At 49.5% G+C, this 121,896-nt stretch overlaps 6 protein-coding genes across 15 annotated transcripts in view; 5 read left to right on the top strand and 1 right to left on the bottom strand.

The window, feature by feature from the left end:
- Nucleotides 1-356: 356 nt before the first annotated feature.
- On the top strand, nucleotides 357-4,716 carry GPR61 (G protein-coupled receptor 61). Of its 3 annotated transcripts, none has more exons than XM_066353313.1 (3): nucleotides 357-2,458; nucleotides 3,455-3,528; nucleotides 4,117-4,716. In XM_066353313.1, the coding sequence occupies exon 1, from the start codon at nucleotides 850-852 to the stop codon at nucleotides 2,203-2,205; it is 1,356 nt and encodes a 451-aa protein (XP_066209410.1). In that variant the 5' UTR covers nucleotides 357-849; the 3' UTR covers nucleotides 2,206-2,458; nucleotides 3,455-3,528; nucleotides 4,117-4,716. The 3 variants fall into 3 exon arrangements, with proteins under 3 accessions (XP_066209410.1, XP_066209409.1, XP_066209407.1); XM_066353312.1 differs by having other exon boundaries at nucleotides 3,455-3,812; XM_066353310.1 differs by having other exon boundaries at nucleotides 3,455-4,716.
- Nucleotides 4,717-6,606: 1,890 nt separating this feature from the next.
- Nucleotides 6,607-52,374, top strand: GNAI3 (G protein subunit alpha i3). The gene is made up of 9 exons (XM_066353271.1): nucleotides 6,607-6,854; nucleotides 33,511-33,553; nucleotides 33,669-33,810; nucleotides 39,865-40,022; nucleotides 43,154-43,282; nucleotides 46,281-46,410; nucleotides 46,834-46,987; nucleotides 50,945-51,157; nucleotides 51,246-52,374. Exons 1-8 carry the CDS (start codon nucleotides 6,737-6,739, stop codon nucleotides 51,133-51,135), a joined length of 1,065 nt encoding a protein of 354 aa, XP_066209368.1. The 5' UTR covers nucleotides 6,607-6,736; the 3' UTR covers nucleotides 51,136-51,157; nucleotides 51,246-52,374.
- An 8,176-nt stretch (nucleotides 52,375-60,550) lies between these two features.
- On the bottom strand, nucleotides 60,551-68,269 carry GNAT2 (G protein subunit alpha transducin 2). 2 transcript variants are annotated; one of them, XM_066353269.1, is made up of 9 exons: nucleotides 68,039-68,269; nucleotides 67,752-67,928; nucleotides 66,080-66,122; nucleotides 65,303-65,444; nucleotides 64,373-64,530; nucleotides 63,888-64,016; nucleotides 63,504-63,633; nucleotides 61,770-61,923; nucleotides 60,551-61,234 (listed from the first exon to the last, which is right to left on the bottom strand). In XM_066353269.1, exons 2-9 carry the CDS (start codon nucleotides 67,867-67,869, stop codon nucleotides 61,044-61,046), a joined length of 1,065 nt encoding a protein of 354 aa, XP_066209366.1. In that variant the 5' UTR covers nucleotides 67,870-67,928; nucleotides 68,039-68,269; the 3' UTR covers nucleotides 60,551-61,043. The 2 variants fall into 2 exon arrangements, with proteins under 2 accessions (XP_066209366.1, XP_066209367.1); XM_066353270.1 differs by lacking the exon at nucleotides 68,039-68,269 and having other exon boundaries at nucleotides 67,752-67,997.
- Nucleotides 68,270-76,443: 8,174 nt separating this feature from the next.
- On the top strand, nucleotides 76,444-90,919 carry AMPD2 (adenosine monophosphate deaminase 2). 6 transcript variants are annotated; one of them, XM_066352262.1, is made up of 19 exons: nucleotides 76,444-76,872; nucleotides 77,755-77,820; nucleotides 82,124-82,254; nucleotides 82,481-82,611; nucleotides 84,043-84,111; nucleotides 84,206-84,317; nucleotides 84,550-84,736; nucleotides 85,597-85,738; nucleotides 85,845-85,934; nucleotides 86,528-86,657; nucleotides 87,267-87,461; nucleotides 87,542-87,673; nucleotides 87,880-88,043; nucleotides 88,303-88,429; nucleotides 88,518-88,681; nucleotides 88,925-89,045; nucleotides 89,328-89,501; nucleotides 89,658-89,768; nucleotides 89,895-90,919. In XM_066352262.1, the coding sequence occupies exons 1-19, from the start codon at nucleotides 76,863-76,865 to the stop codon at nucleotides 90,102-90,104; spliced, it is 2,466 nt and encodes an 821-aa protein (XP_066208359.1). In that variant the 5' UTR covers nucleotides 76,444-76,862; the 3' UTR covers nucleotides 90,105-90,919. The 6 variants fall into 6 exon arrangements, with proteins under 6 accessions (XP_066208359.1, XP_066208360.1, XP_066208364.1 ...); XM_066352263.1 differs by lacking the exon at nucleotides 77,755-77,820; XM_066352265.1 differs by lacking the exon at nucleotides 76,444-76,872 and having other exon boundaries at nucleotides 77,489-77,820.
- A 20,805-nt stretch (nucleotides 90,920-111,724) lies between these two features.
- LOC136383281 (glutathione S-transferase Mu 1) lies at nucleotides 111,725-117,370 on the top strand. 2 transcript variants are annotated; one of them, XM_066352972.1, is made up of 8 exons: nucleotides 111,913-112,046; nucleotides 112,263-112,338; nucleotides 112,729-112,793; nucleotides 113,068-113,149; nucleotides 113,241-113,341; nucleotides 114,165-114,260; nucleotides 114,345-114,455; nucleotides 116,848-117,370. In XM_066352972.1, the coding sequence occupies exons 1-8, from the start codon at nucleotides 112,011-112,013 to the stop codon at nucleotides 116,935-116,937; spliced, it is 657 nt and encodes a 218-aa protein (XP_066209069.1). In that variant the 5' UTR covers nucleotides 111,913-112,010; the 3' UTR covers nucleotides 116,938-117,370. The 2 variants fall into 2 exon arrangements, with proteins under 2 accessions (XP_066209068.1, XP_066209069.1); XM_066352971.1 differs by lacking the exon at nucleotides 112,263-112,338 and having other exon boundaries at nucleotides 111,725-112,046.
- A 3,959-nt stretch (nucleotides 117,371-121,329) lies between these two features.
- LOC136383282 (glutathione S-transferase Mu 1-like) overlaps nucleotides 121,330-121,896 on the top strand; it is a 5,546-nt gene continuing 4,979 nt past the window's right edge. Inside the window, exons 1-2 of the mRNA XM_066352974.1 lie at nucleotides 121,330-121,487; nucleotides 121,745-121,820. Coding sequence (XP_066209071.1) covers nucleotides 121,452-121,487; nucleotides 121,745-121,820 — 112 coding nt within the window. The 5' untranslated portion in view covers nucleotides 121,330-121,451. The remainder of the gene's footprint in view (nucleotides 121,488-121,744; nucleotides 121,821-121,896) is intronic.

Below are 121,896 nucleotides of genomic sequence, written 5' to 3'. Positions count from 1 at the left end.
TGGTGGGCGTGCCGGGTGGATCCCGGTCGGGCGCATGCGGGAGTCTGTCTGACTGCCTCCCCGTTTCCAGCTTCAGAAAAATGAAAAAAAATATATAGAGAGAGGATGCAGAACAGGGCCTGGCACGTGGAAAGCATCATATAATGCCACTGCTTATTATTAGCATTTTTATTAACAAGTCTCACAGGAGCCTCCGAACGTGGTTGTGAAGTGAGTATTATTCCTTTAATTTTACAGATGCCTTTACGAGGACGCTGAAGTTCAGAAGAGTCACCGCGTTAGTACTTCCCAGATCTGGGACCGGAAGCCCAAGCTCGTGTTCTTTCTGCCCCCAGCAGCGCCTGTCGTTCTGAGGAGACAAGAAATCAGAACATTTTCGTAAATGACCTTAACACTGGGTACTGTCCCGGAGCTCAGCAGGACCCAGAGCAGGGGCACCAGAGGATTTAGAGTCTCGGGATAAATGCACCTGGACAGGGAGAAGGGTGTGGACAGCAGAGGAGAGAAAGTGGTGAAGAAGGAGCCGGAGACCAGGCAGGAGGTGGGGTGTTGAGTGGACCAGGCTCCCCACCATCATGACAGTCGTCACGGCAGACCCGGAGCTGCCCCTCTCAAAGAGATGAGCGCCTGAGCCCTTGGGTTCTGGCCTGGTGCCCCGTCCCTGTGGCCCAGCCCCCGAGGCTGGCCCCAAGAGCCTGCCTGAGAAACTCCAGCAGGAGGCGCCCTCTCCCCCTCCCCCGACACACAGCACTGGGGCGCCTGGGCCTGGGCTGGCCATCCAGGATCACTGGACTAGGATGGGGGATGGGCCTGTGACAGGAGGTGCCCTGGGCGTCCTCTCTCGGCCCCATGGAGTCCTCACCCATCCCCCAGTCATCAGGGAACTTTTCCACTCTGGGGAGGGTCCCGCAAAGCCCCGGTCCCTCCACTGCCAGTGGGGTCCCGGAGGCGGGGATGCAGGACGTGGCGTCGGAATCCGTGGCCCTCTTCTTCATGCTCCTGCTGGACCTGACCGCTGTGGCCGGCAACGCAGCCGTGATGGCTGTTATCGCCAAGACACCCGCCCTCCGAAAGTTCGTCTTTGTCTTCCACCTCTGCCTGGTGGACCTGCTGGCCGCCCTGACCCTCATGCCCCTGGCCATGCTCTCCAGCTCCGCCCTCTTTGACCACGACCTCTTTGGGGAGGTCGCCTGCCGCCTCTACTTGTTTCTGAGCATATGCTTTGTCAGCCTGGCCATCCTCTCGGTGTCCGCCATCAACGTGGAGCGCTACTATTACGTGGTCCACCCCATGCGCTATGAGGTGCGCATGACGCTGGGGCTGGTGACTTCTGTGCTGGTGGGAGTGTGGGTGAAGGCCTTGGCCATGGCGTCTGTGCCGGTGCTGGGAAGGGCCTCCCGGGAGGAGGGGGTTCCCGGCATCCCTCCCGGCTGCTCACTCCAATGGAGCCGCAGTGCCTACTGCCAGCTTTTCGTGGTGGTCTTTGCTGTCCTTTACTTCCTCCTGCCCCTGCTCCTCATCCTTGTGGTCTACTGCAGCATGTTCCGCGTGGCCCGCGTGGCTGCCATGCAGCACGGACCGCTGCCCACGTGGATGGAGACGCCCCGGCAGCGCTCCGAGTCCCTCAGCAGCCGCTCCACCATGGTCACCAGCTCAGGGGCGCACCAGACTACCCCGCACCGAACGTTTGGGGGAGGGAAGGCGGCAGTGGTCCTGCTGGCCGTGGGGGGACAGTTCCTGCTCTGTTGGTTGCCCTACTTCTCTTTCCACCTCTACGTTGCCCTGAGTGCTCAGCCCAGTTCGACTGGACAGGTAGAGAACGTGGTGACGTGGATCGGCTACTTCTGCTTCACTTCCAACCCTTTCTTCTACGGCTGTCTCAACCGGCAGATCCGCGGGGAGCTCAGCAAGCAGTTCGTGTGCTTCTTCAAGCAGGCTCCAGGGGAGGAGCTGCGGCTCCCGAGCCGCGAGGGCTCCATCGAGGAGAACTTCCTGCAGTTCCTTCAGGGGACGGGGTGTTCCACGGAGTCCTGGGTCTCCCGGCCCCTGCCCAGCCCCAAGCAGGAGCCAGCTGCCGTGGACTTTCGAATCCCGGGCCAGATAGCTGAGGAGACCTCCGAGTTCCTGGAGCAACAACTCACCAGCGACATCATCATGTCAGACAGCTACCTCCGCCCTGCCCCCTCGCCTCAACCAGAGTCATGAGGGGCCGCTGGCCACCTGGAGGGAGACCTGGCGGGGGCCAGCTGGGACTGCAAGGAACACCTTGTGGGATCTCCTTTTCCCAGCTCTCTGGAGCTGGGGCCGGGGTCTCTGCACAGCTTTTGCTTAGCGTTTTCTGGGTCAGGAGCAGAGCCAACAGGATGGACATGTGGCAGAAGCTTTGTATATGGCTATGGTCCTGGACCACCAGGGGAGGAAACCAGTGAGACGGTGGCGAGAGTCAAGGGCCATGAAGGTGAGCTGACTGCTGTCCTTTAACCAGTGACCTTCCCACTCTTCAGGAAGCAGGGGAACTCTCTTAAGACTAGGAGCTGGCCTGACCAGGTGGTGGCCCAGTGGATAGAGCGTCGGACTGGGATGCCGAGGACCCAGGTTCGAGACCCCGAGGTCGCCAACTTGAGCGCGGGCTCATCTGGTTTGAGCAAAAGCTCACCAGCTTGGACCCAAGGTCACTGGCTCGAGCAAGGGGTTACTTGGTCTGCTGAAGGCCCGTAGTCAAGGCACATATGAGAAAGCAATCAATGAACAACTAAGGTGTCGCAACAAAAAACTGATGATTGATGCTTCTCATCTCTCCGTTCCTGTCTGTCTGTCCCTATCTATCCCTCTCTCTGACTCTCTGTCCCTGTATAAAAAATAAAATAAAAAAAAAAGACTAGGAGTTGGAGGATTATAGGGCAGCAGGCCAGGTTTGAAGTTATTCTGGGGACCCTTTAGGCTATTTCACTTTTCAGTGTCATTGTCCAGGGCAGTAATTGCACCTGAGCAAGGTAAGAAAGTGACCCGTGTCTTCTCGTCTTCCTGCTAGGTTTAAAAAGAACTATTACAGCCAAGTGCTTTGATTTGAGTAGGTAGTTCTTTTTCTAGCTTTAGACCTGAGGCCCGGCTGAACAGATGCAGTCCTTCCCGAGTTTGTCCAGAAGCAATGGGGAACAGCAGTCGGGGCGCACGGGGCGGGGAAGCGGCCATCCGGGAACCGCCCTTCTCCTCCACGGCTTTGTCCCTCTCCCGCACCTGCAACATCAGGCGTGGGGGTTTCTCTCAGCAGAGGCGAGACTAGGACAGGATGGCTTTTTCTCCTTGTCTTTTAGGATGAAGAAGTGGGGAGACTGGGGGTTGGATGGCTGAAGGTAGGGGTTAGCATTTGAATTGCTAAGGTGGCTGGATACAGAGAGGCCAGGTAACCACCCTTACCAATAACACTGTAAATCTTTTTATTTTTGTCTCCTAGGACTGGCCTCCCTGGTCTCTCTCGTGGCAGTGACCCACCTCCAGCCCCCTGGACAATCCGGTTCAGAGACTAAGGTTCGGAATAGGTCAGGTGGGGTTTCCATGGTCCATTAAAAGCCTCCCTATTCCCATTTGTCTCTCAAAACTAGCTTCAGACAAAGGCAAATCTCTCTTCCATCTGCAGCCCTGGGGTGGAGAGAGAACACAGGAGTGGGCCTCGGCTGCTCACTGACTGAGATTGTAGGAACTGTGGTGGTCGCTATTGGTGGTGGTACTTCCGAGGGAGGGGAAATAACTGCAAACTGGACAGGACATCCACCGGGGGCTACTTGTCCATCTGCTTCCCGCAACTGAATCAGGTGACATTACAGGTCTGAGGCAGGACCAAGAGGGTGGTGTGGTCTGTATTTTAACAAATACCTGGCTCACTGAGCATCAAAGGGGAAGATGGCTTGGTGGGAGTGGGATAGAGTCTCCCTTGAACAGCCAATAAATACTTTTTATTATAAAAGTTATACTGATATCAACATTGACTCCTTCAGTTCAATTCAGTGCACCATAGTTGAACACCCAATATTATCTGGGTCCCACACAGAGGATGTGAAGTCACTGTCTTCAAGGAGTTCATAGTCTAATTTGACCAAGTACCTTGTATTTTTACAGAGCCTCGCACCTGGTAAAGCACTATAGACTTGTGGGCAAAATATACTGGAGAGCATGTTCATGGTTCTCACTCCTGAGTTCAGTCCGTTGCAGCAAGATATCGACATGGAGGTTTCTTGCCAAGTGTGGAAAGTGCGCGGATTGTAAATGAAACTCTAGTTGAAAAAAATAATTAAGTGAAACTGGGCAAACAGCTTTCCCCCTTTAGATCTAGGAAAATCTCCAGGTTTTTGTCTTCCTACCACTAGACTTACTGGAGTCTAGCGCCTATTACATTGAGGAAATCCCTTAAATACTATGTACCCCCAGGAGTCTTTTGTGATTGTAAAACATACTCTCCTCCCTCTTCCCTTTTAAGAGAAACTCCTAAGGGTGGAATCTCATTCCTAGGCAGGGGAACAACTTCCAAACATCACTGATCTGCTAGTAGGCTCTAAGCATTGCCAGTAGGTGGCAGTGTGAGTCCAGTGGAAATCGAAAGAAAGGGGGAAGAGCGAAGACGGGAGGGCATTCAACCTGGTCTGGCAGCCATTTTGTTCATTTGTCTTTTCCTTTGACTTTGCCAATCAACCCTTCCTTCCCATACATCAAAGAAGAAAACCTTAAGAGCAAGGATAACTCTAATTCAGGCTGAAATTTCCTGACACTGTGATCTCACTGGTGTTTATTACAGAATTGGACATACTCTGGTTCGTTAGCCATTTAATTTTCCCAGAATGGATAATGAAGGAAATAAAAATTTCTCTTCTATATAGTATGCTAAGAACTTTCCTAACAGTTTCTGCTATGACCACCTTCCAGGAGTTTGCTAGTCGCCAGGATTGCTCAGCAAAGTTCGATATGTCATTCTTAGCTGTGAAAGTTGTTACTGGACAGACTTTGACCTCCCTCATCCACTGAAGAATCTGCAGGTTGAGACAACCATCCGTCAGTTCCTTCTTCTTGCACCCTGGTGGTGTTGGAAGAACTCAATCATACATGAAAACCTCCCGTTGTCAGGTCTCCCCAGATACATCTTACAGTGGCATTGACAGAAAAGGGGTGAATTTGGGAGTCAGACTGATCTACTTACTCACTGTGTGGACTTGGGAAAGATGCTTAACTTCTCTGAGCCTGTTTCCTCATCTGTAAAAGTGGGGAGAACACTACCTACACCTACCTCACAGGGTTGTTGTGAGGATGACACGTGCAAGCACCTAGTCATACCTGGCGAACAGGTACACAATAAATGTTGGTTTTTCTTCCCTTTCCTTTGCCCTTTGTCCCCTACCGTATTGATTATGGAAAAGCAGTCCCTTTCTTTCTAAGTCTTTCCACACTTTGAAAACCGTATTAAGTGGTGGGGGTCGAGGCTGTTTAAGGTGGCTCTTAGGAGGCTTTTCTAATTATTGAATCATTGCCATATAGACTTTCCTGTTGGAACCTTATATTCTAAGATTTAGATTGTATTAGGGAAACGATTTTTAATAGTGTTAGGGAAAGACTTTGGGGGCTACAACAGGTCCTCTCCCTAGACCGTACGGTGAAGAGTATTTGTGGGGCTAGTGGGAGAAAAGATACTTTGGGGTCACTTTCACGATAGTACCCAGGAATTTGAGTGAAAAAGGCTATCAGCATGGGGCTTTCATAGGGGATTTACTACTTTTCAAGTGCTGCTAGAACCGAAAGGCGAATTTGACTCTAATTTCCCTTTTTGTGTGGTATCGCAACAGGAAATTTTAGGAGATTCACAGGATGAATTGGTTTGTTTGGGGGTGTGGGACTGAGGTTGCCTAATCTTGGTACAAGTCCTAAACCCCCAAAACAAAACGATCTCTGTGAGCACTAAAACGGGCTTATATTGGGTAACAGCATGAAAATCTTATGGAGGACCTAACTACACGCTTACCGTTCAGGTAGTATCAGCTAGCGATTTCAAGTGGCCCTTTGCCAACAACCAAGTAGCTAGGCAACTATCAAGCCCACAGAAATCTGCACGAGGGCCAGAGAGCAGAAGGCGGTGGGCCAGACATGGCAGAAAGGGAACGCTCAAGTCCTAGTCTTAGTCGGTCTTACGGATCTCAAATGTGAAGCGTGGCCGGGACCTAGGCTCTGTAGTTTGCCTCCATCCCAAAGATCTAGCTGAGTAGACCCCGGGTTTGGCCAGTGAGAAATTCCCAGCAGAAATTCCCGTGCGGGTTGTGGGCTTGGAAATTCCCCGCAACCTACCCTCATCCAAAGCAGGGCTGTGTGACCTTAGGAGGGCGCCATGAACTGATGAAGCCAGTCCTCGTTTTTTCTACATTTATCCAATTAAGACAGCCGAAAACATGAACGGGAAAGGAGTCTAATGCCGAGCAGGGTGATGCAAGTTGCACGGAACCACGGTGGGCTTCGTCTCCCTCCCCGTACTTCCGCTTCCGGTTGCACCTTCACTACCCGAGCTAGAAAAGTTTCAGCGGTAACGGCCGCGGGGCGTTGCCGGAAGTGTCGTAAACGCCGGATATCCGGTCTCCCCGAGTGCTCCAGGACCTGACCGAGAGCGCCGCCGCCCAGCAGAAGACGTCGTCTAGGCCAGTCGAACCGTAGTCTCCGTGGTGTGTGAGTGAGTCCGGGCCCGGTCCCCTCTCCCGCCGCCGCCATGGGCTGCACGTTGAGCGCCGAAGATAAGGCGGCGGTGGAACGGAGCAAGATGATCGACCGCAACTTGCGTGAGGACGGAGAGAAAGCGGCTAAAGAAGTGAAGCTGCTGCTACTCGGTGAGGGCCTGGGGGCGGGGCTGGCGGGCCTTTCGGGAGCGCCTAGGCACTTGGGGGTCTTGAGGGGGTCAGGCGGGGCTGGTGGACTGGACCCCGAAGGAGGATGGAGGGCGTGACGGGCATGGGGTGTGGTGTTGGGTTGGTGGCTGAGGCTCCGGAGGGCGTGATGAGGGGGTGCGGTTTTCAGGTTGTACGAATTAGGCTAGAGAGGGTGTGACTCCGTGCTGGAATTACATTTAACGTCGACAGTTGGCCGTGTGCGGAAATAGGACGTTGGGAGTGTGTTAGGTACATAGGAGAAGCTCGTAAAGGAAGGGAAGGATACTAGGGAAGTTTCTGCAAGGGTTTGGAGGACGGGATAGCGTGTGTTGGGCTTGCGAGTTGGGAGCGGACTGATACTTTATGACACGGTGGAGCTGGGTGGCTTGAATGATTAACGTAAAGAGAAGTGCTGGCCAGAGTGGTCACAAAAGGACCCTGTCATCTGTTAGAGGGTGGGCACTTTGAGCTGTTCATAAGGGGGGAGAACCCTGCCTTATTCGGTAACATAAAGGTGTGTGGTCGAGCCAAATGACAAGTTCTCAGGTATAAAGGATAAGAGCTTGGTTGCAGTGGCTGTCTATACTTTTCCACCTTTTTCTATCATTTTTATTCCCTTAAGGTTTTACAACCCCTTTCCTCGTTTTTATGAAGGGGAGATGGTGTGAGCTGAGGGAATTTAAGGACTGCCTTGCTTGAGGCTTGTGACAAAGGACGTAGTGGACATAAGTTACACGTTGGCAGTTGCTGAATAGTTGTTGGGGATGATGTGCAGTGGGAATGGAGTGATCTTATGATAAATTATGTAGTTTGACATATACTGTAAAGACTTGGACAGACTTCTCTGAGCTTTTTATCATTTTTGCTCTCTTCAAATTAAAAACAGTGGCTTCAGGATTATTGTTTATTTTGCCCCACATTCGTTTTAAGTGACTTTTAGGTGTAGTCAGATACATTTTACTTGGTTTTAAAATTTTTGAGAGACTGGTTAGAGGCTCAGTAACCCTACCAAGTACCCTAGCATCAGTTTACCAATAAATCTAGCTACATTTTTGCACTAGAAGTATTTTCTAGGTATCTGTTGGAGAACAATACGTAGGAGTAATGCTTTCTGTAAGCAGAACTTGACTTTTTATTTTTATTTTTTTTTTATTATTGATTGATTTTAGAGAGACAGAGGGAGGAAGGGGCGGGGGGAAGCATTCATTTGTTGTTCCACTTAGATGTGCATTCATTGTTTGCTTTCCTATATGTGGCTTGACCAGGGATCAAACCCACAACCTTGGCATTTCAGGACAGCGCTCTAACTGACTGAGCTAACCAGCCAGGGCCTGGAACTTTGCTTTTGAAAACTGTTTTTTGAGAAAAAGTTGCTTTAGGAGAGGTGCTACATCATAGCCTAATTTTGTACTCTAAGATGTGCTGGGTCTCTTCACGTTAGCCTGTTTGGTGGTTTGTAGATTGCAGAAGCCTTGATTATGGCTCTTTGGATGTAGGGGGAAAGTTACGCATTAGAGCCTGAGCTTTCAGTTTGAATATCTGATCTTTCAGAAAGCATGGATTCACATTGTACTTCTAGACAGACACTCTGTACAGCAAGTATCATTTGTTAAAGAGCATGGGCACAGGCACCTAGTAGGTGCTCTTTACTGTTAAAGACATTGCTCCGTGGGGCCTTTCAGGTGTGTGATACAAACCCCAGTACTCAAGACATTAGCACTTGTCTGTATTGATCAATTGGCTATAAAATTAAAGGTGTATCCCATCTTCTGTGAGTGTTTTGATTTAGGTTGACTATCAGATCCCCTCAGGATATTAGCCTGTTGTAATACAGCTGTAAACTGTGAGCCTTTCTTCCAGGTGTCAGGATTTGGCAGGCAGAACCTGGGCAAGCAGAACTTGTCCAATGTCTACCAAAATCTCTATTCAGGACTTTATGAATAGTGCATTTAATTAAAAACAAAATGAAACTCATGATGACTTAGGGAGCTTCAAAAGCAGTAAGTAAGGCCCTGGCCGGTTGGCTCAGCGGTAGAGCGTCGGCCTGGCATGCGGGGGACCCGGGTTCGATTCCCGGCCAGGGCACATAGGAGAGGTGCCCATTTGCTTCTCCACCCCCCCCTTCCTCTCTGTCTCTCTCTTCCCCTCCCGCAGCCAGGGCTCCATTGGAGCAAAGATGGCCCGGGCGCTGGGGATGGCTCCTTGGCCTCTGCCCCAGGCGCTAGAGTGGCTCTGGTCTCGGCAGAGCATCACCCCCTGGTGGGCGTGCCGGGTGGATCCCGGTCGGGCGCATGCGGGAGTCTGACTGTCTCTCCCCGTTTCCAGCTTCAGAAAAATACAAAAAAAAAAAAAAAAAAAAAAAAAGCAGTAAGTAAAATTCCAAGCACTAACACACTTGCTTTTAGTTTTTATCAGTTTCATTGTTTTAGGTAAGATTTTAAAATAATCCTGAGCAAGTTTAATCAACAAATTCCAATAGGTTACAGATACAGATGCTATTTTTTTAAACCATATTCTAATGCACATATAAAGTTTAAGTTTTTAAGCAAAATGCACCCATCACAGTGTACAAAGAATTTTCTTTTTGCTGTAGAATACTTCCTTGGATGTACATGAACATGACTTTGTCACTGTGAAGCTATTGGATGTAGTCTAGGTTGAGATCTGTTTACTTGTCTGTCCTGGCACATAATAGGTGTTCATTAAATATTATTGTATTTTCTTCCTTGCAGGAATGTAGTTTTTTAGCATAGTGATTAACAACATGGGCTCTGAAGTCAGACTGTTTAAAATTCTAATTCCCATTTACCAGCTATGACCGTGGGAAAGTTATTTACACAATTTCTTTCTACCTCAGTCTCCTCATCTTTAAAATGGAGAAAATAGAGGTACTTCGTAGGATTGCTGTGAGGGTTAAATATAATAATGTGAAGTAGAAAACAGTGCGGTACACTATATTAACTCAGTGAATATTACCGTTTTTTGTTGTTAAATAAAAAATTTACAGATTACAGGTACTATGAAATTCAGATTAAGAAATTATTGTGGGCCAAATTAGTTAAGGAAGGCTTCAGTGCTACAATCCTTTGATTACCTTTGGCTTGAATTTCTTTTAGCTCTGTTATTGGGAGGATCTTTTTATTTTTTATTTTTTTATTTATTCATTTTAGAGAGGAGAGGGAGAGACAGAGACAGAGAGAAGAGGGGAGGAGCTGGAAGCATCAACTCCCATATGTGCCTTGGCCAGGCAAGCCCAGGGTTTTGAACCGGCGACCTCAGCATTTCCAGGTCGACACTTTATCCACTGTGCCACCGCAGGTCAGGCATTGGGAGGATCTTGATATGCCAAATTAGTGTTTAATCATAATACTCTGTAGAAAGACAAAGTTAAATTTTGCAAAGCTTCTCAAGCTGAGTGCAGCAAACATGATGTCCTACAAGTGTGCTGTTTGCAAATGTTTAAAATAGTTTTGAAATTTTATTTTTTTATTTTTTTTCATTTTTCTGAAGCTGGAAACAGGGAGAGACAGTCAGACAGACTCCCGCATGCGCCCGACCGGGATCCACCCGGCACGCCCACCATGGGGCGATGCTCTGCCCACCAGGGGGCGATGCTCTGCCCATCCTGGGCGTCGCCATGTTGCGACCAGAGCCACTCTAGCGCCTGAGGCAGAGGCCACAGAGCCATCCCCAGCGCCCGGGCCATCTTTGCTCCAATGGAGCCTTGGCTGCGGGAGGGGAAGAGAGAGACAGAGAGGAAAGCGCAGCGGAGGGGTGGAGAAGCAAATGGGCGCTTCTCCTATGTGCCCTGGCCGGGAATCGAACCCGGGTCCTCCGCACGCTAGGCCGACGCTCCACCGCTGAGCCAACCGGCCAGGGCTAGTTTTGAAATTTTAAATCACTTTTATAATTTTTTATTATAGCAGTTGAAATGATATTTTTGGTATGATTTCTTCTGTAAACTTCCTGAATTTGGTATTGAAAATATTTCATTTGGAAGGTTTATGACAATTAGCATTTAATATCATCTGTAGTTACTTTGTTTTAATTTTTATGTCATAATTTTATAATATATAGGAAGTATGTATTAATTTTACCAAGCTTTCCATCTTACCTTAATGAGCCTCACAAATACTGTCATTTTCAGTGTGTGCCATGACGTGACGAAGTTGGGAAGCGCTGGTATAATCGACAGGAGCACTGCTTTGGGAGTCATGTAAAACTGAATTCAGTTCCCACCTTCATTTACAAACTGTGAGACCCAGAGCATGTAACTTAGCCATATGAGTCTTAATTTTCCCTTCTATAAAGTGGGGACGGTGATGCCTACTTCATAATATGAAATGACGTGATATATGTAAATGCTTAGCAAACAAACACTCAGTAAATGGTAACTCTTATTGCAATGATGTTTGTGAAACTTGTCATTTTAGCTACTTTTTCAAGGGTGTTTCAGCCATATATTTGATTATTCTTCAAATATTAACATAACCTTTTTAAAGATCTTCAAGGAATTTTAATATCAATCTTCTGTAAGTATTGCATGATTTACTGCAGTGCTACCTCCAGATTTCCATTTCTTGATAGTGCCTGTTTGCAAATCCTGAGAAAACACAATACAAGATGAGGTTGATGTTTTGGTTAGGATGTTATCAGTGGTGGCAAGGCAAGACTTAAGTTGCATTCAGAGAATTGGAATCATTTAATTCACTTATAACTTGTGTTATACAGTCGATGATTCACATTTAAATATCTGCAGATCACTGGTTGAAGATGTTATTGAAAATAAGGCAGTCTTTTGATAAATACCTATATATTATATTTGGATGATATTTTTTTCAAATGTTTGCCATTATTTGGCATAAGATTCACAGACAGTTGTTAAATTTCTTGTGAGGATGAATCTAGTGTCTGAGCCAAAAAAAAGAACAACCAAAAAGACTGCCATAAAAAGTAGAAATTCCCCTGACCTGTGGTGGCGCAGTGGATAAAGTGTCGACCTGGAAATGCTGAGATCGCCGGTTCGAAACCCTGGGCTTGCCTGGTCAAGGCACATATGGGAGTTGATGCCTCCTGCTCCTCCCCCCTTCTCTCTCTCTGTGACTCTCTCTCTTCTTTCTCTCTCTCTCCCTCTCTCCTTTCTAAAATGAATAAATAAAATTAAAAAAAAAAGTAGAAATTCACATACTAAAAATAGGCCTTTTTTAAATAAGCCCTTACTATTCTTTGTGTCCTGTTTAAATGCATTCAGCATTCTTTCTGACCGTGTGGTCCTTTTCAGGAATTATAAGATTGTAATCTTCCTTGAATAGGCTAATTCTGTAGTGATGACAGAGAGCAGGGTGCTTAGTACTTACTAGATTTTACAGGGCATGTAGCCTTTTAATCAGGGCTGCATCATTGTTTCTTCAAGAATAACTTTTAGCCTATTAAACTTACTTGCACTATTACAAAAAAGTCTGAGTTTTTTGGCTGTTGTCTCTAGCGAAAGCGGTTCCTCTTTTAGAGAAGGCTGGTGAAACCCGGAGAGCAAGCGCCTTGCCCTGTTCCCCCACCACCACCCCCCGTGGCGCTGAGCTGCTGCACCCCTAGTTTCTTGGAAAGGAAAAGGGAGTGGATGGATCTTGGCAGGTACTTCCTGTTTGCCTTCAACCCTCTTTTCCTTTCTGGTGTCTTCCTGGTGTGTGTGTACCCCTTAGGGCTCCAGAAGGTCCGTGGCTTTTAAAAAAGGTGTTGTAATAGGCATTCTCTGGGCAGGGGCGTCTCGGATTCCGTCAGGCTCTTCTCCCACAATGCCCCCACCCTCCGTTCTGTACGGTCCCTCACTTGGACCGGAAGATCGGTAGCTGTGCAAAAGTGGAATGTTCAAAATGCAGAAGAAAAAACCTAGATACTGGAGAGTCTTTAGTTCCTCTTTTAGAGGACAGTTTTTGACTTGGTGTTTTTGAGAAATCTGTTTTCTGTACTTCAGATGGCTCATCTTTCCCGTTTCCCCAGTGAATTAGTGAACTACTTACTGGTTGCCACTGACCTCACGTCAGTAAATCTGATGCAGAACTTACCTCCCCACTTCACTTCTCTCCCCCAAACCCACCTATTGTGAACATTCCTTTTCTGACTTCATCATTCTAAAAACCATCTTGGCTGAAAACAGAACTGTGTTTTAACTCTTCTCTTGCTCTCATTCTTATAACCAGCTAATTGCCAAGTCCTGTGACACAGTTACCAGATTTTGGGAGTTCATGGACCAGTAAAATTAACTTTTTGTTGTTGACTTACAATTCCAAAATTTTCTTAGTAAATACATTTTAAAACTATCTCGAAGTACCATCTGTTATGATTATTGTTTGGTTCTCTTTCCTCCATGAAACCTTTTTGATGTTCTGAATTGGCTGTGTCTGCGGCCATACCGCCTGAACGTGCCCAACCTCATCTGAATTGGCTGTGATCTGTCCCTCTGGTTATTTGTATACTTAGCTGCTCATAACAACACCGTCCTTGAGGGCCGAGAGAACTAGGAATTTCTCCTCTTTGTATCTGCCGTAGGACCTAATATACTGCTAAGGTGTTTTGTCCCTAAGGAACAGAAACTTACTTTTACTTCTTCCAATCAAGGAGGAGTTTATTGAAAGGACACAGTGGGCAGCTTCCTAGGCATCAGCCAAGGATAGGTAAGAAATGAAACAGAGCCAGGTCGCATGCGCATGGATTGTGATACGTACCCTTGTCCCCCATTTCTCCTAGAGCAGAAGGGTCATTTGCTCTGCTTTGTTGGTAAGTCACCTCTTCAGATCAGCTTTCTCTGCTCACTTATGACTTTTTTGCCACCCCCAGTTTTCAGCTTTCGCTTACTCTGACACTTCTGGCTCACACACACCCTGCCTGACCTGGTAGTTCAGGTGTTTCATGTCATCTGACTCCAGTTCCCAGTATCCCCATTTCAGGTTCCTGGGAAGGAATATCAGATTGGCCCAGCTGTGTCAGGTGCTCACTGCTATCTGATCAGCTGTGGAGGGAATATGGCAGGATTTATTAGGTATTATGAGTTCCATAAGGCTGACCCTTTCAAGGAGTGGGTGAGTCAAATTCTCTATTAAAAAGTCCTGGATAACCTGACCAGGCGTTGGCGCAGTGGATAGAGCATTGGACTGGGATGCTGAGGACCCAGGTTCAAGACCCCGAGGTCGCCAGCTTGAGCACGGGCTCATCTGGTTTGAGCAAAAGCTCGCCAGCTTGGACCTAAGGTCGCTGGCTCGAGCAAGGGGTTACTCGGTCTGCTGAAGGCTTGCTGCTGTCAAGGCACATATGAGAAAGCAATCAATGAACAACTAAGGTGTTGCAATGCGCAACGAAAAACTAATGATTGATGCTTCTCATCTCTCTGTTCCTGTCTGTCTGTCCATGTCTATCCCTCTCTCTGACTCTTTCTCTGTCTCTGTAAAAAAAAAAAAAAAAAGTCCTGGATAGCCTGACCAGTGGTGGCACAGTGAATAGAGTGTTGACCTGGTCCCAGGTTCAGAACCCTTCAAAACCCCGAGGTCACCGGATTGAGCATAGGCGCACCAGCTTAAGCGTAGATTCATCAGCTTGAGCATGGGATCATAGACATGACCCCATGGTTGCTGGCTTTAGCACAAAGGTCACTGGCTTGAAGCCTAAGATTGCTGGCTTGAGCAAAGGGTCGCTGTCTGGGCTGGAGCCCTCCAGTAAAGGCATGTATGAGAAGCAATCAGTGAACAACTGAAGTGCCACAACTATAAGTTGATGCTTCTCATCTCCCTTCCTGTCTCTCTCTCTCAAAAAAAGGATGGATAGAGAATTAATGATTACCAGAAGACAGTCCTATCTAGTAGGCATTCATTAAATACAAGTAAAATTTAATGGAATGAGATGGAAATGTGGAAAAACTAAACATATCTCTGCTTTAGTTTTTCATTAAATCACAAGAATATGCCTGCTGATTCTCAATATTAAGTTGTCATTTTGTATGGTTAGGAGATGTCAGTAAATTTAACTTAAGGTAGAGTACACGATTTTAAATTCCCATTATGAACACATCCAACTCAGGATAGTTAAGGTCACCTGAATTTAATTACTTTAATTTTAATTCAGGAATTAATTTTCTGAAGCATATGATCAGTACAGGGTCTGTGCATCACCATCCCTGCTTTTTCCTGGCTGTGTTTCTCCTACTGTTTCTATGAGCACCAGAAAATTGTCCAAAGCTAAGGAAAGAGGTCAAACAGACTATTTTGCTCCTTGTCAATAATTTTGCATAGAGGATTTTTTTTTAGGGAGTAGGTAAAAACATTTGGCAAAGCACATTCATCATAGATCTGAGTTATCATGCCTTGTCTTACATTTAGTTCATTTATTAGGAGTTAGGGGTCATCGGGGAAAATGAGGAAGAAAAGATGCTTTCAGTACTTCGGAGCTAGAATGTTAGCTATAAAGACAAAAAATAGAAACGTAGATCTCATAAGACGCTAAATTTGTTCACATTACTGATGTTTATTTAAAAATTTGTTTTTTAAAACAGTATACAGTAGGCTAACACTAATAAAATCTCTTTGAACTGTAACTCAATTCGGAAATAGGAGGTACCATGCAATATAAGGCCTGGAAATTGGGGATCAGTCCTAGAGTCTGAGCTTCATTTTCCTTGTTCGGCATAATGAGGTCTGATTTCAGGGGTCCTTTGTGAAGTTAATATTATCAACCAGATGGAATATTTTAGCAAGTTATGAAGAGGGCTATTTTTGCATTATTAGTTCTCTAATTCTTGAGTTTAATTGAACTTAGTTTAACATAATAAAGCTGTTCAGGAAGATAGTTAAAAACTGAAGTTAAGCACTGGCTGGTTGGCTCTGCGGTGGAGCATTGGCCTGACGATGTGTGGAAGTCCCAGGTTCGATTCCCAGTGGGGGCACACAGGAGAAGTGATCATCTGCTTCTCCACCCCTCCCATCCCCTCCCCCTTCTCTCTCTCTCTCTCTCTCTCTCTCTCTCTCTCTCTGTCTCTCTCTGTCTTCCTCTCCTGCAACATGGCTTGAATGGTTGAGCAAGTTGGCCCCAGGCCCTGAGGATGGTTCCTTGGCCTTGCCTCAGGTGCTAAAATAAAATAGCTGGTTGCAGAGCAGCAGAGCAGTGCCCCAGAAGAGCATTGCATTGCCTGGTAGAGAGAGTGAGTCCAGGTTTGGCAGTCTGTCTTTCTGCCCCCCCCCCCCCACCTCTCACTTAAAAACAAACAAAAAAACTGAAAGGCATACCGTATTTCCCCGTGTATAAGATGCTTCCATGTATAAAGATGGGCCTGAAATGTGAAAAAAAATGTATTATGTAAAGTTACTGAACTCAAGTTTTATTCATCATAAAATTCATACAACTCCTCATCACTGTCAAAACTCTCATCCTCGTCTGTGTCTGATGACGAATCACTATCTTCAACAATGAGCCCAAAAACAAGTGCGAAAAAGCAGGAAATGCAAGTAAAAACATCTACAACCACTATATAAGATGCACCCAGTTTTTAGACCCCAAATATTTTGAAAAAATGTGTGTCGTGTACATGAGGAAATACAGTAAATGACATAAAGTGTCCATAGTGTAAATCAAGGGTCCCCAAACTTTTTACACAGGGGCCAGTTCACTGTCCCTCAGACTGTTGGAGGGCCACCACATACAGTGCTCCTCTCACTGACCACCAATGAAAGAGGTGTCCCTTCCGGAAGTGCGGCAGGGCCGGATAAATGGCCTTGAGGCCGCAATTTGGGAACACCTGGTGCAAATGGTCAACAGAATATAAAGAAATTATTCTCTTTTTTGTTCTTTTTAGTCTTATAAATTGAGTTGGGGAACTTCCCTATTTCTTCTTTCTAGAATAGTTTGAGATGACTATATTCCTTTAGGGTTTGGTAGGAATCAAAATGTAAAACCATCTAGACCACTCTCTTTTATGTGAGAGGATTCTTTTAAAAATGGAAATTGTTCTAATATTTAATTTCATCCTCCAGCTTTTTAACTGTCTTAGTTTTTGGTTTTTTTTTTTTTTTTTTCAGTGTTTAGCAAGTTAGAATTATCTTGAATCCTTTATCTATCCAGGCTATCCTGTTACCTGCTTAGCAATCATCTATATCATTTCTGTAATTCAAGCTGCTTGAACTGAATAACATTGTGTTAGTATCACTGTTTAATTGTTCTGTTTGGATACAGTGCTCTATGTAAATGAAATATCCTATTTTCCATGTTTTGCTATTAAGTTATAACAGAAATTAATATAGCTGATGGAAACTAACCAAAGAAGCATACTAAAAAGAACAAATTTGTTTACTTTCTACCTGAAAACTGGCCTAGTCTTTGAGACAAGGGTCAGGAGGATCTAGACTTGAGACATGAATTTCCTTTCCTTTGCTTTACAGGTTAGACCTGAAATATACTGAAAAATTTTTTTGGTTTTTTAAAAAGATTTTTTTTTTTTTTTGTATTTTTCTGAAGCTGGAAACCGGGAGAGACAGTCAGACAGACTCCCGCATGCGCCCGACCTGGATCCACCCGGCACGCCCACCAGGGGCGATGCTCTGCCCACCAGGGGGCGATGCTATGCCCCTCCGGGGTGTCACTCTGCTGAGACCAGAGCCACTCTAGAGCCTGGGGCAGAGGCCAAGGAGCCATCCCCAGCGCCCGGGCCATCTTTGCTCCAGTGGAGCCTTGGCTGCGGGAGGGGAAGAGAGAGACAGAGAGGAAGGGGGGGTGGAGAAGCAAATGGGTGCTTCTCCTATATGCCCTGGCCGGGAATTGAACCCGGGTCCCCTGCACGCCAGGCCGATGCTCTACCGCTGAGCCAACCGGCCAGGGCCAAAAGATTTTTTTATATATCCATTTTTTAGGGGGGGGGGGGAGAGAGAGAGGGAGGGAGGGAGGGAGAGGGAGGGGGGGAGAAAGAGAGAAAGAGAAAGAAATGGGAGAGGAGCAGGAAGTATGAACTCCCATGTGTGCCTTGACCAGGCAAGCCCAGGGTTTCGAACTGGTGACCTCAGCATTCCAGGTGGACGCTTTCATGCATTATGCCACCATAGGTCAGGTGATGTGAAAAGTTTTTTTTTTTTTTTTTTTTATTTATTTATTTTTTTTTTCATTTTTCTGAAGCTGGAAACAGGGAGAGACAGTCAGACAGACTCCCGCATGCACCCGACCGGGATCCACCCGGCACACCCACCATGGGGCGGCGCTCTGCCCACCAGGGGGCGATGCTCTGCCCATCCTGGGCGTCGCCATATTGGGACCAGAGCCACTCTAGCGCCTGGGGCAGAGGCCGAGGAGCCATCCCCAGCGCCCGGGCCATCTTTGCTCCAATGGAGCCTTGGCTGCGGGAGGGGAAGAGAGAGACAGAGAGGAAAGCGCGGCGGAGGGGTGGAGAAGCAAATGGGCGCTTCTCCTGTGTGCCCTGGCCGGGAATCGAACCCGGGTCCTCCGCACGCTAGGCCGACGCTCTACCGCTGAGCCAACCGGCCAGGGCCTGATGTGAAAAGTTTAAGAGGGATGTTAGCTGAGGTATCATTGTGCTCTGTGTTTGGTGCCAGGAACCTCTTTTCTGTCATCAAGTCTACTCAAATGGGTTAATGTTTTTAATATTCATATAAAAAGTCTTAGTTTTTTGAATGATGTAAGTATATTACATCTAAAAATTGCTTAATCCAAATGTTTTAGTGTTCTAAATTTTTTCTGGCTGCTCATTCAATTTGCAGCTGTAGAGCCAGCATGTCTCACCATGATGAAAGCATACACTCTATTTGTATGTTTATATTGTGCTGTATTTCCTGCTTTGTCCGTGTGGCCTGATGTTAACACTTATTACACTGGCGACACAGGGATCATTTAAATCAGACTTCTTTAAAATTCGCAAGGTGGCTTGATTCTTGGTGTCTTGTAATTTTCCAGTAATGGTTGGGTTTTGAAATTAAAATAGTATTCCATTATGGAAATGTTACACTGTATGTGGCTTTCTGTTTTAGTCATGTATTGATATCCCTAGTTTTTAAAGAATCTTATTAAATGGATAGTGTTGTAAGGAAATGGATTTTACCTAGGATCTTGGAGATTACATTTTATGAATTACTATAAATTACAGAAGGATTGGTTTAGAGTGGCATACTTTTAATACAACATTTCCCCCTCTGTTTTCTGAAGTTAGAACGTGGAAATGATTAACTTCAAAACAGGGCTGTGTTTGAGATAGTGATGTAATTGCGACCATGATTTACATAGTGCAGTTCTGGTGTCTATGATGTGACAGTGCACCTTAAACCGCCGTGCTTAGTTATGTATTTCGGAAAATAACATTGAACTACTTCAGTAGTTCACCAATTTGCAACATTAATACATTCTTCCATACCTAGTTCATTTCAGGTTGCTAAAAAAGAATTTCCTTTCTTCCTTTACTTCTAAGAAGAGTAGTACAGTGTGTCCGTAAAGTCATGGTGTACTTTTGACTGGTCACAGGGAAGGCAACAAAAGACGATAGAAATGTGAAATTTGTACCAAATAAAAGGAAAACCCTCCCAGTTTCTGTAGGATGATGTGGCAGCATATGTGCATGTGCAGACGATGACTTAACACCGTGTATACAGCAGAGCAGCCCACGGCCATGCCAGTCGAGATGTGGACGGTACAGAGGAAAGTTCAGTGTGTTCCGTGGCTCGCTAAATTAGAATCTGTGACCAAAGTGCAATGTGAATATCAGCGCGTTTATGTTTATAACGAAGCGCCACCACATAGAAATAACATTACTTGGTGGATAAGCCGTTGAAGGAAACCAGCAGTTTGGTGGAGAAACCCCGTTCTGGTAGGCCATCAGTCAGTGATGAGTCTGTAGAGGCTATACGGGATAGCTACCTAAGGAGCCCTAAAAAATCTGTGCGTGAGGCCCTGGCCGGTTGGCTCAGTGGTAGAGCGTCGGCCTGGCGTGCAGGAGTCCTGGGTTCGATTCCCGGCCAGGGCACACAGGAGAAGCGCCCATCTGCTTTTCCACCCCTCCCCCTCTCCTTCCTCTCTCTCTCTCTCTCTCTCTTCCTCTCCCGCAGCCAAGCCTCCATTGGAGCAAAGTTGGCCCAGGCGCTGGGGATGGCTCTATGGCCTCTGCCTCAGGTGCTAGAATGGCTCTGGTTGCAACAAGCGACGCCCCAGATGGGCAGAGCATCACCCCCTGATGGGCATGGATCCCATTTGGGTGCATGCGGGAGTCTGTCTGACTGCCTCCCCGTTTCCAAATTCAGAAAAATACAAAAAAAAAAAAATCTTTGTGTGAGTGCACATCGAACTGCACTGAATAGGTATGAAACTGGGAGAGTTTTCCTTTTATTTGGTGCAGATTTCACATTTCTATTGTTCTTTTGTTGCTTTCCTGATGAATGTCTTCATCAGTATTTGTAGTTCTTTTAACCTTTTCTAGACTACTTTAAAGCTCTTTAAATAAACTTTATTTTGAAATAATTTTAGATTTATAGAAAAGGCACAGATGTAGTACAGAGTTCCTGTATGCTTTCACCTGGTTTCCCGTAGCGTGGCCATGTGGCTACATATGTTTGTCAGCCCTGTTCGTCACTCTGTATTGGGGTTTCAGCAGTTTTCCCACTGACACTCTCTGCTCCGGGGGCCAGCCCAGGACACTGCATTGCATTTAGTCAAGACTACTATTGTTTGGCTTTCTGGCTTTCAGTGTTGCACTGGTCAGAGGAGGCTCATTTATTCAGCCATTTGTGATTAGGCTCTCTGGCCATCTTCTGTGTGCTCAGGTACGCTCCTACCTTGGAGATAGAAAATAACTGAGAACTAGAACTCCCAAGCAATTTGAGCCGTGGAGATACAGAAGTAAACAGTGATAATATATGTGGCATGTGGTTACAGAAGGAGTAGCCAAATCTTGGAAGGAGGAGGAGAAAGAGACCTATCAGGGCAGCCCTCCCAGGGGAGGTGATATTTGAGGTGGACTTTGAAGGATGAATAGAAGGCAGAGACTGCAGAGAAGTGCATCCAGACAGAAAGAATAATAGTATGTACAAAAGCTCAGAAATAATCAGTGAGCAAATAATTAGATTCGCCTGGATGAAGGCTTGATCTAGAAGCAGAGGGACTAATGCTGGAAAGGTATGCAGGGGTGAGAAGAGTGTTGATTTGAATTTTTAAAAAAATAATTAGCCTGACCAGGCAGTGGCACAGTGGATAGAGCATTGGACTGGGATGCAGAGGACCCAGGTTCGAGACCCCGAGGTCGCCAGCTTGAGCGCGGGCTCATCCAGTTTGAGCAAAAGCTTACCAGCTTGGACCCAAGGTCGCTGACTCCAGCAAGGGGGTTACTTGGTCTGCTGAAGGCCCGCGGTCAAGGCACATACGAGAAAGCAATCAATGAACAACTAAGGTGTTGCAATGCGCAACGAAAAACTAATGATTGATGCTTCTCATCTCTCCGTTCCTGTCTGTCTGTCCCTGTCTATCCCTCTCTCTAACTCTCTCTCTGTCTCTGTAAAAAAAAAAAAAAAAAAAATTAAAAAATTTTATTTATTGATTTTTACAGAGACAAGGGGAGCGATAAGTATCAACTCATAGTTGCTTCACTCTAGCTCATTGGTAGTCAACCTGGTCCCTACCGCCCACTAGTGGGCATTCCCAGCTTTCATGGTGGGCGGTAGCGGAGCAACCAAAGTATAAATAAAAAGATAGATTTAACTATAGTAAGTTGTTTTATAAAGATTTATTCTGCCAAACTTAGCGAAAATCCTACATAAAGTACTTGGTAAGTAATTATTATTATATGCTTTAACTTGCTGTAACTCTACTTTATAAATCACCATTACTGTGGAACCTGTGGGCGGTTAGAAATTTTACTACTAATAGAGATAGGAAAGTGGGCGGTAGGCATAAAAAAGGTTGACTACCCCTGCTCTGGCTGTTCATTGGTTGCTTGTTGTATATGCCCTGACCGGGCAAGCCCAAGGCTTTGAACTGGCAACCTTAGCGTTCCAGGTCCATGCTCTGTCCACTGCGCCACCACAGGCCTAATTTGAACATTTTACATTTCTATCTCACAAGAAAATTTGGAAGCAGGGCTAGTTAGAAGTATACCTTGGCAAAAATTAGTTTTCAGTGATGTCTTATGTACATACCATATAATTTATGTAAAAATGGCTTGCTTTCAAAGAAGTGAAAGGAAATTGACTCATCAGAAGCCATACTTAGGACACTGAGGCAGCCAGAGGTTAATCCCCCCTTACTTGCCAGTGACAGCTCCCTCAAGCATCCACTTTATAGGCTGCAAAAGTGAGAAGGGAACCCCACTTCTCCCTCTCACTGGCCCGTTGCCCGTACAGAACACCTGATCTTTGGCCACACTCAAGTTACCTTGTTCATATTCTCAAGTGATAACGTTTTGAGCAGAGCTCCTTGGTGAAGTGACCTGCCTTTTTTTCCCCTCTAAATCAAACCACCATCTTCCTTCGGTGATTTGTGAATGTTAAAATGGCTATTAGGGCCCTGGCCGGTTGGCTCAGCGGTAGAGCATCGGCCTAGCGTGCAGAGGACCCGGGTTCAATTCCCGGCCAGGGCACACAGGAGAAGCGCCCATTTGCTTCTCCACCCCTCCGCCGCGCTTTCCCTCTCTGTCTCTCTCTTCCCCTCCCGCAGCCAAGGCTCCATTGGAGCAAAGATGGCCCGGGCGCTGGGGATGGCTCTGTGGCCTCTGCCCCAGGCGCTAGAGTGGCTCTGGTCGCAACATGGCGACGCCCAGGATGGGCAGAGCATCGCCCCCTGGTGGGCAGAGCGTCGCCTCTGGTGGGCGTGCCGGGTGGATCCCGGTCGGGCGCATGCGGGAGTCTGTCTGACTGTCTCTCCCTGTTTCTAGCTTCAGAAAATTGAAAAAAAAAAAAAAAAAATGGCTATTAGGGCCCTGGCCGGTTGGCTCAGCGGTAGAGCGTCAGCCTGGCGTGCGGGGGACCCGGGTTTGATTCCCGGCCAGGGCATATAGGAGAAGCGCCCATTTGCTTCTCCACACCCCCCCCCCCCTTCCTCTCTGTCTCTCTCTTCCCCTCCCGCAGCCAAGGCTCCATTGGAGCAAAGATGGCCCGGGCGCTGGGGATGGCTCCTTGGCCTCTGCCCCAGGCGCTAGAGTGGCTCTGGTCAAGGCAGAGCGATGCCCCGGAGGGGCAGAGCGTCGCCCCTGGTGGGTGTGCCGGGTGGATCCCGGTCGGGCGCATGCGGGAGTCTGTCTGACTGTCTCTCCCGGTTTCCAGCTTCAGAAAAATACAAAATAAATAAATAAATAAAATAAAATGGCTATTAGCTTTATGGTTTATAGGCTTGTAAAACAATAGGATAGTGTCCCATGTAATGGGACAATGATGTGGAACAGAACAAATAGACGACTGTGGAAGCCGAACATATTTTGGTTGTTAGGGTTGTTTTTCTTTTTTACTACCTCCCCTCCCTCATTGCATATTTACCTCCTAGAAATATTTCACGAAAAAGTAATTAATGTTGGGGAGCGACACAGGTGACATCAGAGATAACTAGTCATCTTTAATATTTTATGCTGGGTGGTAGGTGCACAGATGTATCTTTTGTAATATTTTGGAATTTCACAGATATTCCCTTTTATGTAGTCAAAATTTAATTTAACCAAATTAAGATTTTTTTAAAGCCAGGAAAAGGTAATTGATTCTAATGAACTTCAAGCCAGTCCCAGTCAGTTTCCTTATTTTTTGTTTTGTTCTCGTCACAAGGAATAGGACACTTCTTCAGGCCAGCTCAGAGAGTTGGGAGGGAATTACTGTGAGAACGGCGAGGTTTCCCGGGAGCCCAGGGAGAACGGGAGGGTAGGGCGCGGGCACTGCCAGGCTGCTTTGTCTCTGCCGCCTTCAGGTCCGGTCTCTTTCTCCTTGTCTTCCCTCTCCCTGCCTCTTTTTGCTTTCTGTCGTCTTCCCTTGTTCTCCTTTGTCCTTTCCTCTTTTATTTTGTCTCTTTGGTCCCAGCCGTTCTGTTTCCTCACCTCTGTCTCTTCTGTGTGCTCTCTCTCTGTCGGGGCACCTTCCTGGCTCCTCGCTCGCAGCTGCCCCTGGTCCTGCCCTGTGTGACCCTGGTGTGCCTGAAGGCCCGTGATGGTAGCCTCGGTTTTCACACCTTGCAGCCTTGTAGTTTAGGGTTATTTGTTCTCTCTCTGTGCGGATTTCTCAGATAATCTGATGGAACAGGATGCAGACCCTCTGGCAGCCCGGACGGTGACTCCTGGCCAGGTGTTTACTTCCTGAGCCAGTTGCAGGGAGGGCAGTGGCCCATATGTAGGCCATTTTCCACTGAGGAGGCAGAGTAGAGATCTCTGCATGGGGTTATGGGAAGATAGAAACTCTTAAACTCTGTCTAATCTATCAATTAACTTTTATCAAAAATTCCTTATATACACTATAAACCTTTATAGTGGTTGATTCCTAGAAAGACCTTTTGAGGGGAGAGACCATTTTCTCTGTCCCCCTCGCAACTCGCTGCCATCTTTTTCCCTGACGATGTTCGTTTATTCAGTCACTGAACAGATAGTTAATGAGGACTCACTATGTTCATGTGTTCTTTTAGGTTTGGGGTACGGGGTGGACGGGACAGATTGGTGGTAGTTTCACTGAAGTGGATGGAAGGGGGCCGGGGAGCTGGGACAGGCTTCAGTAAGGTGTCGAAAGGAACAGGGAGACTGGGTGGAGGCTTGTGAGCGAGTCCAGATTAATGTCAGGTGTAGTTGTGGGGTGAGGGCACAGCCAGGAATGGGTGTGGGGCTGAGCAAAAGATAGCAGAGGAATGGAAATCTTCTGTTTCTGTTAACTGCCCACATTGAAAATTCCATCCATTGCAACCAGCATTTGCAAAATGTGATTAGGTAACCATTGACTGTCATGGAAAGTCAAGCCATTCATGTACCCGCAGTTGTCATGTGCCTGCCAGCCCGGGGGGGGGGGGGGGCACACAACAAGAACACTATTTTGTGCTTTTGAAGAATGTGCTTTTGAGCTACGAGAGTCCTAAACAAGTACAAACCCAAATAATTACAGTAATTTGACCAAGTATTCATGGGATGGTGTTTGACACTAGCCTATAGGATCAGGCTAAGCCTAGTCAGTGCCCTCGAGGGAGAAGCACACAGGTGTGGAAGTTCCCGGTAATACAAAAGAGTTTCGTTGCCATTTTAAACCAACCCTGGAAAACCAATTAGCAGCTTACGAAAACTGAGAAGATGGGAAGATAGTCAGATAAATTTTTTTAAAGTAGCCAGAGATGTCTGGGAGATAAAATAAGGTGAGGTGTTTGGAAAGGACAGTATGGGACTGAATTTTGGAAAATTAACCTCTGGAACAGAAGCTGAAAGACAGTGAATAATCCATGCCAGCCATCCGAGTGGGAGTAGTAGTATGCCGAGGGAGTGGGGAAGCCTCCACAGAGACCTGAGGTTTGAACTGGATAGGGTTTCAAGGATGTTTGTATGTGGAGGCTGGGCACGGGAAAGGGACAATGGGCTGTGGAAATTTCAGGCTAAGGAACTTGCTAATTTCACATGAAAAATAGTTTCTAACTTCTCTCACGAGACCATAAATTCCTAAGCTTACCTGTATTTGAAGTCTCTGCCCAGCAGTTCGTAACACATATAAAAATTGCTTGGAAAAAAAAAGACTAAAAATTTTGTTTGCTCTGTGACATTTTTCTCTTCTGTAATTGTGGTAACCTTTTCATTAACTGAATTAGAAAGTGACTGGTTTTTGTATTAAGAACAGTACCTTGAAAGCATTTTAATTGAAGTGCCATAATCTGAAAAAAAAAGTTTTTTTAAGAGAGGGAGAGAGACAGGAAAGGAGAAAAATGAGAAGCACCAACTGATAGTAAGCACCAACTCGTAGTTGTGGCGCTTTGGCATGATTGCTTCTCATATAGGCCTTGATGTGGGGGGTTGAGGGACTTAAGCCAGTGACCCCTTGCTCAAGCCAGTGACCTCTGGGCTCAGCCAGCAACCATAGGATCATGCAGATGATTCCACGCTTAAGCCAGCTGCCTCGGGGTCTCTAACCTGGGACCGCAGCTTCCTAGGCCGATGCTCTATCCACTGTGCCCACCAGTCAGGATTAATCTGAATTTTTCATGTCAATAAAAAGGAATCAGCCTGACCTGTGGTGGCGCAGTGGATAAAGCGTCGACTTGGAAATGCTGAGGTCGCCGGTTTGAAACCCTGTACTTGCCTGGTCAAGGCACATATGGGAGTTGATGCTTCCAGCTCCTCCCCCCTTCTCTCTCTCTGTCTCTCTCTCCTCTCTGTCTCTCCTCTCTAAAAAAAAAATGAATAATAAAAAAAAAGGAATCAGCAGGAACCATAGATACGATAGTCTTATGACTGGACTAGCATGCACTGTGTGCCTGTGACCTTTAGCTGTGGATATTCACATTTTTTCTGCCAGTTTGAGATTAGATCATGACAGAGAGCATGACTGGAGGTTTGCTGTCAGACTGCCATCCCTTCCTTTCTGTTGCTGCACTGTCTCTTTCTACTCTTTGTCCCCCTCTTGATCAGGAGTGCCTGATTGGAGAACATTCTCATTGCTGAATTGTGGCTGTTGTGAATGGTTGGGTTAATAGGAAGAGGTGAATCATGGTTTGATTTCAAGCCTGTGTGTGTCAGAATTAGAGATTTTGTCTGCTCTTAGCCTTTATATAATTATAGTCATAATGTTAGTGTGCAATCATAGAGCACACGGAGGCCAAAGCCCTTCACATTTTATATACACTGCTCACAAAAATGAGGGGATATTTTATAGCTTCATATTCGTTTTGAAATATCCCCTCATTTTTGTGAGCAGTATATAAAGAGACAGGCATTGTGAAGCTAGGTGACTTGCCCATGGTTCCACAGTTAGTCATGGCAGAGCTAGGACTAAAGTCTACTCTTCCACGGAGTTTATTATGACATGGTATCATTTACTAAAAAAATCTTTTTAAGTGCGTGAGTTGTAAATGCAAGGTCAGGGATAAGTGAGAAAGAAAAATCAAATTTATGTGCTGGCCGAGTTTCAAACTGTTGTAGGACGGAAGTCTGTCCTGCTCTAGTTGTATGTTCCCATATGTCTGGTAATGGGACTGTAGAGCGGCCAGGAGTGTCCTGATCTGGCATGGGCTAGAGGGCTATCCACAAATAGTGCCCTATTGGGACTTAACTGTGTAGGCATCCCAAAAGGGGCAGTGCTCTAGTTATAATCCTGGCCTTTTAAAAGATCTTTCGAGCTTTTTCTATGGAAACCAGTATTGAGAAGGAAAAGATGTTCCAGGTGCTGCTGGAATTACCACTAGTACACGAGGCAGTGGGACAAGCAGGAAACCCAGGGAAAGCTGTAGAGGTGCAGGTGGTGAGGAGTGTGGCAGAGGAGGTAGTGGACCAGCTATCTTGAGTCAAAAATGTATTTAACCAAGAGAGGTTTTTTGTTGTTGTTCCTCTGAGTCGGTTGGAGAAAATGACTGGTGCTTTGATGTAGTTTGCTGTAGCTTTTAGGTTATAAGTTGCTGTTTAAGAATATGTATCCAGATTCCATCTAAGGTTTGATTGTTGGGAAACAGCTGCCACTGGGATTTTGAACCAATATCAACATCCAAGGAATTTTCATTCAATTACATTCTTTGGGCCCTAACATTACATGGTGGTATTCTGACAGTGAAAACATTCTTCATAGTAATAGCTGGTTGGTATGTTTTGACTGTCTAATGTGTGTCGGGCACTGTTCTAAGCATCCTCGGTTGACCCATTTTACACATAAGTAAACCTTATCCCTGAAGGCACAGGAGTGTAAAGGAGCACGATATATATCTATTCCTTCTGTGGACCTGCTTTTCAGTTTTCTTTAGTCACAGTGAAAGAGGAAAAAGAGAAGGCATCAGGTGACGCTGTTTTTGAGGCTCAGACATCTTTCAGGGTTAATTTTTAAAAGCAGGTTGTATGTGAGCTGAATGTATTTACTTATGGGATAATGATTTATTTATGTTAACATTTCACTGGCCTTTGAAAAAAATCTTGCGAAGGAATCCTCACCATCTCTCATTTTTCATTCCCCTAATGCGGTCTGTATTGTGGGAAGGAACCGGGGCATGTAATATGGGGCCCGCTCGCAGGGAGCTCCTCAAAAATAAAATGTAGAACGTGTTTAGGTAAATACAATAGCTCTAGAATAGAGGTTGTACTGGTGAGTTGTTTTTCTTCGGACAGTGTTGGTGATTACACTGAGCTGTGCACATACTTCTTGTTCTGTTTGTTTCTAAATCCCACCTCCTTATTCTCTGTATTGCCTTGCTTCTTGTACTGAGAGCGAGACCATCGAACTTAGCTCCTTCTGCCCTTTTTCTTTCAAAAATCTCTGTAGCTTTACTCCTCATCCTTTCTTCCTATTGATAGAGGATGATCTTTAGCCACATATTGTTTTAAGGATAATCTTCTAAGTCGAACTGATCCTGTTCCTGCCTGTCTCTGCGGCCTTTCCGACTCTCCTCTCCTGCACCCCGGGCCCTGCCCGGCTCCATGCCTTCTGTCTGCGGAGGCCTCTTCAGCCCTCTCCAGGCCGCAGCTGTCTTTGCCGTCCCTTGTCGTGGTCCTGTGCCATGTATCCTTGTGATTACTACCCCGGTAGATCCAAGACGGGCGGGTGACTCTCCCTCCACTTGTGATGAATTTTGAAAGAAAGTAGGTAAAAAGATGTAGATAAAATCAGGGAGCTCCAAACACCATATACATATTGAGGGAGGGAGGTGAGACACAGGAAGCAATATGGGGAAAACCTAAGAGCAAGGAGTTACCAGAGGGAAATGACTCCCGAAGCAATAGAGCACAGAGGACTGAGCACAAATGAAGAGTGCAGACCTAATAAGAAAGGGTTATAGAAAATGTTAGAATTTGGATAATTAGTAGATAAACTAGTGCTTTTTAGAATAGTGCCATTTGGAAATGATGAGAAGGACCCATTGAGCTGGAATTTTGAGAAAAATGCAGCAGTAACATACAATTGGGACCATGTTGGGCTTGGACATGTGAGGCGTAGAAAGAATTAATTTGAGAAATGCTTTAGGAGAGAAGATTTTGTTACAGTCTGATGTAAGGAGAGAAGGAGTGGGTTCCAGGTGACTCTTAGATTTCGTACTTGGAAGAAAAGTAAGATGGTGGCACTTTTCATGGTGATCCAGAAGCCAAATGGGTCCAACACTTTTGTTATAAAGTGATTCAGTCTTTATTTGTATAAAATGCTTTGGAACACCCACGGAAATAAATCTTGCTCAGTTCTGTGGGCAATCAGAGGTGCCTTCTTTTAAGAGATGGAACTGGATACATAATAAAAGCTTGGGTGGAATATATATGTATGGTGTCATAACGAAGAGAAGGACAAACTGACACTTTATCAGAGAGCCTTGGAAAAACAGAGAGGTAGGGTACCATATTTACATATATGTATTTTAATCAGCACCTTCATCGGGTAGAACTTAATGAGATGGATAGAAATGGACTCTGAAGTTAATAGTTATTTCACCTAAAATAAGTGGTAGAAATGCTGTTTTTAATATATAAAAGAATGGTGAATATTACTTCATTAATCTCTGCTTTTCCTAGTTAATTTAGTTGTTATTGCTAACGTGGGATAACTTGGGAATTCTCTTTTAAACTATTTAAAATATAACTGGTACACTTTTGTGTTTTCTTCCCTAGAATCAAAATCAAATCATTAGGATTTTTTGTTGTTGTTGTTTTTAAGATATGCACAGGAGCCTGACCAGGTGGTGGCGCAGTGGATAGAGCATCGGACTGGGATGCGGAAGGACCCAGGTTCGAGACCCCGAGGTCGCCAGCTTGAGCGCGGGCTCATCTGGCTTGAGCAAAGAGCTCACCAGCTTGGACCCAAGGTCGCTGGCTCCAGCAGGGGGTTGCTCAGTCTGCTGAAGGCCCACGGTCAAGGCACATATGAGAAAGCAATCAATGAACAACTAAGAAGTCGCAACGCACAACGAGAAACTGATGATTGATGCTTCTCATCTCTCTCCATTCCTATCTGTCTGTCCCTATCTATCTCTGCCTCTGTAAAAAAAAAAAAAAAAAAAGATATGCACAGGAGAAATCCCTTCTTTATAACAGTGTCATCAGAACGTTCTCAGTGTGCTCCTTGAACGTAAAGTATTTTAGTGCTACCCTGATTATTGATTAGGTGATAAGAACAGAGAGAAAGTTGTATGTAAATGTCCTGTTTGAGGCTGTAAAAATGTAGATACCTGGATCTTAAGTTATTTGAATTTTATTTTATTTTATTTTATTTTTTAAGGCAGAGATAGACAGGGACAGACAGGAATGGAGAGAGATGAGAAGCACCAATCATTAGTTTCTCGTTGTGTGTTGCGACTTCTTAGTTGTTCATTGATTGCTTTCTCATACGTGCCTTGACCGTGGGCCTTCAGCAGACCGAGCAACCCCTTGCTGGAGCCCAGGGACCTTGGGTCCAAGCCGGTGAGCTTTTTGCTCAAACCAGATGAGTCCGCGCTCAAGCTGGCGACCTTGGGGTCTCGAACCTGGATCTTTCCGCATCCCAGTCCGACGCTCTATCTACTGCGCCACCGCCTGGTCAGGCTGAATTTTATTTTAACATTTTTAGTTGACCAGGTTGAGAAATATTTAATAAAAGATCATACGTATTAAAACATTAGCCATGCCTGACCTGTGGTGGCGCAGTGGATAAAGCATCAACCTGGAAATGCTGAGGTCGCTGGTTTGAAACCCTGGGCTTGCCTGGTCAAGGCACATATGGGAGTTGATGCTTCTAGCTCCTCCCCCATCTCTCTCTCCTCTCTCTCTCTCTCTCTCTCTCTCTCTGTCTGTCTTTCTCTCTCCTCTCTAAAATGAATAAATAAATAAAAAATTTAAAAAAGATGATATATTTAAAAAACAACAACAAAAAAACATTAGCCATTTATCTGTTCAGCACTATTTATTTGCATGACCAGTTTGTGTCAGGCCCAGTTTTAGGCCCTGAGAAGACAGAAATGCATAAACCTTCATGAAGCTTATATTTTAGTGGAGAAGACAGGAAATTAGCAAATCTGTAATGCTGAAGACGTGACAAGTGCTTTGAAAAAGTATATACTACAGAGTGAAGGGGGAGAAGTGATGGGCGGGGCTTTTTAGGTGGTTTAGTCAAGGAAGGGTGTTCTGAAGGAAGAGGAACACTTGGTAAAAACTTCTTTCAGGCAGAGGGAATGGTGGACACAAAGACCATGAGTCAGGATCAAGCTTAGTGAGAACCAGTTTGGTATGTTGGAGGAAAAGCAAGAAATCTGGTCTGACGAGCAGACAGAACAAAGTGGAGAGGGACCAGAGTCGAGGGGGACGGGTAGGCAGGGCCAGTGCACAGTGGGCCTCCGCTCGGTGGGTTTGGGTGTGTAATTGGAGGCCATCGGAGAATTTGGGGGCAGAGCTGGGACCTGAGCTGGTTGGCAGTGTACAGACTTCATTCCGCTGCCGAGTGGAACAGTGGCTGTAGGAAAGGCACGGTCTGAAGCATCAGAGCGTTTAGGGAGGTTTTGCACTGAGAGCCTGTGGTTTCCGTTGTGCTCTTGCTCTTCCATTGTCCTGCAAGAAGAAACTGTCAGAGCTATTCATTTATTTTAAAAATGAACCTTTACTAATATTTAATGTACATATTGGTACTGGCATTCACATTTCATCTGTTAGTTGTGTGTCGCTTACCATTTTTAGCTTGAGCGACTGAGTCAGTGCTGGTGTCACTGAGATGAGGAACAGGGCAGGGCAGGCTTCGGTGGTGAGGCGGGGAAGCGGCACTGGGTTTGGGGCATTTTAGGTTTGAGATGTCTAACAGAAACCCAATGAGATAGCTATATCAGGTAGATGGTTAGATGTGTGAGTCTGGAGCCAAGGTTAGAAGCCAAGACTAGAGATCTAAATTTGGAAATCTTTGGCAGAGAGGCAGTATATGACTTTGTAGCCAAACTGTGGGAATTACTTACATCATGTATAAGATGCACCTTTCCCCGAAAAATTTGGAGTCTTAAAACGGGGTGCGTTTTATACAGTGGTTGTAGATTTTTTACTGGCTTTTCCCGGTTTTTCGCACTTGTTTTTGCACTCATTGTTGAAGATTGATTCGTCATCAGACACAGATGAGGACAAGCTAATGGATGGGAGTTCTGACAGTGATGAGGAGTTGTATGAATTTAATGATGAATAAAACTTGAGTTCAATAACTTTATGTGATACTTTGTTTTTTCAAGTTTCAGGCCCCGAAATTAAGGTGTGTCTTATCCATGGGGAAGTACGGTCATTAGGTTAATACAAGCAGAAGGCTTAGAACTGTGTCTGGCACTCAGTTCTCATTAGGTGGTAACTATTATAATTAGTTTATGAATGGTATTTAAAACCATGAGATTAGATAAGATGACCTAGAGAATGAACGTAGAAAAGTGCCAAGGAAATAATATGGCCTTTAGAATTCAGAGACAGGAGGGAGGAGACTGAGAAGGAGTGGGTAGGAGTCAAACCAGAGGATGTGGTGAAGAAAATATTTCAAGGGAGAAGTCATCAGCTTGGACAAAGTCTGTTTTAAGAGATGGAGTAAGGTGAGGACCGAGAACTGACCATTGGGTTTGTTCAGATGAAAGTGGTTGGAGACCTTGAGATGTGGTGTCACTCGGTATCGTGGTGGGTAGGAACACCTGCGTGGAGGGCAGAACTGGAGGCTCAGCACTGGAGAGCGGGAGTATAGACGGCTCAGAGGGGTTGGCTGTAAAGAGGAAGGGAAAAAATGGAGTGGTAGCTAAAGGAAAGAGGAAAGGTAGAAGTGTGTGTGTGTGTGTTTAAGATCATCAGCTGAGAGTCGAGTGGGAGGGGTTTGTAAGGTTTAAGAGAGAAGAGAGGTTGTGGCACAGGCATGTTGGAAAGGGGGAGAATGAACTGGCTAGGGAAAGCAGGAAGGTCAAGGAGTTCAGAGGGCCCATCTGACCATCTGTGGTCATTAAAGTGGTTCTAGCTGGATGAGGAGGGAATCGTGCTCTGGTGTGGAGGGGTGCAGAGTGAGAAAGCACTGGGGGTAGTGCCTCCTCTGCTTCTGTTTTGGACTCTAGTCCCATCATTGAGAGGATTGCTCTTGGAACAGTTCTCAGGTCGTGGGTGTTGATAGAGGCATTAATCAAAGTGAATTGGCCATAACAGATCATCTCATTTTTGCCTATGTTCAGTGTCTGTATCCTGTTTCTTGTGGAAGATGAGTTCCTGAAGGTGTTTGTGTTGGCTTAGCTCCTTGAGAGGGCCTGCTTCGTACAAGTGGTATGTTGTAGGCCCCGGGACACTCTCAGTGAACTTGATTTGGTTGCTGAGTTACATAAAGAAAGTTTTAAAAAAAACAACAACAACAAACTAATGTGGAAGTTCAGTGTTTTTTCCTGATAGAAATCCTCAGCAAGGTTTTCCTTAGGACCTGTGGTTTCCGTTAATCTGCAGTTATCACTCATGTTGATTTCATGCTTTTGTGTTCGATTACAGATGAGTTCAAAGTCTGATTTTCTTTTCTTTCAGGTGCTGGAGAATCTGGTAAAAGCACCATCGTGAAGCAGATGAAGTAAGTTGAAACGAGGCCTTTTGTAAGCCTGCATTTCCTCATAATGCGTGAAAGCCCACAGGACCTTTTCATTTTGGGTCCAGGGTAATGATTTGTGGTGTTCTTCTTTTCCAAGAATCATTCACGAGGACGGCTACTCTGAGGAGGAATGTAAGCAGTATAAAGTGGTCGTCTACAGCAACACTATCCAGTCCATCATCGCCATCATCAGGGCCATGGGGCGGCTCAAGATCGACTTTGGGGAAGCCGCCAGAGCGGTGAGTGCTTCTCATTTCCTCTCCACTTGCTTTTTCTCAGGAGATGCAGTTAAGCAAAATTTGCTTCATGTTTTAAGGAAATGAATTTAAGCAATGAGGTGAGATGTAGCAAAGTACTGTGTGCTCATTTGAGAAGTGTTAGCCGTCTGCTTTAGGAGATGCTAGATTAGCACACAAAGAAGAGTCTAGGAAATGAACATTGGAGGTTTCTGTTATAAAATTTTCTTCACTTGCTCCTTTTACAGCACTGGTTTTTATTTTATAGCAAATGACAGTACATTGATATGATTTACAAGAGGTTGCCATGGTATGTAGCTCTGTTTTCTGAGGTGTTGAGATGAAAGGCAAATACCAGTCTCCCATAATATACTTGTAAGGACATGCACACCAAACCTAAATTTTAAAGGCAGTTTTCAGGTATTCAGGACTACTGTATCCCTATACTACATTGAACTATAGGCTATAGGAGTGGATTCTCTTGTGCCGTAGTATAATTCTTGCACATGGCAGATAGTCAAAATCATGTTGATTAATTATAATACTTAGTGGGCCCTAAAGGGCTAGTTTGTAAATTAGGGTGTTTGCTATAGTGGGGCAAGGACCAAAATGAGGACAGGGAAGCTTTTATGGTCAGCTAAATTCCACAGAAGCCTGGGACTGCAGAGAAGGATGTCCTGGACTGAGGGAGTCATCCGCTGTGTCCAGAGTGCCACACGTAGGTGCAATGGGCAGTGAAAGGAAGGAATGCGAGGAGGCTGCCTGAAGGCCTCGCCTCTGTCTGCAAAGTAGCTCAGGGACTCTTCTGAGCAGCTCTCAACTCATCAGTCAAGTGCAAATTAACATCAGTAAGTAAATAGGGAACTTGTTGAAGGTAAACATAATACATGGTGTTTATAATTGGATGGTATTAGATGAGGAGGTCCTAGAAGTGGCGTAGGGAAGGGAGGAGCTAAGGAAAGACTGGAAAATGTTGGAGAGAAGATAGCAAAGGATAAGGGAAGAGGAAATGTGGGAGACATGGCTCTTAGGTTTTTGTGAAAAGGTACCACATCACAGAAATTAGGGACTATTTCTCTAAGCCCCCGAGCAGAGGAAATGTGATAGCTAAGGCAAGAATAGATAAAGTTTATTTTGCTTTCCTTCTTTCTTTCTTTTTAAAGATTTTATTTATTGATTTTGAGAGAGAGAGAAGGGGGAAGCGGGAAGCTTCAACTCGTAGTTGCTTCTCAAATGTGCCTTGACCAGGAGTGCTGGGGCCTTGAACCGGCCACCTCCGTGTCCCAGGTCGGTGCTCTATCCACTGCGCCACCGCAGGTCAAGCTGTCTTTCTTTTTGCTATTCCTTCTCTTACCTTCTGCTTTTCTTTCCTTTTTCTTTTTTCCTCTTCCTACCGGCTCTCTCCTGTGTCTCTTTTCTCCCTCCCTTTTCTCATTTTTTCCCCTCACCTAACTCTGCTTCTCTGCTGTACAAGATGGGGCAAAAGTAGGTTTACAGTTGTGAGTACATAAAACAGTTAATTATTATATTATTATGTGTTAATTTTTGTATTACTTTCCATATGAACAACTATAAACTTTTGTTAACCCATATTTGCTGTGTCTGATAACTGGTCAGTAATACTGTGTTTTGTGCTCTTTGCTCTCTTTGTTGGCTTTTTCTCCATCTCAATTATTTACTTCTTAGTTTCTTTTTTATTTTGCACCCTTTGTCTTTTCTCTTGATCATTCCTCCTTTTATTTCTTTCCATTATCAAATTAGTTGTTGTTAATCTTTGGGTCCTGTCACTCCTTTTTCACCAGCTGCAGTTCACATTTTCAGTCGCAGTCAGTTTGGGCTGCTGACAGAATAGCATAGATTCCATAGCTTATGAACAATGAAAATTTATTTCTCCCACTTCTGGAGGTTGGCAGTCCAATATCAGGCTGGACGAGGTCCCTCCTCTACATTGCATACATCTTGCTGTGTCCTCACATGGTAGAGGAGCAGGGATCTCTCTAGGCTCTCTATCATAAAGGCATGACTCTCACTCCTGAGGGCTCTATCCTTGTGACCTAAGCTCCACCTCCTAATACGGTCATATTGGGCATTAGGATTTCAACCTCTAAATTTGGGGAAGACATGAACATTTAGACCGTAGGATCCCTCCTCCTTTCATTTCTTTTTTTTTTTTTTGACAAGTCAGAGAGAGGGACAGACAGACAGGAAGGGAGAGAGGTGAGAAGTATCAGTTCTTTGTTGTAGCTCCTTAGTTGTTTAGTGATTACTTTCTCACATTTGCCTTGACGTGGCTGGGGCTACATCAGAGAGAGTGACCATTTGCTCAAGCCAGTGACCTTGGGCTTCAAGCCAGCGACCTTTGGGCTCAAGCCAGCCTCTATGGGGACATGTCTATGATCCCATGCTCAAGCCAGCGACCCCTCACTCAAGCTAGTAAGCCCATGTTCGAGCTGGCAACCTCGAGGTTTCGAACCTGGGTCCTCTGTGTCCCAGTCCTGACGCTCTATCCATTGTGCCACTGGCTGGTCAGGCTCCTTAATTTCTTTAATTTATCAATTTTGTTTCATTAATTTTTGGGTCCTAACACTTCTTTGTCGCCAGATGATATAGTTGACATCATTAATTCTCCTCAGGCCTCCTAAGTCACCTCGCTCTCCAGCACCCACCCACCCAGATCTATACTCCTATATAATTTTTCACACTTTTTTTTTAAGACATAAGATTTGATATTTATAGCTCCTCTGTTGTCCTCCTCTAGTTGTTTAGGGTTGGTTAGAGAGTGGATGGGAAAGAATAAAGCTGAGTGTGGGCAGGTTGCTTTTCACGTCTGCTTAGGATAAAGGTAAGAAGTTCATTGCAGAGAGAGACTTCTTTACAGACTGATCAAGGTTTATTGTGGGGAAGCAAGATTGGTCAGTGGAAGAGGTTAAGTGATAGAGGAAAAGCATTTCTCCAAAAACAGTGTTTACAAAGTCAGGACAGCAAAATTATGTAGCAGTAGCTCGTTTTCTATTTTATCAAGTTTCTAAAATTAGGATCATTATATTAAAAAGTAATGCTTATTGAAGTTTTTGAATACCTGCATGAGTATAGGTCAAATTTCAGAGCCAAGAGACTGTTCAAGTCTTCAAATGTGAAAGCACTATACTGCATCAGAGGCCTGCTCCCTGTTGAGTGCCAATTTATGTCTTTTTTTCCGCTTTTCTTAGTCATTCATTCCTTTATATTAAATTTTTATCTCTGGAAAGAGAGGAGGGGAATACAGATGTTAGATAAACTTTCTTAGAGAGGGTTGGGCTAAAAAAGTACAGGAAATTCAGGGAAGGGTCCTAAAGGACAAATCACTTGGCAAATGCCATTAAGGCAAAGACCCTGAGTTTGCAAAATTAATTGGACTTCCCTCTGGTTAGTTTTGTTTTGCTTTGCTTTGTTTAGGTGGATAGAGAAGTCTTAGAGTATATGGATGGGCCTGACCTGTGCTGGCGCAGTGGATAAAGCATTGACCTGGAATGCTGAGGTCGCCGATTCGAATCCCTGCACTTGCCTGGTCAAGGCACATACAGGAAGCAACTATGAGTTGATACTTTATGCTTCTTCCCCTGCCCATCCAAAAATCAGTAAATAAAATCTAAAAAGAAGAGAGAGAGAGAGTTTGTGGTTGTGCTTGCACCTAGGGAATGAAAGGCTCCTTGCTGGCTGCTTGACTGTGGTGATGCCCGCTGGTGATCCAGTTGACTGTGGTGATGCCCGCTGGTGATCCAGTTGACTGTGGCGATGCCCGCTGGTGATACAGTTGACTGTGGCGATGCCCGCTGGTGATACAGTTGACTGCTCCCCGCCCCTTTACTTTTCCTTTGCCCAGAGGGCGCTGTCTTAGGCTAGGTGTTTGTGTAGTCATTTGGAAATCTCCTGAGGAGGTCACTATTAGATGTGAGTGGGGAATCCTTCCATGAGACTGGTGTTCATTTTTGTGTCATCTGACAATTAGGGCGGAGAAGAATAATGTCGGGAGCCGATCCACTAATGCTGGCTAACTAGGTCACAGCAGAAGAAGATCCACAACTGCTGGTTGACAAAGTCACAGCAAAAGAAGATAGAGTCACCGCAGTAAAGACCAACAGCTGCGGGTTGACAAAGTCACCGCAAGGAAAGGCACGATACTTCCCCCTTTAATCTTTTGAATTAATCTGGCCTTATATCCCCCCTTTTTCTGGGTGTGTGCTATTATTTGTGGCACAGGGATAATAGTACCGTACTTTCCCTGTAGATTTGTAGTAATTTCTTTGGAAATGAGACAGAAGGTGTAAGTTCCACAGAAAAGCCTGTAAGCCCCTTGAACTGGGCTCATAAACATAAGAGGCTGGCTATGATATCCCTCGTAAAGGGTTAAGTTTGTAGGAGAATTTCTTATTATTAATCATGTTAGAAAGAATATAGCCAGAACTTAGCTAGTGTATGAATATAGTAAATAAATAAAGTTTAACCAGACAATAGAATCTTAGATAAGGTGTTATGGAATGGCCTGTTGCATGGCCTGGGATAGGAATGCAGTCAGCAAGAAAAGGATGTTTTGCTAAGAGAATTGTTTTATGACTGAAGGCAGTTGCTGGACTTTCTCAGTGAGACACTCATGAGATTTATAAACTTTCCCAAAAATTCTTTCTTCTGATAATGAGAGGTATGGCAGGGGGCATCCATAGAAGCAATAGCAATCAATGTCTTCTGAAATTATGTTGCTACTAAGCTATCTTGCGAGTGCACTCTATATATCTTTAAGTAAAAGTTACTCTTAATGTTAAGTCAGTTTCTCAATGGGCAAGCCTTTTGTTATCTTGTGAGAAAAGCCAGGACACTGCATAAATTCCAGGCCATTTGCCTGAGCAAGCGGTGGTCCTTTGCTAGTCCTTAATGATTTTGTCTGTTAATCTCTCTCTGCCCCTTGACTCACAAACAACAGTAAAGTTGAGTTATTAGTTAGTACTAATCCTTTAAAAGCTTTTACCGATGTTATCGCTATTCAAGTTATTTTTTAGTTGTACTTTGAATGATTTGTAGTTTACAGATATAAACTAACTGTTATCTGGAAACATGTAAACATAGTGAAACAGAAGCAATGATTAATACCATATAATTGTAACTTGGTGTGTGTGTATAAAAAAGGAGCTGTACTAGCATTTGGTGGAGATGCCTGGCAGTAAATGCTAACTAGAGAATAAAGAGAAAGAAAAGAATTCGGCTCTCTCACTCGAATTTCGCCGACGCCGTCTCTTCCTGTGGGACCCCTGGATCCCCCCCGGGGCTGGACCCCGGCAGAATAAGGCAAAAAAGTCAGTTCTCAGAGCCCCTTTCGGTCCTCTCTTCCTCTCCCATATTTTAAGTTTAAAACCTATAACCACTTGTAAAGCCGTGTCTATGACTTAGGAAGTTTGATCAAATCTCTCTTGTAACTTTCTTTTCCTGCGGCCTTTGCCGCCCTGTCTTATTCAGAGGGCTATTACTCCTCTGGGGACATCCAGAGACTGGGTTTTCCCTGGGGGTTCATTTCCCCCACTAGGCTTCCAATTCCTGTGACCTGAAGGGAAAGGAGGGTACATTTTTTTCTTGAGCCTTGTTTTATTCTGTTTGACGTGTACAACTTGACTCTTAGGTGCCAGCCTTTTTGTTATTTTTATTGGAGGCTTCCTTGACCAGAATGTGAATGAATTACATGTGTCTGTCTCACAGGCCAGTTTTTTCCTGTCAGAATGGATGAGTAACCAGATAGATGGAGGTGTGTGGGCCAGTCAGAAGAGATCTTTGCAGGGGTGGTGGTGTGTAGAGAAGTGTAGGTAGCGGTAGGGAGCGCGAAACCACTCATGTGCTCAGCTCTGTACTCCTAACCGTAGTGGAGAAGGGGTCAGAGGTCACTGTACATTCTCTCCTATTGCCCTGCCAGCAGAGGCCTCTGTAATGCCTCTTTAGAAATAATATAACATTTAATGCTTTTCTGTGTGCGTGTCTGTGTTAGAGCCTCGCCATGTCTTTGAGAAGTGGAGACTCACCTGTCCCTCTCTACAGGACGATGCCCGACAGCTGTTCGTCTTGGCTGGCAGTGCCGAAGAAGGAGTCATGACTCCAGAGCTAGCAGGCGTGATTAAGCGGTTATGGCGAGACAGTGGGGTGCAGGCTTGCTTCTGCAGATCCAGGGAGTATCAGCTCAATGATTCTGCTTCCTAGTAAGTCATTTCTCTCTGTGAAACTGTAACAGAAAATAACGTGGTGCCTGGAGAAAGTCATAGCCCATCCTTAAGAACAGAGGTCCCCAAACTTTTTACACAGGGGGCCAGTTCACTGTCCTTCAGACCGTTGGAGGGCCGGACTATAAAAAAAACTATGAACAAATTCCTATGCACACTGCACATAACTTATTTTAAAGTAAAAAAACAAAACGGGAACAAATACAATATTTAAAATAAAGAACAAGTAAATTTAAATCAACAAACTGACCAATATTTCAATGGGAACTATGCTCCTCTCACTGACCACCAATGAAAGAGGTGCCCTTCCAGAAGTGCGGTGGGGGCCGGATAAATGGCCTCAGGGGGCCGCATGTGGCCTGCGGGCCGTAGTTTGGGGACTCCTGCTTAAGAAGATGGTCAGGGCCCTGGCCGGTTGGCTCAGTGGTAGAGCATTGGCCTGGCGTGCAGGGGTCCCGGGTTCGATTCCTGGCCAGGGCACACAGGGGAAGCGCCCATCTGCTTCTCCACCCCTCCCCCTCTCCTTCCTCTCTGTCTCTCTCTTCCCCTCCCGCAGCCGAGGCTCCATTGGAGCAAAGATGGCCCAGGCGCTGCGGATTGCTCCTTGGCCTCTGCCCCAGGCGCTGGAGTGGCTCTGGTTGCGACAGAGCGACGCCCCGGAGGGGCAGAGCATCGCCCCCTGGTGGGCGTGCTGGGTGGATCCCAGTCGGGCGCATGCGGGAGTCTGTCTGTCTTTCCCCGTTTCTAGCTTCAGAAAAACACACACCAAAAAAAAAAAAAAAGAAGATGGTCAGGTAACAGCCTTCAAAGTATATGGTTTAAAAGACCATATAAAAAGACTTATAAAGATGGTTTCAGTTTAGTTGTAGAGCCCCTGGCCTTTTTGTATGACATGGAGAAAAACGTTTCCTCTTGGAGTGTACATGGGAGACTTGGCACCATGGATGGTGCTTTATAGTCAGCACGTGGAATTGGCGAGGCGGCTCTCGGGTGCTGGTTCTCTTCCAGCTCAGTCCGTCCCCTCCGCGTCAGGGCCCTGCCGACTGCCAGCCAGCGAGGGAATTCAGAACTGTGATAACCGTTTTTATGCATCCAGCTCTCTCTGGCTGGGTTGCACGGTGGATTTCTCAAGTACCAGTCACCACTTAGAAATCTTTTGCCAGATCACAACAGCAGACTCTATAGATAATGTTGAGTCTTAGAACAAAGTTGAGCATCTGTTGTCAAGGAAATCCTCTTGAGTGTTAGGCAGTTTTAGTAAATGTGTAATTAATATTCTGGAACAGCCTGCTATCCTATTTTGTTTCTTTTACGACATGGTTACTTACAAGACCTATATTCAGAACGCTGCTTTTTTTTTTTAACATGCATATTTGGGACTTGGTGAGTTCTTGTTACTTAGATTCATTTCTTTTTTTATAGACAGGAAGGGAGAGAGATGAGAAACATTAATTCTTTGTTGCGGTTCCTTAGTTGTTCATTGATTGATTTCTCATATGTGCCTTGACCAGGGGCTATAGCAGAGTGAGTGACCCCTTGCTCGAGCCAGCGACCTTGGGCTCAAGCTGGTGAGCTTTTTGCTCAAACCAGATGAGCCTGCACTCAAGCTGGCGACCTCGGGGTCTTGAACCTGGGTCCTCCGCATCCCAGTCTGATGCTCTGTCCACTGCGCCACTGCCTGGTCAGGCAGATTCATTTCTTTACTAAATGAAGGGGTCAGGCAGATTCATTTCTTTACTTAATGAAGGCACTTTTAAACATGAAGATATTTTTCCAGTATTATATTTCTCTACTTTCCCATCCTCATTCTAGCTTACATTGTTACAAGAAGAAATTAAATGATGTTTGAAAAGCTTACTTATTCTTTAAGAGAAAATCTGACTTTAGGAGCATTTCAGGATTCTTGCCCATCTTTTAATAGTATTTTTAAATTGCAGATATTGTTAGTTTAAATAATTCTCCTAGTCCTCATCAGAGATAGGTTGTAATTGTTTTTTCATCATACACTCAGTAAGCTCTGAGTCCCTGACTACACCTACTCCCTGTGATTGTGGACCTAAGCTGACTGATTCCTTCCTGATGATTCACTTAGAATGATGCACCTGCTCTTCACTTGTCAGGCCAAAAATTCTTTAGAAACCCTGAAATTGTGAAGAGTGTAATTTCGTTTTGAAGCAGTCTTTTAATTATTTCACTGACAAATTAAATTTCTTTGAAGGTATTTATAGTTTCCTTTTGGCTTAGGTTTTTTAAAAAATCACTTTTTGTTTTATAAATAAAAATAAGAAATACTTATTCTTATTGAGCATAGTTCTCTCTCTCTTTTAAATTTTTTAAGTGAGTATAGAGGAGGTAGAGAGACAGACTCCTGCATGCACCTGCCGGGATCCACCTGGCCGCCCCCATCTGAGGCCAATGCTCTGCTCATCTGGAGCCGCTCACCACGGAGCTCTTTTTAGTGCCTCAGGCGGAGGCTCCATGGAACCATCCTCAGCGCCTGGGGCTGGCGTGCTCTAATCTATCAAGCCATGGCTTGGGGGGGGGGGTGGAGGGGGGAAAGCAGATCATTACCTTTCCTGTGTTCCCTGACAGGGAATTGAACTCGGGACTTCCACACACCAGGTCAATACTCGACTGCTGAGCCAACTGGCAAGGGCCAAGCATAGTTTCCTTTTTAATTGTAGGAATTCAAACACTAATGTCTTTAATGTCCTATCAAATGTTTAAACATACAAATGACCCATTAACTTTAAATGTTGGAGGGCTTTTGTTTTGGCTTTTATGCTGTGCAGTATACGGTTGAATTAGTATGAAATTTCAGGAATCTTTTTGTAAGAAGTGTAACATTTCCATATTTGTTTTTAATTGGCCTTCCCAGTTTAACTCTGGTAGAATTGAAACCGCTTTTGTGTACTGTATGTAGAACCTGTTGTAATTGTCTCGTGCTCGGCCCACATCTTCTTACTGCTGTTTGTGGGATACTGAAGGTCTGGCTCTGTTCCGCCGCGTCAGTTCAGGTTCTGCTTTTGGCCGAGAACTAGTTCAGTCTGTTGACTTGCTGTGCACAGGGTTGGCTTCATCAGGTAACAATAAATGTGTATTTTATTTAGTTATCTAAATGATTTGGATAGAATATCCCAAACCAACTACATTCCGACTCAGCAAGATGTCCTGCGGACAAGAGTGAAGACCACAGGCATTGTGGAGACGCATTTCACCTTCAAAGACCTGTACTTCAAGTAAGTCATGAGCCTTTTGGCTGGATGGGCCTGAAAGAAATACCTTTTCTTTAGTTGGTATCTCTTAATCAGAGTAAAACTTCTCTAGGCAATATTTCTTGGTTTAGAAACTTATCATACTCATCAGCCGGTATTTGAATGTTTTAACTATGGGAGCCCAAGTATTTTTTCTCCAAATAGCATAAATGCATTTGTCCATTTGGAGGAGCTAAATTTAAAATTAAATTGTAACTTAAGTATCAATAAAAGTAATCATGGTTATCAATGTTTATTTATAATTTTATTCTTTTCAGCTGCTTTTTGTTGGGACCGCCAGAACAGGTATTGAGTATTTGTTGTTAAAAGGGTAACAACAGTACTGATAGGACAGGAAACCAGTTCTGTGGCCTTATTCTGCCTTTTTGGCATTAAGATAGAAATGTTCTTCTCATCAGTGTCATTCTTTTTTACTGGGTTGCATATCCCTTTAAGATAATGGAATGTAGTCATGGCTCTCGGACTGATCTGTGCACAGTATCGTGCACAACTAAGTTATTAATATAGTGCAGAATGGAAAAGTGATCTGGGCCTAGAGGTATTTTGGGGAGGGATGATGGCATATAAACAATGGCTGTTTAGAGAAAATTCTAGTGTTTTAATACAAAGGATTTTCTCATCTGCATTAGTAATTCCAAAATAGGCTTCAGCTTGTTCTATGTTCATGGTCTTTTGCAAATATTAGAACTGTCTTTGGTTCCTGTTTTCAGCTTTTGTGACCTTTCGGATTAGAAGTAGACTTTTCCTCTTCAGTATGTGATGTTCTTTTTAGCTACCTCGTTATGCACGTACCTAGAATGTGATGGCATTTTTGCACGCAAATGTAACTTAGCTCAGATCCTCTCTGTTTTTTCTCTGAAAATAATCGATTCAGAGGACTTGTGAAGTGCACAGATTTTAATATATTACTGTGTAAACTAGATTCAGTTGAGGTCTTGAAATCTTTACACACCTAAACGGATTTGAAACCTGGTACAGGAAATAACAGTTCACCTGAATAGCTATAGACTAGAAGAGCTGCTTATGTTTAGTACTGTGAGTTTATTTAACAAGAGTAGCAGAAGCCACTTGGATTATCACCCATGAAACAATAAGAATGAGATGTTTCTTTGTACTGTAAGATTAGTAATCCATTTACAATTAAATGTTGTGACCCATGTTTATTTAGTGTGGGAAACTTTCTTGTTGATTTTGTCATAGATTGATCTTTAGTTAGATAAATCCTACTGGTCTTCTTATGTCAGGATATAATTAAAGTGCTGTACCCACTTTATTATTTTGGCATGCAGATATCTTGTAATGAAATACTATCCTTTCTTACTTTTCCTCTTCTCTCTAGGCAAAACCACTATCCATTTATTCAAACATTTATTGAGCATCTACTATATACAAGGCATTGTGTAATTGCTTACTTGCCTCTCAGTTATGAGGTAATGTTTATAAAATGTTGATCTGTGAGTGAATGATATTGTAATGTTAACATGTGATAAAAACCCATCTTGGGAACTTCATAGTGTTCAACCAGTTTTAGGGACTTTTCAGAAGAAAATGGAGTAAACTGAAAATAATGGTCTCTCCTTGAGATACGTCCATGGTGAAACCTATGACATTAGCTTTCCTAAAATCTATAGTGTGATCCTGTATTAAAGCCAACTTGGGATTGCGTCATCATAGCTATAATGACTAAAGGGTAAGAAACACTGCAAAGTCATCAGAAGAAAAAGTTGGGTCATGAAGAGATAAGATGACTGTTCTCTTCAAACACACATTGAGAAGTTACTCAACTCTCTTTTAACTTCTCTCAATCTCTGCAGGGAAACAATTCCTGGAAATAGACCCCCCAGTCACTGTAGATCTGATAAACTAAACCAGCTTGGCAGAGTTTTAACCTTTAAGTATTTTGTCTCCATCATCAAACATACATCTTATAAATGTCTCTAACCATTTGTGCGTACCTGCTCAGACCCCATGCCAGCCGAGACAAAGCTGTGCGGGAGTTTCTAGTCCTGGAGGAGGTAGATGAGGACGTTGCTGACAGAAGTTCAGCAACTGAGTCAGGGTATCAAGAAAGCCCCCAGAATGGAGCAGTGGGCAAAAGCGAATCTGGATGCAACATCGCATGTGTGCACATTTGAGGTTTAATATTATTAATTAGGTTCAAATAAGACTTGGGGTTGAGACACATTGTTTATAGTTTGTTTTTAGATAGTGAGTTCTTAAAGAGTCCTACCATAAAATACAATTTATTTTCCATAATTACTCTCTAAAATATTATTTTCTTTGAGCAAGGAAAACACTATCTCAGTTGTACCTCAGTTAAAAAAGGAAATCAAATCAGTGGGAGAGGTTGTGAGGTTATGGAAGAGAACACAAGTTGGGATTTATATTGTGTTCCGTCCTCTGAACGGAAGAGGTGGGCCGTTGAGAGATGCAGTGGCGTGGGGAGAAGAGCTTGGGGGCTGGAGTCAGAGTCCGGGGTGCAGCTCCCCACGCCCCATTTGTTAGTGTGCCTCAGTTGTTCCATCTGTAAAACGGGTACCTACAGGAGCACTATGAGGGTTAGATCAGTTCATGTACTGAAGTTGTTTAGGGTGGTGTCTGGCACTATGGTAAACAGTTAATAAATATTAGTTGTATTGCTAGTATCTTAAGCTGTATCATTCAGCTTTTTATTTTTCCTGTCCTTCTTCTCCTTCCTTTAGTCCATTTTAATGCTTAGTCTGCTGGCATGGCACAGCTGGTACAAGCTTCAGCAGAAAAGGAAGCTCGACTCATTCTCTAAAAGGAGAATTTTGATTATTCTGAAATTTTATTTTCTCATGTTTTATTTTGCTTTAAACCACAGATAATTATTTTGACAACATTTTGTCTGCTCTTTGGTTTTTCTGTGATAAACGGGGTTTGGAATACGCAGCAGATGTGCGTGTGACCTTGCTGAACTTGTGCTTTCCCCCTCACTCAGGATGTTTGATGTAGGTGGCCAAAGATCAGAACGGAAGAAGTGGATCCACTGTTTTGAGGGAGTGACAGCAATTATCTTCTGTGTGGCCCTCAGTGATTATGACCTTGTTCTGGCTGAGGATGAGGAGATGGTATGTCAGAGCTGCGGAGAAAAAGCCTGTCTTGTGCATCCGGGGCGTGGAAAGGAACTCGTAGGGAGGAAGACTTTGTACACCTGTGTGCTCGTCGGATCAAAACTTACTAGTCTTCATCTTTTTCCTTGTCGGTGAGGTTAGATTTTCAGAATATCCATTCATGCCCTGTTAACTCCTAAGAGATGACAGCACATGAGTATGTGGGCAGGGTGAAGTCCTCTGGCCAGCCAGTCCTCCTTCCCAGCGCCAGCCTTCCAGGAATCACAGAAACGAGGACCAGCCCAGCTTTTGTTTTCAGAGTCTGACTTAATCTCATGAGTGCCATTCAGTGCTTTGAAAACTTCTTGGTCTGTTTTTTCATGAACAGTAATCCACCTTTACTTTTTGTTACTGACCTATCGTTCTTTATTTCTTTTTCAGAACCGAATGCATGAAAGCATGAAACTGTTTGACAGCATTTGTAACAACAAATGGTTTACAGACACTTCAATCATTCTCTTCCTCAACAAGAAAGATCTTTTTGAGGAAAAAATAAAGAGGAGTCCATTAACTATCTGTTATCCGGAATACACGGGTAAGGAGTCATGATAGATTCTATAGGAGGGACCCACCCTAGGTCAACACAAGTGACTTACCTACAGCTGCTTTTCGTGTTGAACAACCAGCTTAAGTGTGTGATTAAGACCCCTTGAGTCCAAAATGCTATTCCAGACATAAACGAGTTTACTAGTTTGTTTTATATGCCTGTCCTCTTTTTTTGAGGAATAGAGAGAAAGACAAAAATAAAAATTTGGTGTAAATACGTTCAGGAAAATACAAGAATAGGGTACAATCATTGCACTCAAGAAACTGACATTAGAGGGAGGAGAGGGGCATAAAGAAAACCAAATAAAAGGTGACAGAGGGTAATTTGACTTTGGCTGATGGGTATACAACATAATCAAATGTCAAAATGATCTGGAGATGTTTTCTCTGAATTTATGCACTCTGATCAATGTCGCCCCATTAAAATTAATTGTCTAAATAAAAATTTTTTAAAAACTGACATTAGTTTTAGAGAGACACACACACTCATAGAATTTCACTGTCATATGTGATGTTCATGAATAAGAACAGAAGCAGTGCAGTGGTTACCCTGTGGGGTCAGTGTTGTCTTTTTCTAGAGGAAATGACATTTGGAATGAGATGGTAAGAGGATGAATTAGAAATCACTAGGGAGACAGGGCAATACAAACATTTTAAAAAGAGGGAATAGCATGGATGACAGTATAGAGGTGGAAAAATGTCATGGTTGCTTCTGGAACTTAGGAGTGTGGTATGGCTGGAGCTTTAGGGGGCGGGGGAACGTTTTAGAGGGACGGGCAGGGGAGCTCACAGAGGGCCTGGCTTCCTGTGCTGAGACAGTGGGGAGCTAGTGCAGAGTTTAATTGGGAAACATGTAGGAACTGTGTTTCAAAAGGATTATGAGATAAATGGCAACAAAGATAGTAGGGAAGCTGAATTAGTAGAGGCTCTTTGGATGCAATACAAACTTTGGTGAAGAGATAGTACATCATAGAAGCCAAGAGCAAGAAGGCAGACATGTCTGAAGAATGCAGTTAGAACTAGCAAATAGACAGCTGTCAAGAATCCTGGAAACATTTCTTTTCCTATTTTTTCCTCCTTCTCTGTGTCCTTTTCTTTATTCTTTGCTCTTCTTACCAACTTTTTTTCCTGCTTAGTTTATGTGACAAAAGGTGGTTCTGCCACAGTTTCTGTGTCTCCTCCATCTATCTATTTATTTACTTATTTAATTGAATTTATGGGGTGACTTGGCTGACAGAATTACACGGTTTCAAGTGCACAGTTGTACAGCACATCACCTGTACACTGCATTGTGTTTACCTCCCCCACCCTGCAAGTCAGGTCTCCCTCCGTCCCCATGTACTCCCCCTGCACCCTCCTCCACCGCCTCCCCGCCACACCCCCATTGTCTCTTCTGTTTGAAAGACCAGGCTAGGCTGGGATTGGTTAGCCCTGGGTTCAGGTTCTTGGGAGAGACATGCCTGCCAGGGCCGCACCACCATGACCTTTAGATCAGAGCTGGGTATTTCCCAGGGAAGGGGAACGCTTACTCGCTGAGCAGACAGACACTGGAATGCTGAGGTCGCCAGTTCAAAACCTCAGGCATGTCCGGTCAAGGCATATATGAGAAGCAACTATGAGTTGATGCTTCCTGCTCCTTCCCCTTGTGCCTTTCTTCCTCCCTCTTTTCTCTCTAAAACAAATAAATCTTTAAAAAAAATAAAAAGTCTTGTTAGGGTGAATGGATGGACAAAGAATGGTAGGTCCATGCAATGAAATATTATTCAGCCACCAAAAAGGAAGAACTGATGGGTGCTACAGCTTGGATGAACCCCATAAACATTATGCTGTGTGAAAGAAGCCAAACACAGAAGGTCACATTTGTGTGATTCCTTTTATAGGATACATCTAAAATAGGCAAATCCAGAGAGACAGAGGGCAGATTGGTTGGTGGTTATCAGGAAATTGCTGGGTGGGAGTGGGGGAATGGGGAGTGATTACTTAATGGAACTGGGATGTTTTTCTAGGGTGGTGAACAAGTTTTAAAACTAGAGAGAGGTGGTGGTTGCTTAACACCTTGAATACAGGAAATGCTGCTGTATTGTACACTTTAAATGGTTTATATCAGTGGTCCCCAGGCCATGGACCGGTACCGGTCCGTGGGCCATTTGGTACTGGTCTGCAGAGAAAGAATAAATAACTTACATTATTTCCATTTTATTTATATTTAAGTCTGAACTATGTTTTATTTTTAAAAAATGACCAGATTCCCTCTGTTACATTTTAAGATTCACTCTTGACGCTTGTCTCCGTCGCGTGATACATTTATCCGTCCCACCCTAAAGGCCGGTTTGTGAAAATATTTTCTGACATTAAACTGGTCCATAGCCCAAAAAAGGTTGGGGACCACTGGTTTATATGGTATGTGAATTTCACTCAACTTTTAAAGAAGAGCAGTTAAATTTTGAACCAGAGGGAAGACCTCTCTAAGGCCAGAGACACAAATATAAGTGCAGATAGCAGTAATTTTTTAAGCAAGGTGTTGAGCTAAAAGGTTTAAATTACAGTTTAAGCCCCTTGGCCACTGTTCCTCAGGGAGGCTGGAAATCCATTCAGGATGAGGTGGGAGGTGCGAGCTGGGTAGTGTGTGTAGAAAGTTAGGCAAGTTTTAGGATGCGAGTAATCTTTCTTAAGCAACATTAATGTTCCATCTGGGAATCTTCACGCATAGCAAAATCCTCAGTGTCACATTTTAATTTTTTTAGTGACCTTCCAACCCTGTTTCCGTTGACTTTATTCTGCGTAAGGATTCTCACAGTCCTGATTTCCCAAGTATCAGCATCTGTTCCTACAAGACCAAATAGACTTCAATCATCTACCTTTTTTAAATTGCATGATGTCAAGAAAATCATTTCAAGCCCCTGCCAAACTATCTTCCTTCAGTTCTTTAAATACTTTGTTGAAATAATACCCCCTTTTTAAGCTTTTTTTTGTTATTTAGTGTTTATATGTAGTTGCTGGCATTTTTTGTCTTGCTTAGTATCACTGAAAGTAGCCTCTGGTGCCCAGGAGTGACTGTGTTTTTGTTGCGTTTCCCTGGTTCTTAGCCAGTTTCTAGGACTGCTCTGAAGGCTCACAGGCCGACAAGATGGAGGAGGAAGCAGGTGGCTAAGGGTGTTCATTACAAATGTGGTTGAAAATGGGGTTTACTTTTGGTCCACTCACCTTAAAAAAATACAGCATTGCCTCGAGCGGATAGTTCAGTTGGTCAGAGCATCGTCTTGCTACACCAAGGGTAGCAAGATTGTGGGTTTGATTCCCGGTCAGGGTCCATACAGGAATCAGCCAATGAATGCATAACAACAAACTGATGTTTCTCTTTCTCTTTTTCTCTCTTTCAAACCCAAAAACCTTCCCAAAAAAACTGCATATTGAGATAAAATTCACATACCATAAAATTACTTACAGGTGTGTAATTCAGGGACCTTTCCATTTGTATCTATTAGTTTACCTTTGGTTATTTAAATTATTACCATGCAGCCCTGAGGCTAAAACCCTTAACATTGGAGTGATTTTGAAAAGAAGCGTGACTTACCCTTTTGAATTATTTCACGATCACTTAAGGAGCACAGGCTTTGTGACCTTTTAAACTATTGTGTTCTAGAAATGTCTCCTATTTCCCTAGTTTTCTGCTTTCTAGAATTTGTAACCAAAAAGTCTAAATGAAAAGAGGAAGGAGAAATGTTAGGTTTTGTTTTTCTAGATCTTTGTGTGTGATGATTTTATTTCATTTATACTGATATGAGTCTGCTCTCAAGAAGAATCTAGTGATTATAGAAATATGGAAGTCTGTCAGTGTTCAGTTGGGTCACATTCCCTGTCTTCGTCAGCAAGTGGTGCTGGCCTGACTGAGTTGAGTTCAGGCAGCTGTTATAGTTGGAACTGAGAATATTGGGTGTCTGTTCAGGTTCCAACACGTACGAAGAAGCAGCTGCTTACATCCAGTGCCAGTTTGAAGATCTGAACAGGAGAAAAGACACCAAGGAGATCTACACCCACTTCACCTGTGCCACAGACACCAAGAACGTGCAGTTTGTTTTTGATGCTGTTACAGACGTCATCATTAAAAACAACTTAAAGGAGTGCGGACTTTATTGAAGTGTGTGGGTGTGAGAGAAAGGTAAACCTCGGATGCTTTGTTGACAGCGCTACAGTGCCGTCTCTTGACTTAGCAACGCTCTCTAACTAAGGATGCTCTTCTTTTCCAGTTACGACCGTGTGGAGTATTGAGACCAGACTTCCGTTGCTGTCTCCCGGGGCAGCGGCGAGCGTCAGCGGGACCAGGCATGGCAGCGCCTGTGGAATCTTAGCACTGTCTAGCACAATCTTCTGTATTAGGGAACTTTAATTGACACGAGATGCTAAAGTCAGACATTGGAATTGAAACAAATGTAAAGTATGAATCAGGACATCGCTTGGTTTTCATAATCTCAATGTTTAGGGCCGATGTGAGGTTGCGGTGCTGCGTTCCAGAACTCAATGTGTAGCTTACTCTTTTCCCCTCTTCTTAACAGACCATCAGTAGTTCATTTTTAGAGGGTTTTTTTCCATCAAGAATAACTTTACTAAATTTTATTTCTTTGTTTGCAAAAGAATCTTTATTAAAACACAGTCTTAACTATGCACATTTGAGCAGATCCTCTTGAAAATATTCCTCTTAGTAGGAACTCTTTGTTTTTTAACTTGGTATGGTCAGAGTATAATATTTCTGTAATTATGTAATTCTTCAGTTATTGGGGCTATAATTATGGCTTTTTTGGATGAAGTTTTGCATTATTATCCTGTTGAAAGTACCATTATGGTTTCTAAATGGTAATTACACTGTAATAAGATTCTAGCTCTTTTTTTTTTTAAGCCTTTAGTTAAAGTTTAACTTGGTTTATGCTGATTAGCAAATTACTAGATAAATGCTCCTGTAGTTTGGTAAAGTCAACTTCTTGGATACAGACACAACCAAGGCAGCTGCCAATCAGAAATGCAAATTGCTCAATTTCAAACAGAACCAGTGACTTTGCTGCTACATCCCTACCAAATTGACCGCTTTGATTCTTGTTTGTCTCAGTCGCAGGGAGTTTTGTAAAAGATACCCCTTGTTTTCCACCTTCCATGGCCTTTTCTGCTTGGAAACATCTAAAGTGTGTTAACAGTGCATGCCTTTACTTTGTAAACGTGGTGCCAAATCCCTGTTTGCCATTGTTTTTATTGTAGCAATGTTAACTGTTCCTTAGTACCTTCTTTTGCCGAAACAATTGCATTTTGGGACCTTTTTCTACTTTGTGTGTACAGATTTTGATCTGTTATAGTTGGCGGCAGTATTAAAATGGTGAGTAAAGAGTCCAGGTTTGTTCCTGTTTGTAACTAGTCATTTCTGGAAATGTTTCTTTTTGCCCCGGTGAGTGCGCTTTGGCATTTGTCTGAGAGTGGGTTTAGTAGAAAGGTTCCCAGGAGGTCTAGTCTTCTGGTGCAGTAGTATTGTGAGTCTTGGCTGGCCTGAAGGTCTTATGTCCTGTCTGTGTAAGTGATTTGTAGTCACAGTCCATTTTCCAGATTTATATTTTGATTGTGTGGAGAGCTATATTCGCCTCAGCCCGCAGGGCCCTTTGTACAGTGTACAGCAAATGTCTTTAACTATTGGATGGTCCACTGGGGGAGGCAATGAAGAAAAGACAGTTTGAGCATTCTGTATCCACAATTTAAGCAGTGCCTTTGGGGTCCAGTCTTTTAGAACTGGATTCTATTTCATTTTTTGATGTGACCTATCACTGGTTTAAAAAAAAAAAGTTTGGTTCAAAAAGTAAGCCACAGTAGTTCAGTGCCTTTATTGGTAGTGTTGTTTTTTCTTATTCTTTTTCAGCAAATATAACTCTGCAGATAGTAAACTATGTTATCTAACAAATTTTTTTTTTAGGGTTGGAAAACTGGTGATTGACTTATACCCACAATGTAAATAGGTTTGATAGTTCTTGTTTGTTTTGAATATATCTTTTCCTTATTGTGTTCTGTAAATAGAATCATCTGGAAATGAGAACTGCTCCAATACTGTTGTAACTGTGGTCATCGGTGATAGTCTGGGCTAATGGGATGGTGGTGTTCATAACCCAGAATAACAGATAATCCAAAAAAAGTTAATTTTATTTTGAAATGCATTTTGTATTTTCATTTGAGTACATCTACATGTTCATTTTTAGCCCTTTGTTAGTGAGAAACAGTAGTTCTCCACTTTTCTGCCTCTACACCATTTACAATTGTTCTGTATTTACATGAAGACCAACCCCTACCCCATCATCCCAAATAATTTAACCTAAATGCACACACCTTGCAGACACAGGGACTCAATTTAAATTCAAGGGTTTTCAAATATGTCTTAGGTCCAAATCATCTGGCTCTATCTCAGAGATGGACTCTTGGCCAGTGGGCTAGCAAGCTGTAGCTTTCAAAACATCATTCTGATTATCAGCCTTGCAAATCACTATCGTATTTTGAAATAAAAGATTTTTTTTCTTACAGCAGAATTAGAATGTGGGGTGAAACATATCTACTAGTTTGAAGAAAAAGGATTGATATTTGTAATCAAAGAAACGCAAAGTTGCTTTGTGTCTTGTCTGTGAAGAATGCTGGAAATTTGTGATGGATCCTATTTCAGAACTCAAGTGGCCAGGCTTTGGACCATCCAAGAAATAAGCACACCTAAGAAAATTAAATTTTAATAAGAACAGTATTTATTAGACCCTAGCAGGAAGGACTGCAATAGTAACTTCATTTTGTTGACAGTCATATCTTCACCTGATTAACCCTTGGGCTGTAGAATTGCTGTCCGTCCACTGGACTCTAGTTAAAGAGGAAGAAGCATCCTACTTCTTCATGGCTAGTATTTCCTACCTTATAATTCAACCTTTCAACAGTTTCACCTCCTGGTATGAACATTCCAAAACTTTTATAGTGACTTGGAAGTGCGGGTTAAGATGACATTCTCATCTTGGAGAGTTAGGTGCCTAAGTCTAGGTCAGTTTATCACTTTATTTTCACTGATAGATGGTTCTTTTTTACAAGGTGCTGCATTCTAAGAATAGATGGACCAAAGTTTTAAAAACAGTTCTCTAGCCTTGTTTCTTATTTATTCTCTCATGTACTGTTTGTTTTATATGCACATTTTAGAGTATTTAAAAATAATTGCTGGTTCTTCTGATTCATTTGCCCACCTTATTTTTGTACCTCCTGGTCATTGTTCTCTGGTTTGTAGTTGTGACTTTGAACACTCTTTGCCTCGCCTGACTAGTTCCTTCACCGCCTATCCATTCGCTTAGCATAGGTGTGGGGCGTCCTGTGGCCGAGCGCCGTGCTGTACTGGCCACTACACATCCGGTAAAGGCACCCTCATTTCCATTAAACCTTGCCTTTGATTGATGGATGTTTCCCCTTCCAGATGTTCATTCACGTCCTCAACTCATTTATAAAAACCTAAAAGAGCCTTGACTCCCTTCACTGATACCACTTGAGAAATCTTTCATATGTGATACTGACTTTAAGAACAAAGTGATCTCAGTTTCCCAATACTTCAGGTAATTTCTGTGTTCTACTCCAAGCGCAGTCGCGCAGATGGGAGCTGTGACCTTGGGCCGGCCGCAGCTGTCCACATGGCGTCATGGCCAGCCACGCGCAGGAGGCCTCACGTTGAAAGTTGGTCTTGTTAACAGCTGTGGGGAAGTAAGAGGAAGATGTAAGTGAGGTATCAGAGAACTAACTTCCAGGATGGTCCAGATCTTTGTTCTGTTACCTTTGGTTAAGGTTTACACGCCCCCTCCGCAGCCCCACTGTTTTTTTTTTTGTTTGTTTGTTTTTTTTAAATAACTTTTTTTTTTTAATTTATTTATTTATTTATTTATTTATTCATTTTAGAAAGGAGAGAGGGGGGGAGAGAGAGAGAGAGGAGAGAGACAGAGAGAGAAGGGGGGGAGGAGCAGGAAGCATCAACTCCCATATGTGCCTTGACCAGGCAAGCCCAGGGTTTTGAACCGGCAACCTCAGCATTTCCAGGTCGACGCTTTACCCACTGTGCCACCACAGGTCAGGCAGCCCCACTGTCTTGTCATACCCTTTCCCGAGCTCTGCGGCCGAGAGCGGGGCGGGGCGGTTTCCTCCGGCACTGAGGCAAGCCTCGAGCTGGCCTGACTCGGTCTTCTCAGGAATGAGATACACGGAATGTTACACGGAGTGGGTGCCTGAGATGCACAGTTAAGATACAGACATTCCTTGGCTAACCTACCGCGTTAAGATGTCTGGGACAGGTCCTGGGAGCATGTGTTTACTTAATTCCTCAAGTGGTTCTGATGCAGCAGCTAATGTGGGCCAACATTTGGGGACAACTGAGTAGCGCCTAATATTAAATTCAGTATCAGCACAAAGAGCAGGCAGGTAACCTCAGAATCACTAGTGAACAACTGAGTTCCTTTTGCCAGTAAGAAGCACTTTCTGTGCATGATTTACAGTGTCTTCCACCCAAAAAAATTCTGTAGTATGAGAACTGCTCAGAATATTCTTACATTTCAGATACAGAGTGTTGAGTTTTTGTAAAATTAAGACAAAACAAGAAACGGGCTTCTAAACATTTATTTATATCACTACATCTTTGCAGTGGAACTTAAAAACTACATACATCAAAGTAAAGATAAAAGCCTGGGACAGCACTAGCTGTATACGTAATAACTTGAACATGTACCATTAGGGAATAAAGGGCAAAGCTAGCCGGCCTGAGCTAGGGAATGAAAGTCTTTGAGAGGGTTTGGGAAGGGGCATGATTGAGGAGTTAAATATAAAAGGTTTTGTATGCCCAGTGCTATTCTCTGCCCGAAGTCTATGGGGATCAACAGGGTTGCAGAAGCAATATAATTAGTAGGTGCACAGCGGGGACACGGTGTCTCAGTGTATAGTGTCACTCAGCTGTAAGGTTTTTGAGAGCTACAATGTTAAATTTTGTACAACTTGATTTTTTCATCTCCTAACCCAGCGATTTTCAATGTCTTTCATCTCATGGCACAGATAAACTACAATTCTACGGCACACCAAAAAATGTATTTTTGCCAGTCTGACAAAATATATAATTTTTATTCACACTGGATGGCTATTTTTGTGCTGGCTGTTGTCATTTTTTTATTTGACAACCTAAGGGAAAAGAGGTCAGTGCCTCTGACTAAATCGTCAGGCATCACATGTTTTAAAAATTCTTGCAGCGCACCGTTTGAAAATCTGTCCTAACTACTACCCTCATGAGCCCACAGTCCCTGTGGGAGAGGTCCTGGTACACATACATCACAAGAGCTTGCCTGTGCTAACTGTTCACTCTTGCTCGTGTAGCGTCAGGGTCCTGAGACGTCAGACTCAGGAGGATGGAGAGTTTGGTGTGCTAGGTTCTGGTTTTTCCCCTGCTCCCGCCTACCTGTGAAATCTTTCAGTTTTACATCACTATTCTGTTAACTAAAGACAGGCTTAGTGATACCTTCCAACTGTGATGTTCCATGGCTCTCATCAAATAGAAGTAACATTTAATTTAAACGTGCTTTGTGAATATTCATGATATTCCAGATTATACTGCAATATAAAAAACGTCATCTAAGGCGCTGACGTCCACGAACGGGTTCATTGCAGCTGGTCTGGTTGTCTTTCCTTGCGTCACTCCCCGTGTTCACTTTGAGGACCTGAAATGAAGTCCGGCTGTATGGGGAACAGGTGAAAGGTTTTTGTTCTGCATGTAAATCCAGTTCTTTATTTTCTAGTCATATAGTGCTTGCTTTTCATGACCAAAAGGCGGAAAAGGCCCCTTCTGCAATTTGCTTGGTGTCTGACCTCCCCGAACTGTCTTCATGCTTTTTTTTTTCTTTTTCTTTTTCTTTTTCTTGAAGCTGGAAACGGGGAGAGACAGTCAGACAGACTCCCGCATGCACCGACCGGGATCCACCTGGCACGCCCACCAGGGGCGAAGCCCTGCCCACCAGGGGGCGATGCTCCACCCCTCCGGGGCGTCGCTCCACTGCAACCAAAGCCACTCCAGCGCCTGGGGCAGAGGCCAAGGAGCCATCCCCAGCGCCCGGGCCATCCTTGCTCCAATGGAGCCTCGGCTGCGAGAGGGGAAGAGAGAGACAGAGAGGAAGGGGGGGGGGGAGTTGGAGAAGCAAATGGGTGCCTCTCCCATGTGCCCTGGCCAGGAATTGAACCCGGGTTCCCCGCACGCCAGGCCGACACTCCACCGCTGAGCCAACCGGCCAGGGCCTGTCTTCATGCTTTGACCTAGCAGGACCACCAGAGGTTCTGGCACACTCCTCAAGGTCCCCGGCCTGACGCTGAAGTCCTGCTGGGTTCTGTGTTCCGGGCTGGGGGTGGGGGCTTCTCCACCCAGCGTGGCTGGCACGCTTTGGTCCAGGGTACGCCATCACGTGTAGACTGCGTTTGGAGTGCTGGTATTTCTCCCCTTGGTGATGGGGCTGTCCTGATTTGAACTGTTTGAGGTACATGTAAATGATCTTTTTTTTAATAGGACCTGTTACAAGTCAGTGTCTTTACACTGCTTTTAAGATTGGATTTGTGTGCTTCTTTCCTCATTCTTATCCACAGAAACATAAATGCCCATCTCTAATTATAGTGGGTGTTTTTCCATTTTTTTATTGTGGTAAAATATATGTAACATAAAACTTACCATCTTAAGAATCTGAAAGTGTACAGTTCGGTGGTGTTTACATTCACACTGTCCCATACCTGTCACCTCCAACCGTCTCCAGAACTTTTCATCTTCCCAAAGTGAAACTCTGTCCCCATTAAACATTATTCCCCTCTCCACTCAGCCCTGGGAAATGGCATTCTGCCTCATGTAAGTGGAACATACTGTATATGTCCTTTTTGTACAATCATATTGTATTGTAAAAAAAAATTTTTCATTAGATTTACTTATGATTGGAACCTAGTTTACTGTCATCAGTGTCTAATGCACTGCAAGAGAAGTGCAATGCGGTCTCTGCCCTCCAGGATACGAACAGGAAATTATACCTTCAGCAAACAAAGCGGTGTTTATTTTATGTTAATTCCACATTTGAGACCCTCTTTTATTTAGTTTGGGATGATTTTGTTAACTATTTCTGATTTAGAGATGGCACAATGAAAAAATAACCGACTTTGGTTGGGAATGGGAGGAGCTTAGGAGAGTAAGGAAACCGACCAACGGGTGTGTGCCGGCGTGCATGAAGATCACTGGCTGTGGGCTCAGAAGACTTGGTTTGAAGTTCTCCATCTGCTGCTTCCAAGCAGCGTGATCTTGATAAAGACATTCTACCTCCCTGGGCCTTAGTTTCTTACCCATAAATTGCTAGTGATGGGGCTGGAATGTTTTTAAGTTCCTTCTAGATTTAATGTTCTAAGAGTTATGGTTGCAGTTCATGAGAATAGGGTTGAATATTTGTTTCTGACCTTGTTCCCAAAAAGAACTTCTGATCGCTTATAAAAGTACTTAAAATTCAACAGGATAGAGTAAATTTAAAATGAAGCAGGAGAAGACAAAGACAGCAGAGGATATGGCTTAATTTGGGGTTTAAGCTTTCTAGCCGCTGTTTCATGCAGAGGGAACTTTGCGCGCACACTCACCACATAGTCCGTGGGATAAAAAGAAGCCAACTCTTGGGAAGCGGCAGTGGTGCCCTTTGTCTCCAGCCCTGGCACGTGGAGTTCCGGAGTCACTCTGGGCCTGACCCTGAAGCTGGGGTGAGGAGTGCCTTTTTGGGAGGCCTGTCCAGAGCGTTTGACCTTTACTCAGAGGAACGCCTAGTGTTGGCCAGGAGTTTCAGAAAATTACCTTGATTTTGTTCTAAGACACAGGTGAATGGATGACCGCCGCCCCCTAAGTTTTACCCCATATCGGCTTGCCAGAAGAGGTTTGGCTTGAGAGCGTTAGAAGATGAATAACCAGACCCTAACGCAGCTATGCAGCACGGTAGCTTTAGATGCTGCTACTCCCGCCTCCAAAGTAAACTTGAGTGTTCGCGCAGGGTGGCTTGTGTGAATTTGTTTATAAACCCGTGAAAGTTGGGATGTCAACCAGAGAAAAAGGAGGATTAAAGGACACTGCTTTATTTTGCTAGGGGTGTTCCACCAGACCTGCCCGACTGGCTCTGTTCCCATGCTCATTCTGTAGGACAGGTTCTATAGGAACATCTAACCACCAAGCAACCAAAAAGCCTGGGTTCGGCCTGAATAGTTCGGCCCATAACAATTCCTGCCAGATTCAGAGATTAAGGAAAAGTTATTCACAGAAGCAAACAAGCTAGTATGACTGGGGGAAGGCAGGGCTCCTCCCCTTTATGAGGATGGATTAAATGGGATAAATCACACATTTGGGGCATGTGTAGACAAGGTCATTGCTGTAGCGAAGATTCCAGCCTGGTGCATCAGAGCTGCAAAGATAGAACTGTATTCGGTACGTTGGTTTTCTTTGTAGTACTCTGAATTTACTTTATGCGGTTTTAAATATTGTGAGAAGAGGCCTCTAGATTTCATCAGACTGTCAGAGGGAGCCTTGCACGTACAAACAAACATCTCAGAACCCCTGTATGTTGAACTCTAAAGCAAGCAGGTCCGTCATAGTTGGTGCAAGCCATTTAATAATAATAGTGTTCCTGAGCAACTCTTGGACATGAGAAACCTTACCCATGTTTTTTCTTTGGCTTAAGGTTTTCCTTAATTCTCCGGTAATGCTCCCAAGTTGGTTTCTTTTCAAGGAATCAGACTATTAAACGAATCCAGTTTTAACAGCTGCAAATTTATTCTCCAGCGTATTTCCAGCTCATATGGCTCTAGTATCAATATTGCGAGTAGCAGCCTAAGGACGAAGGTGTGTTTCTGGCAAGGGGAGTATTTTCATTTCAATTGACACATTCTTTTATATACTAAATCTGGAGGCCAAGAGCCTGCCTCACTAGTAGTTGTCAGTGCTAAATCTATGCGTGACTTCACAACCTCCTGTCAGGATAAATGCGAGCTTCCTTTCCCTTCAAAGGAGTTAAAAGGACTAATTCTCTTCTCGGTCTGTTTGGGAGGACATGTTCAGCCACATGCCATGGGAACAGACCCAACTGCAGGGAATTCTTTATTGCCTGAAGCAAGATCAGCTGCCTTTTTTTGTTCTGAAACACGTAGCCGTTGAAATGAGAAGTCTAAGATTGCTCACATACTCTTAAATTCTATGATAGAGAAGTGGCAATAAAATCATTAACACCACAAGTGGGAATGTGTTGATGTCGTTCAGGTTTATTCAGAAAGTGTCGTGTAGAGCTGAGAAACCGTTACTTATGAAGGAAGCTGGGTTCTTTCGGCAGCTTGGGGTGGGCAGAGGGATAGTCTGTGCTTAATAAAGAGGATCATTTTTAGATGCGTGCCTTAGGAACCAGCTCCTCCTGTTCAGGGATCCAGATCTCTGAGCTAAGGGCACACAGAGGTCTGTTAGTTAAGAGGTCTGCACTCCAGGGGGGGTGGGGGCTTACTGAGGTTTTGTTAATTGCATTTTGCTGTTTTGCTTGGGATAGTTCATCTACACCTGGTGTTGACTTTCATACATGGCAGCTTTTATATAGGATTTCTTTCTGCAACTCTAACCACACAGCCTTCCTGTGCCTTCCCTTCAGCTTTGATTGTCATCGTCGTCATAACCCTGTGAAGTAGTGAAGAAGTTACCTTTGTCTTATAGGGAAGTGACTCTAGGCTCAGAGAGATGAAGTCTTTACATTCTAGAGTGAGTTGTAGAACCAGTGCGGGAACCTGGGTCTCCTGCCTCCGGGCCTGGGGCTCTTTAAAGTGCACTAGCTACCCAGCTTTGCAAAGAATGTGGGAGAGAGAGTCACAACCCTGCATACCCCATCTCCCTGGGAGAATGCATTCATTCCCTGTGTCACGGTGTCGTGACCTGTGATTGTCTGCTTGAAATCCCCCAGATTCCAAGCCTGTTCGTAGAGGGTGTCCTTAAGGAACGAAGGTTAGAAGAGCCCGCAGTCCTTGAGGTTTTCTTTGATGATAATATCTGTAACTGCATCAAATACAAACTTGACATTTTGCGTGTCCGTAGCACAGGTCATGTGACTGTAGATTTCTTTGACATCCTTTCGCATGTTGAGGTCAAGGAACTGGCTCTTGATATAATTTCCTGCATCCTCATAAGAGTTGTTTCCTGGTTTTCCAGAAAAATAGTAAAGAAGTAGGGTAAATGCACTCCTCTTAGCTGCTCGCTTACTTTTTAGGTGACTGACTTGATTCTCAAAATGTGCTAAACGGCTGCAGTTGGGGGGTCTAGGAGGGAGGTTCCTCTCCTGTGATGCACTCCAGCATCTCTCACCCGAGTTAACCAAAGAAATTGAGGAAGAGAGGTCTATGTCTCCACCCTGGGTTCCTGGTAAGTAGCACCTGAATAGTCAGTGGCTCTCTTGCATCTAATGTCTGCTCTATTCCAGAGACATCTGAACTTAAACCTCTAACTAAATGCCCAAGTCTCTCAGATTAGACATCCAAGTATCACTTGGACATCACAAAGCTCCTAAAAGGAAGGAGTATTAAAGGGAAAAGGGATCATCAACGTGGCAAAGCAGGGGTTTCACTTAGTACTCCTCAAAGACAAGTCCTTTTATGTCCCCTTGGTATAGTTAATGAGGCTGTCACCAGTCACCACAAAGACGGCATTACCATTGTCTCCAGCCCTTGACACTTACCATCATACTCTGGAAAGCAAATGCCGAGGTGGACTTTCTTGATTTTTTCCTCAAAGAGGTCCTTCTTGTTGAGAAAGAGGACAATGGAAGTAGCCGCAAAGAACTTGTGGTTACATATGCTGTTGAACAGGTGCAGTGACTCATGCATACGATTCTGGTGAGAGGAAATACCATCAGAGATATCAGGCTGGGCTTGTGGGGTATCTGTCTTACCTCCTGCTCTGGGAGAGACTAGTGTCCAAATGTGAAAGGAAAGATAGGGGATAGGTTATTTCTTTTTAGTGCCGCCAAACAAATCTGCCTTCTAATCCTCTTTCTATCACGGCTGTGGTCTGGGGGAAAGTACAGAGCTTTTCTGAGTCTTCTCTGTCGTATAGGGTGATTATGCAAGGTGAATGAGATCATATATGGGGAACGTCTGTGATGGTGAAGGTCAAGAATGCTATGCAGTCGTTGGCAGCCAGGGCACAGCTAAGGGTGTTGACATCCATAAACTGCTGGTACAGGGTTGAACTGGGCCCGAGTTAGCATGTGCCCATTTGCATCTCCAGGGTGAGTTTGATAGGCTTCTGCTACGGACTCCTGAATCTCAGTTTGGGCAGGAACATCAGTGAGATCCTTTGCCCTGGTGCCAAATGGTGAGGCCTCGAGAATTTCCCACCCCACAAGCACTTCTGCCTTATTCCCTTGTTCGGTGGCCACTCTGAACGAGGTGGAGATGGTGCTGGGCATCCACAGAGCCCAGAGGCTGCCCACTGCCCCCCACCAGCCTGTGCTCAGGGTCTTGAAGCATGCTATTAGCTAACTTGGGCTCAATCCTTTCATCTAATAAAGAAAACAAACCTAATCTGTAGCCTCTTCTCGTTGTTAATACTCCTGCAAAACCCTTTAAGACCTCATTGACTTGAGGTCTTGGAAAATGAATGGCCCTGTAAGACATTTCGTCTGGAAGGTATTCAGAGTGCTCTGATGTGAACTTGAACTACTAAAGAGAAGGGAGAAGAAGACAGGAGCTTCGTCTTCTGTCAGTTAGCACCTCCATGAATGAAGCCGATGCTGATGTGAAATCAGTGTTAGCCATACCGTTGACATCCTCTGTCTCAAACTCAGAAGGTGACGGTGGGGCTGACACTTGTCCTGCAGAGCTCCCTGTCCTGGAAAACTGCAGGCTCGAGAGACTGACCCTCAGGTAGTCGTCTGGCTGCCACTTTACGTGGCATGTGAGGAACCTGCTCTGGTCTCGCTTCTTAGACCTGTGTGTGTGTCTGGGCTAACATGAGGTTAGTTCAGCCCCTCTGTCATGTTGCGTGCAGGTGCACTGCACACGCTGTTCCTGCTGCTCCATCACTTCCGTCTCCCACCCCTCACTTCCCCAGGAAGTACTAATGTAACTCCTTTGCTTTGCCAAGGTGATGACCCTTATCCCTTTACCACTCAGTTCCTCTTACGAGCTTTGTGCTGTCCAAGCGATACTTGGGTGTCAAATCTGAGACCAAGCTCACTCTCAGTAACTCCGGACCTCTGAAGTGCCAACCTAGAAGCTAAGCTGGGGCTGGCAGAAGAAGAGGTTTTTCTAGAATTATTTGCCTGTGGTATGGATGGGCTTGCTGGAAGACTGGTAGTATGTCACTGTTAGCTGATCTGACCCAAGTCCGGCATTGGAGTGACGCACAGCTTAGAGGAACGGTCATGGGGGCCTGTCTTTCAAGGTTGCTTGGTACAAGGGCCACTTACCACTTCGTCATCTTCCACCAGCACCATGTCGTAGGCACTGAGAGCAGCACAGAAAATGATGCAGGTGACGCCCTCGAAGCAGTGGATCCACTTCTTCCTCTCTGACCGCTGTCCCCCCACGTCAAACATCCTGAGGGAGACAGCTGTTCTCATTCTGTGCCCAGCTGTGACCCACATGCACTCGGTGTGGTCTCCTCCCCAACCCCCGGAGCTGGCCACTTTGGGGCCAGTTGGTGGTCAGATGGGAAGGTGGCCGGGGGGGAGGGGCAGCAGGACACTGATGCAGACTGGGCCCCAGCGAAGGTCAGGAAGCACACTCACGCCCTTTGCTATCAGGGAACCGGATGTGTGTCTGGTGGTGCCTTCAAGGGACCACACACTCACCTGAAGTTCAAGTCTTTGACGGAAAACTTGGTCTCAATGATGCCTGTGGTTTTAACTCGGGACCGGAGTACATCTTGCTCATTAGGAAGGTAGTCAGGGGCCGTGATCCGGTCTAATTGGTTCAGGTAGCTAGAGAAAAGTGATTGGCATGGATGACATTAAATTTCCTGCAGCCAAAGCCAGGAAAGGAAAGAATCTTACCCACAGGCATCCAGCTAGCTTGGTGATGGGACCAGGGCTGGAATCCGCGTTTGGAATTCGAGGTGTTCGGCTTTGGGGGCCAATGCACAGCAATAGAGAGTGGCAGGAAATGTGGAATGTGGCACATGGCCTGGTCTAAAGGCGTTCCATTCAAAGCACAGTGAAAGGGCAGGCTGAACTCAGTCCCTGGGTCCCCAGCTTCAGTGACTGGCCCTTCAGGCCGGGTGGGGTATCCCCCAGAAGGCAGCCTGCGATCCCAACCCCCTCCCCGGTCAGAGCCTCACTAGGACGCCGAGTCGTTGAGCTGGTACTCGGCGGCTCTGTCGAAGCAGGCTTGCACCCCGCCATCCTTCCACAGCCTCCTGATGACCTCCACCAGCTCGGGGGGCATGGTGCCCTCCTCGATGGAGTCAGCCAGGTTGTTGAGCTGTCGCCCATCGTCCTGCAAGGCAGAAACCTGGCTGAGGCCCACGCAGGAGTCCTGGCTTTCCAGGAGGCCCCCGGGAGGTCTGCGGGGAGGGAAGCAGTGTGCGTTGCTAACCGAGGCCTGAGGTGGAGGCGCTGTCCAGTGAAGATCCCCTATGAAAACATACTGGTTACTTTCTGAGATGTGGAGGGCGACAATCTACCCAGTCCTGGGGTGCCCAGCGGGGAGCAGAGGGCCCAGGGGCTTCCTCCCTGTGTTCCTACCCTCCATCCTTAGTCCAAAAGTGTGCTCTGCCCCAGAATGCGGTCCTCTACTGGGGAGACTGGAGGTTTAAAGACCAGACTGGCCACGGGGAGACAAGAGAGTAGACAGGAACCTGTCACTGTGTTAAATCTGGGGAAAGGCCGTATTGGAACTAGGGATTGAGTTTACACAAGTCCCATGGCCAGGACAAGGAGCCCGAGGGGAGCGATTTACATGGTAACAGGAGACAAAAGGCAGAGGAAGCTGTCAGCAGATTTTTGTAGACATTTGCTATAAAGGCTGGAAGTGCATACTCGTCCAAGACTGAAGGAAAACGATTTTGAAGCTCAGTATGTGGGATTTTAGTTATGCCGAACTCCTCTGACCCATGGTTCCTCACAGCTTGCTGGCCGCGCGTCTGTTTCTTATTAGCCTTTCCTCCTCCCGCCCCTGACCACAGGCCGTCAAGCACGTACCGCGCAGCTGGGTTCGGCGTAGTCGATGCCCAGTTCCCGCCCCTGACCACAGGCCGTCAAGCACGTACCGCGCAGCTGGGTTCGGCGTAGTCGATGCCCAGTGTGGACATGGCCCGGATGATGGCTAGGATGGACTGCAGCACGTTGCCGTAGATGATGGACTTGTACTCCAGGCACTCTTCCGGCGAGTAGCCGTCCTGGTGAATGATCCTGCGGGAGCGCACACCCGACCCTCAGCTGGGCCTGGGCGGCCGGACCTAAGGCAGTGGGGGTCTGGGAGGACTTCAGGGGTCGTAGGAGCCTGATCTCTCTCTTCCTACTGCTGTGCTCCAAGTGGAGAGTTAGAGGGGCATTGGGTCCTTTGTATCCTTCACATCAGGGTGCCTTAAAGCTAAAGAGCCCTCTTGCCTGGCCAGGCTGTGGCGCAGTGGATAGAGCGTCGGACTGAGATGTGGAGGACCCAGGTTCGAGACCCCGAGGTCGCCAGCTTGAGTGTGGGCTCATCTGGTTTGAGCAAAGCTCACCAGCTTGGACCTAAGGTCGCTGGCTCGAGCAAGGGGTTACTCGGTCTGCTGAAGGCTCACGGTCAAGGCACATATGAGAAAGCAATCAATGAACTAAGGTGTCGCAACGAGAAACTGATGATTGATGCTTCTCATCTCTCTCCGTTCCTGTCTGTCTGTCCTTATCTATCCCTCTCTCTGACTCTCTCTCTCTGTCTCTGTAAAAAAAAAAGCAAACAAAAAAAAAAACTTAAAAAAAAAAGCTAAAGAGCCCTCTCTCTGCCTCTCCTGGCTCTGGGACTTCTCCCTCCCTCGGTCCTTCGGGGCTTTGTTCCTACTCACTTCATCTGTTTGACGATGGTGCTCTTTCCCGACTCCCCGGCACCTGCAGGGAGGGACGCTCATGCTCCAGATGTGCTCCTGCCCCCCCCGCCCCCCTCAGTGAGACGCGGGCCTGCCTGGGAGTCCTGTGTGAGGAACAACAGCGGCTCATTGCTGCCTTCCGTTCTGCCGGCCTGGAGCTCCAGCTCGGGCCAGTCAGTCTGGATTTAGAGCGGTTTCTCGACCTCAGCACTAGTGGCATTTTGGGCTGGGTGATTTTTCCGGAGGGGGGTGCTGTCCTGCGCATTGGAGAGGGTTTAGCAGCATCCCTGGCCTCCACCCATTAGAAGTCAGCAGCACTCAATGCTTACAGTTGCGACAACCAAAAATGCCTCCGGACGATTCCAGGTGTCCCCACGGGAGAAGGTGTGTGTGGGGGGGTGGCAACTCCCACTGAGAACCAGGGATAGATTCGGGAGACTCCTTGAACACATTCCTGCTCTCTGACCATTTTACTCAGGAGAGTGACCTTGGGGCAGGATGGGAGAGAGCTGCATTCCTTCACAGAAATACTGCATTTTTCATCGTCATGCTGTTTCCTTTACTGACTGAAATGCCCTCTCCTCCTTCACACTCTGCTCTCCCTCCATCAGCACTCACGAGCCCCTGGGCCTCCCCCCCCCAATCTATATGGCCCCGTGTCTCCCCCCCTCCCGCCTCCTTAGCCTGTGCTTGTTCCCCCCCTCAAGCTGCTTATCCTGAATGCAGAAGAAAGCCGCTTAGGCTTAAAAGGTCTCCCAGTGGCCCAGCGGCTCCCTTCCCCCTTCTGTGGCCTCCTGGGCTCCGTGGAGCTGGGGCCCAGCTTGCAGAGGGGTGTTCTATTAGCGTGTCCCTAGGGCCAGGCCGCACACGGGTGGGGCTGCAGGTCCCGGGCTGCTCCTGGGCTTGGACACGCTGCCCAGCCTGCCGCCCCGGCTGCACCCCTCTGCACTGCCATTGAGTGTCCCGAACTCCACCGTCTTAGTTCTCTTTACAGCCGTGACCAGTTGCTCTGACCACTGGGGAGCTTTTCTGTTTTCAGCCCAAACCGCTGATCTGCTTAGGAGCTCATCAAGGGCATGAACTCCCCCTCTGGCGGGGGCTTTCGAGGGGGGCTCTCGGGCAGAAAGCGGGAGAGCACTGCTCCAGGAGACGCCATCCCTCCGCCTCAGGGCTCCCTACGGCTAAGGGTTACTGAGAACAAGAAGCCGGGACCAGGATACTTGACGAGTGGGCCTATCCCCGGGACGACGGGACGCTGATTATACATATGGTAGGACTTCTGAGTCCTTGACTCAGAGTTCTCTGCCTGCAGATTGGGACATGGTCTGCAAGTCCAGGGTCCGCGGTATTTGCCAGGCCATCAGGTGTTGGGCTTGGTTAGATTTGGAGGACGGGTGGGTCCATCCCGGCCCTGGTTCTGTTCCTGGTTCAAGGACAAGCAGGACAATTCCGGAGGAGCTCTGGCATTCTGTGTGTCGGGGTGGCTGTGCTCAGCCCAGAGCTCCTGGCCCCTGGCCTGAGACTAGGAGAGAGGAAAAGCGACCCGTCCCCCTGCCTCCCCCTGGGGTGGGCCGGCAGCCACCTCCATCCGGAACACGCAGGAAGGAGAAGGGCCTTCTCCTCCTCTAGCTCACCGTCCCCTCCCGCTCACCCAGCAGCAGCAGCTTGACGGTCTTGGCCTCCTTGTCGGCGTCCTCCTGCAGCCGCCTCTCCAGCTCCTTGGACCTCTTGGCCAGCTCTCTGTCCTCAGCGCTGACGCCGCCTCCCATCTCTCTGCCCGGGCTGCTTCCTCCGGCCCCGACGCTCCTTTCTCCTCGAGGGTTTCTATCTGTGGGGAGGAAGACGAGGGCAAAGTAAAGCGGGATTGCGTATGGGTTCCTCGGTCCCAGAAAGCTAGTCTACCGGGGGTTGGGCGAGGGAGCAGGCTCCAGATCTCACCCCCCTGGTCCCCTGCCAGTCTGGGCTGGCTGGCCAAGACTTCCACCCCAGCTGGAGACCTGCTTAGTCTGGGATTGGAGCCTTTACCTCTAGCGATGTGATGGGCCAAGCCAATTAAGAGCTCAGTGTGACAAAAGGCAAGGACTCGAGTGCTTCTCTGTCTAGGGAAGTGATCTGCTGGATTCTGACACAGGGAGGGAGGCTGTGCGCACCGGAGCTCTGGAAGGGAAGAATGGCTGAGCCCCCGACAGTCTCTTTCTCAGGTTCACTGGCATCTCAGACCTAGAGATTACAAGCACAAACGTGGGAAGCCCCCCTCAGAGTCCAGATTTCAGGGTCTTGGTTTCGAGGGCTTCAAGGCGTCAAAGCACACTCTTCTATCGCTGCGGGCGGCCTGGCAAGGAATTTTTGCTTGGGATGCTGCCCTTCCTTGGAAAGAGTAGACGTGTTTCTTCCAGCAGCTGCTATACCAGAAAGCTCTTAGCATCGTTCTGTTGGCTCCTGTCCTTGTACACACTTCTGTCAATGGCCCTTACACATTCACACGGTGCTTTGTGTTGTTACTCGTGAGTTGGCCCCAGGCCGAATTCCTCCCCCCCCCCCCCCCCCCGGAGGTCAGGTCAGGTCAGGGACCAAATCTGACTCCTCTCTGAATCAGCCCACCTAGTGGATCCTCAGTAAGGGTTTGGTGAAGGGAGGGAGGGAGGGAGGGAGGGAAAAGGGTATGAGGTCAAAAGAATGGGGCTGCTTCCTCTAGATCCGCTAACGCCCCCCAAGGCCCAGCTTCACTTGGTGAGTGAACTTGGGGGTCTTCAAGGCGGCGGGCTGTGCTGCCTCACGTAGCAAACTGTGTCCTTGGGAAATGGGGCTCCAGCCTCTGGCTTCTCAAGGGTTGGGGCAGCCCTCCCTCAGCCTCAGCCCAGCTGCCCCTTCCTGGGAGACACGAGTGCGGTTCAGCAGTTGCCTCACAGATGGATTGAACGCTACAGGGCCGGTAGCCACGGCCATGACGGCCAGGCAGGTGCAGGTTCACAGAGATTCAGACAGACGGTAAAGAAACAGTGGAACCGAAAAATGGCGGGCCATTCCTTTATTCTAGCCTCACAACCGGCCGGCGAGTAAAAACAAACACACAGAGGGCTCCAAAACCCGCTCATACCTTCTCCAGTTCTACAACCAGGAGAATCGTTTCTGATATTTCCTAGAATCAAAGCCCCCACCAGTCTCAGCGGAGCTCACAAGAGCTCTCACCTCTGTTCCCCATCTACACACCTTCTCCCTTTTCATCTCTGCACAAACTGGCTTCTCCTTCAGCACCCTGACATCTTGGCTGCCTTCTCTGCAAAAAATGGCTTCCTTCTCTCTCCTTCCTCCTTCTTCTTAAAACTTTTTGGTGGAAAACCCCTCCTCCAGCAAACATTAGCATAACAATGGCCCTTCCCAAGCAGGGAGGTAATTAGCAGTTTCACAGATCACATATCTGGGTAGCTTTTTTTCTTTTTCTTTTACAGAGACAGAGAGAGATAGAGTCAGAGAGAGGGATAGACAGGGAGAGACAGACAGGAATGGAGAGAGATCAGAAGCATCAATCATCAGTTTTGTTGTTAGATTTGGAGACAGGTGGGTCCATCCCGGTCCTGGTTCTGTTCCTGGTTCAAGGACAAGCTCATGGGTGCTGATGTAGGGAGGCACTTTAGTTTTCATTGATTGCTTTCCTATATGTGCCTTGACCGTGGGGCTACAGCAGACCAGGTAACCCCTTGCTCAAGCCAGCGACCTTGGATTCAAGCTGATGAGCTTTTTGCTCAAACCAGATGAGCCTGCGCTCAAGCTGGCAACCTCAGGGTCTCGAACCTGGGTCCTCCACGTCCCAGTCCGATGCTCTATCTACTGCGCCACCGCCTGGTCAGGCGGCAGCCATTTTTGACAATAAAAGCGAGCAACTCAGAAAATACAAATTTTACAAACTCATTTGCCCAACAAACGCCCTCCCCACCAGTTGCATTTCTCTGTACCGGTTACCTCAGTTTACCTAAAGGAAGAGGTGGGGGGGCCTCTACAGAATGAGACACTTTAGGTCTTTGCTGCCCAAGTGTGTGCAGGATCCAACCCAGGTCACCTGGGAGCTTGTTAGAAATGCAGCCTCGTGGGCCTGAACCCAGAACCTGCCGTGTTAACAGGATCGCGGGTGACCTCAAGGACATCGCCGCTGGGGAGCACTGCCCAGGGCGGACTGGGAGCTGGTTTGTCCTCACACTCTCCTCCTGATAAGGACCACCTGGAATGCTCATGCATTTCATCAAAACTCAGGGACCGCTGTTTGGAAGATCATCCTACCTCAAAGGTGTTCAAATGTTATACATGGTTTTAAAAGAGTGTGTTTAGAATCGGCAAGTTCTAGTAATGGTGTGTTAATTCCAGAGCCTGAGTAACTATATTGTAAACTGATAGATGATTATTGTCATATGGCAAGTTTGAAAAACTCTGATCCAGAACAGTGGTTCTCAACTTCTGGTGTCCATTTAAATTTACTTAAAGAGCTTTTAAAAAACAATTACTGATTTAATTGGTCTGGAAGACAGTCCAGGCATGAAGATTTTTGAATTTGCTCCAGTGATTCTGATTTGAAGTCCAGGTAGGGAACCACTCAGCTCATAGGATTTAACTTTCTCTTTCCTTTACGAGCTGGGACTGTGCAGCCACCGCCAGAGGGACTCCCTCCCACCAGGAACCCCCAGCCAGGCTGACCACCTCCCTCCTCCCCACCGGCTGACCACCTTCCTCCTCCCCACCGCCTTGTAGCCGCAGATCCAGGGGTCTGACTGGGAAGCTCTGGGCCTGGAGCCCAGACTCTCAGGGCTGATGGAGAAATAGCTGCCACGGTGCCTTCCATGGCGATCATGTTTTCCTGATCAAAAGTGGACAAGTGGCCCTGGCCGGTTGGCTCAGTGGTAGAGCGTCGGCCTGGAGTGCAGAAGTCCCAGGTTCGATTCCTGGCCAGGGCTCTCAAGAGAAGCGCCCATCTGCTTCTCCACCCCTCCCCCTCTCCTTCCTCTCTGTCTCTCTCTTCCCCTCCCGCAGCGAGGCTCCATTGGAGCAAAGTTGGCCCTGGCGCTGGGGATGGCTCCTTGGCCTCTGCCCCAGGTGCTAGAGTGGCTCTGGTCGCGACAGAGCGATGCCCCGGAGGGGCAGAGCATCGCCCCCTGGTGGGCAGAGCGTTTCCCCTGGTGGGTGTGCCGGGTGGATCCCGGTCGGGTGCATGTGGGAGTCTGTCTGACTGTCTCCCCATTTCCAGCTTCAGAAAAATACAAAAAAAAAAAAAGAAGTGGACAAGTGCCTCCTGACTGCAGGGAGAACAGGGGAGTGTCTTTGAAATTGTGACTGCCTTGGAATCTTGGCTCGGAGGTTCCAGTAGTACCTGCCCTAGCCTGCCTGCCGTATTGGTAGAGCTGTGCCGCCGCCCCCGCTGGTCACAGCAAGGGGCTGCCGGGAGCTGTGCTAGACCATTTACAGGGCGCAGAGCAAGGAGTCCTGCAGTAACTTCAAGCGGGGTGCTCTTGTCCCCAGTTTACAGACCAGACAACAGACTAGAGGGTTAAGTAACTTGTTCAAGGTCATAAAGTTTAGTAAACAGACATACCAGCCAGAAAAAGAACACTTGGGCAAAAAAGACAGGCAAATAAATGCATGAGCTTAATAACAGCAGCACTTGGCTTGGTAAAGGAACCCCTGACCTGTTTTACACATGGGGGAAATGTTTGAGCTCATTCCTTTTTTCAGCTGCCACGACTGCAAATGTCTATACTGCTTCTACTTGCTGCCTAGCTCGCTGGCTCCCCTTTCCCACAGCGGGGCAGGCGACTAGGCTGAACAAGGGAACTCCTGACCCTCAGCTGGCCCCATAGCACAGACGTGCTACTGCGCATGCGCCATCCTGCTGCCGGTGACCTGCCTCGCGTCCCCAGCTCCTGTCTCGCACCCGTGGCAGCTCTACTTGATTACTGCATCTGGGTTCAGTGTCCTGGTGGAGTGGATAAAGCACATAGGCGCCATTCCTATTTTAGAGGTGGTGATCCTCATGTGGTTAATGGCATTGGGTTCCTCAAGATAGAAATCGAGAGAAAACCCCGGAGAAATTTCTAGACAGATTTTATTAAGCTTACACTTGAGCACATGGGAGGCAGCACAGAGGAAAGACAGGTCCTCTGAGCTGGTATGGGGGCTGGCTCTGCTTGGCTGCTTTTATAAGCTGGGGACAAAGCAGGTTTGTGCGACAAGAAAGATGGGCTTGCAGGAAAAGGCAGACTTGCTAAAAGGGTTGAGGGAGTGGAACTTAGCATGTCAGGGTGGGGTTACTTCTTCCTTCTTCCGGTTGCTTGGCAACTATTTCCAGGCCTGTGCTGTGGGGGCAAGATGATGGCATTGCTCATTACCACCATCCCAAGAAGGTCCTATAGCGTCCAAACGTTGATCAACTGCACATGTGTAACATACAAACGTTGATCAACTGCACATGCGTAACACTGATTTTGACATCTTCTGGCTACCTTGTCTTAACTTGGCTCCTGACCACCTGGTATTTTTCCATTTTCAGGCCCAAGTCCCTCTATTGTCTCAATGTTAATAAACAACTTAGTATCAGAATTGACTAGAGCTCAGGTGTCCTACCTAGTTCACCGGCCTCATCATCATATCATTTTGAGTGAAAAAAGAATCACCATTTCCCAACGATTTTGGTCCTGTTTCCTGAGCTAAGGGAGAGATCTCAGGATCTCACACCCAGTTGGAGCGTGTGTGTGTGTGTGTGTGTGTGTGTGTGTGTGTGCGCGCGTGCACGCGTGCACATGCATGCGTGTGCATGTAGAGGGGAGATGAAAAATGAGGAACTGCCTTCAGGACCTTCCAGTCCATAGGCAGAGGTGGGGTAAATTCACAGAGAAACAACTTAATTAAAACAACCCTGTGCCAGTGCTGGAGAATCTGGAACGGTTTAAAACCCAGCCTGCACCCCAGGAGGAAAGTCAGGGATTCACACAGCTAACTGTCCGACCGATCAGTTCCGTAATAGAGAGAGGAGGGAGCAATTGTCAAATGGACAGACTTTGCACAGAGAAGCAGAGCGCAGTAGGAATGGGGGACAGGCACTTTTGCGAGAGGGAAGAGAGTGAGAAGAGGAAGGCATGGAGGCACAGGTACAAGTGTGCTCAGAGAAGATGGGGAGGCCGGATGGAACTGGACTAGAGTAAGAGAGTGAAGGCAATGGTGGGGGGAGGTGCTGGAGATTCGGACAGGAAGGGGAAGCTGGGGCCAGCCATGAAGGGCCTTGAGCAACAAAGTGGCTACAACTTTAGAGAGACATAAACAAGGACAGATGGATACAGCTGCAGGGTGCTATAAACAAGGCTGGTGACTGGGATGAAGGGGCGGGTGGCCGCTGGGACAAGCTGAGGAACAAGAGCTGGATAGCTTGGTTCTAGAAGGATCTAGGCATAGAGTATGGTTTGAGGGATTGTCCTGGCGAGGAAGCTTTTTGAGGTGCAAGTGTTCTCTTCCAAGTCTAATATCTGCAGAGAGTGGCCAGGCCTGGGTTGGAGGCTGCCATCACAGGTGAGCTCAGGCCAGACCTCAGAGAAGCAGATCTTGAGAGAATGAAGGAGCATCCATCAGCGGGGTTCAAGGAGGGTTATTTAAGGAACATCTGGTTGAATAGGCAAGGAGGGGAGGAAGCTGTGTTTAGAGCTGAGGGAAGATTCCAGAGGCTCAAAGACAACACTGAGGTCCCAATATGAAAAGAGCCGAGGCCACAGGGATGACTCACTCCTTTATTTCCCAAACCCTGTTCTACGTAGGCAGTGGAAACCCCACCGAGATTCTTGCTGGGGTTGTGTAGGTGGGAAGATGGATGCTGTAATCAGGGCAGGCTTCCAAGCAGGGACAGTGTACCAAAGGGCCTGAACATGGGGAGAGTGAAGGGTGTGTCGCACGTCACTTGGGGAGAAGCATGAAGGGACGAGTGAACCGGTTTGCCTGGGTAGGACGGAGGGCAGGGATTTGCAAACTGTGGGCTGTTCAGGTAGGTAAATAGGTAGGCAGATCTGGATGAAAGGGGAATCCTAAATTGACCTGGCCCAATGCAAGGTATCACCCCTTAAAACTATGTGATAAAATTTGCATTTTATCAGAATATAGTTGGCATTCTACATGGTCACCTGGGGCTTGATATTTAGTTTTGGGATTTATTATTTATTGTTGGGAGGTCTTAGAATTCCTAAGGGCTCCAAGACCAACTTAGTCTGGGATTATAACCCAGGAGAGCCTGTTGGGGTAGGGTTATGGAGGTTATTAAAGATTTTTACAGACTTTGGTTTGTTTCTGTTCCCTTGATTGTAAAAGTATTGAATATGTATTGTGGATAATTTTTAAAATGCAGATAAGCATAAAGAAGAAAATAAATATAAGCCATAAACCTGCCACTCACAGGTAATTATTTGTGAACATTCTAGTGTGTTTATTTCCTATTCATATATGTCCCACAGTTAGGGCCCTATGGACAGATTTTAACATCCATTTTCCTCCTTACTTTACATCGTAAACATTTCTACCTCAGGAGGAAATTCTCCAAGAGTAATTTTTTTAAAAAATTTTTAAATTTTTAAATGAGAAGCATCAATCATTAGTTTTTCAATGCGTGTTGCAACACCTTAGTTGTTCATTGATTGCTTTCTCATATGTGCCTTGACTGCAGGCCTTAAGCAGACCAAGTAAACAGCGACCTCGGGCTCAAGCCGGTGAGCTTTTTGCTCAAACCAGATGAGCCCGCGCTCAAACTGGCGACCTCGGGGTCTTGTACCTGGGTCCTTCCGCATCCCAGTCTGATGCTCTATCCACTGCGCCCCCACCTGGTCAGGCCAAGAGTAATTTTTAATGGCTGTATTTCACTGTATGTATGTGACAGAATTGAAATATTCCCTGATTGTTGGACATTTAAGTAGCCAGCCCCTGTACATGATAAATGTTGCAGTTATTAACAACCTCCTGCGTGTTTTTCGGGCTGCTCTCTTTAGAAGAATAATTTCCTGAAAGTGGATTACTGGGTCAAATAGTATGGATTTTTAAGAGATTCCTGATCTTATATTACTAGATTTATATTACTACATTTCAGAAAGATCATGTCAACGTTTATGCCCACCAGTAGTGCGTGTGTGTGCCAGCTTACTAACTACACGTTTGCATGCATGAGGACGTTTCCCCTTAACCTTTGCTTATTTAATGGGATAACGTGGTGTCACCCTATCCCCTTTTTAGTCATACTGAATCTTTGTGAGGTGAACTCCTCCCCCCCACCATGTTTATGGAGGCCATGTTTTTGGAGTTTGTCCTGTGTGAGGAGCTAGCTGTGGGCAGGGATCAATGGAGGTGACACCAGATGCAGGTGGAGAAGAGGGTTCAGGGTCCATGATCCAGCCTGGGGGGAGATGGGGGGGGCAGAATTTGGGAAGGAATTCGGCTGTGGGGGTGTTGAGAACTGGGACGAGCGGGACAAACAGCATTAATAAAACTGCCTGTGGGGGGGGGGGGGCAAAGGGCTCCCACAAGGTGGAGAAATCGGAAAAAGACTGATTGCTGCTGATACTCTTACCTTCAGTGAAGTATTAGGGACTTTCCCCAGCAAAGTGCCTTTAGGTGGGATTCTCGGTTACTTGGGAGTGAGGGTGCTGGCTGGGTGGGGTGTCTGCAGTCCCTCAAACAGCCCAACTCCACCTTTTTGTAGGCTGCAAGGTGAATCAACCTGTGGGCGTGTTAATAGGGAACCAACTCCAAGGCCAAAGCAATAATACACAAATATTAACGGGGTGGTGATTACAGGTCAGGCACTGTTCCGAGCACTTATATGAGCTCATTTACCCTAACAACCACCATATAAAGCAGGGTCTCTTCCACTCATTTTGCAGACAAAATAGAAGTTCAGCTAGGTTAAGTAACTTTCCCAAAGTCAGTAAGGAAATAGGTGGAGTCTGGAATTGAACTGAGGCATTCTGGCCACAGAGCCTAAGCTCTTAACCAACAAATATAGCAATGTATGTGGGAAGGGGAGCCAGAATGCAGGGCACACCCTGCCTACCCACGCCTGCCAGGAGAAAACAGACACCCAGGGTGAGAATGCCGTGGGTAGTTCTGCTAAAAGTGAACCCTGGGACTGTAATAATAGCTATCTTTCACTGGGCGCTGACTTCGTGCAATAACTCCTTTCAGTGAGGTAGTGCCATTGCCTCATCGCATTTACTGATGAGAAGCTGACGCACAGAACTTGCACTAGAACCGGCGGGGCCAACCGCTTAGGGGCAGCGGCCCACGTGGCGCCGGGTAAAGGAAAGATGGCGGGGCGGGGCCAGCCGGCTTAGGGGCGGGGTCTGGGGCGGTGGAGACTAGGGGCGGCGCTGCCCAGGTCTCTGTAGGGTCGCACCTGTTGCGTGACTACCCTAAGATCCAGCTACGGCGGGCCGACCCCGAACCCCCGGAGAGTGTGGGGAGAAGCCCAGACGAGTGCCGGGTCCCACTCTGCTGGGAGCACGTGGCCTGCCCGCCTGTCGAGTGTGGGCCTGGGGGTCTTCCAGGCCAGTGCAGCGGCCAAGGTCAGCGGGGGTCCACCTCCTGCCAGCCGGCAATTTTGGAAGGCCTGCCTTACTCCTCCCATCTCGGTGCCAGAGAGCGACTTGGCCGGGGACTGGGCTCCAGCCCTCATCCCCTCCCTCGCGACCTGGGCTCCCCAGCTGGGCAGACCCTGGCAGGCAGTCTCCCCGGTCCCTCCCAGGGCTCGGGCAGCATGGCCTTCGGTGAGTGCGTGTGCCTGTGTCGGGGGGGGGGGGGGGGAGGGTCTCTGGGACAGAGAAATGCACTGGCCAGGGTGACAGAGGGTGGGGGTCTCCGCACAGCCAGCAGACCTGGGGGAGGGCGGCCAGCTCCGCCTGCGGACGGCCTAGGGGCTCAGCCTGTGCGTGGGAAGAGTCAGAAGACACGGGGTGTCTATTTCCCAGGCCCCCAGAGAAGCCCCTGCCTCCTGGCCTCCCTGCCTTCCTAGAAGGTAGCTTCTGGGGGACAGTGGAATTTCCCCAAGACAGGCTCCTCCCTGCCGGGCTGGGGCTCTCAGCTCTACCCCATCCTCCCAGAGCTGGGCTACCCGGGCTCTGGGGTTGAGAGAAAGAATAAAACGGGGACTCTTCCCCAGGGGGCTGGGTGTTCATGGACTGCGCCTGCCCGGAGCCAAATGCATTCTGAACTCGGATTGGATTCCTGTTGATTTTTTTCTCCCGGGCTGGCTGGACCAGCTAGGCTGGACTTTGAGTCCTGGCCCCAGAACCCTGGCAGGGGACGAGGCTCCGGAGAGGATTAGTGGAGGGCCGGGAGCCGGCCCTCTCCTATCTTGTTCTCACCTCCACACCCCAGGCTGACGTCACTCCAGGGATGGGGAAGGGAGGGGAGAGGAGGGATCGGGGCTGGATGGCGGCCCCCCTCTTGGAGGTTGCCTAGACAACATCAGAAATCGTGGCCAGGGCCTCTTCCGCCGGCGGGGCCTCGGCTTCCTGCATCAGTCACTCCCGCTGGGGGCGGGGCGGAGGAAGGGGTTGGATGTGGCAGAGGCAGGCCCAGCTGGTGCCGCTCAGACTCCCCCGCCATCTCTGCGGCCGGAGCCATGGCATCCTATCCATCCGGCCCAGGCAAACCCAAGACCAAATATCCCTTTAAGAAGCGTGCCAGTCAGCAGGCCTCCTCTGCCATACCAGGTGAGTGTATGCATCCCAGCCCAGGCACCGGCTCCGCTCCACCCCCTCCGTGGCCCCGGCCACTGGTCCCCTCACAGGGAGGCCCCTCTGCACCCTCTCTGCGGTGGTGCTCCTTGTCCTCCGTCCCGGTCACAGCTGACTTGGAAGGCGGTGTGGGGGTGCAGGGTGACAGGTTTCTATGCCAGGTACGCTGCTCTCTGTAATGTGGAGTGGGTGTGGGTGCAGAAGAGGTGTATTTGCACACGTGTCAGCGTGTGGATGTGCTAAGACTGCATGTGGAGTGTGTGAATGGAGTGGGGGGTTTGGGACTGAGTGGTGTGACAGGCCACACTGCTGGTGGCTGGGCCTTTGCCAGGCAGGCTCCGCCTCTCCTCCTGGGGTGAGTTCCTTTTTATTGGACCCCAGTCTCAGACTGAGGATCCCCCGGCTGGGGGTCTGATGTTAGGGCTGGTATTCCAGGACTGGGGGCCCAACTGTATGGTTTGTTTGCTGTGTGCTCATCCTTGGTGTGAGCTGTCTCAGGAGTGTGGGGTGTCCTTGGGCCGGGCTTTGTGGGGCTCAGGCCGGGCCTGCTGCCCGTCTGCTGTGCTCCTGCACCCTCTGGTTTGGCTCCCACTCTGGTCGGCATCTCTGCACCATTTGGAACAGGCAGTGTGCTGTGGCGATGCCCAACTCCTTAAGGGCTCGGCTGCCTGGGTTGGTGCTTGCTGAGGAATATTTGCCTGCCATTTGCTGTCCCCAGGCCTTGTGGCTAAGGAAAGACCACCCCCACTTTGGTGACCAGGTCAAGTCAGTACCCCCTTCCCCCAGCAGCTATCTGCACTTAGAGCTTGGTCATCCACTTCCTGCGTTTTCTTATGACACTGAAGATGCTGGCCTGGTCTGTACTGTCCTGAGGGTCGTGCTCTCTGTGCTCAGGTCTGTGCCATCCAGAGGGTATGTCCCCTGGGGCTAGATCTGTATACCTTTGGGTGGTCACACGGGGGAGCATCTGCTATTTGTGAGTCAAAGCCTTGGGCACCTCTCTGCCTACTGAGGGAATCCTTGCAGTGAGTGAGGGGCTCCTGGTTAAGAGGGTAGATGGGATGTCAAGAATCTTGAAGTTGATGGGAGTGGTTGGCTCTTGGCCGACCCCCCAGGCTCCCCATGAAGATGTGTGTGTGTGCGTGTGCGCGGTGCTGTTGCACAGACCCTGGGAGAAGGGACCAGCAGGCAGCTGGGTCTTTCAGGCCTGGCCGCAGAGAATGTGGAGGTTATGTCCGTCTGTCCCCTCCCGTGAGTCCTGGCTGCCCTGTGCAGTGGCCTGACAGGCTGGGGGAATGGCTCTGGCCGCTAGCGGTCCTGGTCACCCAGCATTTCTGTGGAGGCCCTGGGCCGCCCTGCTAGAAGGAGAAGTTGAGATGGGGGCCTTTGACTCAGCTCCTACGACCCCTTCAAGACCACCCCTGAAGGCCTGGTCAGCCTCGCCTGGAGAGGGTTAGAAGTGGAGAGTTGTATAGGGTTGGAGTTCCTGGGCAAGCGAAGACTTAGGCTCTGTCTTCGACCCTGGGGGCGGAGCAGGTGCCTGTCTTTCCCTACTCCTGCTCTGCCCTCTTCCAAATTAGAGATAGTGTCACCCCCATCTCCACCCCTGCCAAGTTCTGTTCTCTTCACTGCTGCCGTTCACTGCTCAGTTGCTTGGCCTGCGCTCGGTCCAAGAACCCCCACCCTCCCTAGTGGGTGGAACATGCTAGGAGGGTCCCAGGAGTTCATAATCGCAGATTACAGTGTTTTACTGAACTCACAGAGCCGTATCTCTGTGAGCCTTATGGCAGCTGTGGCTAGGCAGGACACAACCCCTTTATCACCCCATCATAGACAAGACCTGAAGCCTCTGGGAGACAGAGACTTGTGTAGGAACAGAGTCAAGAGTGAAGTCCTGGCCCTGGCCGGTTGGCTCAGCGGTAGAGCGTCGGCCTAGCGTGCGGAGGACCCGGGTTCGATTCCCGGCCAGGGCACACAGGAGAAGCGCCCATTTGCTTCTCCACCCCTCCCCCGCGCTTTCCTTTCTGTCTCTCTCTTCCCCTCCCGCAGCCAAGGCTCCATTGGAGCAAAGATGGCCCGGGCGCTGGGGATGGCTCTGTGGCCTCTGCCTCAGGCGCTAGAGTGGCTCTGGTCGCAACATGGCGACGCCCAGGATGGGCAGAGCATCGCCCCCTGGTGGGCAGAGCCTCGCCCCTGGTGGGCGTGCCGGGTGGATCCCGGTTGGGCGCATGCAGGAGTCTGTCTGACTGTCTCTCCCTGTTTCCAGCTTCAGAAAAATGAAAGAAAAAAAAAAAAAAAGAGTGAAGTCCTCCAAATCCTAGTCCCCCTTCTCCCAAACCTCTCTCCCTTCCTGGGCAATCTGTCCCCGACAACAAGCTTGGAACGGGGTTGTAGGTCTAGGGGGCCGTAAACCAGCCCCATGGGATCAGGGAGGCTCAGTGACTGGTTCTTACCTGGACTGAGCTCCTCACCCGGCTGCTAGCCAGCTGCTCTCCCAGGTAGAGGCGCTGTCTCTCCCGAGGGACCCCACAGGCAGGGCCCCAGAAGAGGGTGGTAAGGAAAACAAGGCCACCAGGCTGGGGACGCTGGCGTTGGCTGCTGGGTACGGAGGTGAGAGCTGCCTGCCCGGTGCTTTTGTACCCCCTCCTGTGGACGGCCAGGTGCTGCCCACTCACTATATCCCAGGGCATTTTAAAGAGGCTCGGCCCCTCCCTGCCAGCCTCTCCTACCCATATCTGCCCACCCTGCTGCGCCCCCATGGTGACCCCACTTTGGGCTGGGCGCTGGCACTGTAGAGGTTCAGGCCTTGTTCAGTTCTGGGGTTCTTTTCCCTAACCTTGATTTCTGAGCTGCCCCGAGCTCCCCCAGCCCCCTGCCTGCCGTCATCCCAGGGTCTCCCCTGCATGCAGCCGCACTTGGTACAGCCCACGCCGGCCCTTGAGCCGTCCTGGGGGACTGGCTGCAGCTCCACTCAGCAAGCAGGCCGGCAAGGGGCACAGGGCTGCCGGCCTGCGCTGCCTGAACTCGGCAGGTAGGACCCAGGCAAGCACGAGGATGAGTGGGTGCTGGGTCCTGGATCTTGGGCAGGCACCTCCTCTTCCCTTTGTCCAGCCTTGGGACCCCTGACTCTGGGGCATTGGGGAGGGGGCCTGGAGACTTTAAGGTGCTCTGCCTGGGTAGTCACCAGTCTGTCCCTCAACCCCAGTGCAGAGGGGGAAGGGGAGTCACGGAGAGGAGGACCCCCCAGAACTGGCTGGGAGAGCCCAGCTGGGTGTGGAGAGTTTCCTGCTGGGGAGGGTGGGCAGGGAGTCCAGGGCGGGTCCTTCGGGATGGGCTGCGAGATCAGGCAGCCCCTCTAGACTGGCAGCTCCGAGGCTCTTCATGCCAGCCTCCTAGTGGGCAGCTGAGTCTGCCCTCCATGGAAAGAGACCCTGGCTTCTGATTCTCCCTTCCCCAGGCCCTTCCCGGGGCCTCTGAGTGGCTCGGACTGTTTGTGGCAGCTCCCGTTGGAGGGGCAACCCGCAGTGGGAGGGACCGGCTGGGGCCAGGTCTTGGCAGCCCTGGGGTCCTAGGAGAGAGGGCAGGCCTTTGGGGAGCTGGTGGGGTTCCTGCTGCCAGCCAGGTCCTCCGTGTCCTCGCCTCCTCTTCCCGTGAGGGCTGGCCCCCAGGTCAGAGCTGAGGGGCAGCTGTTGCTCCGCTGTGCTCTGTAGGTCGAGGACATCGGGTATGGACCCTGGCCCTCTGAGAGGTGGGTCTGGTTCTGGACTGCTGGCCCTGGAAGCTGCGGGCTGGGGTTCGCTGGTGTTGGCCACCAGGTCCTTACTGAGTTCCTGGAGCGCGTGTGTATGTGTGTGTGCACGCGCGTGTGTGTGTGTGCACGCGTGTGTGCGTGTGTGTGCACGTGTGTGTGCGTGTGTGTATGGACACACTTGTGCCTGTCTGTAGGAGATACGTGGAGGTTCTCATGGCCTAAGGGAGGGGTTCCTAGTTCAGGATTCAGTTCTGATTCCTGAAGTGAATGAATCACTTGTTCTAGGGGCAGACTTGGGACTCCTATCCCCCAGACTGGAATGGGTGAGGGGTCCCGTGCTCCACTGTGAGGCTGAGGTCCTTTGGGAGCTAGAGTAGGCTCACATCCTTAGCCTCTGCGAAGGGACTGCCCACTGTCCAGGTGCTGGCCTCTCTCCGGGGTTGGCCAGGGGCAGGCAGGAACCCAGGGCTTCCAGTGCATCCTGGTCTGGCCCTGCACCCTTTGACCCTGCGGGCACTGTCTCCACAGAGGCTCGGGGTGGGCTGGGGGCCCCTCCGCTGCAGTCTGCTCGGTCCCTGCCAGGCCCCGCCCCCTGCCTCAAGCACTTCCCGCTGGACCTGCGCACGTCTATGGATGGCAAATGCAAGGAGATCGCCGAGGTATCGCCTGGCACCTTGCCCTGAGTTCCCCCACCCTGTGTCCCCCACACTGTCCCAACGCTCTGTCTCTGCTCTCTGTCCCCTGACTTCACGCTTGCCTGTGCCCCGACCCCTAGCCTCTCCCTGGTACCCCAGCCCCTGCCGCCCTCACCTCCTCCCCAGGCTCTGCAAGGGAGGGCCCGGGGCCGAGTCCCAGGCCATGCCGACCCTTCCTTCCCGCCCCCAGGAGCTGTTCAGCCGCTCCCTGGCTGAGAGCGAGCTCCGCAGTGCCCCGTATGAGTTCCCCGAGGAGAGCCCCATTGAGCAGCTGGAGGAGCGGAGGCAGCGCCTGGAGCGGCAGATCAGCCAGGATGTCAAGTGAGCCCCAGGCCCCAGAGCCTGCAGGCCGTGGCCTGGGGGGGGGCGGTCCAGCCAGGCAGCTGTGGGGGGAGACGTGCCAGGTGGCTGTGTGTGTGTGTGTGTGTGTGTGGAGGGGCACGGCCAGGCAGCTGTGTGTGTGTGTGTGTGTGGGTGTGTGTGTGGAGGGGCACGGCCAGGCAGCTGTGTGTGTGTGGAGGCGCACGGCCAGGCAGCTGTGTGTGTGTGTGTGTGTGTGGGTGTGTGTGTGGAGGGGCACGGCCAGGCAGCTGTGTGTGTGTGTGTGTGTGGGTGTGTGTGTGGAGGCACACGGCCAGGCAGCTGTGTGTGTGTGTGTGTGTGGGTGTGTGTGTGGAGGGGCACGGCCAGGCAGCTGTGTGTGTGTGTGTGTGTGTGTGTGTGTGCGGGTGTGTGTGGAGGCGCACGGCCAAGCAGCTGTGTTCGCGTGTGTGTGGGTATGTGTATGGGTGTGTGTGGAGGGGCACGGCCAGGCAGCTGTGTGTGTGTGTGGGTGTGTGTGTGTGTGTGGGTGTGTGTGTGCATATATTCCTTTTTTTTTTTCAATTATTTTTATTTATTCATTTTAGAGGAGAGAGAGAGAGAGAGAGAGAAAGGGGGGAGGAGCAGGAAGCATCAACTCCCATATGTGCCCTGACTGGGCAAGCCCAGGGTTTTGAACCGGCGACCTCAGTGTTCCAGGTCAATGCTTTATCCACAGCGCCACCACCGGTTAGGCCTGTGGGTGTGTGTGTAGAGGGGGCACGGCCAGGCAGCTGTGTGCGTGTGTGTGTGTGTGTGTGTGTGTGTGTGTAGGTGCACGGCCAAGCAGCTGTGTATGTGCGTGTGTGTGCGTGTGTGGAGGCGCACGGCCAAGCAGCTGTGTATGTGCGTGTGTGTGTGTGTGTGTGTGTGTGGTGGGGCTGGCCAGGCAGCTGTGGAGTTGTGGTAGGTAGGGGGGCACAGGCTAGTCGGCCCTCCCAGTGTCCCTCTGTCTCCCCTCTCTCTCCCTCTCCCACCCCGTCCCTGTTTGTAGCCCACTGGGGGACCGCACAGGGCCGTGGAGCGAAGGGCTGCTGGGTTCTGGTGCTGTCTCTGCCCGCCACTGTGGCCCGAAACATGGTCCTTACGTTCTGGGTGTGCTTTCTCTCATCTCCAATGCGGGGCAGAAGCAGCACCCGCAGCATGGGCTCTACAGCCCGTGAGGAGCACGGTGACGGAACACACGGGCACATGGCTCGGGGCAGGGACCTGGGCGGAGGCCCGTGAGGAGCACGGTGACGGAACACACGGGCACATGGCTCGGGGCAGGGACCTGGGCGGAGGCCCGTGAGGAACACGGTGACGGAACACACGGGCACATGGCTTGGGGCAGGGACCTCGGTGGAGGGCCATCCTGGTCATCTGCTTGACCTCTCACCCCCTCACCTCTAGGCTGGAGCCAGACATCCTGCTTCGGGCCAAACAAGATTTCCTGAAGACGGACAGTGACTCAGACCTCCAGTGAGGAGGGCAGGGGTGTGGGGATGCCGGGGACATGTGCTGGGGTGGGTTCCGCTGCTGGCCCCAACCCCTCTCTGTGTCTCCCTGCCGGTAGGCTCTACAAGGAGCAGAGCGAGGGGCAGGGAGACTGGAGCGTGCGCGAGCGCGACATGGTGCTGGAGCGGGAATTTCAGCGTGTCACCATCTCTGGGGAGGAGAAGTGTGGGGTGAGTGTGCAGGGCTGTGGGTCCCAGGGCTCCCCCAGCCTGGGGAGCTAGGAGGGAGGCTGGAGAGGGTGCTTCTCTCTCCGGGAGCGGCAGGCACAGGGTCCAGCCAGGCTGAGGCGACGGCTGGGAACAGAAAGTTCGGAGCGTTTCTGAGGTCGGGGCCTCGGACTGGGGAGAGTGAGCCTGGCCTGGGCCTAAGACCGAGGGCGCCATCGCCTATGCTTGTCTGCAGGTGCCGTTCACAGACCTGCTGGACGCAGCCAAGAGCGTGGTGCGGGCGCTCTTCATCCGGGAGAAGTACATGGCGCTGTCCCTGCAGAGCTTCTGCCCCACCACCCGCCGGTACCTGCAGCAGCTGGCCGAGAAGCCCCTGGAGACGCGGACCTACGAGCAGGGCCCCGACACCCCTGTGTCCGCCGGTGGGACCCCCATCCCTGCCCCGTTCCAAGTGCCCTGGGGTCCCAGGCTCCCTGAGATTGGAGCCCAGGAGCCTCTGCCCTGCCTGCCTCCTCCCGCGCCCTGCCCCGTACCAGCCTCCTCCCGCGCCCTGCCCCGTTCCAGCCTCCTCCCGCGCCCTGCCCCGTTCCAGCCTCCTCCCGCGCCCTGCCCCGTACCAGCCTCCTCCCGCGCCCTGCCCCGCCCCGTACCAGCCTCCTCCCGCACCCTGCCCCGTACCAGCCTCCTCCCGCACCCTGCCCCGTACCAGCCTCCTCCCGCGCCCCGCCCCGTACCAGCCTCCTCCCGCGCCCTGCCCCGTACCAGCCTCCTCCCGCACCCTGCCCCGTACCAGCCTCCTCCCGCACCCTGCCCCGTACCAGCCTCCTCCCGCGCCCCGCCCCGTACCAGCCTCCTCCCGCGCCCTGCCCCGCCCCGTACCAGCCTCCTCCCGCGCCCTGCCCCGTACCAGCCTCCTCCCGCGCCCTGCCCCGCCCCGTACCAGCCTCCTCCCGCACCCTGCCCCGTACCAGCCTCCTCCCGCGCCCTGCCCCGTACCAGCCTCCTCCCGCGCCCTGCCCCGTACCAGCCTCCTCCCGCGCCCTGCCCCGTACCAGCCTCCTCCCGCGCCCTGCCCCGTTCCAGCCTCCTCCCGCGCCCTGCCCCGTACCAGCCTCCTCCCGCGCCCTGCCCCATACCAGCCCCCTGGCGCGGGGGGCGGAGGCAGGGCCGGACCCATCGTGCCGGGCCCGTGGCGTCTCTCCCCTCTGCGGGGCCTCTGGGCTGGGCAGCAGACGGTGGCCCCCGAAAGCCCTGACGTCGACTCCGTTGTCCCCCCCTGCAGACGCCCCGGTACACCCCCCAGCGCTGGAGCAGCACCCGTATGAGCACTGTGAGCCTAGCACCATGCCTGGGGACCTGGGCTTGGGTCTGCGCATGGTGCGGGGCGTGGTGCACGTCTACACCCGCAGGGACCCTGACGAGCAGTAAGAGGGGTGGAGTGTGCTGGGGGGAAGCTGTGGGGGCTGCAGTGCGGGGGGCACTTGCAGGGCCTGGCCTGTCTCCTCACCCAAGCCCCCCCCCACATCCCAGTTGCTCCGAGGTGGAGCTGCCGTACCCCGACCTGCAGGAGTTTGTGGCTGACGTCAATGTGCTGATGGCCCTGATTATCAATGGCCCCATGTAAGTCCCTGCTGGTCCCCGGACTCTCCAATCTCACCCCTGTCCCAGGGAATTGTCACCCGTCTCTTCTTTTTTTTTTTTTTTTGTATTTTTCTGAAGCTAGAAACCGGGAAAGACAGACAGACTCCCGCATGCGCCCGACCGGGATCCAACCGGCACGCCCACCAGGGGGCGACGCTCTGCCCACCAGGGGGCGATGCTCTGCCCCTCTGGGGCGGTGCTCTGCCGTGACCAGAGCCACTGTAGCGCCTGGGGCAGAGGCCAAGGAGCCATCCCCAGCGCCCGGGCCATCTTTGCTCCAATGGAGCCTCGGCTGCGGGAGGGGAAGAGAGAGACAGAGAGGAAGGAGAGGGGGAGGGGTGGAGAAGCAAATGGGCGCTTCTCCTGTGTGCCCTGGCCGGGAATCGAACCCGGGACTTCTACACGCCAGGCCGACGCTCTACTACTGAGCCAACCGGCCAGGGCCACCAATCTCTTCTTAATTTAACATCCCAGCCTTCCCCGCCCTCTGCCCCCTCGGCAGCCTGAGCCCTGCCCCTTCCCAGGTGCCTCCTTGCAGGCCCTGAGCCCCTGCCCGGTTCTCGTCCTGCCAGAAAGTCGTTCTGCTACCGCCGGCTGCAGTACCTGAGCTCCAAGTTCCAGATGCACGTGCTGCTCAATGAGATGAAGGAGCTGGCCGCCCAGAAGAAGGTGCCGCATCGAGATTTCTACAACATCCGAAAGGTGGGGCGTCACCTGGGGGTGGGCTTGCACTTCTGCTTGGCCTCCCCCACCCAGCACCAGCTTGGAGAGGCCTCTCCATTCCTGCCCAGGCCCTGGGCCCTCCCAGCCTGGCGGAACCCACCGCCCCGCCCCCGCTCCCCCCCCCCAGCCTGGCGGAACCCACCGCCCCGCCCCCGCTCCCCCCCCCAGCCTGGCGGAACCTACCGCCCCGCCCCCGCTCCCCCCCCAGCCTGGCGGAACCCACCGCCCCGCCCCCGCTCCCCCCCCCCAGCCTGGCGGAACCCACCGCCCGGCCCCCGCCCCCCCCCCCCCCGCCTGGCGGAACCCACCGCCCCGCCCCCGCTCCCCCCCCAGCCTGGCGGAACCCACCGCCCCGCCCCCGCTCCCCCCCCCCCCAGCCTGGCGGAACCCACCGCCCCGCCCCCGCTCCCCCCCCCCAGCCTGGCGGAACCCACCGCCCCGCCCCCGCTCCCCCTCCCAGCCTGGCGGAACCCACCGCCCCGCCCCCGCTCCCCCCCCAGCCTGGCGGAACCCACCGCCCCGCCCCCGCTCCCCCTCCCAGCCTGGCGGAACCCACCGCCCCGCCCCCGCTCCTCCCCCCCCACCCAGGTGGACACGCACATCCACGCCTCGTCCTGCATGAACCAGAAGCACTTGCTGCGCTTCATCAAGCGAGCGATGAAGCGGCACCTGGAGGAGATCGTGCACGTGGAGCAGGGCCGCGAGCAGACGCTGCGCGAGGTCTTCCAGAGCATGAACCTCACCGCCTACGACCTGAGCGTGGACACGCTCGACGTGCACGCGGTCTGTCCCGGTGGCGGGGGCTGAGGGGCGGGGTCAGCGTGCGGGCTGGGGGTCAGGGGTGACCTGCCCGTCTCCCCCAGGACAGAAACACCTTCCATCGCTTTGACAAGTTCAATGCCAAATACAACCCCATCGGGGAGTCTGTCCTCCGAGAGATCTTCATCAAGACGGACAACAGGGTCTCTGGGAAGTACTTTGCCCACATCATCAAGGTGAGGCGGTGTGGTGCCAGCGCCCAGGCGTGAGGGCAGCCCTCCGTCTGCCTGAACGAGAGCCTGGGGTCTGGGAGGCTCCGTGGTGGGTGAGGGGGCTGGGTCAGAGGCAGGTGGGGGCCTGACTGAGCGCCTGTGGCGGTGGCTGCAGCGATGGGGCCGGGTGAGAACCCCGAGTGTGACAGTCGCCCCGTGCTTGTCTCTAGGAGGTGATGTCGGACCTGGAGGAGAGCAAATACCAGAACGCAGAGCTGCGGCTCTCCATCTATGGGCGCTCGAGGGACGAGTGGGACAAGCTGGCGCGCTGGGCCGTCATGCACCGCGTGCACTCCCCCAACGTACGCTGGCTCGTGCAGGTGCCCCGTCTCTTGTGAGTGTCCGTGGGAGTGGGAGGGAACGTGGGCAGAGTTCCAGGGGCCAGGGTCTGCCTCCTGCCCTCCGGGTATGGCTGACCATCCGCTGTCCCAGCCAAGTTCTTGTTCCAATCACGGTGTGCCCAGCCTGACCCGCCCACTGTGGTTCACAAGTGCTTCTGTGATCTTGGGCCAAGCTCTGACCCTCCTGGCCTGCTGGTGTCCTTGCACCGGCCCTGACCTACACACACCCGTGTGCCCGCGCCTCACCTGCAGTGACGTGTACCGAACCAAGGGCCAGCTGGCCAACTTCCAGGAGATGCTGGAGAACATCTTCATGCCGCTGTTCGAGGCCACTGTGCACCCCGCCAGCCACCCGGAGCTGCACCTCTTCCTGGAGCATGTGAGGGGGCGGCCCACGGCTGGGGTGGGGGCATGGCCTGCCTCAGGTTTGGCGGCAGCTCCGGGCTGACCCCGGGGATGCGTGCCAGGTGGATGGCTTTGACAGCGTGGATGATGAGTCCAAGCCCGAGAACCACGTCTTCAACCTGGAGAGCCCCCTCCCCGAGGCCTGGGTGGAGGAGGACAACCCGCCGTACGCCTACTACCTGTACTACACCTTCGCCAACATGGCCATGCTGAACCACCTGCGCAGGTGTGGGCTCCACCCCCCCCTGCCGTCTCACCCTCACCCAGGGGGCCTGCCCTGGGCTGGGCCCACCGAGCACTGACCCAGCTCTTGCCCCCCGCACGGGCCTGATGGTTGTTTCTCTGCTCCCGGGGCCCTTCCTCGCTGCCAGGAATCTGGCGCTGCCCCTTGTCCCAGGCCCACGGTGGCGGGGTGGGGGCCCGGGAGCCCCGGGAGCCTGGTGGCTGACGCTGTCTCTATGCCCCCCAGGCAGAGGGGCTTCCACACGTTTGTGCTGCGGCCGCACTGCGGGGAGGCCGGGCCCATCCACCACCTGGTGTCGGCCTTCATGCTGGCCGAGAACATCTCGCACGGGCTGCTTTTGCGCAAGGTCAGGGCTGCGCCCCCGGCTCCCTCCCGGTCGGTCCCCTTCCTCCCGACTCTTTGGGTCCCGTTAGCAGCTGGTCCTCCTCGTGCAGCCCCCGTCTGGACTGCTCCACACCCGTCTCCACTCCAGCCCCCACCTTGGATTCTGGTTGTAACTGACCCTCTACACTAGATTGGGCCCAGTCGGGACCCCCGCCCCCGACACGAGAGGGGCCTGTGTCCCCCAGAACCAGGTGTGCTTCCCAGCTCCACGGCCACTGACCGGTCCTCCCTGTTGTCCGCCCAGGCCCCGGTCCTGCAGTACTTATATTACCTGGCGCAGATCGGCATTGCCATGTCTCCGCTCAGCAACAACAGCCTCTTCCTCAGCTACCACCGGAACCCGCTGCCCGAGTACCTGTCCCGCGGCCTCATGGTCTCCCTGTCCACCGACGACCCCCTGCAGTTCCACTTCACCAAGGTCAGAGGCGGTGGGCGCAGGCTAGGACACCCAGGCACTGGGGTCTCGGGGCTGGTGCTGCCCCCTGCTGGTGGAGTGCAGCGTGCCAGGGAGAAGGGGGGCGGGATGGTGCCGCAGGGGCGCTCTGGTCTGAGGGAGCCTGGCCCGTCTGTGCAGGAGCCCCTGATGGAGGAATACAGCATCGCCACCCAGGTGTGGAAGCTCAGCTCCTGTGACATGTGCGAGCTCGCCCGCAACAGTGTGCTCATGAGCGGCTTCTCCCACAAGGTACCACCCCCTCTCCCTCCCTGCCTCTGCCCTGGGAGGGTCCCAGGGTCCTGGGAGGGTCCCAGGGTCCTGGGGCCTGGCCCCTCAGAGCCACTGCAGCCCGCCCACGACCCCCTCTCCCTGCAGGTGAAGAGCCACTGGCTGGGACCCAACTACACCAAGGAGGGCCCCGAGGGCAACGACATCCGCCGCACCAACGTGCCGGACATCCGCGTGGGCTACCGCCACGAGACCCTGTGCCAGGAGCTGGCGCTCATCACGCAGGCCGTCCAGAGTGAGACACTGGAGACCATCCCGGAGGAGTCGGGCCTCGTCATGAGCCCGGGGCCTCAGTGAGCCTGGCCGGCGGGTGCCCGGCCGCCCAGCACCTCGACCACGTTCTGTCCTCGGACCCCTCCGCCCCGCTGTGGTCTCTGCATGTGTCCGTCCTTCTCCGTTCTGTCCTGCATGTCTCCCGCCTCTCTCTGTCTCTGTGCCTCCCCAGTCGGAGCAGGGCCCAGGTGTGCGCCACCCCTGCTTGGCTCAGGTGGCACCCGGTGGCCCAAGTTTGAGGGCTGCGCTGTTGTTGGTGGCCCTGTCCCAGAATCCTCTGGGGCCTGGCTGGAGACGGCTGTGGGGGGCCGGCCCGCCAGCCTTTGGAGTCCCGCCCGGGCGAGCCCGAGCTTCGGCCAGGGCTTCAGTTTTGGCCCCCGTCTTGTTTACATGGCCAGAGGACAGGTGGGGCTGTGTACCTCTGCTGTGGGCACGGGGCTGCCGGGGGTCTGCGGTGGGCAGAGCTGGGCTGAGCACAGGTGTTGCCCTGGCATCTTGGACTTGGGCCTTGGAGGTGCTGGACCACCGCCTCTGCCCAGTCCTGCCCGGCAGCCTTCTCCGTCCTCCCTCTGGCCGTGTGCTCTGGTGTCCGCCTCCTGTGCCTCTGTGGGAGGGGGCGGCCGCCCTGTGCCATGTCTGGGGCCACTTCGGCTGGAGGGTCCTGGATCTGCCACCGTCCCGGGGGTGGCATCCCCAAGTGTAGTCCCCACAGTTTTGACCAGACCTGGGTCCTGGCTGGTCCCGTGTTGTTTTCTGGACCGAGGCCTTTGATGTGAAATGCGTCATTTCATACAAGCTCATCTTTCCTAGTGCATGAGAAATAAAAATTATTTAAGTAATGAGGCAGGTGGGGTCTCCGTTGGGGGTGGCACCGCCGGGGTCGGGGTGGCTGAGCTCAGGGCCAAGAGCACTCTGGATGGAGAGAGTGAATTCTGAGGGGTGTGACTGGGCTTGGATGACGCGTCATGCCCATGGAAGCGGGGGGTGGGAGAGGAGAGGCCTGCCGGGGACCCATCTGCTGTCCCCAGGCCCTCGCAGTCTCTTCCCCCTGCAGGGGGCACTGCCCATCTCCTTGCAGCCCCGTGGGACCGCTGGGAGATGTGGGAACGTGCACTTAGCAAGCAGACCTAGGCCCGTGGTTCTCAAACTGCGGGCGCCAGCATCTGGAGAGCTCATTTAAAATGCCATTTCCAGGTCCTGCCGTCCGGTTCCGATTCAGTGAGTGGAAGGTGTGGTGGGGAAATCTCACCAACTCGGCTTCTGTCCTGTGTGTAATACACACTCTCTGGGGCACCTCCCAGGAGGAAAGTGGAGGGTGCCCTGAGCTGTGCGGGGTCCTGGGTGGGCACCGAGAAGCCTGCTGCCGCCGCTGTTGCTGAAGCGCCAGAGGACAGGCCGGCGGCCTCGGAAGCAGTCTGCCCCGGGACAGTGTGAGCGTGAACCTGAGTCCCGGGGCCAGATGACAGGCCGGCGGCCTCGGAAGCAGTCTGCCCCGGGACAGTGTGAGCGTGAACCTGAGTCCCGGGGCCAGATGACAGGCCGGCGGCCTCGGAAGCAGTCTGCCCCGGGACAGTGTGAGCGTGAACCTGAGTCCCGGGGCCAGATGACAGGCCGGCGGCCTCGGAAGCAGTCTGCCCCGGGACAGTGTGAGCGTGAACCCGAGTCCCGGGGCCTGGGGGGCAGCTGGCTTCGCCTCCCCTGCTGTCAGCCTGCTCAGCCCAGCCTGCTGCGTCTGTGCGAGCCCCCTCCTGGCACGGCACTCGCCCAGTGCCCCCAGGCAGAGGCTCTCTAATGCCCCTGCCTCCTGAGGGTCCCTGGAGGGTCAGGCTCCCGCCTGTCCAAGGCCTAGATAGAGCCCTTCGGTCTCCAGAAGGCTTCTCTGGCTGGTTTTTTTGTAGCTATTTGCATATCAGAACTGCATGTTAGAGCTGGTCGAGAAGCCAGAGATTGTACAACTCTGGCTGGTTTCTGTTGAGGAAACAGGAGGTGCAAGTGGCCTGTGGCAGTAGCTGGGCTGGAAGGCAGGGGACCTCAGCGCCCAGGGCTCTGCCACCCCACGCAGGGCCTCTCTGCCTGAAGGACGCTGCGTTTCCAGGGTGAAGGGAACTTTTCAAGGACATCTATACGTTTAATAATAAAAATGTGGCCTGACCTGTGGTGGCGCAGTGGATAAAGCATCGACCTGGAAATGGTGAGGTTGCCGGTTCGAAACCCTGGGCTTGCCTGGTCAAGGCACATATGGGAGTTGATGCTTCCAGCTCCTCCCCACCTTCTCTCTCTGTCTCTCTCTCTCCCTTTCTCTCTCCTCTCTTAAAAAAAAAAAAAAAAAAAAAAAAAAAAAAGTGCTCTGTCTTCTCTCCATTTGTAAAAACAGGAGCAGGATTAGAGGATCTTTCGCTTAGGACAGCAGGGACTCCATACTTACTCGCCGAGTTTGTCATATAGGAGGGCCCTTCCTGCCATTTTCTTGTCCTTTGTTCAGCCCTCTCAGTGTCCTGAGACCCAGTCCTGAGCACACTACCAATTTAAAGTTTCTTAGCAAACTCCCCACTATTTTTTTTTTAACAACTTGCTTCTAGATTGTTTGGTTCTTTGAGATTACTCTTTCAAACATTTATTGAGAGAATAATTTTAGAGCAGTAAAGCCTGAATACATTTTCTTATCTGAAAAGGAAATAATTTTTGTTCCAGAACTTGAGAAAATATACAGAAATTGGAAAAGGGGGGAAAAAAAGTCACTCATCCACCAATATCAACAAATATTTGCTGATCATCTGTCTGCATGCCTGAGATACATGTTTTTAAATATATTTCTACATTTCTTTCCGTTTTTGTTCTTTTTGTTGTTGTTTTTTTGCGAGAGGGGGAGGGAGAGAGATGAGAAGCATCAATTTGTAGTTGGGCCACTTTAAAAACTGTTCATTGCCTGACCAGGTGATGGCGCAGTGGATAGAGCGTCGGACTGGGATGCCGAGGACCCAGGTTCAAGACCCCGAGCTCGCCAGCTTGAGCGCGGGCCCATCTGGTTTGAGCAAAAGCTTACAGCTTGGACCCAAGGTTGCTGGCTCGAGCAAGGGGTTACTCGGTCTGCTGAAGGCCCGTGGTCAAGGCACATATGAGAAAGTAATCAATGAACAACTAAGGTGTCCCAACGAGAAACTGATGATTGATGCTTCTCAACTCTCCCTTCCTGTCTGTCTGTCCCTATCTATCCCTCTCTCTCCCTCTCTGTCTCTATAAAAAAACCAACCAACCAAACAAAAAAACTGTTCACTGATTCCTTCTTATACGTGCCTTGACCAGGGGGCTCAAGGCAAGCCAGTGACCCCTGGCACAAGCCAGCAACCTTTGGTTTCAAGCCGGCCATCACGGGATCATTTCGATGATTCTGTGCTCAAGCCGGCAACCTCAGGGTTTCGAACCTGGGACGTTAGTGTCCTAGGCTGACACTCTATCCACTGTGCCACCCTGGTCAGGCTTTCTGTTCTTTTTTTTTTTTTTTTTTAAGGCATTTTTGAGTTGAGATATCTGTATAGTTTTGTGGTTTTAAAATCGTTTAACTGCGCTCCCCATATTTCATTAAAATACTATTTGTAAATACAAGTTTTAATTACTGTTCACGGTCCGACGTAGAGCCTCACCCTAACCTCACAGCTCTTTGGTTGAGAACAAGGGCGGGACCTAACGTGACTGACGGGTGTTCACTCTGGAGCTACCGTGCTCTCTAACTTGTAACCTTGCGCAGGTTAGACCCCGGGCTCTGTGCCTCCAGGGGACCGCAGAGGGTCCTAGGGCTCCCGCTGCCATCCAAGGGGCAGGGTCGATGTCAGAGGCTGGGGAAACGGTCAAGGCTTGAAAGAAAAACTTTGGGGGCTTCAAAATAGGAAAAGGACAATGTCACAGTGGATCAGTGTTTAACTAAGGGCAGTGTTCCGGAAGTAGTAGGTCAGCTTCAGTATTTGTTACATTGGTATCCACAGAAATGCCATTATATTTGAAAACAATTTGTAAATTGGGTTCTTGGCAAGAGTTCCAGACCGTGCAGAATGATCGAAGAGAAAATCGTAAGGAAAAAAAAAAAAATCAAAAACAACCAAGGGAGATGAGAAAGTAATCGTAGCCAACAGTAAATTGAGTTACTCGTTGCCAAGTAATTTCAAAAGCAAATTCATAAGAAAGCCCTTTTACATCGAAAGCCAAGAAGAGTTATATTTAATGAGGGAATGTGGGTGCATTTGAACTTTTGTACCAAGGAGGGTGGTGCCTCGGAGAATCCAGGGTCTGTCCTCAGTTCTCCTGGCCGGGACCGGCTCCGCCTGTGGTCCGGCCAGGCCCTTCCACCCGCGTGCCTCCCTGACCAGGCTGGACGGATTCAGAGCACCTATTCAGAGATCTGTGCCACGGACCCTGTGTGGCTGGAGTTTCTGGCTCTGTTTAGCAGATAAACTATCCTGGATTTGAAACCTGAGTGAGTGTTTTCATTTATTAGTGGGGCAAGCACCCCCCCCCCCCAGCTCCCCAGGTTCCGGTGACGGTGCAAAGGAGAGAGAGTACAACCCGTTCCCAGCCTTGCAAGTAGAGTTAGGATTGAAACTCAGGTCTGTTTGACTCCAAATTCCAGTCTGAAGCACAGTGTACGTCTGTGGAGGCCTGGCAAGCGGCAGAATCTTGGAAGACCGAGCTGGGAGATCTGGATTCACAGTACCCGGGACACGGTGACCTCAGCCGCTGAGGGCACAGGCCTTCGGGTCTCGTTAAAGGAGCACCTTGGGCAATGCCCACAACAGGCTGCCCTGTCAACCCTCTGCTGGCCTGCGTTTTCTTTCTGTTAGGAGACCTGGGCCACCCTATGTACGACGCTCCCCACCCGGTGAGGGGTAAGCCCGAATAGTTTTAATAAAGCGGCCTGCGCCGTCCGTCCGTCCTGGCCTCCTCTTCCTTATCAGACTGTCCCCCTGCCCCCGCCCACCCTCGTCTTCTGCCAGGCCCCCCACACTGGCCCCACGGGTCTCCCCATCCAAGGCCAGTGCCCCACCTTATTCTCTGAGGTTTCTGAGGCCCGTCAACTGCTCCTTCTCCAGGAAAGTTTCTTGCCTCTCGGCGTGGGTGACCCCGCTTCCACCGGCCTCATTTCCTTGCCATCGCCCTGCCCCCAGCCCCACCCCCACGGGGCCAATGCCGGCTGCTGCTCCGTCGGGAAGACTGGCTGGGACAGAGGCCTATGCTGGGCAGAGGTGGGGCGGGGGAGGCAGGGGAGGCTCTTTGCAGTTCTCACCGAGTGGAGCTCAGGAGGGTAAATGGATTAGCAGAGGTCAAGCTGGAGATGCAGCCGGTGCTCAAGGGGCTGCTGGGAGGGAGGCGACCCTGCAGGCCAGACCCTCGACCTGTCACGGCGTCCACAGATGACCAGCGCACGGAAGCTGACTCCCTCTGACCCAGCTCACAGCAGATGGCAGCGGACCCGGGAAGCTACTGACCAGTGTCCGTCAGGGAATCAAAACTCCAAGCATGGGATTTTTTTTAAAAAGTTCCCCAGCAGTGGCTTGGTAGCAGAGTTGGAACAGGGGTGTTGGACAGCCTGTGTTGGCCCTGGGCCTCCAACCCTGTCCCCATGTGCCTCTGGGCAGAGCCCTGCTAGCTCACAGAGTGCCTTTGTGTGTTTAGCAAACGCCTCTCCTTCCTTGGGTAGACGCAGCCCCATGTTGGGCAGTGCAGCCTGGTGAGCAGAGCACAGGCAGGCTTTTTGTCTCTGGTCACCTAGGGGCTCTTGTCAGTGCATACCCTGACTGATGTAGGTGACAGCCCGGCCCTGGGGTCCCTGGGCACCTGCCACCTGAGGGTGCTTCGGCAGCCGCACTGTCACCGACGTACTGGCTCTCTCACAACGGGGACTTCTCGGCAGCACCCACAGGGGCATGTGCTGTAAATCAGACGAAGCTCCAGTCGCCCTGCTCCGTTCCACCCCTGTCCTGTCCCTGAACAAGGCTCCTTGCCCACAGAGCTGCCTGGGTGCCTTGGTGCTGTTTCGGGGGAGGTGTGCGTATTCACGCCCAGGTACCCCCAGAGTGGTCTGCTTCGGGTGCTGGAGCCTCCACTGTGAAGCGTCCAGATGTGTGGCTCTCTCCCCCTCCCTCGGCCACATCCTGCACATCCTGTCCCTGTGCACCAGGGACCTTGCTGGGCCGCTTGGGCGCCTGGGTCATGTACAAACCCGGGGCTGATGTCCACCCGCATGTCCCCTTTGTGTGAGTTAGGAAAATGTGGACCCTCTGAACAGACGCAGCCCTGAGAGCTCAGGCAACCAATGGCATCCTTGGGGAGGGAAAAGGGTGTCCCTCCCTCCAGGTGGCTGCAGCTGTGCCAGGTCAAGTTCCTGGACGTGGGCTGGATCTCAGCTTCCACCTACCCCGACTGGTAGCCCCTTGCAGTTCCCAATTTTTCCACAGGGTGACGGTACTGAGACCCTTGTGAGAATGGGTTGGGCTTCTGCAGCAGCTCCTGGCTTGGGGCGGGGCCGATGGGGCACCCTCTCCAGGCACCCATGCTCACTATATAATGCGGGGTTCCACTTTCCAGTCTACTGGACAGGCTGGCTCATGTGTGAACGAATACCCCCAGTGAGAGCTGACTTAGGCTCAGCTAGGCCTTTCTTAGGAGGAGCCCTGTCCCGGGACCAGCTGATGTGGACACACCCTTTCTCCTCGCTCCTGGCACAGCTGGAGACTCCTACACCCTAGCCCTTTGGCTGTGCTGTCCTCCGCACCACCCTCCCTCTCCTTCCTTCCGGTCTGAGGCCCACATGTGGTTAGCCACATCATTTTTTTAAAAATTGATTTTTAAGGTAGAAAGAGTAGGGAGGGAGAGAGAGAGAGAGAAACATTGATTTTGTTGTTCCACTTATTTATGCATTCAGTGGTTGATTCTTGTATGTGGCCAGGCCAGGGATCGAACCCACAAAGTATATCAGGATGAGGCTCTAACCAACCGAGCTGCCGGGCCCGGGCTGGTTAGCCACATCGTTTACATTCAGCATATCCCGACTGGGTTTCCCACAGCTCCCCTCTTCCTCTAGAACACCTACCTCTCAGTGCAGGGGTCGGGAACCTTTCTAGCTGAGGGAGCCATGAACGCCACATATTTTAAAATGTAATTCCGTGAGTGCCATACAACAACCCGTGTACATTACACATTATCCAATAAAAATTTGGTGTTGTCCCGGAGGACAGCTGTGATTGGATCCAGCCACTGCAACCATGAACATGAGCGGTAGGAAATGAATGGATTGTAATACATGAGAATGTTTTATATTTTTCACGTTATTATTTTTTTATTAAAGATTTATCTGCGAGCCAGGTGCAGCCATCAAAAGAGCCGCATCTGGCTCCTGAGCCATAGGTTCCTGATCCCTGTCTTTTTTTTTTTTTTTTTTTTTTGTATTTTTCTGAAGCTAGAAACGGGGAGAGACAGTCAGACAGACTCCCGCATGCGCCCGACCCGGATCCACCCAGCACGCCCACCAGGGGCGACGCTCTGCCCACCAGGGGGCGATGCCCTGCCCTCGACCAGAGCCACTCTAGTGCCTGGGGCAGAGGCCCAGGAGCCATCCCCAGCGCCTGGGCCATCTTTGCTCCAATGGAGCCTTGGCTGCGGGAGGGGAAGAGAGAGACAGAGAGGAAGGAGGTGGGGGGTGGAGAAGCAAATGGGCGCTTCTCCTATGTGCCCTGGCTGGGAATTGAACCTGGGTTCCCTGCATGCCAGGCCAATGCTCTACCGCTGAGCCAACCGGCCAGGGCTTTTTTTTTTTTGATCCCTGTCTTAGTGTAAGACGATTTCTGCAAGAGCTCACTCCGTCTCCTCCCACTGGATTTCCCTATTACCCTCAGAGCTTTGAGAAAGGTCTAATGGTCTCTCCTGCCCCCCCTCCTCCCCACATACTGGCCACACTCCAGTCCTAGTCAAGCGTGTGGGGCCCCTTGTTAAGAGCCCTTGCCGAGGCTCATGTGGGCTGTGGTGGTCAGGGTGGGGAGGAAGCTCTGGGGTCTGGGACACTTGGGCAAGACTCCAAGGAGGAGGTGAGCTTTGTAAGGGCGGGGAAACCTGCCTAGAGGAGGGGGACAGAGAGAGGCATCCTGGGGCTGGAGTGGGGGGCCTCCCCCTCATCTTCTGGTGTGGGGTCTGTCTCAAAGGCTACAGGAGAAGGGGATGGCAGTGCCCCTGGCCCGCGGGCCAGTGCCTCCCTGAGATGCCTGAAGGGTCTCCACCTCTCTCGGAGGCAGGGGCTGCGTCTGCTCGCATGGGGGGGTCATCCTACGATGTTTGGTCTGGTATTTTGCTCCCTGTGGGTACTCAGTAAATAGCACCGACAGGGAGTTTGGGGCCCTGAATTTAACCGGCAGGGAGAATGATGTGATCAACACTTACTGAGCAGTTACCATATGCCAGGCGGCGTTTTAGGACCTTTACATGTCTGATCTCATTTAACCCTCAAATCAGCCCTACGAAGTAGGTGCTTCTATTACTGCCATTTAGAGAAGGAAACGGAGGCACAGAGAGGTTGAGTAACCTTCCCAGGGTCACACAGCTAGTAAGTGGTGGGCCCAGGATGTCACACTGTCTGGCTCCATAGGCAGTGCTCTCTCTATGTGTTGTGCTCCACCGTCTCTTCTGTTATGTTCTGTGAACAAGGTGGCCAAGGGGCCCATCACGGCTAGGCAGGGTGGGGGCTGCTCCCGCAGACTGTAAGGGAAGGCTGCTGTGTCCTGGGCCTCCCCAGCTCCTCGCAGTGGGGTTCCTTGTGTGGGACATCCTGATTGTGGTTGCAGCCCTAACCCTAGGAGCCGGTCAGCAACCTCTGTAGCTAGGCCCCTGGGGCTGCCCTGTTTCCGTGACCGACCCAGCCAAAGAGCCAGATTGTCATCACCATTTTCTGTCCCACACCTGTCAGGCCCAACCCGACTCCCTGTGAATGCCACTTATATATCACTTCTTCCCTGAAGTCATACCTTGGCTTCCTTACTGCCTCCTGGAACCTGAGCAGAATTGTTTTCCTTCCGGGGACTATTTGCCACTCACATGGCTACGGCAGATACAATCCTAAGTGCGACCCCTGCCAAGACTTAGAGGAGGCAGAATGCCTTCCACCCCCTCCTGCCCTGATTCAGAGAAACTGCTATCATCACCGACCCCCAAAGTAGGGTCTGGAGAGGACGGCTTTTTCAATAACTGGCGCTGGGTCCACTAGATATGCACATGGAAAAAATGCCACTCCCAATTTCACGCTGCACTCAAGATTCAACTCCACGTCTTAAAGATCTTATTTTGGATGAAAATTTAGAGCATATTGAAGACCAAGGTGGTGTCCAGTGGTTTGTTCCTCTCGTGTGGACAGAGGTGTGCCCTTGCAGGAGCAGTGGAGCAGGTGGGAGCGGCCCAGAGGTCTGTGGGAAGCCAGGTGAATAGGTAAGGGGGTGGTTCGCCCCTGCATGGGCGAAGCTGCGCGCTCCCCACGTAGGCGGGACCCACCCGGCTGGGCCTTTTTCCTCCTGTGAGCAGCACGCTCCGCCAGGGGGCGCTGCTGGAGCGGTCCTCCCCAGGAACGGGGCGGGGACTTTGGATTTTGTAGCAGTTGCTTCAACTTGCAGCGCTCGGGGTAACCGGACAGTCTGGGGTATGTCGGGGTTCACCAGTCTCCTCACGGTGCTGTGAGACGGTCACGATCTAGCAGGGGTCTCCATACTTTTTACACAGGGGGCCAGTTCACTGTCCCTCAGACCATTGGAGGGCTGCCAAATACAGTGGTCCTCTCACTGACCACCAATGAAAGAGGTGCCCCTTCCAGAAGTACAGTGGGGGCTGGATAAATGGCCTCAGGGGGCCGCATTGCGGCCCGCGGGCCATAGTTTGGGGACGCCTGAAAGGACCTTGGGTAGTGTGGGCAGTGAGCTCAGAGGGCTCAGCCAGCCCCAAGTATTGTGCCAACCGCCTTGCTGAAGCCTTCAGGGCAGGCCAACGCAGAGGGGCAGGCGGAGCCTGAGAAGGCTCCCACCCAGCGCCTAGTGGGTTGGGGTTGGCCTCCTGGCCAAAGGTTTGGGATCCGGGGATCTGAGGTGTGTCCTGACCCCTCCGTGCCAAGAAGCCACAGTTGTTCCTTCCTGCCAGGTCTGCATGAGCCTGCCTCACCACTGCTTGTTGTTTAATGGGGGCCGTTTTCCACCATGGTGCAGTCAGCCTGGAATCCCAGATGCCCACAGGGACCCCAGCTCTCTGCCCTCCTCTGGGGACTGCCCCCCCCCCCCGCCACTGTTGTAAAGTACCATACCTTACTTTCGAGGGGTTTACGTAGAGACACCAAGTCCAAATGAATTTTTGAGGAGTTTTATTGATTAAGCGGCTGCATATGACTAACACGGGGTATAGCTGACCCAAATCGTGCGTGTTGTGAAATAGCCTTGCAGCTCGTTATATAGACTTGATCACATACAGGTTTGGGGGAAGGCAAAAGGAAGGGGAACATGATACAATAATCAATTCATTAACAAGTTTATAACATTTGCTTATAGGATCTATAAAAACATTCCTCCATATTAAAACCTATAAGGTAACACAAAAGTGATGTCGCTTTACATATCAAAGACATTCACAAATCTTCTAGTGTCTACCTCCCATTCCTTTGTCCAGTGGTATATGTACTCTCAGGATTCCAGGAAGGGAGGAAGAGTTAAAATCAGTGTAGGGTATGTGAATTTTGTCTCTTACTGAAAGGGAAAGGAAGTTCTTCAGATAACCTTTATTCTATAGTTAAAACTAAATGACCCAGTCGTCCTTGCAAGCCAGAAAGCTTCTGCATTCTTCTCCCTCCTTTCTTTAGAGAAAGGACAGGCAAGAAGCCTGACTTTTCCTCCTAAAATATTAATATTAATTTTTGTAATTCTTTGGTACCTTACCACACCACCAAGCTCCACCTCAGACACCACTGCCACCATGATGGCTGCCTGGGATTCCTGCTTCTCCCCTTCCCCAGGTCAGACTTCCTGAACCCCTACAAGATCCATCTCCTGTCTCCGCAGGGCGCAGGGCATATAACCTGCTCTGCATTCCTGCCAGATCCGACTCATTGCCTGACCCCCACCCCGCCCCACCCTTTCTCTGAAGTTTTCTTTGTATTTCTTTGTTTTTAGAGGCTCACTAATCTTCTCCTGCTGTTCAAGAGCCCAGGGGTTCCCTACAAAGGGCTAATAACAGCAGCCCAATGATGTCTTTACGCCACCCATGTGCTGTTCTGAAGCTTTCCGGCACATTGCTTCTGGATTCTGGTCTCTTTCTGGCATAGCTGTTGCCTGGTTCACACCACCACCAGTGTGTCTCAGCTCTACATTACACTGGAATATTCTGGCCTTGAGAAATCGTGTTTCTTATGGATAATAAACACAAAGGACACAAAGTGTTCTAAGACATGGCCACGTGTTTGGCACATGAGGGCCTCTTGCTCCTTGCCACGTTTGTCTAGAATCAGCTCCATCAGTGTCTGCAAAGACTGGGATTGTCGTTTGCTTTTCCTGTCCTGAGGTTTCACTCTGCGGGCAGTGTGGTGTCCTGGGTAGAGCCTTGGCCCGGTTGACTGGACTGAGTCAAGTAACACCTTTGGGATTTATTAACTGTGTGTCCTGGGGCAAGTTATTTAATTTCTCTGAGCTTCAGTTTCCTCATCCATAAAAAGGGAGAAGAAATAGGTAATTCAAAGAGATGTTTTGAGAATTCGGTGAGTAAGTCTATGTAGTAGACACATAATAGGCACTCAATAAATATTGGCTGGGATTATTAGTAAGAACAAAGAAGCCCCTTCTTTACAGGGGAACAGCCCTTTCCTGAACACATTTGTCACACTGCAATTATTGCAAAGAAGTCATTGTTCCTCAAAACATCCGGGAGGAGAGGCCAGGGGGAGGGGATAATCCAGGGTGCAGGGGAGAGGGGGCTGCCACTTGGAGCTAGGGGCCTGCACCCCCAGGCAAAAAGGGGGAAAGACTATTTCCAGCCTCTGCTGGTTTGGAGGGCTGAGTCCTCCATCCGGGCTGGAGAGGCAGAGGCAGTATGGTCCTCAGAAGAATTAGGTAGAAGGCCTGCAGCCAAATGTGGCGTCAAATCTCAGAGAACAGCAGAGCTTCACAGGGCCCGCGATGAGAACTCATAGGCCCCAATATCACGAGACCGGCCAGAGGCCCACAGCCAGGGAGCGGCAGAGCCAGGCACCCGTTTATTGAGCACCTACTGTTTGCAAGGTGCCAGGCACCCGTTTATTGAGCACCTACTGTTTGCAAGGTGCTCTTCTAAGCGCTTTTCACATATTAGCAGATTCGATCCCCCAAACAACCCCCAGTAAATGAAAGATTTGTGAGGCCTGAGCTTTGTCTTATTTTGTCCAGGGCTGAGTTTCACAAGGCACACATCAGATGCCTGATAAAAATTTGGTGGGTGGAGAAAACCCAGGAGGTATATACATGCACTGCTGTAATCAGAGGGGGAGGTGCAGTACACAGAGATCAAGTAACTGGACTTAATCTTTATACATCTCATCTTTGTGCAATATTGTACTAACCAGAATTAAATGTACTAACAAACTAATAAGTCTGTGAGAACAAAGGTTTTTTTGTTAGCAACCTCTGTTTTAGCACATTGCAGGGACCAGCAGATCCCGTTCCTGGGCAGAGGAGGGAATTCTACCGACACCCACGGATTCAACATACTGACACCAAGATCTCTGTCGGGACCAGCAAGGACTCTGCCTCCATGTCCCCACTCCCCTGCCCTCTCCTTATAAAAGCCATGGCTTGGCCAGAGATGTTAGGATGGTTTTTAGGACAGGAGTTAGCCTTCTTCTCAGGTCACTGGCACCTGAATAAACCTCTTTCCTTTTCACCAGCACTTGTCTTTAGTAATAGTCTGACCCCAAAGACTCAGATTTGACAGGTGTGACCGTTCCTTCTTCAAAGGTCTGGGTTGGGGGTTTGAGTACCTAGTACCCACTAACGAGGAACTCCCGAGCCCAGTTCTGAGGCCCCCCACCCTGCCCGGGACACCAAAACAAGCCATAGGATTAAAGTGCAAGCACTTATTAATCCCCCCAAGTGTGTGAACGAAGGAGGGATGCTTCCCGCATTGAACAAAGTGGTCTCTTTAGACAAATAGGGTCCTCTCAACAGTTCTTTGGTTTGGGGTCTTCAAAGTCTCTTTAAAATGCTGAGGCAAACGCTGGCGTGCCAGCAGTGGAGCGGCTTGCCAGCCAGTGTTTCTGTTTTGGTGTTAAACCATCAGCCCCAAAGTGGAAAGGGTGTCGAAACACCCACCAGGGGCTAATTCAGACTGATGTCGAAAGCGGATGAATCGGGAGACGCTGTGTCATGTTTAGTAATTGCTTTGGCTCCAGAGTGTTTTCCAGTGAGGCAATTTTTTTTTTTTTTTTGCATTTTTCTGAAGCTGGAAACAGGGAGAGACAGTCAGACAGACTCCCGCATGCGCCCGACCGGGATCCACCCGGCACGCCCACCAGGGGTGACGCTCTGCCCACCAGGGGGCGATGCTCTGCCCATCCTGGGCATCGCCATGTTGCGACCAGAGCTACTCTAGCGCCTGAGGCAGAGGCCACAGAGCCATCCCCAGCGCCCGGGCCATCTTTGCTCCAATGGAGCCTTGGCTGCGGGAGGGGAAGAGAGAGACAGAGAGGAAGGCGCGGCGGAGGGGTGGAGAAGCAAATGGGCGCTTCTCCTGTGTGCCCTGGACGGGAATCGAACCCGGGTCCTCCGCACGCTAGGCCGACGCTCTACCGCTGAGCCAACCGGCCAGGCCAGTGAGGCAATTTTTGAATCTGAATTGTGTTCAGACGCTAGCTTCCTAATACCAATGAGAGAAAGCTGACTTTTAAACATTTGGGGGTTTGTTTGTTTTATTTTAAGGTGCCTCCCAGATGAACAATTTGCCTCCAAAAGTAGCCTGTGTCACTTCAAATTGTCGTAGTTGATAGTGGGCCAGGTAGAAAGAAATACACCGCAGTTAGTAGCGTGACAGTGGGGAAGAAAGGAGAAAGGGGCCGTCTGGCTTGGGGGGGGGCAAGGTTTCAGATTGAAAAGCCCCCATGAGACTGCAGTGTGACCCGCCATCGAATGTCCTGTGTGACCTGTGTCTTGGGGAATTGGTCAGAGCCCAGGCATCTGTCATCAGGGCTCAGACAAGACCTCCTGATTCCGAGCAGATTGAACTACAATAGTTTTAGTAAGAGGGGCAGGGACGTTACAAAAACACGGTCACTAAACATCAGTTTAATTTGTCCTTATTTCCTAAAATGCCAGTAGAATAACAAAATATACAAATGCCTTAGAATAATAATGCATGTCTATTGGTTTTGGCCTTCCTGAAGGCCAGACTGTGAGCTAAATGCTCATAAGAAAGAGCTGGGGGCCCTGACCTGTGGTGGCGCAGTGGATAAAGCGTCGACCTGGAATGCTGAGGTCGCCAGTTCAAAACCCTGGGCTTGCCTGGTCAAGGCACATATGGGAGTTGATGCTTCCTGCTCCTCCCCCTGTTCTCTCTCTATCTCTCCCTCTCTCTCTCTAATAAAAATGAATAAATAAAATCTAAAAAAAAAAAAAAAGAGCTGGGGAGTTTCTAAATCTTCTCTGAGTTCTTGTGTCTAAAGACAAAACAGACAAGATGGGTTACTCTAATGAAAGATAATAATTAGTATAGGTGGTTAGTTATCCTGGATACAATAATTACAGAGAGATACAGGTGTGTATGTAGAATAAGATGTGATTTTCTGTTCACTTAGAAAAATCAGCCCTGGCCGGATGGTTTGGCTGGTTAGATCATTGTCCTGATGTGCAAAGGTTGTGGGATCGATCCCTGGTCGGGGCACATATAGAAACAGTTCAATGTTTCTGTCTCTCAGAATAAAATTAAAATAAAAAAAAAAAAGAAAAATGATTACAGTTTATGCAAATAGCCAATTAATATGATACACATTGTTTTATTTAATACACTGATAAATTAATTATATTTTAATGCTATGGTGGAAAGCCTTAACGTAGTATCTATATATTTTATGTTTATATATTTATGTATGCCTAAATACATAAAAATAAAAGACTATTAATATATCCTTTACTACAACTAGTTAAAAGGAGTAAACTTGGAATTGGGGTTTTTCATGTAAAATAACTAAGTTATTTACTGCCCAGGTTATTAGAATTCCTTCTTTTTTTTCTTTTCTTTTTTTTTTTTAAAGATTTTATTTATTCATTTTAGAGAGGAGAGACAGAGAGAGAGAGAGAGAGAAGGGAGGAGGAGCAGAAAGAATCAACTCCCATATATGCTTTGACCAGGCAAGCCCAGGATTTTGAACCGGTGACCTCAGTGTTCCAGGTCAATGCTTTATCCACTGCGCCACCACAGGTCAGGCAGAATTCCTTTTCTTTATCAAATGATTCTTATAACTTCCAGTGCTTTCCCCATATGCTTGAAATTATTTTGTTAGAAATTCCCTGGGACAGCCCTAACCTAACTTTATTTGTTCATATTAAAAAATGCTATCACAGACCTAAGTGCACCCTTAACATATATACCAATAACTCCAGAAGTTCAACCATCTCCAAAGACGAAAATATTTATATTTGCCTTCATCCAGGCCTGCCAGCTGTTGAAAAGTAAAAACAAACAAACAAGCTTATATACTTATAGCAGATGTTCTTTGGGGGTAGTCCGCAAATGTGGAATGCTTTAGAAACAGAGTTTTCTAATTCTGACAGAACATAAAGCTTTAGCTGACCACTCTGCTACACAAGCAGCGTGAACGATGACCACTGCTCCTGCGACCAGGCAACAGAGAGGCCCTGGAGGACGTCAAAGAGACTATCTCTTAAAATTGATTTTTAGAGAGAGAGGAAGGGAGAGAGAAACATCAATTTGTTGTTGCATGTATTTATGCATTCCTTGGTTGATTCTTTTTTTTTAAACTTATTTATTTTATTTTTTTAATTCATTTTAGAGAGGAGAGTGAGAGAGAGAGAGAGAGAGAGAGAGAGAGAGAGATAAAGGGGGGAGGAGCAGGAAGCATCAACTCCCATATGTGCCTTGACTAGACAAGTACAGGGTTTTGAACCGGCCACCTCAGCGTTCCAAGTTGACGCTTTATCCACTGCGCCACCACAGGTGAGGCCCCTTGGTTGATTCTTTATAGGTGCCCTGACTGGGGATCAAACCCACACCTTGGTGTATCAGGAGAATGCTCTAACCAACTAAGCTACCCGGCCAAGGCCTAAATGGGCTATTTTCCACTATCAGAGCCAAACCCCTGATTTGGAAAAGTGGAAAGTGGAAAAATTCAGAAGTCGGAAAGGTTTCAGAAGGATTTTGGCACTCTCAAAATGGCTGACTCATCATCAAATAATTTCAAATGGAAGTTAGCAAAAATGTTTCATAATATTTCCTGATAAGACCTGCGATTCACTGGCAACAACATTACACAACACGGGCGGGGTAATGTTAGAGGTATTGCCAAAAAGGTTTCTGAAACCTCTCCTCCTGCCAACAACCCTGGTCAAATGCAAAGGTGAATACGTTCAAGGACCAAAGTCTCGAGGGCCTTTCGTTCTCCAAAGAGACTTTATACAAAAGCCTCTTGCAATGAATTATAAATAACTTCTGGTCATTGTCCGTTTTCTTCTTGGAGTAGATGAAAGCTTTTTCTTGCCAGAGATCTATGGCTCTCACAGTGGCAAAAAAAAAGATTGTTTGATTCTGTTTCCCAAGAAATTTCCACCCATCTCTCTACTAATGACAGACACATGTTTTAATGGCACTGTTGTTAAGGAACTCTGTAAACTTTGTCCCCAACCCTTCCTGTTCTTATCATTTACAGTCCTTAGATAAAAAAGAGAGAACTAATGAGATTCTCAATACCGAAATGAACAAGCTCTGGATATTCACTGGGCCTTCACCGGTCCTTTTCACAATTTTCTCCCATTCCCTGGGTAACCTTTCTAGTCTGAGTTCAGATTTACACGGAATAAACATCATGACACCCTGTGTTCTGTCAGGACGGGAGAATTTGGCTGTGACTTCCCTAAAAGATGAGGCGAAGAGTGAAGTATAATGTGTTAGGCAATTCTGTGTCTATAAAATAACAAATCTAACCAGTGGCTTGGGGAAAGTCCCCCCCCCCCCGTCCGAGTAAGGATCCCATGATAGTGGACGCTGCCCACACTGTCCACAGGGGAAACTCAATGACAGATTTCAGGGAGCCATTTCTTGCAGCAACCTTCCAAGGAAGTGTTTTAGGGTCCATCAAAATGAGGACTGTTCCCTTGCTGAGCCTGGCTGTCCTTGGAACGCAGTGGGGGGGCATTGAAGGGCTCCCTGCCATAAAAACTCTGCCCCCTTTTTGTCTACACTGCCTGCTGACCCTGCTCTCTCCCGAAGGAGCACTTCTTTCACTGTCTGGATGACCCAGGGCTGGCTCTGGCCTCTGGTCTTTGAGGAGTGCCTGTTACCTGTCTGCAGGTCTCCAAGAGACTCCGGGGCAGCTGGCTGAGCGAGGACAGATGACTTTCTTCAGGACGGGCCCTGTGAGTCCTTACTGCTTCCTGGGCTCTGAGTCACAACTTCCACCCTCTCCTCTGATGGAGACACAGAAAAAGCCAGAGGATTTAAAACACCCAAGGCTGAAGATCTATAACGAACAACGAACAATTTGAGAAGGGACATCCAGGTCGTGCAGTACCTTTTGTGAGAACAATAAACCATAGCCTTAAATTGTTAATCCCTCTGCTTCTTTTCTTAAAATTTTAATTATTTTAATTTATTTATTCATTTTAGAGGGGGGGAGAGAGAGAGAGAGAGAGAAGGGGGGAGGAGCAGGAAGCTTTAACTCCCATATGTGCCTTGACCGGGCAATCCCAGGGTTTTGAACTAGCAACCTCAGCATTCCAGGTGGACGCTTTATCCACTGCACCACCACAGGTCAGGCAATCCCTCTGCTTCTTACAGCAGAAACACCTGTTCCTGGTGACGTCAGAAGGTTTCAGGTCCCATAGGATTTCCCTCAAGGACTCTGGTAACAGTACGCGGTGGTCAAAATGCCGACAGTTCTGCTAAAGCCATTCTTATGAGGGGCCCCGAAAAGGTGGTCTAGGCAGAGATGGTGAATTTTATGTTACGTGCATTTTAACACAACTATTTTTAAGTGCTGTCTGAAGACTCATTTTCTGAAAGTCTGTTTTCACCTAAGGTTTTAATTCATTCTAAAGGAATGGACAGGCCGCAGAAATAACGTAAGGAATACTATTTCTTACAGCTGAGCTTTTGATAAGTATCAAGCGGCAGAGTTCATACAGACATCTTTTAACAAAATCCTGGAGTGCAGGTGCCGTGTTTTTGATCAGGAGACAGTATATGCCTTAAAGCAACTATTTAACCTGGCCCGCAAGAGAGCCACCTGGGCAGCGTTTAAAATGACGGATGATGGCCTGACCTGTGGTGGCGCAGTGGATAAAGCGTCGACCTGGAACGCTGAGGTCGCCGGTTCAAAACCCTGGGCTTGCCTGGTTAAGGCATATATGGGAGTTGATGCTTCCTGCTCCTCCCCCTTTCTCTCTCTCTCTGTCTCTCTTCTTTAAAATGAATAAATAAAAATAATTAAAATGACGGATGCCACCACTCTCAGGCATTCTAGCTTCATTGGTCTGTAATGGGGCCCAGTATTGTTTTAAAATTCCTCTAGGTGATTCCAATGTACAGAAAGATTAAGGCTTTTAAGTTAACAGAGCTGGGGGAAAGGCTAATTAAGCCTGACCAGGTGGTGAGCAAGGATAGAGTATCAACCTGGGACGCTAAAGACCCAGGTTCAAAACCTTGAAGGTTGCTGGCTTGAGTGTGGGATCATAGACATGACCCCAAGGTCGCTGGCTTGAGCAAGGGGTCACTCACTGACTTGGCTGAAGCCCTTGGGCAAGGTATGTATAAAAAAGCAATCAATGAACAACTAAAGTGCTGCAACTATGAGTTGATGCTTTTCATTTCCCTCCCTTCTTATCTGTCTGTCCCTTTCTCTCTCTCTCCCCCCCTTCACTAAAAAACAAACAAACAAACAAATAGAAATAGAAATAAAAGTTAAGCAAATCAACCAGGGCACATTCCTGAATGAGCCAGCTAAGGATCGTCTGTACAGTTTCCATCTTCTTGTTCTTAGTCTGTTCATTGCAACTGCTTCTGACATTAAACATCGAAATAAATGTGAGCTATATACACACTTAAGAAAGGCTAATAAAAACAAGTAAGATCATGGTTTTCCAACCCACTTATTTTCAGTCCACACTAAAATCTGTCCCTTATTAAAAACATCTTTCGCCCTGGCTGGATAGCTCAGTTGGTTAGAGCATCGTGCTGAGGTGCAGAGGTAGCTGGTTTGCTCCCCAGTTAGGGCACATGCAGGAACAGATTGATGTCCCTGTCTCTCTCTCTTCCTCTCTTGCTAAAATCAATTTAAAAAAAATTAAAAAAACAAAAACAAAAACAAACATCTTTCGGTGGTTCCCACCCAACCTTCATTAAAAAAGTAACGAGTACACTGTATAGTCTTTTTTTATTTTTATTTTTTGTAGTGAGAGAGAGAGAGAGACAGATTGAGAGAGAGCGAGAGAGGAGACGGAAACACAGAAAGGGACAGAGATGAAAAGCATCAACTTGTTGCAGCATTTTAGTTGTTCATTGAATGCTTTCTCATATGTGCCTTGACTGAGGGGCTCCAGCTGAGCCAATGACCCCTGGCTCAAGCCAGCGACCCTGGGCTCAAGCCAGTGACCATTAGATCATATTTGTGATTTCACACTCAGTCCAGCAACCTGTGCAGTGCCCTTGGGGCTTTGAATCTGGGTCCTCAGTATCCCAGGCCAACGCTCTATCCACTAAGCCACGACCTGGTCGGGTTGGCTGGTATTGTCTTATTCACCATGCCTACTATGTAACAGGTCTCAATTGTTGTTTTTTAAATAAAGGAATGACTAAATGGATGAATGCTAATGTAACACTATCTGTTCTACCTATTTGAAATGTTATTCTGTTTAATGTTAGCTTTTAAAAAATACCTTTTCTCAGTGGACTGCAGTAATGTTTCTGTTCCAAGCTCAAGGTGTAAAAACTCATAATGGCAAGTCCTAATGTATTATGAAGAATATAAAAGGCTATTAAGAGGGCCAGCACTTGTGTGTGTGTGTGTGTGTGTGTGTATGGCCAACATCGCCTCCATGTGGGCAAAACTACCTAGAATTCACCTTGATTGCAAGCCTTCGCCCTGAGCCTGGACCCAAGGAGTCTGTTGGACTGTCAAGGTCTGAATGGGTGGAGAGTGTCTCTAACGGACTGAGCTCTGCCAGCCACTGGTGACATATTCTCCTGCTCCCTATTTAGCAGAGATATGCAAGTCTCTGACTCCTATGATTTAATAGGAATTAGATAAAGTCTATGTGTCCTCATCAACCCCCATCCATACTTGATCTTCCTAGTTGGAAACTTTTATTGAATACTGGGTTTATACCATGCTATCCTAAAACGTTGGTACTGAAATTTAAAGCGCCCTTTTCTGTAGTGCACAAAAAATGAGCTTTACTTGTAAACCCATTTGTTTTTTAAAGTGCCACTCATCTGTTTTCACATATTGGCTAAGCCTTATAATGTTCTTTAAAAAAGGGAAAATAACCACAGGCCAAACTATGTCCGATTCCCTTACTTTTAAAATAGTCTTTTGCCTTCAAAGAGGAAACCTGGCAGGGAGGACCTTGTTTTCATGGCGGTGGTACCACAGGACACCGATCAGAGAGGGACTTGAGAGTCCCCCTGAGACACTCTCTCATACTCCAGCTCCAGAGCATAAGTGTGTCAGCAGCCAGGGTCAGGGCTGGAGCCCGTGGACACGGACAGCAGGGCCTGCAGAGCCCACACTGACTGGTCCTTTAGGCTCCTGCTGGCCACCCACCTGTCTGGTGCCCTCTGCAACAGTACAGAAGCCTGGCCCCACAGAAGACAGCTCAGACACTCTCTCACTTTTCCTCTGTGCCCACCATGCCACGGACCACTGTCCCTGTCCGGGTGAGGGACATCTAGCTGGCTGGCAGAACATCTCTGGAGCATGCCTCCACACTCCGCCTCTTTGCAGGGATGGTTCTGGATTTAGATTCACAATTTAGGCCATAAAGCTAACTGATCAATTTACATTTGATTCTTATCAGCCTTAGTCCCATAACTTAAGAGCTGGGTCCTCCAAAGTCCATGGAGGGAACACACAGAAACCACACCTCCTTTTCTGTCCTTGCCCTGGGTGTTCCTGCCCTACTGATAGCGTGTCCTTGAAGACACTCGGGGTCTGGAAGGAGCTTTAAGATGGGCTGGTCTACCAGTGACAGGTACTTATCAAAACCCTCGATCTGAGGGTCGCCCCTCTCTGGCTTTAACTTGGCAGTCTGAGCCTCTGGGCGCTTGGGAACTCTGCAGCCCAGGGCGAAGCAGAGCGGTGCCTGGAGGGAGAGGGAAGGAGAGGAGCGTGCCCTTTTAGCGGTTCAGGTTCGTCTCCTAAGAGCAGGGCCCACTCTTCCAGACCGAGCCAGGACGAGGTCGAAATGCGGCGGGGAGCCGCGCAGCCGCGGAGGAAGCCAGGCGAACCCACGCCCCGCGGCTTCCGGGGTCCTGGCGTCCGGGTCCCGGTACTCGAAACTCCGCGGATCCGTGGCGGAAACACACTACGTCTCCCGCGGGCCCTGGGTTATTGGCGAGGGCGGACCGTAAGGCGTGGGGGCGTGGTCTCCACAGGCTCCACCCCCAGGACCCAAGCCGCGGATGAATTTTCAGTCGTGTTGTGCTTGAGGCCGGTGAAGCCAGGAAACGCAGACCATGGCCATGACCTTGGGTTACTGGGACATCCGCGGGGTGAGCGAGGGTCCGCATGGGCGAGTGGGATGGAGCTGGCGGCGGGGAGGTCCTGGGTTCCGGGGCGGTCCCTGCAGGGTCCTCCTCGCCGCTGGCGGAGCAGAGCCCCGTCGCCTGCAGGCCAGGTGTTGGGTGAGGGGCAGTACCCGGAGCGGAGCGAGTCCCGCAGTCGGAACCCGGGATCGCTGACCTCTGTCCCTCCGTCCCCCTCTCTAGCTGGCGCACGCCATCCGCCTGCTCCTGGAGTACACAGACTCCAACTATGAGGAGAAGAAGTACTCGATGGGGGACGGTAATGGCATCCTCGTGGTGTTCCGACTACGACCCAACCTCTGCTGATTTGGTCGCAAGTACCCTTGCCCCGGCCACCTGTCGCTCATCTCTGCCACCCTCCACTGCCTGAGGGTGGACCTTGGCCTTCCAGGCAGGACAGCAGAGAGGATTGCTGGGTCTCCTGTGTCAGTAACTGCTACGACTCTCCTAGTGCTGGCTTACACTTTATGGAAGCCTTGCCCATGTAACGTCCTGAGACTTTTAGCATTCTTTCCTCAAACCTGAGCAAGAGACTTAGTGTTCAGATTGCAGACCCCCTGTCAGGGCCTGGCCACTGACTGCTCTGTAGGTCCCGGGAAAGAGGGCTGGCCTGGGGGGTGTTTGTTTCACTCCATCTTCTCCACCACAGCTCCTGACTATGACAGAAGCCAGTGGCTGAGTGAAAAATTCAAGCTGGGCCTGGACTTCCCCAATGTAGGTGCCAGGTGTGAGCGGTGGGCACAGTGGGCAGAGAGAAGCTTGTCTCTACTCTGACATCTCCGTTCCCAGCTCAGACAGAGGTTCCAGGATGCAGGGTGTCTGCTCAGCTTCTCTGCTTCCTGGTTCTCTTCATTGCTTTCCCATCAAGCTCTGTCTTTCAGCTCAGTGGGCTAGATACTCAGAGGCCAAGTTTGATCTCTGCCCTGAATGAAGTGAGGAGCTTCAGGGGAGCCTGTGGCCTGCTGACCCGCCCCTGTCCCCCTTCCAGCTGCCCTACTTAATTGACGGGGCTCACAAGCTCACCCAGAGTAATGCCATCCTTCGCTACATTGCTCGCAAGCACAACCTCTGTGAGTGGGGTGGGGGGTGGGTACTGGCAGATGGGGGCCGTGTCCCTGGACTGGCCCCTTAGCTGAGGGAGGGTCACTATGCTGTCCACAGGTGGGGAGACGGAAGAAGAGAAGATTTGCGTGGACATTTTGGAGAACGAGGTTATGGACACATCCAATCAGTTGGCAACAGTCTGCTACAGCCCTGACTATGTGAGTTGCCACTTACTTAGCTGGTCTGATCAGGTTATGAAAGGAGCTAGGAGGCATGTCTCATCTACACTGGTCCAGTTTGTCATTTGAACTCCTTGGAGCTTCTGAACCTCCAAGAGGGTAGTAAACAGCCAGCCATGTGACCCTCATAACCCCAGTGCCTCAAATGAAATTTCTGACCCGGTTCCCTTTAATGTTAGGAGAGTGATTAGACTCCCTAGGTGGGAGTTCAGTTCCTAGCAGTGTGTTCACCTTGTTATCCTAGCAGCACCTCTCTGACAGCTTTGTGCATCAGGACACTCTCCCAGCAGGCAGCGTGGGGCAGCCACAGGGCCTCTGGGCCTCGCCCTGGTCCCTTTCAGCCTTTCAGAGTCTCCCCATTGGTCCAGAAAGTGCTCAGGTGTCCATTTGGTCACATCTCTACCTTCCAACACAATTGGAACTTATTATTTCCTTCCTGAGGCTGTGGGATCTGTGCTCTTTAATTCTGCCTGACGTCTCACCCCAGGGCCCTGCCCGGTTCTCCCAGCACTCCGGGGTCTGGCCCATGGGAGGCTGTTTGGAGATGAGTGGGGACGGGTCTAGGGGCAGTGAGGTGTTTCCCTTTGCCTTCCCAACTGCCTCTCACAGGTGGGTGGTGGTACCTAGGAGAGTCTAATGAACACAGGTTGCATTAAATTATACCCTGGCCCCGACCCAGGTTCAGTTGGGGAACACGGATGCTCATTTGTGACAGCTGGGGGTTGGGAAGAGCCCTGGGGGACCTACCTCTCTGCCCAGGGAGTCTGTGTCTGAGGGTGGTGACAGCTCCTTTGTCCCTCAGGAGAAACTGAAGCCTGACTACTTGAAGGGGCTCCCTGACAAGATGAAGCAGTTCTCGCAGTTTCTGGGGAAGAGGTCGTGGTTTGCAGGGGACAAGGTAAGGGGTGGGCTTTGGGGGCGGGTGGCTGACATTGTCCTGGGTTCAGGGTTTGGCGCTCATTCATGCCTTCCCTGTCCACAGCTCACCTATGTGGACTTCCTGGCTTATGACATACTAGACCTGCACCGCATATTTGAGCCCACGTGTCTGGATGCCTTCCCGAACCTGAAGGACTTCGTTACCCGGGTAGAGGTGATGGCACTGATCTTCTTCCTATTTATCTCATTTGTCTTCTCCCTGACGTTTTCCCAGTCCTGGGGCTAAAATGGAGCATAATTAGCATTCACTGAGGACTTGTTTATGCCAGGACCTGTGCACAGCATTATGCAGATACGGGGTGAAATTGAGTCTTTATAGCATTCCTACATGGGAACACTTATCACCTGCCTTTTACAGATAATGAACTGAAGTTGACAGGGTGAGTCGTTTGTTCGAGGTCACAGAGCCAGTACCGGCTGTGCTGGGCTCCCAGTCCGCCCCGGCGTCTGTGAGCAGCAGTCAGAAGCTTCCCCATTCCTGTGCCAGAAACAAGAGCTCAGGCCCTTCTCCTGGGGTCCCAGCTCAGGACATGGTGGATGAAGCAGGTTCAGATGTTCATATGTAGCAGAACTAGTGGCGTTGAGACAGGGTAGGGTGATAATAAGTACCAAAGACACAGGGTTCACTCCCTGTTCCTGGATTGCTCTGCAGCGTGGGATCCCCTGAGGGCAGACTGAGATTTCCGGCTGCGGTTGGTGTGGGGATCTGGGTGCCCTGTGGGTGCCCTGAGGGAGGATTTCTCTTCAGTGGTGGGGCCTTCCTTTGCCTCCTGTCTCCATTTCCTTCTTCCCTCTCTTTAGCCAAGATAGTCTCACGGGGATGGGGTGGGACACTCATTCTCAGTCGTGTCCACTGAGCTGCACTCTTCTCTGTGTGAGGCACTGTGTCAGGCACCGCGGGTGCAGAGGTGACCCAGCCCCGCCTCCCGGGTCTCAGTGCAGTTGGAGAAGCACAGGAGTCCCAGCCGTGTGGTCCTGTGGTTCCACCTGGGTGATGGAGGGCCACAGCCTGGACTGCACTGCACAGCCCATCCCACTCACCCTTAGTCAACTCCCAGAGGAGGAACAAAGTCGGCTTTATTGGGATTAAGGGAGTTGAGGCATTGTTAGTCCAAGAGGGTTCCCACTTACAATGTGTCCCCTCCCCCTCATCAGGAGATCTGCTCTGTCAGCTGCTTCTCATCAGCTCTGGGTCTGGTCAGAGGTGATCAGCCTTGGATATTATCCAAGAGCCGGGAGGAGTGACAGGCTGGGTGGAGGGGACTGCTGTGGGCTGCCGTCTGCGCCTGTTTGGGCCCAGGCCGTGGTCACAGGCTGTCCCAGGACCTCTGAGTGCTGTGGGACTCATGGGCACCTGCCCTGGGAAGATGGCTTCACACCCCTGTGTGTCTTAGGCCTAGTGGGCTGCGGGAGGACCGGGATGAGTAGGTCAGGACCCAGTGAGACTGGGCTCAGGTACGAGGCCACGCAGTTGGACTTTCTCCTTTAAGTGGAGCTCTCAGGGCCTGGCTCTCTGCTCCCCCTCCTCCTGTCGGCTTTCCTCCTTGTTTGACTGAGTCACTGGGGGAGATGTGGCCTCTGCAAGCTGCACAGGCACATTCTGAGCCCCTTTGTTCTGCCCAGGGCCCTCCTCTGGCAGCCCCTGGGAGCCAGGAGCCTCCCTCTGCAGGGAGACTGAGCAGCCTGAAGGGGGAGGGCTGCCTGTTCAGCAGGCAGGGGAAGGAGGGGGGGGGGAGAGCCCCAGTTGGGGAGAGAGCCGGGCTGCTCCTCCCTTTCCCCTGAGTAACAGTGTGGCCTGAGGGCCGGGCTTCAACTTGGGTGTTTTTTTTTTGGCAGATCAGGACAATGCTCCAACCCAGGGGTAGTCAACCTATTTATGCCTACCGCCCACTTTTGTCTCTGTTAGTAGTAAAATTTTCTAACCGCCCACCAGTTCCACAGTAATGGTGATTTATAAAGTAGGGAAATAACTTTACTTTATAAAATTTATAAAGCAGAGTTACAGCAAGTTAAAGCATATAATAATAATTACTTACCAAGTACTTTATGTTGAATTTTCGCTAAGTTTGGAAGAATAAATCTTTATAAAACAACTTACTATAGTTAAATATATCCTTTTATTTATACTTTGGTTGCTCCGCTACTGCCCACCATGAAAGCTGGAACGCCCACTAGTGTGTGGTAGGCACCAGGTTGACTACCACTGCTCTAACCAAGTTACCTTCTGAAAAATGTGATAGCAGAACCTGGTTAGTAAGGGGTTGTGTGGAAGTTCTAAACCTGTATCATAAGCATTAATGAATATAAAACGTCTATAGCATGGTGTAGTCTTACATGTGGTAACTGATACTAAGACAGCACTTCCGTTAAAGGGAATTGGAAGAACTAAATTACTCGAGTTGGGGACCCCAGGAAGGCACTTAGTCCTCAGTGCCTGGCCCACAAGGAAGTCTCGCGGGATCCTGGACCTGGAGCACCTGCTGGGGGCGGTGAGAGCCCAGGTGGGGCAGCTGAGCCTGATGTCCGGTCTCCCTTTGCACCCTCAGGGCCTGAAGAAGATCTCTGCCTACATGAAGTCCAGCCGCTTCCTCCGAACACCCGTGTACACAAAGATGGCCGTGTGGGGCAACAAGTAGGAGTGCCGGTCCGGAAGATGGGAGCCAGGAGCACTCTGGGGCCTGGGGAACAGCAGGCCCTCCCGAGCCTCCATGGAACCAGCTGTCTTTTTTTCCTCTTCTTTCCTTCATTCCCAAGGTGGTCTTGTCTGGCCCCTTTACTTCCCCAGTCCTAGTGCACCCGGGTTTAAAGCTCTCCAGCGCCCCCTGTGCTCAAGGAGGTCACCCGCTGACGTTTCCCTGACTGCAGTAAATCAGAGCCAGGCAGACAGACCTTTCTTTCAGTGCTTGTTTTGCTGTCAACGGTCCGATGAGACCCCTGGCCTATAGCGCTCTTCACTGGGCTCCTGCCCATTCCCTGGTGACATGTGCTGCCTGGGTGTGCAGGCCCTGCCCCCCGACATGGTCCCTGCCCAGCCCTGCCTGATCCCCAGTAAAGCCTCCTCACACCTGCTGTGTCTTGTCTTATTCCTCCTGGCCACCTGAACTCCCAGCGGGCCCTTATGCTTCCACGGGTCTGACTGCTCCTACTGGCCGTGGCTAGGTACATGGGGATCATGGGTGGTAGTAAGGTGTATTGACACTTCTTGGTGCCATTTCTGACACCCTGGTTGAGAGGTCTTGTGGGCTCTCTGAAGAAGAGAGGCTTTTTTGTGGACCTGTATCTCATTCATTCACCCTGTTATTGAGGCTCCCTGTGCAGAGCTTTGTGTCTTAGTGGGTACGGCCCAGGGGTATTGGGAATTCCCAGGGGGTAGCCCGGATTCCTTTCTCTTTCTGACTTAATCACATCTGTAGGATTCCTGGGATTCCATCCATTCCTTTCTCGGATGTCGTCCGGGTGCCCTCTGCCGGCTCTGCACCACTGTTATCTGGACCTTGTTTCTAGGCTAACTCCCTCTACTTCCTAGGCACCTGTGGGAGCAAGTTCTTTAGACCTTGCATATCTGAAAATATCTATGCCCGTGGACAGGGAAGTGACATTTTGTTTGGGTATAGAATTCTAGATGAAGACCTCCAGACTCTTGACGGATTACTCAGCTTCTGGGGCTCAGCACGGTTGATGAGAAGGGCGATGCCAGTCTGATTGAATCACTTTGTAGACGGCACTTTTTTTTTTAACTTCAGAAGCTTTAAGGTTTTTCTTATCATTCTGAGGTATTCCATCCAGAGTGGTGATCTAATGGATGTGCACCCACGTCACGCTCCCACGTCATTCTAACCCAGGTTTCCTGCACCGTCATCCACCACTCCTACCGGCACTGCATGCTTTGGAAGTCATTTAGAACTACTTCGTTGGTTGATTTTTAGAGAAAGGGAGTGAGAAGAACAGCAATTTGTTGTTCCACTTATTTGTGCATTCATTGGTTATTTCCTCTATGTGCCCTGATGGGTTCAACCCTACAACCTTGGCAGATCAGACACTGCTCTAACCAACTGAGTTATCCAGTCAGGGCCTGGAAGTAATTTTAGATCACACTGTAAAGTGGGCTTCTTGAGAAGGCATTTCTTTTTTCTTTTTAAAGAGTTTTTCATTTATTGATTTTAGAGAGAGGGGAGAAAAGGAGTGTGTAAGGCAGGAGGAAAAGAGGGAAGCATCAATTCATTGTTTCTTCTTGTGTGTGCCTTGCCTGGGCAAAACTGGGGGCTTGAACCGGTGACTCCAGCATTCCAGGTTGATACTCCATCCACTGCACCACCACAGGTCAAGCAAGAGACGAAGTTTCTAGTAGCTCAGGGGTTTCCAATTTGAGCCACTGTAAATAGTTGCCGACTTTAGTGAGTTTGGTATTCAATCAGGCTCAGCTGAAAAAAGATATTGTAAGTCATCAAAATACTCTTCTCCAAAATACAACCCAAAGAGAAAAGGGTCCGAGTCTTTATCAGGCATTTCCCAAGAGAGAAGAAACAAACAGCCCAGAAACATATGAAAAGTGCTGAACATCATTGGAGGTGTTATAAATGCAGTTGGAGCCTATTACATACCCACACAGGCTAAAATGAAAAGGATTGACAACTGTTAAATTTATGAAGTCCCTGGAATTGTCATTCATTGCTGGTGGGACAACCACTTTGGAATACCTGCAATATATACTAGAATTAAACATACATCTACCTTATGACCCTGGCATCTTACTCCGTGTTATAGTCTAACAGGGATGAATGTTTATACATGTCTTCCAGGGACATGAACAATAACCTTCAAGGCATCTATTTGAAATAGCCAATTACTGGCAACAAACAAATGTTTAACCTTGGGAGAATGAATGGACAGATACACTTGGCTTATTGCTATAATTCCATTAATCTTTTAATGGACTACAACAGTCCAGTGAATATACTATAATGAAAATAAATGGCCTAGTGCTGCATGCAGGGACAGGGATGACTCTCAGACACAGTGTTGACCAAAAGGAAGATGATATAAAATACATGCTTATCTAGTTCTATTTACCCGAAAGTTGAAACGAATCCAAGGTGACTGAAGCCACCTGAATGGTGACCTTGTTTTTGTGATGTTGCTCATTAATGGAAACTTGTGAATGGTGGAACTGTCCTTGGCTTCATTCTGGGTGGTGATTCCAGAAGGGCATCATATGTGAAAAGCCCCAGAGTACGTAGTGCATGTCAGATTCAGGCACTTTACTGCATGCCATGCCTACCTACTTGTTATCTTGTATATTATATTATTGGTGTTTCCTTCTTTATCGGCCGTGTCTCCCCTTGGCAGAGGCAGGTCTCAGTGTGCCTGGCCCTGAGAGTGTGCAGTTTTTTTGTTTGTTTTTTGTTTTGTTTTTTAGAGAGGAGAGAGAGAGACAGAGAGAGAGAAGGCGTAGGAGCTGGAAGCACCAACTCCCATATGTGCCTTGACCAGGCAAGCCCAGGGTTTCGAACTGGCGACCTCAGCATTTCCAGGTCGATGCTTTATCCACTGAGCCACCACAGGTCAGGCGAGAGTGTGCAGTTTGAGATGGTCTGCTCTCTGACAGCCAGACACACCACTGGTGCATCCTGGAGGACAAGGCAGCCCAGCCCATCCATGTTCTCTGCCCCAGTCTCATTGACTTGACTCCGACCGGCAGCCCGGTGCCTGCAGGAACAGACCCAGGGCAAGGCTGTTTCCAGGTCCTCTCTGCAGAAGGCCCTCTGTCAGCTGGTGGCCAGGGGAGCAGGTGCTCTGGTCTCCTTCCTGCTAGCTGGACTTGCCCTCTAGTTTGTGAGCACATTCGTTGTTTCAAGTCCCACTCATCTGTTTTTACAAATGCACTCAACTTTGTTATATCCTTTCAAAAAAGGAAAACCACAGTCTAAACGGTATCGGTATCGTATTCTCTCAGTTTTCATTTAGCGCTCTGCCTTGCAATGGAAGTTGGCAGGTAGGGCATATTCTGGTGGAGGTTGTATCAGAGGTCACTGATCACAGACGGACTTCAATGTTCACCTGACCCCAGAGCTCACGTGTGTCATGAGCCAGGTTAGGGACTGGAATCTGTGGACCTGGACAGCTGTGGTCGTGTGGGGAGTCCTCCAGGCTCCTTACTGACCTCCCTACCCCCGGTTCCAATGCCCTCTTCATTGGTACAGGTGCCTGGTCTCTCAGAGGAGAGACAGCTCTTTCTACTTCACTCACATGGCCTATGTGACCAGCGTGCTCCCGGGTAGTGTCCCGGCCAATATCAGGAACATCTAGCTGACTGGCAGGACATTTCTGGGGCTGCAACTCAATACCTTGCCTCTTCCCAGGCGCCGATTCTGGATTTTAATCAACAACTTCTACCTTAAAGCTCATTGATTAATTTTCATTTGAATTGTATCACTCTTAGAGATAGGACGTAAGAGCTGGGGGCGCCAACGTCCATGAAAGTGTAAGGCTGAGACCTAAACTCATTTTCTCTGTCTGGGCCTGGCGTTCCCGATCGTGTGGCCTGTAAGACAGGAGGCTGTCAGGGATTCTGAGGTCTTGGAGGACCTTTCTCACTGGCTGGACTGCCTCTGACATGTGCTGGTAGAAGGGAACTCGATTTGAGGGGCGCCACACTTTGGATAGAACTGGTAGTTTGAGCCTTCCTGAGCCCTTGGGAACTCCGCAGACCAAGGGCGAGGATGAGCAATGCTTGGGGATAAGGAAAGGGAGAGGAACCTCGCTGTTTTAGCGACACAAGTTTGTCCCCCAAGTGCACTGCTCAGTCCCTCTAACCCAGCAGAGGTCCGAAAGCGGGAACCGCGGAGCCGGCCGAGGACACAGGTGAGCACAGTCCCGCGGCTTTCGGCTTATTGGGACCCAGACTGTGTTCCCCAATTCCCACGGATGAGTACCTGAAAGGATAGCTTCCGCCGGATCTCCGGCTGGAGCGCCGCGAGAGTCACGGGGTCTCAGAAGTGGGGGTGTGGGCGGAGTTTAGGGGGCGGCGGCTGGGCACGGAAACCAGCGTGCAGTGCGCACATGGGCCCCGCCTCTCCTCTCCTCCAGGGTAAAGAATTTTCAAGCGCAGACTGCAGAAAGCCACATCACACACTGCGAGACAGCCTGCACCATGGCCGTGACCTTGGGTTATTGGGACATTCGCGGGGTGAGCGAGGGGTCCGCCAGGCGGTTGGGATGGAGCGGGCGGTGGGAGATCCTGGGCTCCCGGCGGCCCCTGAAGGGTCCTCCCCTAGGCTGGCGGGAGCCGAGCCCCGTCACCCGCCTTTCATCAGGTGCTCGATTGCGAGGGCCTCCGAGGGTGTCTCTGTGTGGGGGGAGGGAGGGGTGGATTACCCAGAGCGGAGCGAGTCCCGCAGTCGGGCCCGGGATCGCTGACCTCTGTCCCGCTGTCCCCCTCTCTAGCTGGCGCACGCCATCCGCCTGCTCCTGGAGTACACAGACTCGAAATATGAGGAGAAGAAGTACACGCTTGGGGACGGTAATGGCATCCTTGCGGTGTTCCGATTTGGGCCCAACTCCTGCTGATTTGGTAGCAAGTACCGTATTTCCCCATG

Source organism: Saccopteryx leptura, chromosome 11 (assembly GCF_036850995.1).
Source record: "Saccopteryx leptura isolate mSacLep1 chromosome 11, mSacLep1_pri_phased_curated, whole genome shotgun sequence".
NCBI classification, from domain to species: Eukaryota; Metazoa; Chordata; class Mammalia; order Chiroptera; family Emballonuridae; genus Saccopteryx; species Saccopteryx leptura.
The sequence above is the reverse complement of the archived record's forward strand: the minus strand, read 5'-3'. Positions and strand labels throughout refer to the sequence as shown.

What these genes read in the sequence shown, in the direction of transcription:
- GNAT2 (XM_066353269.1), bottom strand. Translation starts at nt 67,869, where the DNA reads ATGGGAGGCGGCGTCAGCGCTGAGGACAGAGAGCTGGCCAAGAGGTCC. An exon ending in ACCATCGTCAAACAGATGAA is followed by an intron (nt 65,445 to 66,079) that starts GTGAGTAGGAAC and finishes GCGCTCCCGCAG; the next exon opens with GATCATTCACCAGGACGGCT. An exon ending in TGGTGGAAGATGACGAAGTG is followed by an intron (nt 61,924 to 63,503) that starts GTAAGTGGCCCT and finishes TCCTCTCACCAG; the next exon opens with AATCGTATGCATGAGTCACT.
- LOC136383281 (XM_066352971.1), top strand. Translation starts at nt 111,740, where the DNA reads ATGCGGCGGGGAGCCGCGCAGCCGCGGAGGAAGCCAGGCGAACCCACG. An exon ending in TGGGCCTGGACTTCCCCAAT is followed by an intron (nt 112,794 to 113,067) that starts GTAGGTGCCAGG and finishes TCCCCCTTCCAG; the next exon opens with CTGCCCTACTTAATTGACGG. An exon ending in TGCTCGCAAGCACAACCTCT is followed by an intron (nt 113,150 to 113,240) that starts GTGAGTGGGGTG and finishes TGCTGTCCACAG; the next exon opens with GTGGGGAGACGGAAGAAGAG.
- GPR61 (XM_066353313.1), top strand. Translation starts at nt 850, where the DNA reads ATGGAGTCCTCACCCATCCCCCAGTCATCAGGGAACTTTTCCACTCTG.
- AMPD2 (XM_066352265.1), top strand. Translation starts at nt 77,730, where the DNA reads ATGGCATCCTATCCATCCGGCCCAGGCAAACCCAAGACCAAATATCCC. An exon ending in CGACACCCCTGTGTCCGCCG is followed by an intron (nt 84,737 to 85,596) that starts GTGGGACCCCCA and finishes CCCCCCCTGCAG; the next exon opens with ACGCCCCGGTACACCCCCCA. An exon ending in TGCAGTTCCACTTCACCAAG is followed by an intron (nt 89,502 to 89,657) that starts GTCAGAGGCGGT and finishes CCGTCTGTGCAG; the next exon opens with GAGCCCCTGATGGAGGAATA.
- GNAI3 (XM_066353271.1), top strand. Translation starts at nt 6,737, where the DNA reads ATGGGCTGCACGTTGAGCGCCGAAGATAAGGCGGCGGTGGAACGGAGC. An exon ending in ACCATCGTGAAGCAGATGAA is followed by an intron (nt 33,554 to 33,668) that starts GTAAGTTGAAAC and finishes TTCTTTTCCAAG; the next exon opens with AATCATTCACGAGGACGGCT. An exon ending in TTGGGGAAGCCGCCAGAGCG is followed by an intron (nt 33,811 to 39,864) that starts GTGAGTGCTTCT and finishes CCCTCTCTACAG; the next exon opens with GACGATGCCCGACAGCTGTT.